Source organism: Rhinolophus ferrumequinum, chromosome 8, assembly GCF_004115265.2.
Source record: "Rhinolophus ferrumequinum isolate MPI-CBG mRhiFer1 chromosome 8, mRhiFer1_v1.p, whole genome shotgun sequence".
Taxonomy (NCBI): Eukaryota; Metazoa; Chordata; class Mammalia; order Chiroptera; family Rhinolophidae; genus Rhinolophus; species Rhinolophus ferrumequinum.
Window position 1 is genome coordinate 5,877,887 of NC_046291.1, and position 120,236 is coordinate 5,998,122.

The window sequence follows — 120,236 nt, forward strand, 5'->3', positions numbered from 1 at the left end:
AAAAAACTTAAAAACATTTGAACTTCTCTCCCCGCTCCCAACCACAAATTCAACACAGGAGGTTTATGAATCTGAAAAGAAATTCTCTTGTAATGAATTAAACTTATTACACTTGACTATTCAATTCCTGCCAATGAACAGTTATAATAACCAGTTTAAAATAATTCGTTTATGATTATTAATTCCATTAATGATCTGTCAAAAATTGCCACCCTGAAAACATCACGAAAGCTTCCGGTCAGGAGTATCCCAGGTCTTGAAAGGGATTTCTCAGTGTCTAGTCCCTTCAGGCCGCTATACCAAAATACCACAGACTGAAAGGGGTGGGGCTTATAAACAATAGAAATTTATTTTTTACAGTTCTGGAGGCTGGGAAGTTCAAGATCAAGGCCCTGGCAGATACAGTATCTGGTGAGAGCCCACTTCCTAGTTCATAGACAGTCATCTTCCCTCTGTGTCCTCAGCGCAGAGGGCAGCGAGGGCTCTGGGGTCTCTTTTATAAGAGCACTAATCCCATTCGTGAGGCGTCTGCTGTCCTGACCTAATCACCCCCCACAGGCCCATCTCCTAATGTCATCGCCTTGGGGTTTAGGTTTCAACATGTGAATTTTGAGAGGACACAAACATTTAGTCTATGGCTCTCAGTATTACCCCAGAACATTCTTATAGCAGAACAATAGACAAACATTAAAAAGAATGAAGGACGTTAAGGTCTGCTGCATTGGAAACCTACAAGACGATAGACACAAACCAGTGCATACATGCTGTGGTCCTGCCTAAATGAAGAAAGGACATAGGTGTGTGTGTGTGTGTGTGTGTGTGTGTGTGAGAGAGAGAGAGAGAGAGAGAGAGAGAGAGAGAGAGAGAGAGAGAGAGAGAGATTATGTATAGAGAGAACATTTCTAGAAGAATACTCACGAAACTGTTAACAGAGATTATGTAAAATGGTTTGAGCAAGAAAGTGATGTGTTCAGGCTGCGTCAGGAGAGTCACATGGCATACTGAGTGGGATGGGGTGGGAAGGACTGCCAGTAATTGGGAGAGAATGAATCCAGAAGACTCATTTAAAGGACACTGCAGAGGTCCAGGTAAGAGCTGAAGGAGTTCTATTATGAAGCAGAGATGGAGTGGAGGAGGAAAAAAATGAGGTTCACTTTCCAAGTGTTGCCAGTGGTATCCCCCAAGCCTGCACAGTATCCACACTTTTCTAGGTGCTCAACAAATGTATGAAATGAACGGTCACCTGTAAGAAAGACTTAGAATTCCAGCTCCCAAAGGAGATGGGATCCGGAGGCAAGTGAGGCCGGCAGTATGTTTGCCTCGTCCCCCTTCTGGCCCTGCCCTCCCAGGAGTGTGAAACTGGTTCCTGCTGTGCCCCATGGCCCTCGCTCCACCAGGCACCCCCCCACACCCCAAAAGTCTGCTGTACTGCAGGCCCAACTCTGGGCTGGGCCCTGTGCACATGTGATGGGACAGGTGTCTCCAAAAAGCTGTGGCCCCACTTCTTTCCAGAGCTAAAGGGAAACAGGAAAATTGCTAATGAGAAAAGGGGAAAGAGAGCCAAGAAAATCAGATCTAACCCTACACACACGTGTGTGCACTCACACACCGGCTACCATCACACTTTGCACTTAGTGGAGGTGCTTAAAATTGTTTTTTCAACAAGTGAGACAAAGAAAGGAGAGTGAGCAGGAGGAAAAGGAATCTCAGGAGTGTGGCATATGAGGACCAATTGAAGGAAAGAGAACTGATGCTCCTGCAGAACAGAACACTCAGGCGATACCCCTTAGACCCCCACATGCGAAAGCTCAACTGGGAGCCTTTGGTGAGGGGGACAGTGAGGGAGAGGGAGTAATTATATTTATCCTGGTATCTTCTGAGCCTAACGTGGGGTCTGGCTTATAGTGTCCGCCTCACATGTTGGATGGATGGATGCATGGATGGATGATGCATGGATGGATGATGGATGGATGGATGGATGATGCATGGATAAGAGACTACTTCTATCTGGCTTTCAGAGACAAAACTGAAACCATTATTTTATGGCACTCCGACGGCTGTGATAAACAGCTTTCAAAGACGGCCCTCAGTGATCCCAGGATGCACGCCTTTGTGTCATCCCCTACGTTAGAACATATGCAATACCTGATGACTTTCTCCTAATGAGTGGAATACAGCAAAAGTGAGGGATGTTACTTCTGAGGGAAGGTTACAAAAGATGGTGACTTCTATCTTCCTGGACTCTCTATTGCGCACCTTGGTGACAGGCTGCCACAGGGGAGAGGCCTGTGTGGCAGCATCAGGTCAACGGTTGGTGAGGAGCTGAGGCCACAAACAGTGCACAAGGGACTGACTGTTGTCAACCTCGTGAGTATGGAAGGAGACCCTCCCCCAGGGGAGCTTTGAGATATGGTCCCAGCCCTGCCAGCACCTTGACTGCAGCCTGTGAGGGACCCTGAGCAGAGAACCCATCTAAGCCGGGCCAGATTCTTGACCTGCGGAAGCTATGAAATAGCAAATGTGTGTCATGTGAAGCCTCTGCGTTTTGAGTTAATATGTTGCCAGTAATCAATACCTAATTCCATGGCTGATTTGAGTTTAAGATGGACATTCTGGCAATTAAACTCGGCAAATGGCAGTAGCGGTCAAGAGCTCAGATTCTGGTACCAATCGGCCTGGGTTTGAATCCTGGATCCCCAACTTACGAGCTGTGTGGCTTTGGGCAAGATGATCAACTTCTCTGAACATCTTTTTCTGCATCTTTAAAGTTGGCATAATTCTCTGCTCATAGAGATTACATACAGATTACATAAAGTGCTTATGTAAAATACTAAGCCCTGTCCCTGTTACTGCAGAGAAGGTAGCTATTAAATGATGATGATGATGATAGTAAAATATCCCTTCCAAAGCAATGAGTGTCCCATACCTGAAAGTGATCAAGCTGAGGCCTGATGACCATGTACGCGAAGTGACTGGAACCCTAGCAGACCCGTGTGCTTTCCTAAACCTCAGAGTGGAGAGACGTGCGCCTACCTGGCGAAGGCCAGGGGCGGGGCCTCAGGTGTGCCGAGGGTCCATCAGGGATCCCTTGCAGCAGGGAGCAGTACCAGCCATTCCAGGCCTTCAGAGTGGGTAGCGCCTTCCCTCCCACACAGCCTCAGGGTCAGGTATGTGGCCGCCACCCGGACTGGGCCCATGGGCCCAGGAAGGTAAACACCCAGCCAGGAAGTGATTGTCCCAGGCATGGGGCCAGCTCTGGGCCCAGGCAGGTCTGAAGGTCAGGAACGCTTCCTAGGGAGCCTTTTCCAGGCAAGAACAAAGCATCTGGCTGTGGGCTCTCTGGGACAGAGCAGAGGGCGTGTGGATCTTGCTGAGGACAGCTAGCCTTCTCTGAGACCCTCGACAGGACAGAGGACAGGGGAGGAAGAGCCATCAGGGAGGCCCAACCCCCAGAAGCTCCTCACAGGCAGGTGAGCAAATGGTTTGGGTATTTTTTTAATGAAATGAGATGAAGCAAGAGATGAAATGGAGGTTGTAGCAGCCAGGGCAAGAATCAAAGCCCCCAGGCAGGTGTGTGAAGGAGAGGAGACCACCACCCATCCATTCACTGAGAGAGTTGCAGGAGAGAAAGAGCCCAGATTTCACTGAGAAGATCGAGCCTAGTCTTGGCTTCGCCACGCTTCCTGTAGGGACTCAGTGTCACCATCTGTGAATTGGGGTAATCTTTCCCTCAGTGTCCTCTCCTGTGATGGCCATGGGGATAGGTGAGATAATAAACAGGACCGGCCACAGACTTTGCAGGGCACCGTGCAAAATGAATATGTGGGGCCCCTTATTCAAAAATTATTAAGAATTTAAAAATTATGAAGAACAGCAACAGCAGAGCCCTAAAGCAAGTGAACGGCCCTTCTAAGAGCAGGCCTTGTGAGTGCACAGGTCACACTCCATGGCTGCAGCCCTAATCATATACATGGAAACGGTGAAGTGCTAAGAAACGGTGACTGCTATATGGCCACGGCTCAAATCTCAGGGTCAGGTAGTGGTTAAGAGTCCAGATTTGGGTACCAATTGGCCTGGGTTTGAATCCTGGGTCCCCAACTTACTAGCTGTGTGGCTCTGGGCAAGATGGCTTTGTGGCCTTTTTGGGGAATGGAAGTCAGCTGCAAAATGACAGTGCTACCGCATGACATTGCCCCCTGCTGCTCAGGGTCCCACCCGAAAGGACAAAAGTCCCCACCCCTCCAACCCTTCTGGACATGTGCACTTAGCGGGCATCAAGCCAAAGCATGGTGTGTGTGGCTCAAATGTCTGGGGACACTGCTTTCTTGGATGAGATAGGGAGAGGTTCTTCTTTTCTATTTTGATTTAAAGTTTCGGATTCTCACACTGTCAGTGGCTAAATAGAACTGGGATTTGGGGTGCCTGGACTTTGGACAGTTCTGCCGTGTTCAGATGATTAGCAAAACATATTTGCCTTTTGGAAAAATGCTTTTGTTAAAGCAGTAAGATCACTGGTGGGAAACGCCATGCCCGCCCTCCCATCCCCGTCACATTTTTGTCCTCCCTCCCCTTCTCCTGCTCCATCTTCCCTCAGATTTTCCCTTCCTTTTTCACTCCTGCCACATCTCCAGCTGCCCTTGGCATCACTGCACCAAGAGCAAAGAAATCAGAGTCTCCGTGGGTGTCTTAAGCTTTCTGGTCCATGAAAGCAGACAACAGTCCACCTCCCTCGACCCCACTCTCCACCACACCCCTTCCTGGAGTCCACATTGTCTTGAAAACCCCTCCCTTAGAGGGGCTCCCCCCAGAAGAGGCGTGGGTAACCCCAATGACAGTGCAAGTAACATGGCACAGCTTTCTGCCCCAGAGGCCAGGGAGGAAGGAGGACATTTCCTTTAAGGACTTCACCTTGTCTGTGGGGAGACTTCTCTGGCCCCGGCCAGGGCAGCCCCGGAAACCTACACCAGTGGACAAACCAGCCCAGAGGCTCAGAGGAGGAGACCAGATCTAATTGCCCCGCCTGCTGGCTCCACCAGGGACACTGGAGCCACCATTTGTCTCAACAGCCAGCAATCCTACCAGCCCGAAACCAGACACCCCATCTCCCAGGATGGGGTCCTTTCTGCACCTCCATGAGTCCATCACTTCTCCAAGTAAGGGCTCAGCTCTGGCACTCTAAGGTTACCCCAGCACTATCCTAAAATAGCAAAATCTCTTCCTTTATTCCTTCATCAAATAGCTGCTGAGCACCTTGGCAAGGGAGGGGCTGGGGGCACGGGGGAGAACCAGAAGCCCAAGGCCAGATTAGAGGCCCTCTCTCCATGAAGCAGCCACAGAAGGCGGTTACAAGGTCAGAGGGCTGAGAGGCATGTCGCCCAGCTGAGCAGGGGGTACATCCATGAGACTATGAGCCACCTCTATTCAGAGGCCCCCTTGGCAGGGGGGCTCCTGGGGCAGAGCAGTCTGGGCCTCAGGAGGAATTTTCTATCTCATCATCTTGGGCTCATCTTTCCCCACTTTTGGAACCGTCAGAGTCTCTGGACCAAGAACAAATACCCAGGGAAGCCGGTCAGCCAGCCCTCCTTTCCTTGGTTGACAGCAGTCTTTGAGGCCCCACTCCTGGGGAGACCACACTGGGTCTGCACAACGGCTTTAAGTACCAAAGAAGGGGCATTTGCTGGGAACCCCTCAGGTGGCTGATTAAGGACCTGGGTGTCTGGGAACATGGGTCAAGCCATCTCTCAATCTTTCTACCTCACCTTACCTTTGGAATAGGAAAAAAAAAAATCACATGTTCGAATGAGGCGGGGATCATCAAAAGGATATCAGGGAGGCCGGCATAGAGGAGGTGGCCTTTGAGCGGGGCATCGTCAAACACTCTTCCATCACTTATTAATTATTTTACAAGAGGAGAAGAGCTGAGAGGTATGGTTTTATGTAAAGCAAGGCTCTCTAACTTGAAAACAAGGTAGTAATTTTTTCACACTTACCCTAATTGAATGTTGCAAGTTCTTTACATAGCACACTTGCAGAGGGCACATTCCCAGGAAAGGGACAGCAGGGTTTTAACAAGGTAGAACAGGAGCCCTGCAGGACCTGGGGCTGGGGAAAACAGAGGCAGGAACCTAGAGAAGCAGGAGGCCTGTTTAAAGGATGCTGTTTGACAGGTTTATTGGAGCAGAAGGAAGGTGGAGGGGTGTAGCCCTTTACCCATGAAGCCTGGACCCCAAAGGCCCCCGCCCCCCAGAGATCACAGTGGGGGTTCGCTGGCCAATGTGTCTCAGCAGACACTCAGCCCTCACTTCCGTTCTTCCAGCACTGGCCGGCTTGCCTCAGTCACCTTCACGTTTGGCTGAGCTTCCGCCATCAGCATTGGTGTCTCCCACAGCTAGAAGCTCTGACTATCAATTATCTAGGTCTTTGATGAGTTTTCAAATGGGGTGCTGATTCATTACTAATTAATGAGCATGTCTCCTACCAGAGACAGACCCTTGAAAACAGGTTCTCTAGAGGACGAGCAGCTTAAAAGGCTTGGAGGAGCTTGCGAGCCTGGGGGCAGGGACCAGCCCAGATAAGGAAGGGAAGCAAGCTAGGCCTGCGGACCTTGCCCCCCAGGTGCTGCCCGGAAGTGACGAGAATTAGTGCTCGGGAAGCATTGCTCAGTCTCGTGCACAAGTGAATACGACCGGCTTGCCTCACGTTTTCAATCCAGCACAAACACGAGCTCCACGCAGACTGACTGCTTAGAGAAAGCCTCATTCAGCCAGTCAGTCAGTGTTTGCTGCACCCTTGCTCTGGGCCAGCAGTGACAAGATGTGGTAAGATGGACAACCCCCCTGCCCCTCTCCCAAGCTCCCCATCTTCTATCCAGGCCCCTGCCTGCTTTTACTGCTGCCCCAATGAGTGAGAAAACCCAGTTTCCTACTCGCAGCGGCTTTGCTAGGCCTCCCCGAGCCAAAACAGATTCCCATTAACTCTCACGAATGGGATGAAAAACTTCCAAGTATTTTAAGATGATAAAACTCTGGCACAATGGGCTTTATTTTTCATGATGTTCCAAAGGTATAAATCCACTCATGAAAGCGAGTACATCTATAACATACTTTTTGCTCTCATCTGAGTGATAAAAACATTCCTTGGTGGATTCTTGAACGCTGGAGGGAAAGCCTTGTGTCCTGCTGAGTCCCTTTTTAGGAAGGTAGCTTTGAACTTTAAAATGATTTTAAGGTTCTTTGTTTCTTGATTAATAAGGCACGTGGCACATGGATAATTGTTCCTAGTGCCTGAGCAATCAGAGCAATTGCCTGAACTTTCTTCCTACAATTTTCTGGCCTCTTTGGAACCGGTTCAGAGGCAAGATCAAAGCCATTTGCAGTCGGCTAACTTGGTTTCCAAGTCAAGGGTAAGACATGGAGAGATTCTAACTCAGGGTCAAAAGGAAGTCATCTTGATGCTCGGTCCAGGATAAACAGACCCAACTAGGCTATGTTTGGAGAAGCATTATTAATGCTGATTTGTGTGTTCGCTGGAGAAATATCACTGAAATTTCCAAAATAAAGTAGCGCCTGTTAACCGCAGGCACAGGCTGTGGAGGGTAAGGTGGCCGTCCTGTAACTGCTGAGCCCCAGGCGGGGTCTCTGCCTACTTTGATTCCTCACTGAAGTCTCTATAATATTGTGAGCCTATGTTCGCAGGAAAGACTGTTTGTTTTAAGTCACAATGTTCTAAATGAAAGGTGGTGAGACATAGTTTAGAAATCATGCTCTTAAACACTTTGCCACAGCCAGGCTCCCTCTACCACTGGCTGGCTGTGTGACCACGGCTGAGTTGGTTAACCTCTCTGAATCTCCATGTCCTCCTCTGCAAAAATGGGGGAAATAGGACAAGGACAGTAACAATCATATCAGATTGCCCCGAGTAGTCAATGAGATGATGAATACAAAGTGCTTGCCACTCACAATTTTAGCTCTTATTATCCTGAGAGGCCTTGAGAAAGAAAATGGATCCTTTTTTCCAATACAACAGTTGACTTTAAGCAGTAAGAAGAGATTAGTTCACATAGTTAGAACATTGAGCATTAAACACGAATGTGTACAGAGAACCCTCAAATGTAGAGAACTGGGGTCCTTTGGAGAGTTCACCCCGCCTGCCCCAAGAGCTCTGACCTGGCCAACTTTGAGCAAGTCCTTCATTCAGTGGCACCATTCCGGCCAGCCTGCTGTCCACGCGGAAGACTATGCACCCCTCAGAGCTTCCCTCGGGGTGTGGGCGCATTGGACCCGATGTTTATTTTCCTCCAGTGAATAGTATTTCTTGACAAGTGAAGGCATTCTTTTTCTGGCAAACCTAGCTGAGGCTTCAAATTTTTTTGAAAAACTAGTTTGGTAGATGCTGGTATGGAGAGCTTGAGGAAGTCAATGGTGGACCCGCCTCCTAGGCTTGGGGGTCCATCTGGGGAAGAGTGTGTTAGCGTTCTATGACCACTGTAACTGGTTGTCACACACGTAGTGGCTTCAAACAACACAAATGATCACCTTACAGTTCTGGAAACTAGAAGTCCAAAATGGGTCTCACCAGACTGAAACCTAGGTGGGGGCAGGACTGCCTTCCTTCTGGAGGCTCTAGGGGGCGAATGTTTCCTGGCCTTTTCCAGCCTCTAGAGGCCGCCCACATTTCTAGCCTCGTGGTCCCTTCCTCCATCGTCAAAGCCAGCAGCGTAGTCAGATAGAGGAAGGGGTCAGTGGATAAACCCCCTCAGTGGGGGTGGGGCTGTGCGTGGACGGGCGTCTTGGGCCCCCAGGAATGAGTGGGGCCTTAGAGGATAGAGGAACTGGAGGAGGAGGCAGGGTTGGCACCAGGCAGGGCCATGGGTGTAAACCCGAGGGGCAGCCTAAGCTGAAAGCCATGGCCAAAGGCCAGTGGGCAGGGACGAGAGGAGAACCCTTGACGGGGAGACTGCAAGTATCAGGAAGAATCAGAAAAAGGCAGGGATCCCGGCCCTGGGCAGAGAATGTCCTGTGCAGCTGTGGTCTGGGAGCTGGGCAGCCGTCCTGAGGTGGCCCCCAGCTGGGTCCTGGAGGGCCTTGGCATGGGCAGGCCTCAAACACCCGCCAGAGCCGTTCTCTATGCATTGAATACACCCTGCCAACCACCTGGCAAGGTTTGGGTTATTTATAATCAAAAGTACATGGATTCATGAACACAAACAAGTAAGTGTCAGAGAAACGGAATGGCAGGCACCTCAGAGGGCAACGGCCTGCCCCCTCCTGGGGCTTCATGAAAGCCATGGACCCCTCCCCTCCCCCCAGTGTGCAAACACACACCCCTGCACACAATTTTAGATTTTCAGACTCACTGGGGTTCACTTTCAGAAAGCTAAGCAGAGCAGTGGGTCCTCAGAACCCTTACTGAGCTAGTGACAAGGCAGCACTGCCACCTCCCTCCCCCAGGGGTCTGGGGTAGAGCCCAAGGGAACCACGGGCGCGCAGAGGGAAGAAAGTCATAGTTCAGAAGAGAACTGAATTATGTGGTGTCTGGTTCATCCAGGTAATTTCAAGTCAGTGTTTCTGGAATGTCAGTCATTCACTTCCCACATGTACCGTTTTTAACATATCCATGTACCAGCTGTGCTATTAATATTTTCTATAGGTCGGCTTCAAATTAAATTATTTTTATTTTCATTCTAAGCATTAATATCTGTGAAATCGCAGGTTAGATGTATTAATTGGATTTTTTCCTAAAATACTGAATATTAACTTTTTGAATGTTTGGCTGATGTATCTCCTAAAACCAGCTCGCAGCCACTGGTTCAAATTCCAGGCAACCGGGGGGAGAACAGGGGACTGTCCAAATCCATCCAAATCCAATGAAAATGTTAGACGAGAAAGTGTTGAAAGCAACCACAGCCCCTCAAGGTCTCTGCCACTATTGTTGGTTTTTAAAAAGTACGGTGTCTCCTGCTTGTGTAACTCGCTCCCCCAAACCAAAGCAGAAATCCCGGCCTCTCTGTCCCCATGGTCCTCACGGCCCTGTCGCCTCCCACATCCCTCCAGTGTTCTGCTGTCTGGCTCTTCCTTCTCCCCACCGCAAAGGCCCAGGCACACCCCCCAGGTCTTGATCCCGACAGCCCAAGCCTTCATGCCTCAGTTTACCCTCTGCCTCAGTGAAGCTTCCTCCGGGCCTGAGTCACCTCCCCCCGACCTACAGGCCTGTGGGGAGATCACAGGATCACATCAGGAGGTGTGCAAATGCACTTGGAATGCTTCCAGCACTGTACAGATGACAGAAGGTTCTAGAAGGGAGAGAGAAGCCAGAGGAGGGGCACTCATGGTTGGGATGATGGCGGATGTCAGGAAATTCCCTGCTGCCTGCTCTCTGGGCCCAAGTGAGGGGGCCACGTCTGTCTCATGACCCGGGGCCTAGCACAGGGCAGACACAGCCTTGCTTAGCATGTGAGTGGAGAGAACCCACCGAGGACACAAAGACACAACTTTGTGTCACAAATCCACTGAGGACACACAGACACAACACAAAGGTCAACCTCAGGTCCCAGTTTGGAGTGTTGAAAACCTAGATATACCACAAATAAGGAAGTCTAGCTTTGGGCTGCTGGGGAGTAATGCACAGGAATTCCTTCAAGCCAGGATAAGAACAATCTTTTAAGAGATTTTATTGGAAAGATACAAGGAACTGAAGGCAAAACTAACACCCTGGCCTGCTGAGGGCGGGAACCAGGAATGGGAAATGGAAACACTACATTTCTCTCTCTTCCTCTCATTCTTCTGCTCTCTCTCTCTCTCTCTCTCTCTCTCTCTCTCTCTCTCTCTCTCTCTCTCTCTCTCTCTCTCTCTCTCTCTCTCTCTCTCTCTCTCCTGCTACATATATACCTGGCCCATCCTGGCCAGTTCAAAATACCTCCCCCAACCCCATGAAGGACCAGCCCAGAGTCTTCGCTCACTGATCTGTTTCCATGTCAATCTTCATTCTGGAAAAAGGAATCTGATTGGCTCAGCCCAGCCTCTGGGTTGACTCCTCCTGGGTCAATGGTCCACTTTTTTCTGGTCAGTTATGGGGGGTGGGGGTGAGCTGAGGGTAGTGGCGCTCAGGGTCCTCCTCTTCTAGGGCTGAGGCTGGAGCAAACTCTCTAGGAAGGGCTCTGGAGCAGAAGGGAAGGACAGCTGTCTTCTGGTACAAATTCTGGTTGCCCAGAGCCATTTTGACAAATCAAGTTGGGATTCAGATTTTTCCAACCAGAAATGCAAGTATCCCCTTCACGCCTTTGCCAGTTGTTATGAATGTTCATGTGCTCCCCATCCCTCCCCCCAATTCCTATGTTAAACTCCAAACCCCGAATGTAATGGTATTTGGAGATGGGGCCTTTGGGAGGTAATTAGGGTTAGAGAAGGTCGTGAGGGTGGGGCCCTTGTAATGGGATTCGTGGATTTATAAGAAGAGGAAGAGCATAGTCACTCCCTCCTTCTGTCTCTGTCTTTCTCTCTTCCCTCTTTCCCTCTTTCTCCCTCCCACTCTCCCTCCTTCTCTCTCCCTCTCCTTCTCTTTCCCTCTCTCCCTCCATATCTATCTATCTATCTATCTATCTATCTATCTATCTATCTATCTATCTATCTATCTCTCCCTCCCCCTATCTCCCTCTCTTCCTCTCTTTCTCTCTCCCCCCATCTCCCTCTCACCTCATGCACACACCCAGGAAAGGCTACGTGAGGACATATTAAGAAGGTGGTCGTCTGCAGGTCAAGAAGAGAGCCCTCACCAGAACCTGACCACACTCTGCTGCACCCTGGTCTCAGACTTCCAGCCTCCAGAACTGTGAGAAAACAAATGTCGTGTTCGAGCCACTCTGGTATTTTGCTAAGGCAGCCTGAGCTGACTAAGACACCAGTAGTGGCCTTGTCATTTTTAGCAGACCTTTTTATAAATCCTCTAGGTTATGGGTTGATAGGTGCATTCATAGCAACTCCGACATGCAAATGGCCCCACGACTAGAACCCAACAAAGACCCAGTGTTGGTGTGCACCTTCCTGCACAAAAAGGTCCCTGTTTGGCTGTGGGAATGACATTGCCCACTTTTGTGTAGTGTCTATTTTGCCCTGTGACTGGGAGCTTGGCAGCCCTGGCTGGCCTCCCTCCGGCCAGGTCCAGCAGACCTTGGCCCACAGGAGGGTGGGAGCTTGCCAAGGGTGGTGGCCAGCTGAGGTGGTTTGTCCCCAGCTCACTCCCTCCTGTTGCTCACAGCCTGTCTGATGGTGGGGATGTGAAAGAGGGTCAGCTTCCATTAATTAGGGAAAAGTTCTCTTAATGCCTGAAAACACGGCAGTACCTAGCTCCAGCTTCACTTGGAGAAAGTAGGTTGAGCCCTCTCCTCCCCCACCCAGCTGAGAGTGGCTGCTGTCACTGATGTGACCAGAGGGAACAGGACTCTCAGGAGCTGCCACCAGCCAGTCTTCAGAGACAAGGCATAGATTTCGCTCACTGGGACAGAGCTGTGGTTCTGACAGAACTTCGGTTCGTTTTTCCGAACGCTATACCTGCTTCTTATATTGAACATTACAGACATTTTACAATCTGAATTCTTTTTATATCAAAAAGTAAAAACAATTTAAATAAGCAGATCACTCATTTAGTTGCAAAGAGTAAAACCAACAGCCTGGGAGTATCATTTATGGCGTGTTGATGTGATGCCAGAAACATAAGCTCATTTAATCCTTGCACAAATGAGAGACATTTCCAGAAGGAAAGAGAAGCCGGAGGAGGGGTGTGCTCACATTGGGGTGATGGGGAATGTGGGGGAATTCCCTCCTGCCTGTTCTCTGGGTCCTGTGCTAGGGACCCACATCTGCCTCACGACCCTGGGCCCAGCAGGGCAGATACAGCTGTGCTCAGCGTGTAAGTAAACAGAACCCACTGGGGACACGACTAGCCGATGCAACCCCATGTGAGCTAGGTGGGTACCATCACCCTACAGATAGGAGGTGAGGAGCGAGGTGTGTTGAGGGCTTGAGGGGACCCATCCCCAGAGTCCGGCCAGGACGTGCTAGGGGGAACACACCTCATCTTCCTCTCTGCTGCAGGGGTCTCATGGCTTCAGCCTGACACATCACAGGAAGGGAGACCACCCAACACTTATTGGGCTGCACAGGGAGGCCACTCACCCCACCTATCCCCCACTCACTAAGAAGATGGGAGTGGCTGTCATTCTCATGTGGGTAGCCATGGGGCACAGTCACTTCAGGGAGGTCACCCTGCACTTGACTTGAGCCCCTGTCCCCAAACTAACCAGAACTCCCCATGAAGTAGCCTCCACACAGCATAGAAGGAGGTTTGCTGAACAGAGTGCAGCCGGCACCAGTGCAAGTCCCCAGGGATCCTGACGGCTCAGCCCCCAGAGAGAGCGGGGCTGGTCTGTCCTGGCTTCTGGCTCGTCTCCTGCTACGTGTGCTCTGTCCCTGATCTTTGCTCTTTGATAAGGACCCTGCTGCCTGCTAAGCACATGCTCCACCTCTGCCGGCAGTCTCTCCGGCCATTCCTTCCTCCACTGTCTCAGGCAGTGTCATATTGCTTTCCTCCCAGGGGCAAGGCAGGGCTCTGGGACGTGCAAGACCCAGGTTCTAATTCCGCCTCAGCCACTTGCCAGCTGTGTGATCCTGAGCAAGTGACTGAGTTTCTCTAAGCTTTAGAGTTTTCATCTTTAAAATGTGACTATAACATCAATAAAACCTCCCTCCCACCCCCACCCCCCACCCCCACTCTCCTCCCAAGGCTTCTGCGAGGATCAAACGAGTTAAAGGGAAAGTGCCTGAAACAAGACCATTGTAATCTGTTCCGGGAAGCAGGACCAGTGCCTGCAGCTCTTGGCCATTCCTCTCCGGGCAGGGCTTGCCTCAGCCACCGCCTTCTGGCCCGCATCCCTGCTGTCCTCAGCACGTCAAGCAGACTGCCCTGTCGCCTGCAACCTGTCCTTTTCAGAAACTGCCGGGAAGGGTGGCTGTGGGTGGCCAGAAGCCTCCCCCTGTCCCTCAGGGCGCCCTCTCCCAGACACAGTGCACGACTAACCGCATAGTGATTCCAGGCAGAGACGTGACCATCAGATACAGCCTGGAGGGAGGGCATGGCCTTCTGGAAAGAGCAGCCGGTTAAAGCCCTGGCAGCAGACAAGACCCCGGAGAGGGAGCGGTGGGAGAAGAGAAGGATGGAGGACGGAAGCTGAGAGAGGGGTGGATGTGATACGTTAGCTGGGAGGCAGGGAGGAGAGGGAGAGGCCGGAGGCCGGGCCCTGGGAGCCTCGTCCACACGCATCTGAAGCCTGGGAAGATGACAGACATCGGAAAGAGGAGGAGGAAGTGAGTCCCTCACCTGAGCCCCCTCTGAGGGCTGGGGATGGCCTGCTGTCTAGCCGGTGACAGTGTCAGGGGTGAAGGAGGCAAGGAGCCAATTGGTGTTGTGTGCAGCAGGACACTGGGAGCCAGTTTATGTTCTGGAATTCTCCACCATATCCTGCCCACTCCTGGAGGAGCCAGAAAGCCCAGGCTCTAATGTGTCCAGCTCATAAGCCCGGAAGCCTCAAAGATCCAAATCTCAGTGGTCCTGGTCAGGAAGAGGACGGCCGCAGAAAAGTGAAACCCTCTCTGCCACCCCGGCTGACAACAGAGGCCAGCACCAGCTCAGGACACTGGTCTGGCCCTCCACCTGGGAACACAGGCTGCACACTGCCCCTCCCTCTGCCACACCTGTGGCTCAGTGTTGCCCCTCAACGATTCTGGAAGCAACGATAATGACAAGCCCAGACCCGTTTTCCAGAGGAAAGGGGATTTGCCGGAGTGCAGAGGTGGTCCTCATGGCATGGTCCTCCGACCAGCAGCAGCAGCAGCTGAGAACGTGTTAGAAACACAAATCCTCGGCTGATCCCAGACCTCCTGCATCACAGACTCAGCGTGGGGCCCAGCACCTGGGTTTTAAACTCTCCGGTGATTCTGAGGCCCGTTCCAGAGTGAGGACCATAGCTCCAGAGTAATGAGAACAAAACCTCTGCAACAGCGTGAGACGGTGTGGATGGATCTCATACGCCTGATGCCACGGGAAGAAGTCAGACGCAGCAGACAGTATTCTGAAGGATTCCATTTACACCAAGTGCCCAAGCAGGCAAAACTACCCCCTGCTGTTAGAAGTCAGCGGTTACCCTTGGGGCAGGGGAGGGGAGGGGCACGGAGGCTTTCTGGAGTGCTGGTGATGCCCTCCTGGGTCTGGATGTTGTGCCATGGTGTGTCATCATCCAGCAGTCTGTACCCTTGAATGACTGTCTCTTTCTTAAAACCAAAAAAAAAAGCCTAACTTAACGCACGTTCAAAGAGACAATAGAAACAAATTAAATATGGATACTTTCCGAATTCTACTCTACTTAAAATTTCTTTTAACTATATGAAAGGGTAAAATAGAAGTGACAGCTCCCTCTTCATTGTCCCCCTGCTCCAGAGAATAAAAAGTTGGGCATCCTTTTAACCTTGGCCAAAACCATTTGATAAACAACCTAAAAGTGGCTTCAGCAGACAAAGAAACAAGCTGCCTTATTAAAGGCAGAAAGAAGAGCTGTTGATCATCACACCTAGAAACGAATGCTGCCATTTTTGGTAAACACCACTGCTCCCACCTCTTTCCTGGTTTATAGACAATATTTGCAGAGAACAAGAGGCCTTATTCAATTTCCTTGGTGGATATTTGACCAAGTGTTTATCTTGGAAGGGATACCGGGAAGTAATGCTGCACAAGGTGACACTCTGTGGATGTTTTACTTTGGTGTTGGGCAGTGATTTGGAGGCCAAAAGAAGAACCACCTGCCAAGGAATTTTCCAGGCTAGACACTTCGGGGCCTTGACATCAAGATTTGAGCTCTGTGGTTCCATCGTCTGTCTGCCTGGGGTCTAGAATAGAGTCTAAACAATGTTCTTTACGAGATAATCTTGGTCCTCCTGGAGGATTACTGTCCCCTGAAGGGTGTCGACTCTCCCTGACCCCCTAGTCGACTCCAACTGGGAAGATAACAGGCAGCACACAGGAGGCACCTCTATATGCTTATCTGGGAGCGCCATCTCAAGATGATGGCACCAAATGTTTGTCAGACCCTCCACTGAGAGGAAGATGGAGAGTCCACGTCTCCTTTGCAATCTCCCGACCATGCAGAAGCCTGCATTGTGTCACCTGCAGAATGACACCAGCTTGGTTGTGTTTTTGTGTGAAGCCATCAGCTGACACTGAAGGAGACACAAAGGAAGAGTCTTAAACCTGTTTGCATGAGCGTGTGTGAGCTTTGTGAGTCCAGTAGAAGGACCGAATGTACCGGGGTCCATTTATCACCTGGGACACTCTCCAAAATGCACGTCCCTGGGACCCACTTCACCCTTACTCAGTCTAAATTCCAGGCACAGGGTCCAAGAATCCATATATTTAATAAGCTCTTAAAAGTTTGAAAATCACTGCGCTGCACTTCCATAAACCCCTTCGAGAGACATCCCTTAGCCGGCGGCCTTAGCGCTAACACACGTTCTCCTAAGCGATTGGTGGTTTTTATCCCTGAATGCAGTAGGATGAGTCACCGACACATTTCCCTTTCCATGCTGGCTGCTAGGAAGCTTACGGTATTTGGGCTCATCCATAGCAAAAGTTTATAGTAGGAATTTTTTAACTTCATCTCTTATTAAGTTTTACGTCCCCATCCTTTTATTCTTCTTTGTACTCTTTTCAATTTATGCTGCATTGGGTGAGATATAAATATAAATATATGTTATACTTATAGATGGAAATAGTAGATCCTTGAGTTAATTTGTATAATAAGGCACAAAGAAAATAGCCACCACTCACTGAGTGCCAGCGCCATGCATCCTGCGTTAGTCCCAGGACTTAGGTAATATTTGTCTTCCCTACAGGACCGCTGAGGCAGAGGGGCTTCCCAGGAGAAGCCACACGTCCAGTTCACGTAACCAGCGATGAGGGAGCTTGCTTAGCTCTACTCCCTGGGTCTCGATACACTGCTTTCCTCAGGATCGTGTGGCAAAATTTGGGAATCATTTCATTCCTTCTCAGAATGTTCTATTTTTTGACCCCTGACAGAGGTGGAGGGGCTGATCCCCACAATACCTTGGCCCAATTTAGACTTCATCTATTAGGTTGGTGCAAAAGTAATTGCAGTTTTTGCAATTATTTTTAAGCTTTAAATTGCAATTACTTGTGCACCAACCTAAAATCTTTTCCCAGGCTCCTTTTCTCTTCAAGTAACTTGAATGACTACCTCTTTCTTAAAACCAAAAAAGAACCTAACTTAAATGCACATGAAAAGAGACCATGGGAACGAATTAAATAATAATAAGATAATGGAAATATAAATGACACATTATAGAATGTTATGGAAATATGAAAAGTGAAGGTATACACCTAGTTCGCTGAAGTAGAACATTCCCCAAAACACATTGTTTAATGGGAGGAAAAAGTAATAAAACCATATGCACATTTTTCAAATGCTCTACAGTTTGAGAAAAATATTTAATGCTTTCATTCCTTTGGAGTTTATTTAGGGAATTTATTTTGAGGATCTAAACTGATATTTTCCTCAAACTGTTAACCAATACTCCAAACCTTTTTTGCCATTCCTCCTTTTCCTCAATAACAATTTTATGGAAATAAAATCTGCATTCCACACAATTCACCCTTTTAGAGTACGAAATCCAACAGTGTTTAGCATGTTCACAAAGTTGTGCAACCACATCAATTTTAGACGATTTTCATCATCTCACCAGAAGGAAATCTCGTCACCATTGGCAGTCACTCACTCCCCACAACACTTCTAGCCCTAGGAAATCACTCATCTACTTTCTGTCTCTGACTTTGCCTATTCTGGGTGGTTCCCATCAACAAAATCATACAGTGTGTGATCCTTTGTGACTGGCTTCTTTCACTTAGCAAAAGGATTTGAAGATTCATTTATATTGTAGCGTATATCAATACTTAATTTCTTTTTATGACTAAATAATATTCCATTGTATTTACCCATTCATCAGTTGTTAGACATGTGGGTTGTTTCCGCTTTTTGCCTGTCATGAATAATGCTGCTGTGAAAATTTAATGACAAGTTTTTGTGTGGATGTATATTTTCATTTTTCTCAGGAATATACTTAGGAGTGGGTCATATGGTAGGAGTGGGTCATATACTTCCTGGGTCATATGGTAATTCTATGTTTAACTTTTTGAGGAACTGCCAGCTTATTTTCCAAAGTGCCTTCACCATTTTACATTTCCATCAACAGTGTAGGGTTCCAGTTTCTCCACATCCTCATCCTCAGCCCCACTTGTTATTATCTGTCTTTTCGATTAAAGCCATGCTAGTGGGTATGAAATAGATCTCGTTGTGGTTTTGATTTGCATTTCCATGATGACTAATGATATTGAATAAGTTTTCATGTGTTTATTGGCCATTTGTATGTCTACTTTGGAGAAATGGCTATTCAGATCCTTTGCCCATATTTTAATTGGGTTACTTATAATTTTATTATTGAGTTGTACAAGTTCTTGTGAAGTCTAGACATGTCTCTTATCAGATATGTGACTTGCAAAATTTTTCTCTTATTTTGTGTATTGTGTTTTTATTTTCTTGATGGTATTCTTTGAAGCACAGTTTTAAATTTTTATGATCTCCAACTTTTTGTTTTTGTTACTTGTGTTTTTGGTGTCATACCCAAGAAACCATTGCCCAATTCAATGCAAGAAGATTTACATCTAAGTTTTCTGCTAACAGTTCTATAGTTTTAGCTCTTACATTTAGGTCTCTGATCCACTTTGAATTACTTTTTGTATATGGTGTGAGGTAGAGATACAAATGCATTCTTTTGCATGTGGATACTCAGTTGTCCCAGCACCACTGGTTGACAAGACTATTCTTTTCCCATTGAATGGTCTTGGCACCCTTGTCAAAAATCGATTGGCCATAGATATATGGATTGATTTATGGTTTCTCAATTCTATTCTATTGACCTACATGTCTATCCTGTGTCAGCACAACACTGTCTTGATTACTATTGCTTTGTAGTAGGTTTTGAAATCAGGAAGAGTGAGTCCAGATTTATTCTTCTTTTTCAAGATTTTTTTGGCACTGCTCCCTTGAATTTCCATATGAATGTTAGGATCAGTTTATCAATTTCTGCAAAGAAGTCAGCCGGGATTTTGATTTGGATTGTGTTGAATATGTAAATCAACTTGGGGAGTAATACCATCCTGACACTATTCATTTTTCTGATGCATGAAAACGGATGCCTTTCCATTTATTTAGGTCCTCTTTAATTTCTTTCAATAATATTTTATAGTTTTCAGAATATGTTTTATACTTTTTTGTTAAATGTGTTTCTAAGTATTCTATTCTTTTTTTATATAATATTGTAAATGGAATTCTTTTCTGAATTTCATTTCTGGTTTGTTCATTCCTACTGTACAGAAATACAATTGATTTTTGAATATTGGTCTCATATCCCACAATCTTGCTGAACTTGTTTGCTCCAATAGTTTTTTAGGGGATTCCTTAGGATCTTACATACACAAGACCATGCCTTCTGTAAACAGAGAGTTTAACTTCTTCCTTTTCAATCTGAGTATCTTTTATTTCTTTTTCTTGACTAATTCTCCATTACAATGTTGAATAGTAGTGGTGAGAATGGGCATCCTTAACTTCTTCCTGACCTTACAGGAACACATCCAGTCTTTCACAATTAAGTACGATATTAGTTGTGGGGTTTGCATAGATGCCCTTTATCAGGTTGAGGAAGTTTTCTTCTATACCTGGTCTGTTGATTATTTTTATCATGAAGGGTGTTGAATTTTTTCAAATGCTATTTGATGTCAAATGTCTATTGAGATGATCATGTGGTTTTTGTCCTTTATTCCATTGATGTGGTGCTACATTAATTCATTTTAGCACATCAAACCAACCTTGCATTCCTGAGATAAATTCTACTTGTTCATGGTTCATAGTCCTTTTTACATTTTCCTGGTTAATTTGCTACCATTTTGTTGAGGATTCTTTTTTTTATCTATATCAATAAAAAATATTGGTCTATAGTTTTCATTCCTGGTGATGTTTTTTGTCTGGTTCTGTGATCCCTCCACTGTTTATTGTTTGTGATGCCTCTTCTATAAAATGACATTTTTATAGATAAGAAGTCATTTCTGGGATGGCCATTCTGTTTTACAGATTGATGACCTTGTGCTATTACCACATTCCTTCTATTATTGTAGCATTTTATGATATTTATGAGAAGTAGAATCTCTTCATTTCCTATGTTGCTCAAAAAATAAGCTAATCTTGCTGGTCTATGTTACAGATGAACTTCATAATCATTTTATCAAAACATTCCAATGAGTTTTTTTAATTTGAATTTTTAAATTGCAATGGTACTAAAACTATACATTAACTTGACATATTTTTCAAGTTAGAATTGACATATTTTTAATGTCATTTTCCCATCCAAGAAAAACCCATGCTTCTCTAGACATGCAGGTCTCCTTCCATCTCTCAGGTTTTTCCTTTAGATAGGGTGCTTGTATTCATTAATGTGGTTACCCTGTGTTTTCTGGTTTTGTTACTACTACTTTCTTGTTATTGTTGACATATAATGAATCTATCCTATTCTGGTCCTGGGCTGAATTCTTTGCAATTCCAATAGTTTCACTTGGTTCTTTTTGTTTTTCTAGGCATATCTATGTCATATCAGCTGCAAATTATGTTTATTTCATCTTTCTTTCTGAGCACACTTGTTTTATGTCTCGTTACATTGGCCAAACCCCAAGAAACAGTCAATAATGATGAGAAAAAGATCCTGCTCTGGTTTTCCAGCATCATTGTATTTGTGATACTCACAGTACTCTTTATCATTATGAATTCTCCTTCTCACTTTTCCATCTCACTTTTAAAGGTCTTTCCAGAAGATTGGTATTTAATTTTATCACTAATCCATTGATGTGTTATACTGTATTAAGACTGCCTCATGATTATGAAATTGCCTCTGTTTTATTTAAATCACTCTGAGAACATTTTATCTGGGAATTAAAACACCTCATTTAACAACTCATTCTTATACTCTATCTGATTTTTTTGGAAAATCTCGATTTTTGAAGATATAAACATAAAATAGTTCATTTTCCCCATCATGGCTACCAGTTTTCCTCTACCCAAATCCCCTTCCCTGCTGCATAGGAGGGGTTTGTGGGGGCTTCTGGGTCAGATCCCATAACTCCTCTGTCTCTTTCAGTTTTTGGAAGTGATTCATTTCTGTATTTAAGATTCTGTCTTATTCATTTTTTCCAAAAGATTTCTCTATTTAATTTTTGAATAGGTTGATACATTGATATAGTTTTTTAAAAAGTCAAAAACTATTGAAAGGTATATAGTTGAAAGTCTCTTCAACCCCCAATTCCATTCCCCATTTTCCCAGGCTTTGCCCTACAGTAAATATATGGTGCCAAAAAAATGTATACACGTTTTAAGACAGGGAAAAACTATTAAAATTGTAATACTCAATATATACTGATAACAAAAATGAATACAAGTCATGTTTGACTTCTGCAATTACAAGACGTGCTCAAAGTGGTTTCCATCAGCATCCAGACACTTCTGATTACAGTGAATTACTGCTTGAGCAACGTTGAGCAAAGTGCCCACTTGTATCGCTGCACAGGCCATTTCAATTTCTTCACACAGTACCATGCGTCTCAAACTTATCACAAATGTGTGCAGTTGTCAGGCATGTTGGAGGTGCTGTTGTATACTCTTGCCTCCGTTGTCATTGTGCTTCCACAATGTTCTCGAATTTCAAATACCATTTCAGAAGGGTCTTACGCTCCTCAAACGACAACTGTGCTTCCGCCATTTTCTTTGACTGTCCTTCCTGTCACATGGTGACGCTAGCATTCATTTGATTAATGCCATCTTTTGAGCAAACGTTGCTCTCATAATTCAATTCAACTTCGCAGAGTAATACGTAGATAACATCTCTTAAAATGTGTACATATTTTTTGACGCCCTTGGGATATATAACCACTGATGCTAGTTTCTTGTAACTCCTTCCATAATTTTTTAGGCATATCCAAATAAATTTGAATGTATTTCCTCCTTGTACAGTGATGGAAACATAATACATGCTCTTCTGTCCTTGTTTTTTCATCTTAAAATATCCTAGGATCCTTTCTTGATCAGCATATAGATTCCTCTTTCTTGCTTTAATGCCTGCATCTTATTCCGTCTGTGGAAAGGTTTAGAATGTTCTAATTGGTGTGACCAGTTCCTGATCAAGAGACATCCTGTTGTCTTCAATGGCTTGATCTCGGACAATGCTGCAGTGAGTCACCTGCCCACAGCCACTCCCGCCCATGCAAGCCATCTGTGGGCCAAATTCCTACAGATGAGATGGCTGGGCTAAAGCGTATTTGTCTTTTACTTTGATAGATATTGCAAACTGCTCCCCCGGGAATGGAATCAATGATGGGGGCTGCCTGCTCTCCTCAGCTTCACCAGTAGCTTGTCAAACTTTTGCAGTGTTTTTTGCCAATGTCATAAGTGAAAAAAAGGATCTCAGCGTGGTTTGGATTTTCGTTCCTTTTATGAGACATAAGGTACCTGAAAAAAGGTCCCTTGTCTAAAGTTTTCTGCCCTCCCATACCTGCCATCACCCGCAGGCTTTCTCACCTGGAGTCCCTGCAGATGACCTCTCCTTCCTCCATCACCCAGGCTGACACAGCTCGATCTTGCTCTGACCTCTGCAATTTATGCTCCACTCGTGGTCCCTCTTCTCCCTATGCTTGTCACTAATCATTTGCCGCAGGAATATCTAGTTTGTTCTTTGAGCCTCTGGCTTTCTTATTCCCTTTCAGGCTTTCTTCCTGTTGCAGATTTTATATGTAAATAGATAGATGTAGGTGTATAGCCCACCACTCTCTGGCATTTGAATACCTTCCTGTATAAAAGAAATGTGGCCTCTTTGGACCACTGTTTAGTTGCCTGGTTTTGAATTAAGTTCACCGACTTCTGTTGCATTATCAGGAAAGGGGTGCTGCCCACATTTGATCTGTCACAGTCTTTCGTCTTGTGCATGAATTTTGTCACGGTGTCTTACCCACCTCCCATTTTTGTGTGAGTGTCCCAGCTTGCCAGCATGTCTAACTGCTGGTGGCGTTACATGGTGGGAAGAGGGTGGCTCCAGAGTTGAGAGGCCTGGACGTGGCAGGGCGGGAACTCAGCAGCTGCATGGTCTTGAGATTGTTCCTTATCTCACAGTGTCGTAGCGCTTGCGCCTCTAAAGAGATGTTGCTTAGATCAGAAACTGTTATTGTTAACTCCATGCTCAATGAGTTGTTAGTGTAATTAGTGTTTAACCTTCCAGGTTACATTCTGGTGAGTTCAGACCCTGCCACAACGGACCATTTTCAAGTCCAGCTTCCTGCCAAATGAGCCGGTTCTCTCTGAACTCAGGACCAACTTCTCCCTCAGATTCCTGCTTCCTTTCTCAGTGAATCAGTTCAACAGCCTTGAAGGAAAACCAAGGTTCATCTTTACTTTCCTCCCTCTTGAGCCGAAAGCCAGCCGACAAATCCAATCAGAACCTTTGCCTCCCATCGTCCCCGGAGCTCACTGTCTGGCTACCTTCAGGCCTCTGCTCAACTTCCTGTCAGAGAGGCCTCCCTACTGAACCTAGAAACCCCTTCGTTCTTCTACACGGTTGTCTTTCCCACTCACTGGAAAATCTCCATTCATCCTTTAGGCCCCAAACGTGTCACTTTCTGCATTTGACCAGGGTCTTGGTTCTACAAGGACCCCCACCCCTTTCCCTCACAACCTCAGGGATCCCACTCCCCATCTCCTGAAGCCGACACTGTCCCATTGGCCACGGTGCAGACCCCAATGTGCAGAGGCAGCTGGGTGCCTGCATCTTCCCCCCAATTCCCCTACTGCCGCCTTTCTGATCCTGTCCCTCCCCACCGTTCGCTCCCCAATTTCTGAATTTCCACTTCAAATTCTCCCAGAATCCTCCTCTCCTCTCTTTGGATATTCCATTTCCTCCCTCCCCTTTGTTCACACTGAGAACACCAAAATGCTCCCAGCAGCATCTCCGGGGCAAGGCAACCGCTGTCCTTTTGTGGTCATCTGAGTTTCCCACATTTTCTACAATGGTCACGTGTTATCTTTGTGATTCTCACAAGGCAGGTTGTTCCCCCTATAGAGCATCTTCCACAGCAGCTTTCCCACCTCCTTTCCTCTCTGGGGCTTTTCTCCCAAACCAGAAACTTCATCTGTTTTCCTCTGGTACCTAAAATCCTCCACCCTAGCTCTCCCGTTTTGATCACAAGAAAGCCTTTGTTGTTTATATCCCAAAGCAAACCTACCATTTACCTGGGAGGAGTCTCAGGTACCTACCAATGCTAGGACCAGGAATGAAAGCTGAACTGATGCAGGTGACCTGGGATCAGCCAGGCCCACCTGTCTCTTACGGGGCCTCATCTTCCCATGGAGACTCACCTGCCAGCGTTCAAGCCCTTCCTGCGGTCACAGTCTCAGCTAAGGTGACGTCATTCTCCCAGCTCTTTCAGGCCACATTTTTGGGCCACACCCACCCTCCCCCACCTGGCTGGCTAACACACCCCACAGTCACCACTGCCCTGGGCCCCCTCCCTGAAGACAAAGGCAGGGTCTTCAGTGTGGTCTTGTTGAGAATGCCCCGCCAAGCATTCCTGCCTGGAGCTGTCAGGGCCTCCCCCTGCCTCACCAGTGCTCTACCTGGCACTGCCTGAGCCCAAGGCCCCAGCTCCAGGCGCTGACCTCGAGCGGCCCTCTGGGGTGATCGACCAGGGAGTGAAGCTCCCCCACCCAGGGCTCCCCGTGATCTGCTGCTCACCCCAACCCCTCCCTGCAAAGGACCCTCTTTGTTCTGAACTTGCCTCCCTGCTTACTAGTATTTGCTCCCTCCCATGGCCCCGATTTGAAGGCCGGGTCTGGTCTTACTGGACCATCCCAGCGCCCAGAGGGGTCGCTCTCGCTCCAGAGCATGTGCTCAGCTCCCCCAATTCACGACATACTCTCAGCCCCGGGGAGGGTTCTTCCTCCACTTCTCTTGTTTTCCACATTCTCTCCCTCCTCCACTTTGTCCCCTTGTAAGAGGTGGGAAGGGACAGTGGAGAGAGGACACCTGCTTCACCTTCCATGCCCCTCTCCTGACACCCCTTCCCCCTGCCTGCCTCAGCCCTGCTCCCCATCAGGACTTCCATCTGCCTGACCTGGGACAACACTGCCCAGACCAGGCCAAACGTGGGGTCATACCCCGGTTGTGGGCTCCCTGCGCCCACACCCGCGGAGGTTCTGCTCCCCTCGGACCTTGCTCAAGGCTGCTCTGTGGGCTCACAGTGGAGGCCTCTCCCGCCGCTGCCCAAACCTCCGGAGTCAGAATCTGTGTCTTAATAAGAGCCCAGGTGACTCCTGCCCTTGATCATCTGAGAAGCCCTGGTCCAGAGGACACGCCCCCTGTGCCCACCGTGCCTTCATCTCTCCAGCCCCAGCAGCTGCTTGGGTTGCCACCGCTGGGTTTGGGGCAGCTCCGCTTCCCCTACCCACCACCTTCTCTCATGTGTCCTAACCTTCCCGGCCACTGACTCACGCAGGGAGGCTCCCTGGCCCTCAGCCTGACACCGGGAGGTTTCACAGTCACTGCTCGTTCTCGTGCCCAGAGCCACACCGAGAGAGCAGACCGGAACCCGCTCCGCCTGATTCATCCAGGCCGGCCCTCAGCCAGTTTTCACAACTGCATCTTTTGACCACTTCACATGGGTCTCGGGTTCCCCAAAAAACAATTCGGACATATGAGGTGTGATCCTCACCGTACCACTAACCAGCTGCGTGATCCTGGGCAAGATTCCAGAGCTCCCTGGCCTGCAGCTTCCTCATGTATAAAATTGGGGTGATCACATCTTATACAATGGAAGGGATTCATCCATTCATTCACTGTTGTAAACAACAGTGTTTACGGGGTGCCGTGTGTGCCCAGCACCAGGGACAGCAGTGAACAAAACAGACCAAGCCCTGACCTTCCAGAGCTTCTTAATGAGGGAATGTGGGCAGACATGGAACCAAGACGAGGACCACGCGTCAGCCTTGCTTGAGGCATGAGTGAGTGAAGGAATGAATGAACGGATGAATGAATGCTATGCAAATGCGCTTAGCCGTAAGCCCTCCCCCCTTCCAATCACAAAGCTGCCTCTAAGCACTACCACCCTGAAGCCACCTAGAACAGAAGAATGTGCGGCTTAAATCTCCAGAGGAGTTTAAGAAAATCGTTAGAAATTTGGGGGGGGGGCAGGGGCGGAGGGGTGAGGGGTTGTCAGGTTTTACAGCTGCTAATGGATAGAAAAGAATTGGTGCAATTAGAAAAACATTCAGATTTAGAAGCCTTTTGCCTGAAATAGGCAATAATTGAGGCAGAACTAGAGTTGTTTTTTCAGAGTTTTACAAATTCTGTGTGTGTGTGTGTGTGTGTGTAATGGTCTTAAAAATGGTATGGTTTGGAATTCATTATCTCAGGTTTTCAGACCTTCCTCATTTAAAGAAAATGAGAAGGACGGTTTGAGAGCAATCCCCAGGGCTCTTGGCATGTCTTCTGAGGGGTCTCCGAGGCTTCCCACACCCCAGAATTTGAGAGCTAGTTAAGAAGCTCCAGAGAACACCCCTTTACCCCCATGTTCCCTGGGTGGAAAATTGAGGCCCTGATTCCCACTGTAAGTAGGTGATTACAGGCAGCAGGACATGGGGATTCGAACCCAGGTCCTCTGACTCCCGGCCGGCCCAGTGCCCTTCACAGTACGCCGTGCAGACTTCCCTAAGTTCATAGCACCACGCGGTACCACCACGCGGTAACATTGGCACTCAGCACTTACACAGCCCGGCGGAATCTCCACGGCATCACGCCAACCACGGGACACCAGACACCAAGGGCTGCACACGGCACAGTTCCAGCTACACCACAGTCAGGAAGAGGCAAACCAGAGGAACAAAGACACAGATCCGTGGTCACCAGGGCCTGGGGGTGCAGGACGGGCTGATCACAGCGGCACACCGGGAACTTCGGGGCTGAAGGAAAGTTCTGTGTCGCGATTGTACTGGGCTTACATGTGCTGCAACCACTCATCAGAGCTCGTAGAACTAGACACTAACAAGGGCAAATTCTATGTAAATTCTATGCAAATTTTACCTGCATTTTTAAAAAAGCAGCCAAAATAATGATGGTGATGATAACAGTGAAAACCTTGAATGCCAAAAGGCAGTCCGTGTGGGGCCGCGACAGGGAGGGCTTTGAGATGCCCCCAGGTCAGAGCAGGGAAATACCTACCCTGTTCGCAACAGTCCATCAGCTTCAGTCGGGATTTCCTACTGCAGACTCTCCAGGGAGGTTTTTCACCTGCACTTCCCTGAAACCTGGCTTTGTTCCCACTTCCCCGACTGGCTGTGACTGGTATTGGCCTGTACAGTCCCCAGGGCCCGTCACCCACTGTTGGGACGGCCCCTCCTTCCTCCTCCACAAACCACCGTGAGTCACTGATCCTGTCATTCCTCTGCCAGGTCCTCACCTGCCACACCTGGGTGACACCTGTATGAAACCTGCCTTCTGACCTTGGCCCCTCAGCCCAGAGTTCCTGGGGTTCTGCCCCTCCTCACTCGCGGTTATCAAGGAGGTGGTAGGAACTCCCTGACCCATTCAGAGACCAGAGACCAGCCCCCCACAATGACCTCCCGCATTACTCATCCCCCACACTTGGTGCCCCCCCATCACCTCTCCACTGAGAACAGCCTCAGTCCCAGCCAACCCAGGTGGGCGGCGCAGAGGGCAAGGGAAAGAAGAGAGAGGGGGGGTTAGGTTGAATTCACTGACTCCTAACACCTCCACAACCCTGTCCTGACACCTCCAGGGACGGGGAATGGACTGTCCCCAAAGCAGCCTCGCCTTTGGCCAACTCTGAATCCAAAGCTGGAGTCCTTCTCCCATTGTCCACACCCTCCCAGCCCAGGCCTCAGAGAGCAGGTGTGTGACAGCCTTGAGCTCATCCCTCCTGGGTCCTCTCGGCCCATCCACCCAGCCACTATTCCGCTGGGCGGGTTCCCACCAGAGCTCAGGTCAGGGTGTCCCCCACTCCTCTGGCCAGGACAGAAACCTCTCACTCTCGGGTTCTGTGCTGCGGCTCACAAACAATTTAGCTTTTATTGTAACCACATCTCCTTCTTGACTCAGGATGTAGCACCTGTCACTTGCTGACAACCCTTTCTATTCTTCCCAGGACTCTTTCTTGTTGTGTCCATACAGCTTCCTTTCCCTTGCTTTGGTTGCCTGGAGTTCCCCTCCCTGCTTTTTGCTACTCTTTTTCTCTTGAATTATTCAGAAAATGTTTACTTGAAAATTAGTTCTACAAGCCACTCTAAGCATTTTCCTCAAAAGTGTATCCTAGGAATAAAATAAACCTCAATTATAAAATGATACATGAATACATCCAAATTGCTGTGGTTAAACTGTAATTTTCATCAACAAAGATGCAGTCACCAGGAAGTGCAGATTATCCCAAATTTCACCAAATCTGAATGGCAGTGGAATATTATACCCTGAATGGAATAGTTAGCCTGATGATCCTAACTGAAAATTGTTCTCTTTCTATTCTAAAGCACTCAAAACCAGTGAAGTTTGGGAACTTATTGATCTCCAGCCGGTCTATTGAGAAACAGTCAGACCTATTTTCATGGAGACCAGGGACTCTGACGATTTGGAAAAGCCCCAGAAAAAATCGATGAGTGGTTCAGGGGTTATTGATGAACCAGCCCGGGTGAAACCTGAGTTACTCGTGGAAGAAGAAATGACGCCCTCCGCTGACCAGATCCAAAACAAAGAAGCCCGTTACCGCACCCAAATTCAGAGAAACTCTGTCTTCAATCACGCTGTGAAACACAGAAGCAAAAGCAAAAGCCGGACCCCCGAACCCAACGCTGGGCACCTGTCAGGTCAGTACCAAGGACAACTGCCTCAGCTATTCCTTCACATCAAGCTGGAGTCATCAGGGCCGAAAGGCCCTAATTAGATGAGAAAATAATAAAAGTATTAAGGATACATCCAAGAAGGTGGAAATTTTGAAGCCGTTATCTAAAGAATTCACATTCCCCCAATAAGCTGATGTGGTTACTTCAGGAGAAATTGTTGACCCAAATTATACAATAAGGCTGACTTTTATTTTAAAAAGATGCCTGGTTTTAGGACTCAACAAAACACTCCCACACTTATACACGTCCTAGGAGGAAGGCTTGGAACCATCCACATTTGGAGACATCTGGGGACATGGGCTCAGTCCTGTTCCCTCTCTGTCTCAAGGATGGCCATGGAGTCAATAGTCAATATAAAAATTGGTAATGAAATATTTTGCAAATTTTTTGCACTAAGTCTTTGCAATCTGTTGAGTACGTCATACTTCCAGCCCCTCTCAATTTACATGCTACGTTTTCATTGGAACTACTTGATCTGGATTTAGATTTCATAAAATGTACAGTCAGGAAAGTCGATTTACACATCCAGATTGTTCCAAATATCCTTAAAAGTTTTCCAATAACTGAAATGAGTACCAGTTTTTATATTTAAACTTAAATGAGTTTAAGTTTGAAAAAAATGAAGAATTTACTTTCTCAGTCACACTAGCCACATTGCAAGTGCGTAACAGCCATAGGTGGCTAGCGGCTGCCCCATTGGACAGGTTTAGAGTGTTGGAAGCAGAGAGAGAAGGAGATACAACTGCCCAGGGTCGAGGGTGGGGGTCTGTCTGAGGAGGAGAAAAAGTGGGTGGGGGCTGTGTCTGAGAGGGGCCTGGAGAGGGAAATGGGGTCCATGAGGAAACAGCCTCATTTGTGGACTCCAAGCCAAGTGGAGAATGCTGACACCAGTGTAGACTAGCCTGGGAGTTACTTCACGTCCTGCCACCCCCAAAGATGCCGTTTATGCCCAAACCAGAAATACTTTCATCAGTCACAATTTTATTTTTAAAGTCACTCCCTCATTTTAGTTCCCTGGAGTTAACTCCCCACAAAAGCCCAGCACTTCCTGATCCAGAGTCAAGGGGAGAAAATGGTACCTTTGGCTCTGCCTCAGCGGAGCACACAACACAGGCTGCCTGACATCCGGCTGCTGTTGAAATTCTGTGCCTTGGGAATAAAAAAAAAAAAAAAAAGTGATTTCTTTGTCTTCAATAATTTTAGGACTACGAGTTAGTCATGAGACTTACTCATCTTCCCAGGGCACATATGGATTGGTCGTAAAGATGAGACAGTTAAGTAAAAGGTGGCTGGAATATCTATTTTTCTACAAAACTGGAAAAATAAACTTGGTTCTAAAAGAACATATGACAAAATAAAATATGTGAAGCACTGTTGATTCTTTTTCTTTTTTCTTTCTTTCTTTTTTTTTTTTTTTTTAAGTAATCCACTTTCTAATTCCTTAACCATGAAAGCAGGCTCTCGCTCTGTGTTCATGGTTTGTGATTTGGCTCTGGAAGGTAAGGACATTTCCCATTGCATCTCTAAATGGGCACCCTTTCTTTCTTTTTTTTTCCTTATTTACTTCTTCTTTTTTTTTTTTTTTTTTGATTTATTCGGGTGACAATGGGCACCCTTTCAAAATCACACTAGAGCATTGGCTAAGAAGCCCACTTTTGAGTGATCTGATAATACTCTACGGGAAGTAACTTAACTGATTATTTAATATTGATTAGGACTTGGACATTTTAAAGTTAGATGTTAAAAGACTGATGAGCTGCAAATGATTTTTGTCCCATAGAAACAATAACACCAATGGTTAAGGTTTTATTGCCATCTACAATAATAACCAAGTTTGTATTTAAGTTTGCAATCTCATTTCCAGTATTCGTTTTCCCACTATGTATGCATGTACGTATGTATTGCATGTATGCATATGCACATGTAAATGAAGTTTCTTGCATCATAATTATAACTTTCATAGAGCTGTCATTCCAGGTCATTCAATACAGTACAAGGTGCTGCAAATTCCCACAGGGGAGTGAGAGGAAGAAGACACCTCATCACTTCCCATCCTCCCCCTCCCCGGTGACAGTTGCTACTGACCTAGTCATAGAGACACTTGCCTGGGAAGGGGGAGATTCACGTTTTCTAATTCACTACATTTCTTCAATTTCACAGATCCACTGGAAAATGGAAAATCGGTACAAGAGCCCCTGACCTTGAATTTACCCCAGAGTGGAACACGTCTTTGGCGAATACCAACACAGACAGACTCAGAAGCCAAGAGAACAAGGTGAGAACAACAAACCACGAGGGGGGCCGTTTCATGACAGGACGTAGCAGGGATCATTGTGCAAAGTCTTGATGGGACTATAAGGGTGTCTTGTGTTAAAAAAAAAAAAGTAACTTTTAGTTGTTCTTGTTAAAAAACCTCCACAATTTCCTTAAAAAAAAAAAAAGCCCATTGTTACCTTTCTGTAACGAACTAGGAAATTGTAGAAAAGAAAAATCACTGTATCACCACCATCCAGAGAGGTTTCCATGTGTTGTACTTGTTTCAAATCTCTTCTTTTTCTTGTATTTTTATGCCTGTTTTCTCTGCATAAAACAGGATCTTACTATACATCCGGTCTTGCAAACTACTTAATAGTATACCACAAATACCTCTCCACGTTACTAAATATTTTTCTACAGAATCATTTAATGGCTATAAAACAAGTTGATTGGATTGTGATTTATTCGCCGTGGTCCGGTTGTTGGACATTTGGGTTTTGTATTGGTTAGGATTGAATTTAGTTGGTCATAACCAAAAAGAAAGAAAGAAAGAAAAACAAAAAACAAAACAACAAAAAACAAATAATACAGCCGAACAAGATAGGGGTTTATTTGGCTCTGTGGGAAAGAAGTCTGGAAGGTTGTAACAGCAACCCGTCCATGCCTTCAGGGACCCAGGCTCCTTCTAGCTTTTACTCCACCACCTGTCAAGGTGACTGTTAGAGCTCCAGCCATTACAGCCCCAGGTCAGATGGAGGAAAGGAAAACGGTCAAGGAGGTGGGGGAAGAAGGACGGAGGGTACGTATACCAGCCCAGTCTGACCTTCTTTCCAGGAGCTTGCCTACAGCCCATCTAACACTTGATGCTTATATTTCATTGGCCTAAACCGGGTCACATGGCCACTTCCGCCTGCCAGGGAAGCTGGGAAAGGTATATCTTTTTTTAAACCTCCCAATAAACTGGTTCCATAGTAAGGAAGAAAGGAGAATGAACACAGGGGAGGAGGCGGCAGCAGTCTCTGACCCAAGGGAGTTTCAAATTTTGCTATTTTGGAAGCCACACCGGTATTGTGGCAAAATCCTGACGCCCATCGCTCTTTATTTCCTGACACTAAATTCCTAGAAACTTTACACTCTGCGAATCCCTGGATGGTTGTGGGGAAGCAGTGTTCCCATATTTGCCTTGGGGAAATATGGAGTGGGTACCGTATCCCAGGACTAGGCGGTAAGGTGCCCTTTGGCTTCCAGACACTGCTCTGCCCACACGGCCTGTTTCACTTACGTGTAATATAGTTTTAAGGGCAACTGCTTCCTGTTGTCTCTCATTTGGCTTAAGCCCCAAGAGCCAAGAACAATATCCAACCACCTAACTGGTGTACAACAAAATGTACAAATCTTGGGATATACAGCTGGATAAATGCATTCGTCAGCTTGAGCTGCCATAACAAAATACCATCGTCTTGGGGCTTAAATAACAAATAGATTTTCTCACAGTTCTGGAGGCTGGAAGTCCTGGATCAGGCGGCCAGCACGGTAGAGCTCTAGGAGGGTTGTCTCTGTGACTGGCAGATAGCTGCCTTCTCAATGTGTCCTCACACAGCAGACAGGGAGAGAGCGAAGCTCTGCTCTTTTCCTCTTCATGTGGCTCCCACTCTCATGACCTCTTCTAAACCGAAGTCTCTCCCAAAGAGCCCGTATCGAAATACCATCACACTGAGGGTTAGCGCTTCAACATACGAATTTGCGAGGAGGGACAGAATGTAGTCCGTGACAATGAATTTGTATATACCTGTATACCCACTGGACCACCAACCAGACTAAGATATAGAACATTTCGATTGTGCCATGAGGTCCCTAAGGCCCCCGTCCCAGGCATCGTCCAACCCTCTCAGACATTACCGTCTTCTGACTTCTATCACCCTTAGATTCGTTTTCCTGGTTCTTGAACTTCTTAGAAATGGGATCACACAGTGAACTCTACGGTGTCTGACTTATTTTGCTCAACATAATATTTTTGAGATTCATTAATGTATATAGGTATATACATATATATCAAATTGTTCTTTTTACTGCTGAGAAGTATTACCACAATTTGCTTATCCATCCTTCTGTTGACAGCTATTTGGGTTGTTTCCGGTTTTCGACGATTACAAATAAAGTTGCTATGAATGTACTTAGACAAGTTTTTTAGTGGATGTATGCACTCATTTCTCTGGGGTGTGTACACAGGAGTGGAAACTCTGCATCTTAAGATAGGTGGATACTTAACTTTATTAGAGCTAGCCAAATAATTTCTAAAAATGGGTATACCAATTCACACTCTACCAGCAAGGCATGAAAGTTCCAGTTGCTCCAGGGCAGTGCTTAGAATCATCAGTCTTTGTAGCTGTATCCGTTCTAAGACGTGCTGGTTTCTCACTGTGGTTTTAATTTGTATTTCCCTGATGACTGATGAGGCTGAGTACCATTTCACTGTTCATTGGCCATTCCTGTCTCTTCTTTTGTGGCGTTCCTAATCAAATAATTGCTATTTATTTATTTACTTACTTAACTATTTTAATTTGGAGGGTTTCTTATATATCTTGAATACAAGTTCTTGGACAGACCTACGTATTGTGAATACCTCCTACAAGTCTGTGGGTTATCTTTCAATTTTCCTGTCTTTCAATGAGCAGAACTTTTTTTTATTTTGATGATGACTAATTTATCTTTTTTTCTTTTTTTGTTTGTCCTTTTCCATTCTATCTAACAAATATATGACTACTTCAAGTTCATAAAGATATTCTCCTATGTTTTCTTATAGAAGTTTTAATACTTTTAGCTTTTCCATTTATGTCTATGGTCCATGTGCATAAGGTGCTCTAATATCATTTATTAAAAATACTTTCCGTTCCCCCAATGAGTTGCATTGGTGCTTTTATTAAAAATCCGCTGCAGAAATGTGGGTCTTTTCCAGACTTTTATGCTGTTTCATTGATCTAATTGTTTCTCCTTATGTCTATATCACACTGTCTTAAATAACTGTAGCTTTATGCTAAGTCTTAAAATCTGCTAGTGTAAGCCTTCCTACTTCATTCTTTTTTAAGATTGTCTTGGCTATTTTAAGTCTTTTGCATTTTAGACTCAGTTTGTCAATGTCTACTCTAAAAAGACTCTGTTAGGATTTTGGTTAAGATTGCATTGTCACTATAGAAAATTTGGAGATCACTAACACCTGAATACTGGTACTTTAAATTGCTCAATCTATGAACATGTCCTAATTTTCCATTTATTTAGATATTCTTTAAATTAATCCAGCAATGCTTTGTAGTTTTAGTATAGAGGACTTACATTTTAATTACTTTTATTCCTAGGTATTTAATGCTTTGATCCTATTTTAAAGCCAATGTTTTGTAATTTCATTTTTCAATTATTTATTGGTAGTATGTTTAAAAACAATTAATTCTTGCATGGTCACTTAGTATCCTGTGACCTTGATAAATTCACTTAGTTCTAATTGTATATTCCTTTGGATTTTCTGGGCACACAATCCTGCCATCTGTGAATAAAGACAGTTTTCGTCCTTTCTTTCCAATCTTTATGCCTTCTATTTGTTTTTTTTCTTGCGTTATTGCACTGGCAAGGACTTCCATTACAATGTAAAATAGAAGCAGTGAGAGTAGCTATCCTTGTCTCAGTCCCTGGTCACAGTTGCTTTGATTGCAAAGATCAGAAAGTTACTGAAATTTGTTCAAGTCGAGAGGGGATATTGTAAGGATGCTGGAATCGCACAGAATCCAAGTATAAGAGATGAACCCAGCTTTACAGGAATAGAAAAGTCATCAGGAACCAAGCCACTTTCTCCTTTTCTTGGGGGCCGTTGTTCCCACTCTTCTCTTTGTCTCTCTGTGGACCACTCTATTCTCCTGCTCTCCTCAGACTAGCTTCTCTCTGCCTGTCAGCTTGCACACAACCCAAAATGACAGCCATAGTCAGTTTGGCTCTCCACAGCCGATAGGGACTTCCTTCTGTATCCCCTAGAGGAAAAAAAATGCCTAAGGAAAAGAGCTTGGTTGGCCTTCCTTGGGTCAGGTGTTTATCTCTGGGCCAGTCAGCCAAAAGAACAGGAGGCAGAACGCGTGTGGCCATTTCCACTTCATTAGTGAGAGCTGTGTTCGAGAGAACCTTTGAGAACTATGTGAAGAAGAGCCAGGGACCCAAAACATATGTCATGTAGCTAGAGCCTGGGTCTCCCACACAAGAGAATGACAAAGGGGACTTGGGTGAGGTGAGAAGCAGCAGACAGGAAGGAAGAGCAGTAGGGGTTGGAGGCGGTAGTAGGATTGAGGTCTTCTGAGGCCCGAATGGGCCCAAGAACCAGTCCTCTATTTGCAAGAAGCTTGGGTAGTGCTGATGTGGAATGTGGGATGTTCTTCTCAGTGGTCAGCGCCTGTCCCCAGAGGTTCTATAATTGTCTGTAGCTCATTCAAAGGTGTCCTGTAAGTCCTCTTCCATATGCCACCAGCAGGGGTGTCACAGTGCTGCTGGGCAGTGCGGCAAGAGGGACGTGCAATTACTGCAGACAGATGTGTCATAAAGAGGGGTATGAGAAGGGAACTAACATTTATTGAGTGACTTTATGTGCACTATCTCTTTAAATTCTCTTATCATTATTCCCATTTCACAGATAAGAAAGCTAAGACTCCATAAAAGTTAGTAACTAGCCTGAGGTTGCACGGCTAGTGAGATGGCAGACCAGGAAGCCAGAGGCTTTGACTCCACACCCCTGTTCTCCCCAGGCTGCCCCAAATGGAGGCATTGCCAAGGTAAATGTGACTGTGAGAAGGGAGGTGTTCCTGTTAACCTGCTCAGGGGGTAAAGCCCAGAGGCTCAGAGGGCGCCCAGTCCTAGTCCACAGCCACATTGGTCCCTTAGGGGTCCTCACAAGTCAAGGTGCTCTCAGTTGGGTCCATACTACACATGCAATGTCACAAATCAGGGTTCCAATCCCAGAATTCATTTCATCATAAACGTACCAAATTGACATATGTATGAGAAAAGAATAGAGCTCGAATATGTGCTTTTATAAATTGAAATTTCTATAAAATTAAACTACATTATTAAATTTTATACAAGGCAATTTTTGTTTGGTTTGGTTTTGTTTTTTGCATGACCTGAGCAGGCTGATGCTTCTTAAAATATTTGCCCACTCACCTTTGCAGAAAATACCTTTGTCTTTTCCTATGATGCCCTCAGGGAATTACAGGAGATTTTCGCTATTCCAAGAATGGTCAGCCTGCATTAAGCATGGAGACACCCCAGGGCCGATACTCAGTGGGGCAGCCAGGGACTGCCTCACTAAGTGTGATCAGCTCTGCTCCAGCTGGTGCAGCCAGACCTTCTTCATTATTAAATATTGTAACTATTCTCCATGGATCCATCCCCAAAATGGTCACTCTATGAAATCCCTCATTGCCACCGAAACTCATGCATGCACTGTGTCTTCGAATACTGATTCGGGGCAAGGACGAGTTTCTATATTGGAAACTGTACGTGTTTTCCATGGAAATATACCAGTCCCATGTACTGGGATCCTGGGGGAAGCTTGTCAGATGTTCGTAAGTACTAGTTTGGGTTGTTACGAGGAGAACCTTACAGTCTTTACCGTCTGGAAACCCAAGGAAAAAATGTTGAGTCACTGTGGGCTGGGGGCTGCCTCTTTTACTCAAGGAAACTGGGGGTTTTGCCATTACTCAGTCATTTGGGACAATATAGGAGCTGAAGAAAAGCAATTTGACTCTAATCAGCCTCCAGATCTACTGATACACAAGAAACCCCAGGACAGACAGGCCCGGGGAAAACAACATAGTGCAGATGGAACCAGCAAAACCCAAACAGGACGAACGACCCTATTTCTCAACAAGGTACAAGGAAAAAAATGAGAAAAAAGGGGAGAGGTTTAGAGAGACTAAAGCAGCATTACCAGTTGCAATGCTGTAGACCTTACTTGCATTGTGTTTGAAACAAGCACTCTGGGAGAGAAAGTTTAAAAGACGATCAGGGGAATTTGAACATGGATCAGATATTTGATGACGTTAAGAAATTATTAAGTTTTTAGGGGTGTTAATAGTATTATAGTTATTTTTTAAGTTCATGTCTTTAAGAGATACATTCTGAAAAGTTCTGGATGAAATGGTATGATGTCTGGGATTCACTTCAAAATAATCCATGCTCAGGAAGGAGTGGGTGGGAGTAGAGATGAAAGATAAGCCATGAGTCTAACTGTCGAAGCTAATGTTAAGTATTTGGGGAGTTCATCGTACTTCTCTGTCTACTGTAGCATATGTTTGAAATTTTCCACAATAGAAGTTTAATTTTTATTATGTTTAGCTTTTGAAACCATTTTTTTCCAAAGGCAGGGCCGAAGTAAAGAGACCCTCAGCCCCCACCCTCAGTCCCCTGCCCATGTTCCCTTTTCCAAGAGGTTGGGCAGGATCATCAGTTCTCATCGCAGTGCTACAGGTTATCGACTGTCGGTTCCTTGAGAACAGGCCATGCCAAGTTGTGTTTCCCCCCAAGCATTTAGCACACGGCTGACATACCAGAATTACTCAATATTTACAAATGATTGATGAATGAATGAACGAATGAATGAATGCAGATTCCCCGGGCAGAGGTTGCCACTTGGGAGCTCAAAGACCTTTTGAAGGCACACCTGTGCAAACTGTGGCCCAGTCTGTACAGAACAAGGCTCTCACAAAGCCAGGTCACAATGTCACCAGGGTAACAAATCTCCCTGCAGCCTTGGCAGGAATGCAGCGTCTGTAACTGGGAGGGCTTTCTCTGCCCCACTGCTTTTTGGGGATAACCCACTTCTCCACCTTCCCCAGTAAGACAGGAGACCCAGTGCCCTCAGCAACAGAAATGCAAATGGAGCATCATCAGTCAGTTTCCTCTCTGGCATCCCTCCACCCGGGCACCAGCTGAGGCCCTGGCAAAGCCTATCCAGTCTGTGGACCATAAACTAGGACACTAGAGCATTTGATGGATCTCAGTCCACTTGGCCACGGTGACTGGCGAGGCTCGGATTGTCTCGGACATTGGCTCGGACATCGTTTCTATTTTACACTACCTCAGAACGAATATAACTATGACTTATGTTTCACAGTTTATGTGGCGAATTTCATATACTTTTGACAGCTATATCTTATTTTCAACAGTTCTAAACATTTTTCCCCTCTGGGAAGTTGAAGGCGCCTATTGTCCACCTCTCCGCAAAGGCTGGCGGCGGTGGGCTGCAGGACGCAGGGGTCTTTCAGACGTGGCCTTTGGATGAGCGATCCCCCAGCTCTCCCTCCTCCATTCCAGGCCCAGAGGTGACCAGTCAGAGGCTCAGGAACTTGAAAGGAACCAGATATGAAGGGGTCAGTCTCTTGGACTTGCTGACTCCTTTAAAACTTGAAATAATAATAATAATAATAACAATAACAGGCATGGGGCTGAGCTTGACACATGGATTTTACGTACTCATAATTACATCTTTAGCATTTTAAAATGTTAACATCTCATTTGTTAAATGTTCCATTTAGTTTTATTTTACCTTATTTTGGTCAATTAGTTTATTTTTCCTATCATTCTTTCCATTTTTAAGCTTCTTTACTTTGCCTTTTTACCTTTCTTCTTATTTTCCCTCTATTTTAATCATTTTTTTAAACATTTCCTTTTGCATATTATCTTTATAATTGTTACCACTATTAAAATTCGGTGCTTCTGGCTTTGCTTTAATGTCTAATCCTTTTTTTGTTCCTTTACTTTTTTTTTTTCCTTACTATTTAAATCCCTAAGCTTCTGGAGCTTTGTAGGGTTAAAGTGCTTGTTTTACTTCCTATTTCTGTTTAACTAGAATCCTTCATGTGACTTTTTATCTTGTTTGTTTGCTTGTTTGTAGCCGTAACTTTTCAGTAACCTGATCCTGCTTCTTAAACTGTTATGTTATTGGTTCTATTATCCCTTATGCATGTTAATAATTCTGTTTCTTTGTTAATCATGATCTTGTATTTTGTTGGTTATATTTTTTTCCCAATTCTTTTGAATTCTTAATTTAAAACAATTTACCTTGACCAGTGGGCTGAGTCTGGGGAGAATGTGGAAGGCAGGGCGAGTAGACCCAGGATGCCTGTTTCTCTAACCTTCAAGACCCAACCTGCTCTGACCTCAGGAAGCCCGGATGGCTCCCCAGGTAGGCAAGAGATCAGAGAGGCTTCAGTCCCACCTAGTTGTCCTACCACCAGCGTGCCGCAAGGCCCAGCTGAAATAAACCCTTAGTCCTCCCAATCCCGGTCAGCTCATGCTATGAAGGAAAAGAGCCGAGTACGAAGCCAGAACACACACACATATGGCCCAGCACACACAAGCCCGCGCGCGATGAGCTGCCTCCTGAAGTCCCCATGGCTTCACTTTTGTAAAATTTAAAAACCTGTCAAACTAAACAAGGTCATCTGCCCAAGGTACAAAAACAGAACGCAATCATGGAAAACATCAGAAGAACCCAAATCAAGGAAGTATCTGCAAAGACTGAGGAACTGCTCCTGACTGAAGGAAGACAAAGAGGCGAGACCTCTAGACACAATGGGTGACCCTGGGTTGGATCTTTGGGCTACAAAACACATTATTGGGACAATAGACGAACTCTGAATGGAGTCTGAGCATTCACGGGCAATTACGGATCAAAGTTCACTTCCTGATTTTGCTGCTTGTGTTCTGCTTATATAGGGAGTCCTTGGTTGTAGAAAATATACACTAACAGAGTTTGGGGGTGATGACACATCAGGTTAGCAACCGATCCTCCAATGGTACAAAAAACAAGTTCTTTATACTGTACTTGTATCTTTTAAGATTCTTTCAAAATGTTAAAAAAATAAAAATGAGGGGAGAAAAAGCTGCAGGCTCTTCATCTAGACTCCAAGCTTGACTCTTCCTGCATTATTTACTAGGTGTAACCTTAGGCAAGTCACCCTCTTTGCCTCAGTTTACTCATCTTTACATTGAAGATAATGATAATGCTTAACTCACTGGAGGCTTTATGAAGTAAACAACCAGCTCCCGTGTTTCCTCGAAAATAAGACCTAGCCGGACATCAGCTCTAATGCACCTTTTGGAGCAAAAATTAATATTAAGACCCGGTCTTATTTTACTATAAGACCGGGTCTTATATAATACAATATAAGACTGGCTATAATATAATATAATATAATATAATATAATATAATATAATATAATACCGGGTCTTATATTAATTTTTGCTCCAAAAGATGCATTAGAGCTGATTGCCTGACTCGGTCTTATTTTCGGGAAACATGGTAATATCTATAAAGTACTGAGAACAATGATTGATACCCAACATGTGTTACTTCTTCTTATGTTTCAATGATTTGAAAGTGCTCTCTCTTCAGGGCCTTTGTACCTACTGCTCCTCCACCCACCTATGTTGCTGGCATAGTTTCCATCCACCCTTCAGGTCTCACTTCGCTTCTTCCAGAAAGCCTTTCCTGACCTACCATGCCTCCCGCACGCTTCCTGCCTCAGGTATCATTACATACTCCTCTTTTGAGCTCCCATAGCACCATGTAATATCCCCATTACGTATTCTAATTTATACTTTTCAGATGATTTATGTGTCTTTTCTGTTAGATGATACCTAGCTCAAGGTCTGGGCTAGTGTCTCTGTTCACTGCCATGTCCCCAGGCCTAAGACAGTTGATGAATGAATGAATGAATGAATGACCTGGATACAGTCTCCCCCTGTTATAGACTGAAGTACCCCTAAGTTGAGGATGCAGTTCTAGGGCCCAGCTCTAGAAAGCACCATTTATATTGTCATCTACATAAAAGGTACCCCTGGATTTGGGCAGTGCATAGCCTGAGCTACTGCACCCAATCTGTTCTGTTATCCACACATCGATAGAAAGAGTGAATCATTTTTGTGGTTAGCTGTTCTAAAACAAAAATCATTACTCTTGGTAGATGCTTCACTCCTGCAAACCAGAGGAATCCATTCCTGTGTTCATTCATTTAATGAATATTTATTGAGCACCTCCACTGTTCTGAAGGCTGATTTCTATCAGAAAAGTCCTTATGACTCAGGGGGACATTTAGCAGCCGCATCCCCTGGAAGCTTCCCAGAGAGCCCCAATGTTCTATAGCCCACGATCCAGGAGCCATTAGTTGTGTGGCTGTGATGCATTCCTGCTTGGAAAGGTCTCCAGGCCCCAATCACCTCAGGTATGCGCCACAGAAAAAACTGTGACTTTGACTGCATACAAGGTCTGACAATTAAGTTCGCAAACTCATCCTAGAAAACGACTGCATACCCCATTGCTGAATATCACTACTGTCACCTTAGAAGTACTCCCCTTGGGAAGCTATGCACACCCTTCAAAGCAATTTTGGAACTCTTTTTCTGGAATGGCCATCAGACCTGCCATCGTATTACCCTTAATGTCCTGAATGTCATCAAAATGTCTTCCTTTCAATATTTCCTTTATCTTCGGGTAAAGAAGAAGTCATTGGGGGCCAGATCAGATGAGTAGGGAGGGTGTTCAAATACAGTTATTTGTTTACTGGCTACAAACTCCCTCACAGACAGTGCTGTGTGAGCTGGTGCATTGTCGTGATGCAAGAACCATGAATTGTTGATGAAAAGTTCAGGTCGTCTAACTTCTCATGCAGCCTTTTCAGCACTTCCAAGTAGTAAACTTAGTTAACTATTTGTCCAGTTGGTACAAATTCATAATGAATAATCCCTCTGATATCACAAAAAGTTAGCAACATCATTGCAACAAGTTTGCGAACTTAATTGTCAGAACTTCATATGTCCTAGAGCAAATCCAGAACTGCTCTTCCATGGAAGATTCTGGCTCTGGACCAACCAATCACCCCTATGCAGGGGGCAGGGGTGCTAGAATTTTGTCCCACTTCTTAATTTTCATATAAGAATGTATGTCATCCTCTGGTTTATTTATTTATTTATCATTCATTCATTCATTCATTTTGAGCACGTTGGTTATGTAGGGATAGCTGAGAAACAATCAGTATCAAGACATAGTTTATGTTTCTAAGATTTTCCAGCAAAAAGATGGCAAAGCAAGAAAATACAAACCCCCAAAATGTTGTTTGGCAAATAACACTATTTCCTTGTAGAAACTGACATGTAAAGTTAATTAATCTGCAATTTAAAAAACACAGCAATCATTATGGAGGTAATCAGTAAGAAGGTACTAGATGCAACGATAGATCATCTTCCAGAAACCCTGCAACTTATGAGGTGTGATCAAAATATATGGTGAATGTTGAAATTAAAAAGAGTTATTACAGTAAAAGACACGTTGCCATCAATCCCCCTCAAAATACTCCCCCTTGCTTTGAACACACTTATCCCATCATTCTTGCCACTTTCTGAAGCAGTTCTGGAAGTCCTCTTTCATGAGTGTCTTTAATTGTGCTGTCATGGCTGCCTCAATGTCCTGAATCATTTTGACTTTGGGGAAGAGCCAGAAGTCACATGGTGCCAGATCCAGTGAATAAGATGGATGAGGACACACCGTAATGTTTTCATTTGATAGAAATTGCCATACCAGAAGCGATGTGTGACATGGAGCATTGTCACAATGGAGAATGAAGTAAAGACACTCATGAAAGAGGACTTCCAGAACTGCTTCAGAAAGTGGCAAGAACGATGGAATAAGTGTGTTCGAAGCGAAGGGGAGTGTTTTGAGGGGGATTGATGGGAATGTGTCTTTTACTGTAATAGATTTTTTTTTATTTAAACATTCACCGTATCTTTTGACCATACCTCATATGACTACTTGTTGTCAACATAAGAAACATTTAAACCTGTAGAGTATTTTTATGAGTTTATTTGAGCCAAACTGACAATTACCAGGAAGCAAACTCTCAAATGCTCCGAATAATGACAGTTTTGTGGTTTCTTTAATGCATTTGGAATTAAGGAGAGAACATAAGGAATATTACAGGAAGGTGGGAGAAAGCAGGGTGGGACTTGGTTTACAGGCTAGTTAAGATTATGTGCTCTCTTGAGGTGGTTATTTCAAAGAAGTGATTACCTAGACACACAGAAACAAAGGACAAGGCTTGCTTCAGGCAAAGATAAACTGATGGTTCCCCTTCAAAAAAAAAAAAAAAGATAAACCGATAAAAAGTTAGAGGCTTGGAGCGTGACTACCACCACAACCTGCCCAGTTAGGAATTTATGATCAGGTCACCCTGTGAGGCTACTTTCTGTCCCTGAACTTGACAGTTTTATTACAGAATCCCTTTTCCACCCACATGGGGGAGAAAGCAGTGTTCAAGAAAATAAAGTATGCTACGGAGCAAAAAACTTCCTGAAATTTATAAGTATTACCCTGCTCTACAGCATTGTGAGAAGTCAATGAAAGAACACATAGAAAACATTTAAAACAGAGCTGTCTGTTGTAGTTTGAATAGCTTGAATTTCCTCTGTAACTCTTATATTAATAATTCTTACATTATTAGGTTGGTGCAAAAGTAATGGTGGCTTTTGCACTTATTTTTAACCTTTTAAGCCACCATTACTTTTGCACCAACCTAATACATGATTCCTATGTGTTGTGCTTGGACTTCATATTCATATTTCCAGTTCCATTAGCATTACTCTGGCCTTAGTTTTAAGATCTGCCTCAATCGCTCTGCAGAGTCCAGGTTCTTGCCTGAGGCTGAGCCCAACCAGTATCCAGCACAGCCCTTCTGCAGAGTGCATGAAGGCCCTGAGGCCTGTTTGTCCTTTTATCCTTCTGGTAATCTGGGTTTTTATCCCTGGACTGCCCCAGGCCCTCACAGGGCTCTGTGCTTGGCCTGTATCATGTTGTGCTTTTCCTCCAACTTTCAGTCACTGAGCTTCACTTCGTAATCCTGCCTCTGGCTTATGCTAAGAGCTGCTAGGAAAAGCTCCAGTCCAAAATTTCCCATTACGCTGACTACAGCAGTACCGGTGAAATGGCTTGTTTCCCCCATGAACAATGTCCTGGGGTTTCCACTGCACATAGGGATGGGGGAGGGAAAGTGTGGGCTAGAGATAGAAAATAGGGGGTGATGTGGCCCCTCGGCACTGCAGTGGCACCCAGAGCAGTGAAGCACACAGCACCCTGAAGGGAGTGTCAGACCTCCCCATTCCTTTTTGCTCTCTGCCATGGGTAATTCCTCTCTGACTGTAAAACCTCCCAGCTAAGATCTTGACCCCACACTGTAGGATAATAGCATGCTCTATTTTGGCCAAGTTTAATTGCTATGCCAGGAGTCAGGTCTTCCCAGGTGGCAAAGTCACATGTCTGCCAAGAGAAGGCTGTCATGCCTGGACTGGGGAAAGAGAGCCAAGAATCTGTGTGTGAACCAAAGAAATGAGATGGCTGGATTTGCGTTCAAGGCGGAATGTCAAATCACAGGGGTCTCATTTTACAGAAGAATCTGCTGTGTCTAAAGAGGGCACCGGAAGTGGCTGAACGATGCAGCCCACCGGAGAGGGCTAAAGGGAGAGCGTAAGGACCCAGAAAGGGGCCAGTATCTTTATCCACTTTGGAGTCTTTGCTTTGGTGGGTGTCAAACTCACCAAATGGGACAGAAGCACTGATTGGCCTCGGGCCTTTTCTAGCAAAAAAGCTGAAGGAATGTGTGGTAGCCCACCTCCAAGATGGCCTTCAGTGACCCCACTGCCTGGTATTACGCACGCCCTCCTGTGGAGTGTGGGCTGGGCTTCGTGAGCACTGCCAACTGACAGGTGGATGTACCGTGTATGCATTGGAGTCAAGGTCATGTTAATAAAAGGCCCCAGTTTCTCCCTCTCGTGCATCACTTGTCCTGAACAAGCCAGCTTCTATGTCATGAGGACACTCGGCAGGCAGCCCAAGGAAAAGGCCCACATGGCAAGAAACTGAGGCTTCCTGCTACTTCCCGGAAGTGGAGACTCCAAGCCTGGCAGCAGCTGGATTGCAGCCTCATGTGTGACACAGCCAGAGCCACGGGCTTCCTGACCCATGGAAGTTATGTGAGGGGATAAATGTTGTTTCAAGCTGCAAAGTCTTGGGGTCATTTGTTACACAGCAATAGATAACTAATACATTGGGGACATTCTATAAACTGGGTTAGAAGGTGAATTCTACTGATACACATCAGATGGTCGGCAAAATGCTTGGCATTAGGCCGCCTGCCTTTCTCCTGTCCCCCCCGAAAGTTTACCTGCCCCCCCATACACATACACATGCCACACAGCCCTGAGGCCATGACCAACTGTTGCTAAAGTATAAAATTCCATCTTCCTTGTCACAAGTGCGTACAATTCCAAGGGGTAGTTTATGCTCCAGAGTCCCCTGTGGGAGCAACAGAGACTGGGGCTCTGCCTGAAATCACTCCCTTCTTGGCGTTTCCTCTCCATCCTGCTTCTGCTTCCTGTCCTGCGTCCTGCTTCTTGCTTCCATTCCCTCACTCACTCGTTTCTCCTGGGTGTCCTTCCTTAATGAATTATCTACGCTTGAATGTTCAGCTCTAGGGAACCCCATGTTAAAAATCCAGCCCCCTTGAAAAAAGAAAAATAAAGGTGCCATGTCTTACTGAAACTTCCCCTTAAAGTGATCAAATTCCTAAAGAAATTATTCCGTTCCTGTAATTAAGCTAATTTTTAAACAAAGAAAATATAAGTTTACACCTTTAAATATGCAATTTATCCGGTAATTTTTTTCAAAAAATTACTCACTTAGCCTCTGTTATTTGAAAGACAATACACTAAATCCTTTGGAGACCATACAGGTGAAATAATGTAACTTCCAGGAACACAGTGTTTTCAGAAACTGTCGGTTTACTGTTATCAGCATTTCATTGTTTGACATTTTGGGGTTTCCACATAACAAGCATTTGAAGTCAGTAGAAGCCAGCCGTGTGTCAGAGGCCACAGCGGGTGCTGAGGCCTGATCGCCTGTTGGGGCTTTATAGATAGTGGATGCTCAATAGTCACTCGTGGAACAAATTAATTACTGAACAGTTGGCAGTTGCTATACATTTGTCAGCTGTTCTTCCTTCCTTTTTTTTTCTGAAGCATGTGGTGCAGTCAATCATATGTTAGTGAAAAAGAGACTGAACTGGCAGACAAGGCAAGTCTGCTTTTGATGGTGACAGTTTCAGGTCACACTGTCTCAGACAGGGGTAGGAGGACAGGCGGACGGAGGGGACCTCTTGCAAGCGACCTGAGGTCATAGCAACTGTCAGGACTGAAGAGCTTGCCCCAACCCTCTCTCCTCCCACATGGACCTGGAACAGCGTATGCCCAAGGAGAGGTCTTGCCCCTTGGTTGTCCTTTCTGTAAAATTACAGTACAACTGTCTTGCCTGCCTGAAGACAGGGGCAGGGACAAAAGACTCTGTGAGGCTCCTCTCTGACCCCTAAATCCTTGTCTCCCGGCCCAGCATCCTGCCCCACCCTCCAGTGGGAAAGCAGCACCAGGATTCCTGGGGGCCCGGGGACAGTGGCTGCAGAGCTTCACCCTCTGCCCATCACTGCGCACCTGCCACCCTCACGATACTTTGATTCATATATCCTTTATAAATAAGTCAAAATAACTAATTTTAGGATTCCTGTTTGGTAGGAAAACCTATGAGGCGAGACATGTTCTAAAAAAACCGCAAACAACACCACACACTGTATTTACCACTCAGTTAGAAAAACATATACATTCCAAAATTAAAATAAGCAAAAGACATGGCAACTTTGTTCACAAAAGAAGAATACAAATGATCATAAATTAAAAAAATTAACTTCACGAGTAAAGAAATGCAAAATAGAACAAGGCACCATCACTGTGTATCAAATTGGCAAATTGCTTAAAATTCTGACGCTAAGTACTAGAAAGAGTGCAGAGAGAGACACTGGTTGGGTGTAAACCAGTATAATCTTTTACTGGTTTACTGGTGAAGTTAGGGTATTTCATAAAATACGTGAACATCAATAAAAATATTCTTAATCTTTGACCAAGAGTCTATCCTAAAAAACTAATCAGACTGAGACAAAGATGTTTATGACTCAGCTATTTACACTTCACTGCATCAGATGAATGCTCACTGAACACCTGCTGGGATCCAGGCTTTGCTGCTCCAGGGATTGGAAGTTTAGCAGTGAACACAGAGGACCAAAAGCTCTGCCTTCCGGGGGTTCACATTTTTGTGGGTCCTGGCACCCCAGGGTTCCCAAGCTTGGCAAGATGACTGGCAAAGGCCATTTGACTTCCTCAGCTTTTACACCATCCCAAACTCAATATTCCATACCTTACATCTGACTGCATTTAAACTTGATTGTTAATACATTTCTTTAAACCAAGTGAGCTATTTCTCTAACTTCTTTTCCTTTTCCCCAACTTTTTGTAAACAAAAACAATTAAACATACAGAAAACTTGAAAGAATAGTACAGCGAACTCTTCTATAGCCTCAATATAGATTCAAACAATTATTAACGCCTTGCATATCTTCCTCCTCCACTTGCACTAAACCACATGAAAATACATTACAAGCACGGTGATGCTTTACACCTAAATGTCCAGCCTACAACTTCCAAGACTAGGGATGGTCTTCCACATAACCATAATGCCATTACCACACCTAAGGAAATTCACAATCATTCCATCATCTATGGGATAACCAGTCTATATTCACATTTCCCCCGATTGACCCCAAAATGCCTTTTACAGCTATGGTTTGTGAATCAAGACCTGACCAAGTTCAAGCACTGCATTTGTGGGTCCTATAATCTAAAAGGTCTCCTGATTTTGTTTTCCAGGACAGACTTTTGGTAAACCCAGGTTTATCAATTGTGGAATGACCCCCACCCCCATGGCGGGTTTGTCTGCTTTCTCTTGCAGTGTGTTCACTTGTTCCCTTACCCCAGTATTTCCTTTAACCTGGAAGTTAGGGTTAGATGCTTGATTCTATTCAGGTTAAACATTCGTAGCAAGAATGCATCCAGGTGATGTGTATTTCAAACCGCAGCCCATCAAAAGGCACTAAGATCAGCTGGCCCACTATTCCTGATGCCAGCTTTGATCATTTGGTTAATTTGGAAGCTGCCATTTTGCTCCAAAGTAAAGATAATTTTTCCTTTTACAACTAACAAGTTATCTGTAAAGTAATAGCTTGAGAACACGTAAATGTCCTCTTTCCTGTTAACCTTTTAACAACCATTGATGACGCTCCCTGAAGCAACCATTACATTGAGAATTGCAAAATGGGAGTGTCTTATTATGTCTCCTACTTATATTAGTTGATTTTCTTCTGTGAAAGAAAACCCCTCCTTTGTTTTTTGATTTATTTTGTTTGGAATATCACTATGGATTCATGGTGGTGGTTTGTTGTCTAGTTCAATGTGTTTTGGTCCATTACTGTCATATTCCTTTTGATGCTCAAACTGTCACAAATTTGGCCAGTAGGATTTCCTTTAAGCTGGTTACTATGTCCCTTTGATATATCCCTTCCTGTCTTTGAGGACTTCCTGGCATTCTGACACAGCAAGATACTTCATGTACTTTCTATATCCCAGACCTGGAGCCAGCCATTTCTCCAAGGAGCCCTGGTGCCTGTCAGTGCAGAGCGGTATTTAGAATCCAAGATCTGGGGTCATACGTGCTCGTTACTACTGGGCAGGGCATGGCTTCTAGGACTTTCCAGTGGTCAGAGCTAGGAAACGTGTGCGTGTGAGATCATATAAAGACCTTCACTCCCAGTTCAACACAGTGTTCCTGCTCCCTCTCCTCATTCCATATTTTCACCTCCATTTTCTAACAGTGAGGACCCTGGTTCTCCACGTCAATCTATTAGAGGAGGATAGAACTTTACTGAGATCCAAGATGACAGAGTAGGTAAATACTGTGCCTGCCTCATTCTGTGAAGACATTAAAATTACAACTAAATTATAGAACAACCAACCCAGAGAACCATCTGAAGTCTGGCTGAACAGAAGTTTTATAACTAAAGATATAAAGAAGCCGCCACGTCAAGACTGGTAGGAGAGGCGGAGACGCAGAATGGGCCAGCCCCACACCTGCCTGTGGTAACTGAGAATTGGGAGAATTATTGCAGCTGCGGAGAATCCCCCTAGAGAAAAGGCACCCAGCCCCACACCAGGAGTGCTGGTGCTAGATAGAAGAGCCCCCAAAACATCTGGCTGTGAAAAACAGCGACGATTCTAACCATTCTTTCTGGGTGGGATGGAAAGCTGCGGGAAACCCAGACATCCTCTTAAAGAGCCCAAGTGCAGCCTCCCTCGAGCACAGACACTTACCTTGGGTTCCAGAGTGGGACAGTGACTCAGGGAGCATCAAAGACACACAGGGAGAGACTGAGCTGTGTGGCTTCAGGACAAAAACTGGAGGGACAGTCGCCATTTTCCCTGTGTAGAATCGAGTCTTTCTCCCATATAGGCAGCAGGCGGGCGCCATCTTTCCTGTGTTGAGCCCGCCCCCACAGGCCAAATCTGAATCTGATTGGTCTGGTGAGCTCCACTGTTTTGCTCTGCTGATTCAGCTGGGACCTCACCTTACCCAACTCTCCCAACCCGGGAAACACTTTCTCGGTGAGCAGCCAGACCCACCATCACTGCACTCTTTCTTGGAAAACTATCAGGGTTTGAGGGTCCCAGGTGGGGGGGCAGCTGACCTTGGTGTGCTCTGAGACTTTTGCTGAGTAGCTCCAAGTTCAGAACAGGTATCAAACCAGAATGTACAGTAACACAAATGGTGAACACAACTATTCCCACTCTAGTGACTCCCTGAGACCCTGCCTCACCTAACTCGAGTACTGCACAAGGTTTTATCAAGGGCTGAAGCTTAAGGGAACCAACAGGTGGCAGCAGGACTCAAGGGTCCTAGCTTTTTGTGGAGTTCCCCCTGTTCCAAAACTGGTAGCAACTGCCCTTGGTTCACAGCATGGCCTCTCCCACATGCCTCCAGGTTTAGCACAGGCAGCAAACAACCATGGATTGCTTTGTAGCTCCTACCAGGTAGCCCCTGCCAGTCATAGGCAGTGGGTGACCTCGGCCTGCACTGGAGCCCCTCCTGAGACCCCAAAACCAATGAACTTGGAGGTCAGCTTCAGATCACAGCAGAGCACCACCCAATTAGTCCCACAAGTGGCACACCCAAGGGCAGTCTCAGCAGGCACTAGAGCCCACTGGGGTGAACCCCACTCAGTGGGGTAAGCCTCCCGCACAGCACCCCATAAGCTGTGGACATGGCTAAATCCCACAGCCAGTCAGCCTAAGGGCCAATCACATCCACTGAAGTGCCAATGGTAATCAAGGCTCAATATAACAGGAAGGCACACAAAATCCACACAAGGGACATTCTGGGAGCACCTGGAGCAGGTGACCAGGGAGACTGTGACATTGGGTCCCATAGGGCACCTACCACATAAGGCCACCTAAGTGAAATGGAGGCAAGCAACCTACGAGATATAGAGTTCAAAACACTGGTTACAAGGATGCTTAAGGAAGTCAGTGAGCACTTCAACAAAGAGATAGCAAGCATAAAAAAGGACATAGAAACTATAAAAAAGAACCAGTCAGAAGTGAAGAATACAATAACGGAAATGAAGACTGCACTAGAAGGAATCACCAGCAGACTAGATGAAGCAGAGGATCGAATCAGTGATTTGGATGACAAGGTAGCAGAAAACAACCAATCAGAATAGCAAAAAGAAAAAAGGATTTTAAAAAATGAGGATAGTTTAAGAGACTTTTGAGACAACATCAAACATAACAACATTCGCATCATAGGGGTACCAGAAGAAGAGAGAAAGCAAGGGATTGAGAACCTATTTGAAGAAATGATGACTAAAAACTTCCCTAACCTGGTGAAGGAAATAGACATACAAGTCCAGGAAGAGCAGAGAGTCCCAAACAAGATGAACTCAAACAAGCCCACACCAAGACACATTATAACTAAAATGTCAAAGTTTAAAGACAAAGAGAGAATCCTAAAAGCAGTAAGAGAAAGACAATTAGTAACTTAAAAGGGAGTTCCCATAAGATTGTCAGTTGATTTCTTAACAGAAATTTTGCAGGCCAGAAGGGATTGGCTCGAAATATTCAAAGTGATGAAAAGCTAGGACATACAACCAAGATTACTCTACGCAGGAAGGCTATCATTTAAAATCAAAAGACAGAAAAAGAGCTTCCCAGACAAGAAATAGCTAAAGGAGTTCATTACCACCAATCCAGTATTACAAGGCATCTTAGAGGGACTTCTTTCAGAAAAGACAAGAAAAAAATAGATAAAAAATATGAAAAATAAAATGGTAAAAACTACATATTTATCGACAGTTACTTTAAATGTAAATGAATTAAATGTTCCAATCAAAAGACATAGGAGGACTGAATGCATAAGAAAACAAAAGCCTTACATATGCTGCCTATAAGAGACTCACTTCAGATTGAAAGACACAACAGAGACTGAAAGTAAAGGGATGAAAAAAGAAATTTCATAAAAATGGAAACAAATAAACGAAAAGGCTAGGGTAGCAATACCTATACTAGTCAAAATAGACTTTAACACAAAAGCTATAACAAGGGACAAAGAAGAATCCAGTAATCCCACTTCTGGGTATCTATCCAAAGAAACCCAAAATGCTACTTCAAGGGGACGTGTGCATCCGTATGTTCATTGCAACATTGTTTACAATGGCCAAGATGTGGAGGCAGCCTGGGTGTCCATCAATGGAAGAATGGAAAAAGAGGAGGTGGTACATATATACAGTGGAATATTGCTCAGCCATGGAAGAGAATGGGTTCTTGCCATCTGTGGTGGCATGGATGGACCTGGAGGGTACTGTGCTGAGTGGAGTATTTCAGACAGAGAAAGACAGACACAATGTGATTTCACTTATATGTAGAATCTAAAGAACAAAATTAACAAACAAACAAACAAAACAGAAACAAACTCATAGATACAGAGAACATTTTGATAGTTGCCAGATGGGAGGGGGTTGGAGCTGGGTATAAAAGGGGGAGGGATTAAGAAGTACAAATTGGTTGTTACAAAGTAGTCATGGGGATGGAGGGTATAACATGGAATATAGTTAATAATATTATAATAACTATATACGGTGTCAGATGGGTACTAGATTTGTGATAGATGGGAGGGAAGTTGGGGGGAGGATGAAAAAAGTGAATGGACTAAGACGCACAAATTGGTAATTACAAAATAGTCATGGGAATGTAAATTAAAGCTTAGGGAATATAGTCAATGATATGGTAATAACTATGTATAGTGCCAGATGGGTACTAGATTAGTCAGGGAGATCATTTCTTAAATTATATAAATGTATAACCACTATGCTGTACACCTGAAATTAATATAAAATAATATTGAATGTCAAGTGTAATTAAAAAATTAAAAAGGGGGGGAAAGGTGAAGGGGAATAAGAGGTCCAAATTTCCAGGTATAAAACAAATAAGTCTTGGGGATGTAACGTACAGCATGGGGAATACAGTCAATAACATTGTGATAGCGTGGTACGGTGTCAGATGGTTGCTGGACTTACCATGGTGATCACTTCTTTAGGTGTATAAATGTTGAATGGTATACGCATGAAATTAATATAATATTGTACGTTAGTTATATTTTTAATAAAAATCTTATATATATGTTAGAGGATATTCCTCTATTCTACAAATACAGAAGAACTTCTCAATAATTCTACTTGGACCATAACCAACAACCAATCTACCATATTAGTTTCCTAGGGCTGCTGTCACAAGGTACCACAAACTAGATGGCTTAAAAACAGCAGGAATTTGTTCTCCCAGAGTTCTAGAGACCAGAAGTACAAAATCAAGTCATTGGCAGGCCCCTCGGAAGGCTGTGGGGGAGAATTTGTTCCGTGTCTCTGTCACAGTGTCTGGCAGCTGCTGGCAACCCTTGGCGTTTCCTTAGCTCATAGATGCTTCACTCCAATCTCTGCCAACGTCTTCACATAGCATCCTCCTGTCTGTGTGTTTCTGTGTGTCTATGTCCAAATTTCTCCTCTTCTTATAAAGACACCAGTTACTGGGTTAGACCCCACTCTGATCCAGGATAACATCCTTTTCACTTGATGCTGTTTGCAAAGACCCTATGTTCAAATCAAGTCACATTCATAGATACCAGGTGTTAGGACTTCAACATATCTTCTTAGGGGACATAATTCAACCCACACATCGACTAAGTAAAGATTTTTTGCTGTTTTTAATCCTAGAATAGATCACAGTAATAGTATAGAGATAGGTATTACATTCAAAAACTACTTGAATTCATTATTTTTCTATGTGCTTATGTTATCAATTTGATCATTACTTAAGTTCACTTTTTTGATTTATTTTTTTTATCTAGGGTTTGATATTTTCCCATACTTTTAGATTTTTAAAAATTATTCGAATATGTAAAACATCTACATGCTTTATAAGTCAAAACTGCACAAAAAGTTATATTCAAAAAGGTCTAGCCCTCTACCTCAACTCTAAATGACCATATTTATTTGTTTCTCTTTTTTTCTTCCTGTGTTTCTTGCTGGGGAAAAAAAATATAACTGCGTGACTTTCCTTCTTTAGTTCACATGTTGCGTATGCTCCTTCATATCTTGCTTCTTTCACATAACACTGGAAATCACTCAGTATCGGTTCAGAAGCTCCATCCTCATTTTCATCCTTCCAGCTGCACAGGACTCCACTGTGTGACTACACCAGAGTGGTCTTTGGATGGGTATGTAGGTTGCTTCCAATATTTTGCTATGGAAAATAACACCACAGTGAATGAACTTGCACTTAATCTTGTTTCATATTTTAGGATTTGTCTTCAGGGTAAATTCTCAGAAATGGAATTGCTGGGTCGAAAGGTAAATATATGTTGTCTTAATCCAACACGGCTGCTCTAACAGAATACCATAGGCTGGGTGGCTTATAAACAACAAACACTTATTTCTCACAGTTCTGGAGGCTGGAAAATCCAAGACCAGGGGGAGGGGTCTCTCTGGGGTCTCTTTTATAAGGACACTAATCCCATTCACGAGGGCCCCACCCTCATGACCTAATCACTTCTCAAAGGCTCCACCCCCCAGTGTCATCACCTCAGGGATTAGGATTTCAGCATATGAATTATGAGGAGACACAAACGTTCAGGTCCTTGCCTATATCTGATTTTGTTAGTTATGGTCAACTTCCCTTCCATATGAGGTCAGACAATTTTGCTCTATCATCTGCAATATATATGAGTGCCTGTTTTCCCTGAAGATTTTCAGTTTGGTAATAACTGAATTTCAATCCACAAAATTTAGAGTGCTACAAAAGATAAGGGCACAATCGATAGTGACAGTGTGTCAAGTGCTGGTATTGAGGGCTGGGGGTTAAGAAAGGGACATCATGTGTTCTAAGCTATTCTCAACAGGAAGGAATTTTTCCACTCTGTTCTGTCATTTCTCTGACTCACTGTGTTGAGAAGACTTTCCTCTCTCCTGGTAAGAATCTATCACTTCTTAGAAAAACCACTCAGCTAATGACAGGTTAGAGTCTCTTCCTTTTTTAAGGACAAATGTTAATTTCAAATGGAAGAATGTATTTCTGGAGAGCTTAAGACTCTCCTCTGAGATTGCTACAAAAGACCCTGGTGATTAGGAAGAAAAGAGAGACCTATTAAGGACCATTGTTTTACCCTGAGCCTGAGAGAAAAACAAGCCTAGAGATCCCACTGACTGTGACAAATAAAAGGTACTCCAAGGGCTGAGCAACATTTTAGAAATAGCAATCACTTAGCATGCAATCGTCACTGAGACATGGGTTTAAAATTAGGAAAAGAAACATCAACTGGTCAGCTCAGGGGAGGGCTGAACAGTAAAGAGGTAAAGAAACCAAAGTGAAATTTCACTTCTTTGCTGGTAGTCTGATTTTTCCCCCCAGATAATAATGGTACTTTAGCGAATGGTGCACTCACCTTTTAAGGGAGTAGCAAGGAGAGGTGGTTTGTATTTAGTGGATGAAAGAAAAGGTTTTGTGACATGCTTCGAAGGCTGGAATTTACTGAGAGGCACTGGGACGCTACCAAAAGAATGCCTGTGTATTCAAGCCTCCTTCAACTCTGCCTCCACTGGGCAAAGGTGTCTTGAGCCTCCAAGATGCGTAAGGTCTCTGCCCACACAGCAAGGGGGGCAACGTCAACCAGGCTGCCCTGTCTCTATGCACAGCCTAGTAGGATAGAGAAATAATTCTCTAAGAAAGTGATCAAGCTTTAAGAGAAGCCCTGGTGAAGTGCTATAGGAGACCCTAAGAGTGAGCAAGTACAGCCAGCTCCAGGATGGGATGGGGGGTGGGCTTCCCAGAGGAGGTGGCATTTGAGCCAGCACAGATGTGGTGGGGAGGGAAGGGCTTGTGGTGTTGGGGAGACCTGCCTTTGACGGGAGGCAGTGGCTTCTCTGATGACAACTTTGATGGGGCCATGACTTCAATAGAACAGGAAGATGCACTCTGGTTAGAAATCAGACATGTCGATTTATGGAAGGAAAGGGGGAATTTCTGGGAAAGGCTTGTTTTTATAACCAGGCAGATTAGAATATCAAGTAAGTGCTTTAATTTTAGAGATGCCAAGAGGTAATCTACTGTAAAATTGGAATTCGTGATTCTTTGGAAACTGAAGAGCTTTTGAAAAGATAGATTTATGTAATGAATTGAAGTGTTTTCCCCAGGTAATTCTAGAGAACACAAAACGGCTCAGCTCAAGTTTTCAATTTCATCAGGATTCCCTCTGGTTATGTGAATGCTTTAAACTCACGCTCTAAATGTATGCAAGTAAGGGACTGATTTTTTTTTTTAAAGTAACTTTTCCCCCTTATTATATAAGTGACACATTTATTGCAGGAAAAATTTTAAACACATGTGAGTAAAAAGAGGAAAATTCCCTCAGACTCTGACTAATCAACTACAGGTACTGAAAAGTGTTTTTGGCGATCATTCTTCCAGTTCTTTTTCAAATGTATACATGTGCTTAAAATTCCATCTCAGTAAATCTATTTATAAACAAACTAAGACATACTACCATCCCGTGTGGGAATCTGCTTGCCTATTCAATATACTATGTACATCTTTCCAGATTATTAAATATTTTAAATATCATGTTTAATGACATTCCATTTTAGAGGTATGTCATAATTTAAATAGTCAATTTTCTATTACCGGACATTCAGGTGGCTCCAAATATTTCACTATTATAAATAACACTATAATAAACATTCTTGTAGCTAATTTTTTCACATGGATTCTTGCAGTTAGTTAGGATACATTCCTAAAAGTAGAATCATTTCACTAAAGGTATGAACATTTGCAGATTTATATGGGTGGTCCATCCAGGAAGTTGTCCAGATTCACATGCCCATCCCAAGGCAAATGACCATTTCCAAGCCTTGGCTAACTGCCTGTTCATTTTTACACCTCTCTGATGGCTGTGCATCTCATATGCTTTTGAAATATGCTTGCTCTTTAGGATAGCATTCATTTGTTTGGTGCTAATTTCTGTGCTGCTATCCCCAGTTCCCTTATTAGAGCTTTCAAAATAGAAATGCCAATCGTAGTCAAAAGCTTTGAATTCCTGGGAATACAGACTTTTTCATCAAGATTACACTGGGCGGTCAAGGACCTGGAATGGGCACTTGAGTGGTACACCTCTTTCGTGTCTCTAACAGCTCCCGTGAAGGGACCCATCTCTACCAAACACATATTGGTCTTTCTATGAGACTAAATCCTCGAACGCTTAGTTCTGGTGACTCAACAAAGAATATTCTTTCTACTGGATGTTAAGGGTGAGGGGTTTGTTCTGATGGATGAAAAGTTATCATACTACTTCTTGTTATGGCAACTACTTCTCTAAAGTCCAGTTATTTGCAATGTTTAAGGAACGATGTGTGAATAATTTCTAGTTATTTTGCTAATTACATGTTATTCCTTCAAGTCTACTTAGTTTATGAATAGACAATTTTTTCTTTCTCATTTCATACCTTAAACAGTTTTGCTATATTTGATTAATGATTAAGGTAATACATTCTCCATTACAATAGTGAATGTATTTTAGTGCTAAATGCAGGCTTCCTAAATAGTAGTAGTAGTAACAGTAGCAGCAGTAATAGTACTAATAATTAATAATAATAATTTCTCTTTGTATAATACGCTATAGGACTCACTACACATAGGACTAAATTAGATCTAATTATTTAGTTTATAAGGTGATTTAAAATGAATAAAGCTAAGTGGAAGGAAGTGGGCTATTCGTTCCTTTACAGTTGGAGTTCAAAATAACAGTATATGAACCCCCAATACCACAATCTAAAATGTAAATTGTGTGTGTCCAAGCAACTCCTTATCTCATTCGCTCCAAATTTTACCCTCAACATATTTTGGAAATAACAATATTTTTCCTTAGGTCTCCTTGTTTCTGTATGCTCCCATTGGTCAAAAGCCCATGACATCGTCCATAGCTAAAATCCTTGGACCCTATGTGTCCCAGGCTCCTTGGTAGGAATATTCCAAAGAAACCACAGCCCAGGCCCTCTTTCATTTTTCACAGTTTCAAATAAACACACAAGTATTATGGCCTCTTATCCGTGAGTATTTTGGGAAGCTTGTTTTGAGAAATACATTTCTATCAAGGCCATCCAATTGTCTGCATCTCATAATTGAAGATATGGCCACCCTTTGTCCCAGGCTTTTAAGGACGTAGCTAAGGATATAAACCATCAAAATGCTTTGGAAATTCTAACATCTCACTAACCAAGCAGCATCACCCAGGCTGCCTCTCATGCCTGGAAGTGGAGCAAAGCGTGGCCACCTATTTTTGACTCTGAAAATGTATTCAGGATAGCAATACGAAATCTTCAGCAATTCAGCCCTAAGATCTCAATGCCTGCTTCCCATAATCATTGAAACCTATCCAGTGCTAGCACATCTCCTTAAACCAGACAAAGGTTTGTATGCATCTCTGCATCCCGCTGGGCTTTTCCCTATTTAACCAAAACTGAACCAACCGTCCACCATAGCAACCATGTCAAAAAAGAACAAAAAGAAAACACTCCTCACTTCACCAAAACAGTGAGTCCAGTTTTAATGGGGTTTTCGACTCATCACAACAGGTCACAGTTACCTCCCCCAAGCTTGTGGCACCAACTCTAGAAGCCTGCTAGTTTCCAAAGAGGTCAGTTAAAGAAACATCTTCACTGACCAAAGAAGGGCAAGATGTAACACCAAGGCAATGTGTGGCTACATTCAATACCTGTAGAAAAAAGACTGAAGTCAAGGAAATGTCAACATAACCCCTACCAACTTCTGTGTGTTTACTTTTTCACCCTCTATTTCCTGATGATTCCTGGATGTGCTGGGTGCTGGGGATGCAGAGGTAGATGACATCTTCATAGCTGCCCCCCAAAATCTCAAAAGGAAATACAGAGCAAAGGGAGGGCCGTGGGAGCTCGCAGGGGTGACCCAGCTTTCATCTGGGCAATCCCAGCCTGAACTGCTCATTAACTCCATTAGCAATGAATTACTTACCAGCAAGGTACTGGGAAGTCAGTTAAGAAAACATGTGTGGAATCAGATGTTTGAGGAAAATTGATTGGCAGCTATGTATAGGGCAGACTGAGCGAGAGAAAAAGAGGTCAAGGAAAAGAAGATTGTTAGAAGGATGTGGTTGCTCTACTCTAAATCAGACTAAAGGCTTGTGAAGTTAGGGGTCAGCTGCAGAGTTCAGGGGTCACCAAGACCACCCTCAGTTTCCACAATTCACATGAAGAACGCAGAACTCACTGAGAGCTGTTACATTCGTGGTTATAGGTTACAGTTTATTACGGCGAAAGGCTACAGATTTAAATCAGCCATGGGAAGAGATGCATAGGACAGCGTCCAGAAAAGTTCTACTCAGAATTTCCAATTGTCTTATCCCCATGGGGCCGTGGACAGCAACCATAGGTGACCATAGGTGACCATATTGCCAACCAGGGAACCTCATCTGAGCGTTAGTGTCCAGAGTTTTTATTGGAGCTTGATTACCTAGAATTGGTTGCCCACGCAGATGGCTGACTTCAGTCTTCAGCCCCTCTGGAGCTATCATCACGTGGCTCAAAGCGCCACCTATTCTGGTGTAGCCCCAGGCCGCCAGGTAAGCAAAGACACGCTTATCAGATAGGTCATTCCGATGACTTAGAGATCACTTCCCAGGAGACCAGGGCAAAGGCCAGGCCTTTCTTTGGGTATGATTGATGCTTTACTACACAGGCTAAAATGATTGGGTTTTTCACTTATTTCCATAACATGTTACAATCCCACATTTATAAATTATCCTTACGATCAAAACTAAGGAAAGATCTCCACCTCTCCAGTAAAATACTTCTAACCACACAACAGAACAATCTACTTTTGGCAAGTCTCCTTGTGGAAAAATCTTTGCATCTATTAAATATGGGTTTCTGGGTTTCTTGAAGCTTCAGTAAGAAAGCCTAGCTATATCTTGTCCTTTTCCTACCTTTCTCCCTAGATTTTTGGGGACCCATTTGTCCCTTGAGTCTGTAGCCTTCTGTGGATTTAGTGTTGATTGCTGCCAGCACAGTTTCAATTTGTTGATTTTCAAAGCAACTGAAAAACTCTTTTGAGAGTGACAAAAATAAACTGTGTTTATGGATTTAAAACATAGTTAATTAAATGTTACCAAGCACCTGTTTCTAGAAGTTTCCCATATATATTTGAGGATTATCTCATTACACAAAAAAAAGAAGAAAAAAATCCAAGCCATTTCCCGACTAGATTTCTGAATACAAATGTGTTTTAACATTTGATTGTCTGGTGACAGTGTAACTCTAAAAATATTTAGAATAAGTAAACAGAAATGTGCAGTTCCCCATACAACACAGTCTTGATTTACTAGCATATACTTCTATTAGCAGCAATGTGATCTTGGGCTTGTCGTTTTAACCTTCTGGTTCTGCTGCTTTTTTTGTAAGATAAAAGTATTGGACCAGAATAATTCTAAACTTCCCTCTGCTTCTAACAATTCTCCCTCAGAGTAAGGTAACATTTTATAAATATAAATGAGGACTCCTGAAGGCAGAGGTAGCTGTACAAATAAGAATCAATTTTTCCCCAATATTTACCTTTTATAACCCAAAAGAAAAAAATAAACAATCTTTAGATAAATTATATAAAGTAACTACTGATAAAGGACATAATTCAACCGAGTAAATATGAAGGTCTTATTGGCTTTATTAAGTGATTCAATGAATTGGGCAAGTAGAATGGTGCTCTGATGAGTAGTACCAAATGAAAGGGTTTTTTATAGGCAGAAAAGAGGGTGGGGCTAAGAAGTTAAAAGTGGGTTATTACCTCACTAGTGCTGACCAGGAAATTCCATACTGATTGGCTTAGAATTCCACTCCTGAAAGAGGCTGAAACTGCAATTAGGTTTAGTTATTAAGTTTTGGTTTGGTGATATGGCTTAGCAAAAGTGATTCCCTTTTGGCCTGTTGGTTCCTTTTAACACTAAATATTTTTTTAAAAACATACAATTAATTCCTTAACAAATACTTGTAGAGCATTTACCATGCGCTAATGAGGTATATTTGAAATATTTGTCTTTACTTTATTGTGTGAATAAAGTATACTGTGAGCAAAATGTCAAGTAAGTAGAGATTTTAGTCATAGCTTGCCTAATAAGCACTAAATATGATAAAAAAATAGAACATGGGGAATTTAGCTTAAGGTTATATGCCTTCAGAACTGTGACTTTCTAAACTGATTTTATAATTAGGGGGATATTTTTAGATTATTTTTCAATTGGAAGGTTTTATTATGCTCAGCTTAATATATGTAGTTTCACTTGAATATTTTGATTTTTAAAAAAATAATCCTTTCTTTTTGGTGCAGCAAAGTGTGAAAGTAACAGCTTCACTTAACGTTACATTCAATGTAAGGAGTGGTGAAACCATGCAAAGCAGTAGGTCCTAGCGATGGCCTATTCACTGCTCTTCCTTGGACCCTGATGAAAGATGAGTAAGACATCATGGTGCCCACCCTGGGGGAGCCCATAGCTTAGTGTAAGAATGGCCCTGTTCACAGAGAATTACAGTGCCAGGCAATGCTGCTGGTTACTCAGGGGAAAGGACCTGGGCGGGACAGCCTAATGCACCTTGACCTGCAAGAGTGAAGACTTGCCTAGGGAAACAGAGTCCTAGCAGAAGCAGCAGTCTTTGCCAAAGCCCAGAGCCTGGAAAAGTGTGTAGTGAAACCAAAGCCTCAGAGGAGGGGGTGAGGGTAGTGGCCTGAGGAAGCTGGCGAGGAATGGGACACCCGGTGAAGACCCCGTTACAGGGCCAGGAGACTGGCCTGCATCGTCAGGTGACGGCACGCCAACGCAGGTTTTTAAGACCAAAGCAAACCCATAGTTAGAAAGGGGACAGAGACGATGAACTGGGTGGGGAGAGGTCCAAATGCCAAGGAGGGGGCTACTGCTTTAAAAGACTTTGGGGGCTCAGTGAGGCACTGACATGTGGGGTGGCAGCAGGTACAGAAGTGGAGGCCAGCTCTCACCTTCTGCCTGGCCTCCTGGTTGGCTGCTGGTGGCAGTGGGGAGACGTGAGCACGCTGTGGAGTGTTCAGGAGGCATCCAGGCGGAGATGGCCAGGGAGCAGATGACAATGTGGAGATATAGAGTGGGCTGTCTGAACATGTGTGGAATGAGTCAAGGAAGGGAGGGGCTTGGCTTGGAGAAAGAGGAGACCAGAAGGTTGTCAGGAAGATACTCTGCGACCTTAAGGGCAAGAGGAGATCAGGCCTGTCCATTCCGGCCCCTAGAGGGGAACCAGGGCTAAGTGGCAGCTGTAGGAACTGGACTGTGGTCACCTGAGCACCTTTCCTAGAGTCGGAACTGGGGGAGATGGAGTGGGCAGGCACCACATGGCTGCAACCCTGGTGTCAGGAGGGGAGTTCCCTTCCAGGCAACACCCCCTCCCAAGCAGTTTCCTTTCCTTTCCTGCCCCAACTCTCCCTTTAACACAACTGCCATGTTCTAAACAGCTGGCTAAGGAACCTATTAAAGTCAACTACTAACTAGTAACTGAACCCCGCCCACCAGGAATATTCGCATCCAAAAACAAGCGGGTGGAATATGCAGAGGAAGATTTTCCACTCCACCCTCTACCCCAGGTACCCTCCGTCCCTAACCATTAGAACTGACCCTAGCCCACAAAAGTAGTCGCTGTCACCAGCGCCCATCAAGGAAAGCAGGCAGGCCGGCCTCGGAAAGGACAGCGGGGAGCGGGCCAGTTAGTCTTGACGGGTGAAAATCCCTCAGGATTTCCTCGTCACAGGGGCTCACTCGCACTTCACTCGACTCCAGTTTTTGCTTGCTTTCTGTATCCACAAGCGGATTCAACTAGCTAACACAAAGGTGCAGATCCCAAGAGTCAATGTGACCGGACCGGGAAAGCGGGTGGAGGTTTGGGGGCACTTTGTTTCTCCTGTAGCTCCCCCATACCCATCCCGGACCACCAGGGCCTGCGGGTCGCTGAGGGCAGCCAGACACGCCCGGAAGACGCCTCCGATCTGCCCCTCTCCGAGGTCAGGGTGGGGAGCGGGCGTGCGGGGGCTCTCAAAGACCCGTCTCCGCTACTGACTCCCTCAGACAGAGGCACCTCCAGGGGATGCACTCCCCTGAGGCTGTGCCTGGGGCAGCAGAGGCGGGGGTCCCAGGGCCGGTCCCTGCAGGAAGGGCATGATCAGGCGGAGGTTCGAGAGCATCAAGGGCAAAGGGTCACCTCGCCCGTAACTTCCAAGTTCGCCACGCGAGCCGGTGTAGTCCAGGCAGCGAGGAGGGGGCGGGAAGCCAAGGGCACAGCTCGCCGGCCCCCACGCATCCTGCCCTCCTCTCCCCCGCCCCGCCCTGGATGGTGGGAGGTCCGGGCTGCAATCTGCACCCGCAGCCCGGGGTCGGGCCCAGCCTGGGCTTCTCCGCCCCTTTGCCGCCCGGCCTCGCCCCCGCCACACGCGCCCCTCCCGCCACCCCGTTGCCGTGGCAACCGCGGGAGCCTCCAGGCGCGCACCCGTCCGCCTGCCAGCTCGCCCGCCTGCGGGAGCGCTCGGCAGCAGCGGCGGCTGGCAGCTCCAGCTCAAGCCGCGCGCATTGCGACCCGGCTCCGCGGCCCGCTCGTCGCCTCCGACCCGGCTCCGGGCCCCCATCGAGGCCCCTGACCCGGCCCCAGCGCCCGCCGGGCCGCTGGCCCCTATGGAGCTGCTGGCCGCAGCCTTCAGCGCAGCCTGCGCTGTGGACCACGACAGCTCCACCTCGGAGAGCGACGCGCGCTACTCGGCGGCAGGACACCTGCTCGGCAGGTGAGGACGAGCGGCCGTCCAGACCCCTACGCGCCGCCCCCGCGCGCCTCTGGCCCCAGCTTCTGTCCCCGCCAGCGGACGCCGACCCCCCGCGGCCTATGCCGCGTGGGCTGTGCCGCCCCCCACTCCCACCCACGGTCTCGTAGTGCCGGCACCCGCCTGGGGTTGGGGGTGCCTCCCTGCCAGGGCCGCCGACGCCCCTGTCCCTGTCCCTGGCCGCCTCCCATGCCCTCTCCCAGGCACCCTGGGCGCGCGCGTCCTGCTCGGTGTCCCCTCTCTACGCCGTGAGGCACTGGGACGGCAGGACCGGAGCCAGAAGGGGGCCGGGGCCACGTAACCGTGGACTGCGCTGGGGGGCGCAGCGCGGGCTGGGCTCCTGGCCACTGGACCCGTCGGGGCGTCCGAGTGGCGCCGCGGAGTGGGCAGGGCGCGCCAAGTTTCCAACGCCTGCCCTCGAGCTCTGAAAACATGAAGGTTTGGGCGGGCTGGTGTGGGAATGAATCACCCGGTCGCACCCTGGTGCGGTGACAAAAAGGGCCTGTGAGGCCCCTCTGGCTGAAAGGGGCGGCGTCCGCTCGGCCTGGACGGTCCCGGGCCGGTCCAGCTGGCCAAGGCCCCTTGTGCGGATGCCTCTCGCCAGCGAGCCAAGGTGTGTCATTGCTTAAAAATAACCGGCCCTGCCCCTGCTTCTCTCTGGCAGCGAGTCGTCCTCCAGCCCAGGAAATGGGGCCACGCCCGAGGAGTGCCCGGCGCTGGCCGACAGCCCCACCACACTCACCGACGCCCTGCGGATGATCCACCCCATTCCCGCCGACTCCTGGAGGAATCTCATCGAACAAATAGGTGGGTGCCGTGGCGGTGCCCGGGCTTCAAGAGTGAAACCCGGGCTCCTGGTGGACTCTTGAGGGTCCCCTCTGCTCGTGAGATGCCCTTGCGTTTCTGGGAGCAAATGCATCTGACATGGCTAAGGAACGTTTTTGGCATACTCGGTTCTTAATGGTGTCACAGGCAGAACTGCCACGTTTTAATAGTATTGTATAACTGGGCTTTCGCAAATGCATTTCTGCCCTGCTCTGTCCTGAGAACTCTTCCGCCCAGCCTTGTCCTGGGGGAGGGCCCTCTGTCCCCTTGTCAGTAATGCCAGAAAGACCAGGGTAGAGGCTGTGCTGGGCCATGCGGGAGGGGGCACTCCATGAACCCCCGCCTGAGAGGAGCCTGGGGAAGAGCTGGAAAGAGAGGGAATCGCTTCTGGAGTGAGCCAGACTGACCAGGGCAGTTCAGGAAGAGGAGGCGTGGCCGGTTTTGCACAAGGGGAAAGGTGAAGTAGAGAGAAAGCAGGAGCCCCCCACCCAATGTCCCTGGGTTAGGAAGGGAAGCCTGGCTGCACCTGCCTTTCCAGGAACATGGCCAGGAGGTGTGGGATACAGCCCGCAGGTGTCCAGCTCCTGCACAGCTGCGGCTGAAGCCCTGAGAATACAGAAAATTGATTGAAAGCGCATCCCAAGAATGTGAGCACTTGCGTTTAAGAGTAAAAAATTGCTAATGACATCGAACTAGTTCTCATCATTGTCACCAGCGGTGGCACTGAATGTGTAATGTGGGTTCCGTTATTCAGAAAATGGTACCGGCTGCTTAGAAAATCTTTTTTGTTTTCCAGTATCAGAGCAGGAGACTGTCTACTTGTTAAACTAAAATTCTAGGTTTGGAAAGTTTCTTCCCTAAACATCATTATTGTCCTTCATCCCAAACACTCAGACAGAAACGAATTGCCTCCAGTGGAAGTGGAGCATCCGTTGCCCCATGAGACCCTGCGTGTGGGAGACTTTTGGGGCGGCCCACTCTTCCCTGGCAGGGGTTTTTCCCTGAGAAGAGCTGAGCCCTTGCAAAGCTGAGGGGGTGGAGCGCACAGTGCAGGCTGTTGGGCTGCTGACTCCAGGAATTTTGTTTCCAGCAGGGCCCCTGCATGTCAGGCCTGGTGGTGATGGTGGTGATGGCTTTTCCCAGTGTGTTCTGGGGCAACAGAGAAGGGCTGACCTGCAAACAGATTCCCGAAAACCCTTTTCTCCCACCTCCCTGCCACGTTGTCCTTCTTAATGAGGTGGGCCACCTCTGCCTTGGCAAACACTGGAAGCCTAGGCCTCCAGCTTCTTGAAAGGGATCCTCTTTGGTTAAGATCAATGTCACAACAAGGAAGGAAATCGAGGTGGGGGTAGAGAGCTCTGTGCCTCTTCTCATGGAGAGAGGTTCACATCTGCATTATGGGCATGTGGATACACCTCTCCGGAGGTGGATGGACCTGTTGGGCCAGCACCATAAGCCCGAGATCGGGGGCCCTGAGCTCTGATATCTGCCCACCCTGGCCCTCAATTTCCTCATGTGGTGAACAGTCGAGAAGGACATTTGAGTCTTTAGTCCCTGGTCCCCTGCAACTATCTGCTGGTATAATGGTAACTGTCTTTTTGTGGCTCCTGGGCTGATCCATAGAAGGAGCTCAACAGGTATGTTGACTGACAGCACAGAGCTGTCACTGCCTTCTTCTCATCCTTCATCATAGACTTGAGGCCTGTGCTAAGCAGATTCCTATACCAGCCCTACTTGCTTTTAGCTCTGTGAATGAAGTGAATTCTCTGCCAGGTGTCAGGAAGGGATGAGAGGTTCCTAAAAACACAGTGGGGTTGGGGGGTGGAGGAAAGTGGAATGAATACCTGGGGATTTTGCAGGCCACTGTGTTGGATTTTGCAGCGGCTCCCAGGGAAGCCAGAACAGAATTTTGCCAGGATTATGCGTGACACAGTATACAACTGTCGTTATAGATCATGGACCCTGAGACTCTGCGATTGGTTGCGTGTGAGCACGTGTGAGCACGTGTGAACATGTGCTACGCTTGTTGTCTCTGACACCTAACAAATGCTTGGCACAGAGAAGGTGCTCAGTAAAAAAAAAAATAAAAGGATCCCCTGCCCTTTGGAAGTTTCTATTTGAAGGATTCAAAGAAAAAAATTATTCTCTTCAGAAAGTGAGATTTTGAAGGACTCTAGTGGCTTTGGTAAGAGGAGCTGGGAACTTACTCTCTTTTCTGGGGTTGCACAGCCAGCCTGGTAGAGATCATTCCAATTAGGAGAGGTGGAACTGAGCCTTCTAATTCTGCATGAATGTGCTAATACCAGGGGTGAGATTTTATAGGTAAAGTTAATTTACATATACAGTTGTGCTTGATGAATGTACAAAATATAAAATAGGAAAACATGATATGTTAACAGTACATCCAGTACAGAAATTTAATTGGATAGCGTACAGTTCCTCAGGTAAAGCTGCTCTATTTCTATTGTAATCTGAATTTTAAAGCTAGTAACAATAAACAGGCTATGAAAAATGGTTACACGGTGTGGCAGACAACTCTTTGCAATCACAGTAACTTCAGGAAAATGGGTGTTTAAATTCATGTTTTAAATACTTCAGGAAGAAGTATGCAGTTTTAAGAAAATGTCAAAATTACTTGTATTGGGGGTCTTTGGCTTAGAGTGACAGAATATCCAGCAAAAATGACTTTAAACAATGGAAATATTCTATCTCAGTTAATGAGTCCAGTGGTAGGAAGTTCTGGAGTGAAGTTCTGGAGTTAGTTTGTTCTGTCAAGCAATCACCCAGCTCCTTTCCCTCCACCGTTCTCAGCATTTGAGCTTCATGTCACAAGATGGCTGCCACAGCTCCAGACATCACATCCTCCAGGAGCCATGTGTGAAAGCAAAAAGGGGCAGTTTGTCTTCAATGTCTATCAGGGAGGGATATCTTTTTGAGAAGCCCTTCATAAAGACGTAAGCTATCCCCTTACTCTCCTCGGCCAGGTTGTGTCACATGCTCACATCTAAACCCACCACTGACAAGGGGAAGAGAACGGTCGCAGTAAGTTTTTATCAGTCGACATTCACCCACTTCCCTGAGCATAGAATGGGTCAGCACCCAAACAAAGCCCCTCCCCTGCCAGCTGGGAAGAAGCGGTGTAAGGGCACAGAGGAAAGACAGCCAACAGTGGCTGCCACACTGTGATTTCAGAAACATTATTTTCAATCCACAGTGCTGATATTTATGTCTCTTTTCAGCATATGATGTCGGAGATAGTATTCAGCCATGATTTGCCGACTGTTGCATACATAAGACGTATTTTTGAACCTTCAAAAAGATGCCAAATTAGTTCAACACTTCTGTGAAGCTTGGAAACTGCATTTTTAAAAAGGCGTTCAATTCAACAAATATTTGCGTACCTACTATGTGGGGGAGGCACTGTGCTAAGCATAGAAAAGGGAATCCAAGTCAACTTGTGGGAACCCAGTTTCTTTAAATCTCCATAAATATAGTATCGAAATCACAAGAGCATAATCAGAATGAGTTTAGGTAGTGATGTTAACCTGTCTTCAGTCCATTGCGTTTAGCATGGACTTCAGTTTTCTTTTTCATTCCTTTGTCATATTAATGCCATGTGGTATTCTGCTGGATTGTAACATTGTTAAATTACGGGGTCCTCAGTTTTTGAAGTAAATGCTATGTACTTCCCATAAAGGCTTTATAATTTAATGTCACGGAGCATAGGAAGCCAACTAATTTAATCCACAGGGCAGATTTATTGGGTTCCTGTTTATAAATGTAATCGGTCCGGCCACATTCAGTATTTCAAAGTTAGTCTGTTTTTCTTTCCTTCCTTTTTCTACTGTTTAGATATATTTAACAATTAGATCAAGAAGGGATAATAGCTATCATGTTTCCCTGAAAGTTGACGGGGTCTTATATTAATTTGTGCTCCAAAAGATGCATTAGGGCTTATGTTCAGGGGACATCATCCTGAAAAATCATGCTAGGGCTTATTTTCCAGTTAGTTCTTATTTTCGGGGAAACATGGAAACATGGTACTGCAATTGTAAGAGAAAGTGCTTTCCAAGTGGGTCATTTATCTCCATCAGAACTTTCCTGGGAAAATCATCTTGTTTTATAGATAAACATATCAAGGGGCCCCGACTGCTGTCCAGACCAGTACGTCCAGCTGCCCACTGGACCTCTCCACCCCCCGTCCTGTGTTCCTTGAGTGGGGCCACCCAACCTCATTGCCAAGCTGGTTACCTGGATATTATTCATGACCCAGAAGCACTAGCCAGTCACCAGGACCCGTCTTCCACCTTGTCACACTGTCCCTTGAATCAGACACGTGGCTCCATCCTTTCATCACCTCAGCTCAGGTCTCCATCATTGCTCTCCTGGAGAGCTGTCACAGCCTCTTTCTTCTCATCCGTGGGCCTCCTAAAATGCAGACCAGAGTGACTTGCCTGAGTTCTCTTGGGGCCTCCCTCTTGCCCACAGGACAGACTGCCACCTCCATGGCACAACAAGCAGACAAGACCCCTGGGGTCTGACCATCTCCTCCCAGCCTCACTGCTGGCAGGATTCCTGCCCCCCTCCCCAGCAACCCTTCCCCCTTTCTCCCTGGGCTGGGATCCCCCCCCTTGGTTTCTGCTCGTGTGTGTGTGTGTGTGTGTGTGTGTGTGTGTGTGTGTGTGTGAAGAGATAATCGCTTCACTCCGCAGGATGTCTGACATGGGTTTTTCCCTATGGAGGTGCCACCTCTGTGCTGATTCATATGCACCCCCGAATCTCCTTGGAGACTCTTAATGCATTTATTTCAAGTACAATTGCTCAGGGAAGTAAGTCTGAAACTGTGAAAGCAAAAAAGGAATATTTCGTTTTTGAATCCTAAGACTGAGGAAATACTGGTTTTTCCTTCAAAATGAGAATTGACCACTCCCAGTTCACAAATGAATACACTTGAGTTTTACTGTGGAAGCGTTTAAGGCTGTGGGAAACGTCCTGTGGGATACTGAAGATAACTGAGACATCTCCATCCACTTTGCACACGCTGGTTATTAACATGTCAAGTTGTAGATTCCTGTTTGCCAAGTGTGTGTGCAGAAAGCAGATATTTGTGTGGTTAGATTTTAAATCAGTTCAGGGATTTCTCTATTCTTTGTTGAAAAAAACTCATGCATGCTGATCCTTCCCAGGAAGTGAAGACGTGGTAGAGCCCTTGGCTGAGACGCGTGCAGGTCTGGCCGTCCTGCTGTGCCCCTGGGCGGAGCCCCTGCCCTTGATAAGAGGACCATGCCTCGACTGAGTGATTCGGGAAGACCTGCATCTGAAATTCTTTACTTCTCTTCATTCCAATTCTGTTTGATTCCAGGGCTCCTGTATCAGGAATACCGAGATAAATCGACCCTTCAGGAAATTGAAACCAGGAGGCAGCAGGATGCAGAAATACAAGCTAATGTCCACAGTTCCCCAGCCAGCGAGGAGACTCCAGAGGAAGAAGAGGAAGAAGAGGAGCCCGCCAGCTTGCCAGAGAGGAAGGCTCTGCCCCAGATCTGCCTGCTCAGCAACCCCCACTCCAAGTTCAACCTCTGGCAGGATCTCCCTGAGATCCAGAGCAGCGGGGTGTTGGACATCCTCCAGCCCGAGGAGATCAAACTGCAGGAGGTAACGGGCGCCTGGCGTGGAGCTTACTTGGAAGGGAGGGGTGTTGTAACTGGCGTGGGTTGAGGCCCCGCCTCAGCAGGCTCACCGAGAGAATGCTTGACAGGGTTCATCCATCCAGAATGTGCAGGAAAATTCACAGTATTTCACAGGCAACAAAAAATACCTCATAGGCTAGCTCAGTCCCCCTGCTGTTTTCTCAGCATGCTCGTTTCATGCAGTAGCAACACTGTACTCTTCACGCCCTCCGTCATTGTTCTGGGGTGTTTCCTGGCACGTGTGGACGCTAGGTGATGCTTAGTAACTGTGACTGAGAAATCACGCCAGTCACCGGTACTTTACTTCTCACTCACAGTCTTACCCACTTTTTTTTGCAGTCTCCTAAACCGTGGATGAGTGGGGGCTCTGAAAGAGAGCGCTGGGTGTGCCCACCCCTCCTAACTGGTACAGAGGGCTGGGACCCCCTCCCTCGCCCCCTCATTTGATGGTCCTGGCAGATTAGGCTGAGGCATCACCTGGAGGGCCTCATGGTTTATTGCTAGCAGGGAGAAATAATCAATTCCAAATGAGCAGTGACAGTAATGAGCAGCTAAGAAATCTAAGTGTTCGTTGTAGTTGAACAACAATTCTTTGGGTATAGAAGGAAAATCTGTGTTAGAGAGAGACAGAGGTATGGTCCAGACTCAGGAGAGAGACTGGCTAAAGGAAACTGTGGGCGTGCAAGAATGTGTTCATTGTGGAATTTTAAAAGTGGGTAGAGAGGGGGAATGAAGAGATTGGGATTTTCCAATTTGTTCAATCCAAATCCCATCATCTGTCTCCTCTCTCCCTCATCCCCTCACCTGCTCCATGAAGCCCGTACTTGAACTTCTTCCTTGCCGCAGTCATGACGCACTGTGTTCTGCCTTTCTTGGTTCCCAATTACGTACTCCTGCACTACATTCTGTAGAAACATTTGCGCTTCTCATGCACTAAAAAGGCACACAGTTAACGGCCGCGTCTGAGAATACCTCCTGACCGGGGTCGTCTGGCTCCAACGTGAGTTGTCCCATGATGCATTGGCTTCTCGGGGAGGCTTGATAAAACTGATTTTTGGAGGGTTCACCTGTGTCCTGCCCCATAGAATCAGGAGAAATTGGCTCCAACTTTGACATCCTTGGGGCCGTGAGCAGTGATTGGTAAATGACTGTATCAGGAGTTTTATATGAAATTTCTGATGTAAATGATGTCTAGTCATCAGTTCCTAGTGAGGAGACATCAAGAAGCCACTCATCCCACCGGGAATGAAGATGAGGGGGTGAGGGGCATCTCCACTGAGGCAGGTGGAGCTGGACTGGGAGGGCTCGCCAGGCTTTGCCCACTGAAAGCAACTATGTGGAAGGTGCCTGAAGCCTGCAGGAAACGCCTGCGGTTGGTCGTCCTGAGAGACCAGGGGCTCCCCCAGCCACCACAGCGCCACCATCCCTAACTCTGACTTTCACAGAAAAAGAATTACACAACATGACTTTGCATTTGGCTTCTTTCACACACTATTACCACCTTGGGGCCATTTGTTTTCATCCTCAGAACAAGGAAAAAAGACCAGCTTTTGGGGGGGAATACTTATTTTTTACCTTGATAATTAGGGAAATGAAGGTTTTAAATACTTTGGGAAGCTTAGAGATAAACCCTAGTAGAACTTAAAACATGAATATAAACCTTCTACAACATAAGCAAAGCTAAAAGGAGGGAAAGTAGGGCCCTTGTAATAAAGGAAAGTGAACAGCAAAAAAAAAAAAAAATACAGAAAACAAATAGCATAAAATAAAGTGGCAGACTTAAGAGCAAACATGTCAGTTATGACAATGACTGTAAATTGCTTAAATTCTCCTTTGAAGGACAGCAATTTTCCAATTGGCTAGAAAACTAAATCCACTGTATTGTCAGACAGTAGAATTCGGGGCAAGGAAAGTTACCACAGGGGACGAGTCATTTTTGTATTGTTAAAGGGATCCTCTACATTGATAAAGGTACCACTTTAATTTTAAATGTTGTAAAATTAAATAAGCAACTCCTTAATATATTTTCATTGTTTAAGACGATGCAAACCATGCAGGTATGTGCCGGCCTTTTCTTGGCTGCTGGGTTCTCCCTGGAAGAACAGCTATATCTACGTCAGCTCTCCTGATGTTGTCATCATGCACCACCCTTAGGAAGACTCTTAAGTGCAAAATCCTTGTCGGTCTTTCTGATGTTTCCCCATGTTTTACACTTGTTTTATTCATCAGCCGTTGGTTTTGGTTTTGTTTTAGCAATCGGCCATGACTGGACTCTTAGAGCTTTCAGCTTAGTTTTCATCAAGAACAACTCCCTTTGCTCTGAAAATTCTTTAGTTTCTATCACGAAAGGACATAAGTGCATAGCAAGTACAAATGGCTTGAGTGAGTTTAAGGATGAACGTAAGGGATGCATGTGGGGAGGGAGGTGTGCAGGTGGCCTGATGAGGTGTCCTGCCTGCCGCTCCAGTGCTCAGCCCTGATCCCCACATGGCTTTGCAGGAAACAGGGCGGTTGAACTTGGCCCGTGGAGCTCGGTTAGGAGAGTGCATCTCTGTGCTGCTGTGAGACCACTGCTGGGGATAGAGGAATAGCTGGTCAAAGGTGAAGTGTGTTTTCAGTGGTGGTGGATAAATTGCCGTCCAGAAAGGCAGTGCACGTTTCACAGGACTCTGGCAGTGTGAGAGTCACTGTCTCACAGCCTCCCAGCCTTGTTAGCAAAGGTCTTAATTTTCGCTCCAATCTGTTGGTTGAAAAATCATTCCTTGTTTTAACTGGTCTGCTCTTATGACTTGGAAATTGAGCATCTTTCCATTTTTGGCTGTTTCCATTTTTTTGTGAATTGCCTGTTCTGTTGTTTGCCCTTTTTTCTATTGTGCTGTTTATTTTTGTCTTCTGGATTGATAGCAGCTCTTTATACATTCTGAATATTAATTTTTTTTATATGTTTCAAATGTTTTCTCCAGCAGTATAGTTAGGTTACGTATAGAGGCACTGGAGCCCAGCCACCTGTGTTTGTGTATCGGTTCTGCTGCTTCTTAGCTGTGTGACCTTGGACAGGTTTCTTAACCTCTCTGGTCCTCCATTTCCTTAGCTATAAAATGGGCACAGTCATAGTACCTGTATCACTGGGTCGTAACAACAGAAAGAGCTTGTGAGAGGCTGATCAAGAGCTTACTTTCCTTCCTAGTTTATTCATGGTATCCTTTGTCACATAAAAATCTTTTTCCCATTTTTATAGACAGTATGTCAGTCTTTTTATTTACTTAAACCTGTTCTTTTGGATGTTGTGTCTTGATTAGGATGGCCATTCCCAAGAGGTATATTGATAAAGAAAAAGTAACTATTATAAACTATTCGGAGCTAGCCCCCAAGCAGAGCACAGTCTGTCAGAAACAGGAGCAGGAATTGCCATACACACTATACAGTTTCTATAGGTGTGGGATGTAGAGGGATGTGAGGAATCTGAAGAAAATAATGAGGTTGACTTAAAGTATGTTTACGGACCTTTGTACTCTCTAAATCTGCGCTGCCCACTATAGTCGCCACCGGCCACATGTGGAGAAGGGGTGGAGAGGAGAAGAGGTGTCCGTTTCTTATCAAGTGAAAAACATACACTTACCACACAACCCGGCAATCCCAGTCCTCGGTGTTTCCTAGAGCAGAGTCTCCACAGCAGCACTGTTGACATGGGGCTAGATCATTCTTTGGGGGCTTTCCTGTGCATCGTAAGAGGTTTAGTAGCATCTCTGACCTCTGTTACCAGGTGTCAGTAGTACCCCTACTTTCAGCTGTGACAACCAAATATGACTCTAGACTTAGCTGAATATCCCCTGGGAAGCAAAAATAGTTCCTGGCTGAGAACCACTGCCCTCGAGAAATAACTTGTGTTCACACAAAAACCTGTCCATGAATGTTTATAGTAGCTCTATTCATAATTGCCCCAAATTGGAAACAACCCAGATGTCCTCTAACAGATAGAGGGATAAACAAAGTCTGGAGCATCCATACATGGCACTAGTCAGGAATACGAAGAAATGAACGAGTGATACATACAACTTAGTTGAAGGTCCAAGGCATCTTGCGGAGTGAAAAACATCAGAAAAGTTACCTACTATATGATTCCATTTATATGACATTCTGAACCAGACTAGACTATAGTGACAGGGAGCGGATAAGTGGTGGTCAGGGGTGAAGGGTGGGGGAGGGTGTGACTAGAACAGCTGGCACAGGTGTTTTTGGAGTGATGGCATTGTTGTGCATCCTGGTTGTAGTTTTGGAAGATTCTATACATGTGTTAAAATTCATAGAACTCTACACTCCAAAGTCAATTTTACTGTCTGTTAATTTAAAAACTAACGCATTATAGAAAGGGTTGACTGTCCTCATGTTTTTCACCCAACAAAATAAGTACTCTCCTCCTCCTCCCCCCCAAAAAAAATAAAACATAGATCTGTCTCACTGTGAATTAAGACAAAAAACTTACATAAAACATAAGAAAATCAAATTGGGAGATACATTAAAAGAATAACTGAGCATGTGTAAATTAATGTAAAAATCGTATAATGTTTGGGACCAAAATTTATCCTATCAATAGGCCAGAGGAGAAAAATACTCATCTTCAAAGAGGTTGAAAAGGGAAGTAGTACATCTATTTCTGTCTAAACAAAACTCAGAAGGGTACTTTGTGACATTTACAAAGAATATCTCAGGAATATTCATAAGGAAAATTTCAATTTATAAGGAATACAATTTATAGGAAAGCCTATATACAAAATCATATTTAATGAAGAATTGTTGGGGCCATGAAAATAAGACAGTGATGCTTGCTGACGCTGACGTTGCTCTGGAAGCTCTAGCCAGTGCAATAAGACAAGGAAAGGAATAAGAGAGAAAGCCATAGAAAAGGAAAGTCAGAACCACACTTTTTGCCAATGATGGTTGCCTATTTAAAAATCCTGAGGCAGTCCAAAATACTGGATCCAATAAGGCATTTCAGGGAAGTGGCCAATTATAAGATAAACATGCAAAAATTAGTTGGTTTTTTTTTGGTATGTATCAACAAAATCCAGGTTGCAATCAATTAGAAAGCTCTGTTGATAAGAAAACTATGAGTACCAAAAGGAAAATAGGCAAACATTTATCATAGAAAAAATGCAAATGGCCAGTGATTAAATGAAGAAAGGAAAAATAAATCAAGCTCACTGGTGATCGAAGAGGTATAAATTAAAGCAACATAGAGAACAGGCATTTCAAAATGGCAGAGACTTTTAAATTTAAATATATTTAAAACCCAGTGTTGGGGCATTTTTAAATGAGTGCTTAAACACAGATGATAGGAAGAGTATAACAATATTTGTATCAAAATCCTTACAAGAATTTGTACACTATTTGATGTTTCGATTTCTAGAACTTTATCTTGAAAAATAATCAGAAATGTGCACAAATATTTATTAGGATATTCAGCAAAAATTAGGGGAAGATTCTGAGGAAGAAACCTAAATGCCCAATGATAGGGTAATTGTTTAGTAAGACAGTGAACCACTATACGAAGACACAAACTGTAAAAAACATGTTTTCAAAGAATGGAATAGGTGAATATTCATGACATATTAAGTTTTTAAAAGGCAAGATAGAACATTACATTTATAGTAGAGTGTGCATAGGATAAAGATATTTAATAAATGATATTTTTGTCGTTTCCAGTGAAACAGATAAAGATAGTTAAATAAATTAGGATGACCTGACAATAAATATAGTCCCATGCAGTAGTACTGTGTTTCCCCGAAAATAAGACCTAGCCGGACCATCAGCTCTAATGCGTCTTTTGGAGCAAAAATTAATATAAGACCCGATCTTATTTTACTATAAGACCGGGTCTTATATGATATATTATATTTATATAATATATAATGTATTTTACTATATATATTTTTATATTTACTATATATTACTATATAAATATATATACTAATATATTATATATATTTATATTTACTATATATAATATACAATATATTACTTATATAATATATTTTACTATAAGACCCGGGTCTTATATTAATTTTTGCTCCAAAAGACGCATTAGAGCTGATGGTCCAGCTAGGTCTTATTTTTGGGGAAACACGGTAAGTAACACGGGCACATGACACGGGCTTCTGACTTTTCATATGTATTTTAAGGAGTTTAATGTGAGTTTCCATTTTGTTAATATCTGGCCATGGGGCAACGACACTGGCCCCGTTCAGATTTTATGCTCCAACTCAGTGATTCAGCATCAGATCATCGTTTCATGTGTCCAAGCAAGTCAGGCAACTTGTACTGCCAGCTCAGGCTGTTGGTGAAATGTCGCTTTTTCATTAGCTACAAAAGCAGCAGGTCGCAGTAACTAATGTTCACACAAGGAAAATACCCCCAAATGATGGCCTTTTGTAGGCCTGGCTCTTAATCAGCCATTGAAGAATCAGGATTTAAGAACAAAATCGTATGTTTTCCTCCTCCTTTTTAAAGTGAAAATTAGGTGGCTGAAACTGGAAACTATCGTCTCAGATGTCGTGTTGGACTTTCATAGTTTAGTTTTTGTTTTTTAACTCCCTCTGAAGCTCTGGATTTCTGCCCTCCTTTTTGGAGTGGTGTTTGGGAAAATAATTAGACATCTATTCTTTCAAATTGCAAAGCTGGGGAGGAGGCAGCTGTAGAAGGGGCAGGTGTACAAATGAGGGAGAGCTGGGGCTTCTCTAGAAAGTGGTGGAACACAGAATTGTCCTAAAAAGAGAATACAAAGCAAGAAGGACAGACTGCAGGGGCGGGGGGGGTGGGGGGGAGAACAGCCACTGCCACAGACAAAAGATCAGCTAGCACTCGATACTCACCACTCCTGACACTGGTGTCAGGAGACACACAGGAACCTGGTGGTGCCATCCCCTGCACAGTACCTGAAGCAGTCGCTCGGCCGCTGGCGTGGATTGTGTCCCCAGCATGCATCAGGATTCTGCCTAGGCAAAGGGGATAGAAAAAGACAGACTGGCCACAGCCCCTAATCTTGTGAGCTGGGTGTGCAGAGCTTGAAAAATGAGCAAGGAATGATATTTTGAGTATCTCCAAGGAAACAGGGACACACATACAAATGTGGGTTGTCCTGCCCAGCTGGCACTTGTGACGGCACCGCCCCAGCATGACCAGACAGCACTTCCAGCTTCGTCCTCCTGGGAACGAGAAGGGAGGGAACCCGGCAGGTGCCCTGTGTGATCCTCCCAGAGGGTGTAGCCAGTGATGTATAAGTCGCAGCCTGAGTCTGCTCCATCTCTGACACCAGAGCTGTACTTTCGTGGTATTTCCACATATTTTCACAATGTAGAACTTAAGTGTACTTTAGTGTTTTTACCAAAAGAAAACTGTCCATTTTAGAAGGAAATTACTTTGGATTTTTCATATGATACGTCTCTATTGAAAAATTAAATCATGAGTGTTATTTTATTTACCAACCCTTATTGAATCGTACATATTGTCCTGTTAGGATAAACCTTAACAAGTCAGCAAATTAGTCCCACACTGGGAGGGAACAGGGATGTTTGCCCCCTGATTTAAGGTGGGCAATTGCCATCGCCCCAAACACCAGAAAGCTCCTTTCTATTTGATTTAGAAAGCAAGCAGCTGTTAACTATTTTAGCAAAGTGACAAAGTTAGCATTTATCATTTTTAAAATGAATCTTTTGGATAAGTAATTTATGCACCTGATAGAAAGTTCAAAAAGAGCAATTTTATTTTGACAAATGTGCTAGACTGTAAATTATATTTCATTGTGGTTTTAATTTGCTTTTCTCTGACAGTGAGTGAGGCTGAGCATCTTGGCAAGCATGTGGCTTTTAAAATGTTTACCTATTTTAGTTAGTATGGACTTGTACTATCTTATTAATCAGATCATCTTAAGAAAATGTAATACTTGGTGCTTGGACATGTGAGAGCTTGTGGAGGCCTGGGTTTGGGCTGCTGGTGCTTCGGGGCTGCGTCAGGCCCCCCCAGTGCGTGCATACATGGCTCACATTTAATATATGACCCCTAGTCCCACAGCAATGCCTGGAGGTAGTTGTCACCCCATGTGACTGCTGAGGCCCTCCTTGCATTTCTTGCAGCAGGTCAGGGCACAGGTGTGGGGTCTGACTTCATCACTTCTTGTTTGTGAAAGAAGAAAGATACTCTAGAGGCTTCTTGACTAAAAGCCTTTTTGGAGTCACTTCTTTCCACCCTAATGCCTGTGGGGCATGAATTCCTGTACTAGCCACAGAAGTGACGATAGCTTTGTGCCTTTGCAGTCCGATGATGGGGGAAGCACGGTCCAGCCAAGTGTGGGCATGAGTCCCCCAGGGTGGCTTTGCTGGCACGGGAGGACTCTGAAGGCCCCAGCAGAGAGCAGCTTGGCCTTTGATGGGAGGTCCTGGCCGCCCCTTTCTCTGGCTCCTCTGACACCCTTCGGAGGGGGCGCCATGCGGTTGTCCCAGCAGAGACAGTTTACCTGAGCGCTGGGCGGCCTCAGGCTCTCGGGACTGCATCCTCGGTGACAGCACATCTGTGTCCCCAGCATCGAGCCCAGCTGCTTCCTGCAGGTGGCTCTTGGTACAAGTCTGTGGAGCAGGTGAGCCAGGAATGACTGGGCAGCAGTGTGGACCCTGGCTCCTGGTGTGTGGTCTCCTGACCCACGATCTGCAACAGGCCAGAGTCAGGGCTTGTCATCTCTGGGTCCCCAGTGCCCGGCAGTCCCCAGCTCCTCGTAGGTGCTGAGCACACATTCGGAGCATTGAGTTTCCTGTGCCTGCTGCACCAGGGGCCAGGCCCTTTAGGAAGCCCTCCAGGGATGTCAGATATCCAGACCAGCAGGAGCCAGGAAGGAAGGATGAAGGCCAAGTGCCAACTGACCAGGAGACGGAGGGGTCTGAGAGCTGAGCCATTGGGTGGAACTTAGGAGTCGGTGGGCGTTACTACTACCTGTACGATCCATCAACCAGACACCAGGCCTGATTCACATTTCAGTGCTTGTTTAGAGGTGTTCCTTAAACAAATTTACCATTAATCACCTACTTGAAAGCACCATGTAAAGCTAAAAAGATGATTAAGAACCTGGAAAGAGCCTATGGTCCAGTGTGAGAGCAAGGGGACTCCTACAGAAACACCAGCAGGCCAGCCTGCGAGGACATGGGGCACTGGCCTGGTACCACTGGCCTCTGGGCTCGCGGGAAAACCTCAGTGCTTGTGTGGAAGGTCGTCTCAGAGAGAGAGGTCAAGGCGCGGAGCCCTGGAGTAAAAGGGTGGCTTCAGTGTGTTTGCCGTTCATGGACTATGTGGCTTCAGCACTGAGGTCTGCCCAATGGGGACAGTCTGGGCCACCTCCAGACTTATCTTGAGGACCATGTGCGGTGACACATTGGAACTACTCCGCGTTACGCCAGTCGCATGTTCGGTGGAGAGAACAAGGATGTGTATGGCCACCACTTACCAGTTAAGTGCCACATCCGATGATGTGTCTCAGGCAGGAGTGTAATGACCAAGAGAGACGGGCAGCTGAGAGTTTTCCGGCGCTGGGGAGAGAAGGGTGCATCGACCTGCCAAGGGGCATGGTCAGCACGCAGCCGCAGAACCAGTCTAAACTGGCCTTGTTCTATATCTGACGAGTTTCAGACAGAACGGAGTAAGGCCACATGTCAGGCAGCTGGACAGTCAGACATGCACCCTAGAGAAAGATGTCACCCTAGAATAAGCTTTTAACAACACTATGCTGAAATACTCCTCGGAATACATACCAAACCCCCGAAACCAAACACGCACACATGAAAAGCCCTGATCCCCCAACGTCTGTGCACCAGACCTTACGCTAAAATAATGTACCTGTAGAATATGCATAACTTACTCTGCTTTTTCCTTTAAGTGGAACCCCAAAATCCTCGGTTGGGAGACAGATTTGAATTTTGCCTCCTGCCTCCTCACTCGGTTGACTTCGCAACAAAAGCTTTTTCTTTTCTCAGAAGCCGGTGCCACCATGTGGGCTTCTGTGCAAGTCGGGCAGTGGCCCTGGCTCGGTAAACAAGCAGTTCTGGCAAAATAGCCTTTTTCTCCCCAGTGCAATTTTTTCGGAAGCAGCACATGCTGTTTTACAGAATATCTGTGAATGGTCGTCAGTCTGGTCCGAGCCTCCCCAGTGATACAGGGGCCACGGCGAGAACGTCTCGTTCCTCTGGACTCTGGTCGTGGACCTCCTTTACGGCAACTTGGAATAATGTCCGACTTTGCCTGGTTCCCTGACAGGTGTGTGTCCCGTGTCAGGAGGGACGCCCTGGGTCACCCTCCAGTCCGTGATCTGGTCAGATGGGTCGTGGAGGCAGCGTGGACTCATGTCTGGTCCAGAGGCTGTAGGGGGACAGTTCTTGGAGCTGGGTGGGAATTCAGGTGGTGCTCTGGCTGCCATGACAGAATGCCTCAGACAGACATTCTTTGTCACAGCTCTGGAAGCCGGAAGTCCGAGACTAAGGTGCCAGCAGAGTGGGTGTCTGGTGAGACCACCTTCTCATTGTGTCCTCACATGGCCTCTCCTCAGTGTGCACATCTCTCGTATTATTTCCTCTTCTTACGAGGACACCAGTCACAGTGGATCAGGGCCCCACCCTTATGATCTCATGTAACCTTAATTACCTCTTCAAAGGCCCCATCTGCACATGCAGTCACGTTAGGGGTCAGGGCTTCAACATATGACTTTGGGGGGCACAATTCAGTCTATGACGGGGGAAGCACGGGTTACCTGAGATCTGTTCCATTCATCCGCTCAGATGGGAGCTCAGACCCACTGAGGACACTTGGTCCTGGGACGAGCCTGGGGCTCAGGTGGAGGTCACAGGGCCTCCCTGGGACCGTGGGGGTGTGGGGTGCTGTGCTGATGACACACCAGATGACAACAGTGGGGAGAGGTGACGTGCAGCTTCAGTTCTCCGTCAGCCCTGCACACAGCATCCTAATAAAGGAGAGGTGACAGCATCAAAGACCGGGTGAGCCATTAGCGCCGAGGTCGGGGGAAGCCGGGAACCGTATCAGAATATAAAGCACCTCGCAGGGGTCCCCAGAGAACCCAGAACTACAAGAAGGAGGCAGTGAAAGTAAGGAGCGAGGGAGAGAGCTGTGCAGCCTTGAGCTTTGCTGGCACTGATACCAGTGGGGCCGTGGGGCGCATGTGGAGAGCGGGTCGGGGGAGTTTGCCGGGCCGGACAGTGAGGACCCATGTCGCACAGTGACATACAACACAAGTGAATGGTGTCAATCACAGGAAACTCCGGGTCGGTACAGAGTGCTTCAGGAGCAGTGCCGTGTTCCATAGGACTGCTTAGGATTGTTCCATAGGACAGAGGCAGGCGGTGTTTCCCCTGGACTGGTCCTGGTGGCCCTGCTTCCTCTTTTGCCCCCCTTGCTGATGGGTCAGGGTCTCCTTTGTTTCTTCAAATGCATTGCTCAGACAGGGTGGTCCAGGAAGGCCTAGCTCTGGGCCACTCCAGCCCCGAGACCACCTGAGGTCCCTGAACCCCAAGAAACCCCCGTGGCCCGTCCTGCATTAGGGGGGTTCCTGGCTCTGCGTGTCTGTAGGGTGTCTTCCATGCAGCAGGTGTGGTGCTGACCTGGGGTCTGAAGTCTCAGAAGTCTGGACTCCCCAAGGAGGGGGAGACACTCACCAGCTGAAGCTAAACCCACAGCTCATCTGAGACACTGCACGGTGATGGTCCCAGCTGGAGTGCCAGTGATTCCTCGGATGTGTTGTTTCCTTCTTTTGGAGGAAAATCTAAATTTACTGAGAAAAATATGTTCCAGTGCTTCCTGAGCTTGGCGAGGGAGGCCGGTGGGGAGATGGGCATGGCTTCTGGTCCACACGCCAGGTTGGGAAGCATGAGAACACGTTCAGAGTCCAGGAGCAGCAGCCCTCCGCAGACTTGTGAAAACAAAGCTGTGTGGCTCTGGCCCACTCGGCTGAGCGGCTGTCGGAGGGGATGGACTCAATGTGAATGGGAGCCCGTTGCTAGCCCCACCGGCCCTGCTCTCCACCTCCTCCCCAAGCCCTGAGCCCGTGCCAGGAATGGGCTTTCTGGTCTTAGTTTGGAATCAGCCTCACTGTCACCTCCTGAGACAAGCCCACCTCTATCCCTCTAGCCAGGGCACCGTCCATGAAGCACAGTCTGTGAGGACAATGCCCAGAGGCCGGATCGATAATGACCCCAGACGTCTGCCGTCTGCCGGTGTTTGGAGATGGGCCGGCTCTAGGCCGAGCGCCTTCTCCTGGGGACTGTTCCAATTTTGCACATACGGAAACCGAGGCTTAGCAGGATGAAGCGGTTCTCACGACAGAGGTCTGGCTAACTCCAAGGCCAAAGCCTTGGCTACACTGCTGCTCCGCTGCCCGTGGGGGACGCCAGGCCCGTCACAGCCCTCGCCGACGGCAAAGCCTGGACTGGCCCCTCTGAAACATCCAGAGTTGACCTGGGAGCCATTCACACCGAGGATGTCACCCTTCACCAGGAGTCCAGGCTGCAGTGGGCTTAGTCGTGGCACAGATGGAAAATCAGGAGGAGGAACGTGATTATTGGCAGGTGTCAAATGGAACAGTCAGGCGCTCAGAGCGCCCCTGGGAGACCGAGCCGTGCTTCATAAACTTCCGCTCAGTCTCCCTGAGTGCTCCCGAGACAGCGGCCCTGTGTGAGCCCCGATGGTGGGGACGCGGGGCGCTGTGGGTGGGGATGCAGGTGCTGGTTTATCAGGGGGGACTCCCTGTAGTAGCACACACACACACACACACACACACACTCACATACACACACATACACTCACACGCACACACATACACGCTCACACGCACCTCTGCTCCATGGCGTCTCTGTCCCCTGCCCTGGGGTGTTATCCTCCCATCTGCCTTGTCTCCACTCCCGTGGGATGTGGCTCCGGCTGCCGCTTACAGTTCGCCGTATTCAGCATTGAATGCCTGGTGCCTAGGCCAGTGCTTGGTAAACATCTGTGGACTAAATGAATGAATGAGTGAATGAATGAATGAGTGAATGGAGAACGAGCAGGGCCTGGATCCCTGTCAGCTCCACACTGCTGTGCAGAGGCTTGAATGACTGAGAGTAAACATAATACTGATAAGGAAAAGACACCATATTGATGCGGCAAATAGTTTGACGTGTGCAATGAAGACCGACATCCTGGAAGACTAAAATTCACAGATGACTAATTGCCCACAAACAGAAAGAGGGGGTGGGTGGTGTGGACGGGCTCAGCCAGTACCAGTCAGCAGGGATGCAGTCCGCGCCCTCTGCGTGTCAGCGGCTGAAAGGCCGCCTGCCTCTGCCCAGCTGCCCCCTGACCCTTTGTCCTCCGGGATCGGGACCAGGATGCCATCGGCTCAAGGACCGGGGTGCCCTGAGCCAGGACGGCGTTTCCATGTACAGTCCCAGGTGTCCCTCCCAGGCTCCTTCAAGGACACTTTCTCTCTGGGGCTGCATTCGGGGGCCCGGTGTTCTTTTCCTCTCTTGGTGACACTCATCCACATCAGTTTTGGGGTATTTTGGGTTTTTTAGTTCTATTTGCTTAGAACTTATGAGCTGTAATGACTTGACATTTTCTTAAGAAACTTAAATTCCGCAGCAGGAAAGTGACTTGATTTCAGCATCGGTACCAGAGAAGCTTCTGGGGAACGTCCTGCCCCTCGTAACCTCAGTCTTGCCGAGCAGGGCGTGAGGGAGTGAGAAGGTGGGGGACACCTGGTGGAGGCAGAACAGGGGTGGGTCCTCGTTCAGTGCTGGGGTGCAGCTCTGCCGTTGGAGAGACCAGTGTGCTGTCCTTTCCATGGCTTCGTGTCTGTAAGGGGACCACGCGGCTGTGATGTGGGCCGTCACAGAGAGGCCACGGGCTCATGGCAGCTTCTCACCACACTGCCCTGTCTCACGTCTGAGGCAGACCCCAGGGGCCCAGGTGGGGTGGTGTCTTTCGTGGTTGCTGGTGGCCCAGGGTCTGTAATTGGCGGCCCCTCCTCGAGCGATTTCTCGCTGTTGCAGAGCAGGTTCATGCTACGGAGTGCCCCCACTTTCCGATATGTCACTTATTTTAAAGTGCTTTGCCATGTTGGCTGTTGGTCCAGCTTTGCGTGGCAGCCTCAGAGTGGCTGCTTGGCTGGCCACACTTTGCCGGCGGTCTGACACTGCAGGGTAGGGTCGTGGCTGAGCTCGAACTCAGAAAAACCTTGGGTGAATCTCTGCTCTTCCACCAGCCAGCAGTATGACTTGGGGAGCGTTACTTTACCTCTACGTCCTGTTTTCTTTTGGTAAAACGGGAGCTTCTGTTTTTGTCTTTCCTGGGGGATCTGTGAGGATTCTGTGAGACCTTTGTCATTGGATTGAACCCTCAGTCCAGCTTGCTCTCCTCACCTTGACACACTTCACTACATCTGCAAAGACCCTTTTTCCAAATGCGGTCACATTCACAGGCGCCAGGCGTGGGCACTGCTTTCAGGGGCCGGGCACAATTCACCCCACCTTGCTGTCCCTTTTGGGCAGCCACCGTGGGACCTGAATCCCCAAGGTCGAGGAACAGCAGAGGGTGAGGGCGAAGGTGAGGATGGACTCAGGCTGGCCTCGGGCAGGGTCGCTGGGTTGGCTTGTGAGTGAGGAGAGTGGGGAGCCAGGCTCGACTGCCAGCACTTGGTAGAGCGACACTTGAGAGAACAGAGCTTCGCTGAGTTTTGTTGTTCACAGGCTCACTAATTAGGTAATCGTCATGAAACAAAGTCACGGTACTCCAAAAAGTTCATCTGACTGTGGATTTCTTTCTCTGTTTTGCAAAATGAAAATTGCTTTATCAATCACATTATAAAAGCAGACCATGAAAGAAATAATCTGTTCTCGTTTCTTTTCAGTTTTCAGGGCAAAGAGGAAAGAGGAAAAGTCACCCCTGAATTCCACCCCCTTGCCCCGTACCTGTGGTTGACACGGTGGCCTGTTTCCTTCCAGACATCTTTCTGGGCATGGAAGCGTGGGAGTCCCCCTAGCACTGATGGTCCAGCCCGCGTGCCAGGACCTGTCACCCTTAGCAGCCGCCGGGGCTGCGACGTATGGCCAACCTCTGGCGTTGCTACCTTGTTCCATGTTTTGGACACGAGGTTGTCTCCAGTTTTCACTGTAGCAGGCCATGAGAGCACTCTCTCTAGGGTTGGCTGCTGAGCCTTTCATGCAGAGGGTCACTTTGCCACCGTCTTCCACACAACCTCAGCGTCAGCTTCCTTTTTAATTACTGTTAAGAGTCCCACCAAGCCTCACTGCGTCCCTGTCTGAGAACGGGCCGGCGCCCTCCTGGGGGCGAGTCCTTGGTGCTAACCATGGTCTCCTCTTGTCTGCTCTACCCGGTGTCTGGACGCAGGCCATGTTCGAGCTGGTCACTTCCGAGGCCTCCTACTACAAAAGCCTGAGCCTGCTGGTGTCCCACTTCGTGGAGAACGAGCGGCTGAAGAAGATCCTGCACCCGTCCGAGGCGCACATCCTCTTCTCCAACGTCCTAGACGTCATGGCCGTCAGCGAGCGGTGAGCCCCCTTCTCGGGTCCTGGGGGGCCTGGCTTCCCAACTCTTCTCGCCTGGGGCCCGGCTGAAGGAGGTGGCGAGTGCTCGCCACGCGGGCTTCTCCACTTGGGTGGAATTTTCTATAATAAGGTGTAAACCCAGAGGCCCACCACCCCTCCCAGCAGGGTGGCCAGTCACAGCCCCCTGGACGTGATTGCAGGTCCCTTCCCATCAGCATAAGTGCTCCGTGCCATCCGCTCGTCAGGCAGGTGTGTAAGGTGGACTGTCACGACCGGCAGGGGCGGCCGCATAAACTGTTGTTTATCCTGACGTGGTGAAGCCCTGGCATGGTGCGTGCAGGGCCCTGAGCCCCTCTGAGGGCCGGTGCAGAGCACAGCCCTCCGCTGATGCTTCCTCTCCTCCATTGGGTGGTGTTTGCCACAGTGTGTGCAGGTGGCTATCAGAATTCGTTGATTCTTGCAAAGAAGGAGTGAACTCCAATCACAGTGTCAGGATGAAACATCATTTACCACGTTCACTGTAGGCCACGGGATATTGCAGTTAAAAGTGCCAAACTCAGCTTCTGGACCATCTGGTCCGACCCTGAGTGTTCAGATGTGAAATTGAGAGGTGGCAGAGCTGCTGGCTCTCTGTGGACCCCCCCAAACAGGGCCGTCCCCCACACTGTCACCCCACCTTTCCATTTGCAGTGGGCTCGGGAGGGTGAGAGCACCTGAGATCAGAGCAGCTGTGAGACCCCGCTGGCCTCTGCCACTTCACCCTCTCTAGAAGGAGGAGTGTCTTTTTATTTATTTATGTACTTATTTATATTTTATTAGGAATAATTCCAAATCTGCAGAATAGAGACACCAGTATAGCAAGCCTAAGCTTCGGCATCTAGTTTCAGCAAATCCCCATCATCATTTCATTTCACCTGTAAACCCATCAGTGTGGATCTAAAAGAGAGAAGGTGTCTCTCTCTCTCTCGTTCTCTCTCTCAAAAATACTCCTAATGCTATTGCCACCTAAAAACCTGAACAATAATCGATGTGACCAAATCTGCCACCGTGCTCGGATGTCATCCTGTCATGTGTCGGTGGGTCCAAGTGGAAGCGGCTGGTGGAGACAGGGCCTGAGTCTCCACCCAGGCATCCTTGACCCAGCCACGGCGTCCTGCAGGTTCCTCCTGGAGCTGGAGCACCGGATGGAAGAGAACATCGTCATCTCGGACGTGTGTGACATCGTGTACCATTACGCGGCCAACCACTTCTCCGTGTACATCACCTACGTCAGCAACCAGACCTACCAGGAGAGGACCTACAAGCAGTTGCTGTGAGTGTGGCAGGCTCGGGCCACTCCTGTCACGTGGGCACGGAGCTGCGCTCCTTGGACCTTTCGCTTTTCCAAGACAGTATCCAAGCCCGGCATGTCCCAGGGGCTCGGTGTCACTAGAGAAACATTGAGCCCAAGATGGTCAGCCATGGCGCCCTCTGCACCTCTGCCCAGAGCGGCCATGCAGAGCTCTGTGAGGTTTAGAAAAGGGAGTTTGAGGCCAAGAGGACAACTCCAGGCCCAAGACGTCAGGAAAGTGATTTGAACTAGAGGCAAAGGCAGGGATGGGCGAAAGGATATCTTTTTGGTGATTACCCAGCAACACCCTTGAATTTCTTGCTAATCTGCCCATTTCGTAAACTTTCTCAGGGTTTTGGTTGATGAGATAATTTTTCAGTCAACTTGCCTCTTTCGAATCCTTTGCCTTTCTGTGCTGGGCTTTATGACAGTGTAACCAGTGATGTGTTCCTACCTCGACTGGGGAGTTTCCAGAGCTTTCCGAACAGTGACATCTAATCGTTCCATTTCACTGGGCCTTTCCATCAAACCGTGTCATCCTCTGTGGATGTTTTAAAGCTTGAGTATTCGGGGGGTTGGGTGTTTTACATTTGGGGTTGGAAATTGGGATTGGAGGGAATCCAGAAGCCAGCTCTGAGGACGAGCGTTGAGAAGACGAGTATACAGGAGACAGGAATCTAGATATCGCAGTGCCCCAGGGTACACTGGGGTGGCCCATGAGTGCAGACGGTCTGGGCCCGAGGACAGGCAGTGCTGTTGTCCCTGCTGCATCTCATCTCCGGTGGCAGTTCTGGGGAGCCCTCGTCAGCAGTGGACCCTCCCACTGTCTGCAGATGCCCCCCACCTGGCAGGAATCGCGCAGTTACCCCGGCAGTTGCCTCCAGCTGCTACTGCCTCTTCCTGTCATTCGTGGGTTTACCTTGTCGCGGGTTCCTGCTGGGGAAATCATCGAACTGTGCGTCTGATTCAGAGGGTTGGCCACACAAAGAATGCTTGCCCTCCCACACACAGCATATTCCGCCAAGTTTCCATAGGCCAGGCATGTGAAGCTACCATTGTCATTTGACTCGTACATGAACAGTTTATTTTCCATAAAAGAAGAGAAATAAATGAATCGATGTGGTTTTGGTGCCCGTGGGCTGTCTGGTTCCTACAAGGCTGTGGGTGGTGAGGAAGTGGCTCCGATGGACGCCTCCTGTGTGCCAGAGACTGACTCTTGTGTCTGTGTCCCCAGCCAGGAGAAGGCAGCCTTTCGAGAGCTGATTGCGCAGCTGGAACTGGACCCCAAGTGCAAGGGGCTGCCCCTCTCCTCCTTCCTCATCCTGCCTTTCCAGAGGATCACGCGCCTCAAGCTGTTGGTTCAGGTACTGCCTCTCCCCGCACAGGCGGACGGGGTTTATGTGTATTTCTGTGGCGGAAGGCCATTTCCTTCGGACATTCGGTTCCCTGCTGGCTTTCTAGAAAGTCCATTTGTTCCGCAAATCCTAATTAAGCTCCTGCTGTGTGCCAAGCAGCAGTGGACTCAGTCCCTGCTCCTGGGGAACCACATTCGGGGAGGGGTGGGGAGGTGGCAAACATAGACAACCAGGAAGTGGTCATGGCCGTGAAGACAAAGAAACAGGGGTAACATGATAGGGATGGACTTCCTGGTCACTGCCAGCTGGGGACCAGGAAGGAGTCTCAGATGAGTGACATTTAAGCTGAGACTTGGTGGCCAGGGTGGAGCCACGGTTCAGGTGACAGAACTGCTTGTGCAAAAGCCCCGGAGCCACAAGGTTCGCAGACAGAGAGGCCAGAGGTGAGCTAGGGAACACGATGGGAGGGAGTGTGGAGATGTGGGCAGGGCCAGCCGGGGCCACAGAAGACATTGGGCTCCATCCTCAGTGTGGCGGGGAGTCACCCAATCGAGTGACATTTGTGAGAGCACACAGTGGCTGCCCCGTGGAGAGCGATGGATGGGGAGAAGGGCAAGAGTGGAAATGGGAGAAAGGATAAGGAAGTGATTCGAGAAAGAAGGATGGCTTGGCCGGTGGTGGGGGTGGGGGGTCCCGGAGGGAAACCAGTGCCTCGGGAGGACTTGCCCCTGTGGAATAAGAGGGAGAAGACGGATCTTGGATTTTGAGCGTGGGTGATGGTGCCGCTCCCCGAGGTGGGGAAGGCAGTGTGGGGAGCAGTCTGGGTCGGTGTTGAACTGGCTGAGGTTGAGATGACTTTGAGCAGCTGAACATCCAAGTTTAGGGTCAAAGGGAGAAGTTGGGACAGGGTGGCATTTAATAGAAGAGACCGCCAAGAAAGGAGACAAATGGGTCTGGAGACCTAGTCCTGGGACACACCGTGCCCCAGAGGGAACAAGGATGCAGGAGGAGGAAGACCAAGAGAGCCAGAGCCTGGGAGGCCTGGAGAGGATGAGTCTCCTGAAAGGGGGTCTCCAAGGAGTCAGGCTCCCGGCAAGACGGCTGGAGACCCCTGTGCCTGCTGCATGCTGCTGTGCACAGGGAAACCACTGGCCTCTGGCAGATGAAGTGGATGGTGTGGATCTGGCCACAGCTGGGGGGTGGGGGTGGGGAGAAAACAAGCTGAGATGGTGACCTGTAAGCCACAGTGAGGGGCAGTCAGAGGTCAGACCAAAGTAGACTCCATGGCTACTAGCTCCACAGGAGAAGGGTATCAAAGAGGAGAGGAGGAGCCCGGGGAGGAAGGGCTCAGAGGCTGGAAACTAAAGAAACCTGAGTCACAGCAGCAGTGCCCGGGGAGCGGGCGATAACGCTTCCGGAGAACAGCGAGGACAGACCCACATCAGGACACTGCGGAGTGAAGGCGTGCGTCTGGGTGTTTTTAACTTGGAAAAACTGAGCAGAAGATGGTAACATTTCCTAATTAGGAAGAGAAAAAAAAATTAAGAAATTTTATGGGAAAGAACATATATGATATATAAAATCTTAACTTTTATACGACGAAAGCCAACAAAACTAAGCTCAAGACTTACGTTAGCGTTGTCTTGAGGACGACGGTGGAATGGAGGTGGAGCGGGGTGTCAGAGAAGCGTGTTTCAGGGGTGCGGGGGGTTGGGGGGCATTCCAGGCAGAACCGCCAGTCACTACAGAAGGCAGGGTATGGAGCGGGGGCTCCTAGAGAGGAGTGCGAAGGTCACGTGCACCAGGCCATCCTGTTTGAGGCCACGAGCAGGAACTGGTTAGATGGGAGTGTTATTCCAATGAGAAAAGGTGGAGCCTGAACCATGCTGATTTGGGAGTAGGGGGACCATTAATGATAGGATTTGGTGGCCTCATGTTGGCGAACGGCGGGGAGGAGGCATCTGGGAGGACAGGTCTCTGGCTTGGCTGCCAGCAGAGGCTGGGCAGGTAACCACACAGAGGCGGCTGGAGACGTGCTGCTGAAAGACGTCAGAGTTGGCAGTGATCCAGGTCTGGTCGCACTCAGGGCAGAGGCTGAGCATTGTGTGAAGAGGGAAAAGACATGCCCGTGATCCAGGTGTCTGAGGTGGCTGGGTGGTCAGCAGCGGTGTTCGGGCAGCCGTCGTGTGGGGCGGCTCAGACGCACCCAGACCTCCTCAGCGGACAAGAGCAGATCCAAAAATCTGGGCACGGCGGGGACTGGGAGACAGAAATTATGCATTTTGGAGAGCAACACAGGAAATTGTCATTTAGAAGTGAAGGCAATGTGAGCATCGTTTTTTGATAACTCAAGAAAATATAACAATTAGGAAAAAAGATACTTGATCAATAAGACCAAAGTTAGTGAGGCCTTGGGGTTAATGGTGGTGACTTGGCTTAGATGACAATCCCAGAGGAGAGGAGAGGGAGCCTGGGCTACCTGCAGTGAGCCCCCTGTGAGGACAGGGCTGGCCCAGCCCCTCCGCCAGCGCGGGTCGCCTGCTTTGCTCTGACCGTTGCTGTCCAGTGAGATTGCGGCCCCGGCAAGGCCCTCGGTTAATCTGCCCACACAGCAGTCTGCCGTGAGTTACCAGTTTAGAACCGGGCAAAGCTTGGGTCAGGATGCTTGGCCCTCAGCCCAGCTGAGCCTGTCCTCCTGCCTCCCTTGTCACCTGGTAGGGCTCTTTGTAGTGGCTGTCGCAGCAAAACAAGGCTGTTTGGACCAGTGCAGCAGGGAGGTCGCTTTGCAGGGGGCGGGCCGGGGAGGCAGGGCCTGTGAAAGTTAATGCAGACTTTCCTTGTGCTCAGAACATCCTGAAGAGAGTGGAGGAAAGGTCCGAGCATGAATGCACCGCCTTGGACGCCCACAAAGAGCTGGAACTGGTGAGTGGGCTTCCTCTGCCTGCATTTCCCAGTAAGCTGTTCCCTCATCTGGACGCAGCTTCCCAGCCCTGCTCCCTCGCGTGTCAGTGTGTCTTTGGAAAAGGCAAATGCAGCTACACATTTGCTGCCGCAATCCAGAGACATCAGTGGGGCCGAACACCAGGTCAGGTGTGGCCCCAGCACAGCGGCATGTCTCCTTTCTCCACCACAACTGTGGATGTGACCCTGAGGGGACGAGGCAGTGGCCGGCAGTCTTTACCCACCTTGACTTCCGCTGCCCCCCCTTCGCCCGGTCTCTCATCAGCTGCCTGCACGTCGGGAGCCCACGCTGTCCTGGTCTTTTTCCAGAGCATCCCGCCTGTCACTCGCGCAGAGGCTGGTCTGGCGCTCGAGCCCTGATGTAGCTCGGCCCCAAGCCCCGGCCTCCACACCTTCTCCCATCCCTCAGGCTGTTTCCCATCTCTGCAACAGGACTCACTGGCCCTGCCAAGGCCTGGGCTTTTCCTGCCCAAGAGTGGAGAGCCCACCTCTGCTCCTGATGCTCAGAGAGAAGCGGGTCCTCCCGGCAGTTGCGAGTAGTTGTGTGGGAGGGGTCAGTAAATGGATCCATTTGCACGGGCTCGGCTAACGTGGATCCTTCTTGTCTTAAAGTGCTGACTCGTGTTCGGCTCCTGGTGGCAGCTGAAGCTGCGAGCCACTTCTTGGCAGCTGCGCAGGGGCCGCTCTGCCATGCTACTGACCCCGCAGTGGACGAGAGAGTGGGGGTTGGGAAGTCCTCGCCACTTCTTCTACCAGTGGCAATAGCTTAGCGAAATTCTAGCCTCAGTGGGCGTCTGATGCTGGTTCTAAGCCACGTTGAGCCACAAGGACTTCTGAACGTAATGCAGCTATTGCACCCCTGGTCTTCTCCTCGTGTCCCTTACTCACACTGGTTGGCCACCAAAATCCTCTGGCATTTGCACCCTTTGAATATTAGGGAAAACAATGGACTCCTCCCAGCCTAGGGGGGTAAAGGATGGAGCCTCGAGCAGGCTGGTCAGGGAGAGTCTATGACCTATGAGTCAGGCAGCGTCTTTCGGGGCCCTCTTCTCAGCCCTAGAACTTACATGGGATGGGAGTTCCATGGATGGGAGTTCATTCTGGCCCCCACCGGGCAGCTGGCCACACTGGGTCACAGAAGGTGAGTCCAGTGACCACCAAGGCCTGTGAAAGGCCCACATGCCCCAAGGGGTCGCCCTGCAGTGAGCAAGCATTTTCTGTTTCTTATTTTCTGCTGTCATCTCTCTTCTTTTCCTTGTGATGAAAGGTATACGCCTATTTCTCACAGACTCCTTTTTTTTATAAAAGTTTTTTTTCTGATTTATAAAGAAATTGATGCCCAATACAAAAAAATCAGAACGTGCTCATAAGTAAAGAGAAGATGGTAGCAATCCCACAGGTTATCCCACACCTCCCTGCTGACATGCTGGTGCATGCCCTGCAGACCTCTTTCCAGTCACCTGCACACACAGCTGTCTTCTCTGCAAAAACGGCTTTACTCTCCATGTTAGGGCATGTAAAGTTATTGCAATTTTTAATGACTTCAGAGCGCTCGATTATATGGATAGGTTTATCCCAGTGAATACCAGTTGATGGACATGTAGGTCGATGCCAGCTTTTCTCATTCTGAACAACACTGCAGGGAACACCCTAGTCTACACGTCTTTGGGCACCATCCTCGTTCACAAATACCGAGTGCCTGCTGGGTGCCAGGCTCTGTTCCAGACACCCGTGATCCAGGGTGGAATACCGTCCTCAGATGTCCCGGGAAATGCGGTTTTATTAGACGTCTTGGTACTTGGGTCGCGTCCCAGGAAGGTGAGGGACCTTCCCCACACCTTGCCAGCCTGGCGCCTTGTCAGCCTGTCTTTTCCAGCCTGACAGATGAGAAAGGACATCTCATTGTTGAAGTTTGCTTTCTGGGTGATGTGAGGGGTCGGGCCTCAGTTTACACGTGGTCTGGAGTTTACTTCCTACCAAGGACAAGGCACTACCTTCTCCACCAGAACTGAGAGCCATAACTAACAGCCTGACAGGTTTTCCCGCTATGCCTTTGTTCCAGAAGGTGCTACAGCAAGGAGCACCAGCCCGATAGAGACTGGACGGTCAGTCTCAGCTGTGGGCACAATGTCTGATCACGGTGGTGGTTCAGCTCTCTGGGACCTGTGTGGGCAGAAGGAAGTGGCTGGGCACAGCTGGCTACAGGTGGCCTGATGTGTCCTCGTTCTTGTCCCAGGTGGTAAAAGCATGCAACGAGGGCGTCAGGAAAATGAGCCGCACGGAGCAAATGATCAGCATTCAGAAGAAGATGGAGTTCAAGATCAAGGTAAGCTTGCACCATGTGCGTGTGCCCGACCCAGCCCGGTTTCCTGGGGTGTTGGTCACTGGCCAGGCTCCCCGAATGGCCACCCTGGGGTCTCAGAGCAGGGTCACCTCCCCGAGGCCTTCCCTGACCCCTGGCTGGAGGGCCCCCGGGTGTCCCCCAGTCACCAGGCCATCACACTGGCCTAGACTGGCTTCTGAGAGAAGGTGGACAGGGACCGCACAGCCATCGGCTCATTTACTGGCTGTGTATTTACAGTGAGTACGTGGCAGGGACCAGCCCAGGGAGTCTTAAAGCTGGGAGATTTGAAGTTACCAACCTTCTCCTGCACCTTTGTGTAGAGCTTCAGGCATTAGTGAGCCGAGGGCCGGAGGACCTGGGTTTCTGGTGACAGGCACATGAGGCCACAGTGCCCCCCAGGGGTCTCTGAGGTCTTGCTGGGTGTGGGAGCTGAGTCCCAGTCGAGGAGGCAGACGTGGCCTTCTGGGCCCCCACAGAGCTCCCCTTGCCGGCTGACTGCCAGGGGCCCCAAGCCTACCCCTGAGCCACATGGCGGGACCTCACACGGCCCAGTTGTCACCTCTCCCCCATGAACTTGGCCTCTCGTCTGATTCTGCATCGCACAGGCTGAGCCTGGTGGAGTGGCGATGACACACACACAGGTGCCCACACGTGCGTGCACTCACACGTGTACAGATGCTGTACACGTAGACGAGCCCACCACACACCTAGAAGCACACGCGGATACATATGCAACAGGTAATACAGGACCGCACACGCAGGCTCAAACACGTACAGAACCACACACGCACGCGCTGCCCTCCCACGTGGGCCTGGGCCCCCCTTCCTCCCAGAATAGCCCCCGCCTGCTGTCACTCACGGTTATTGCTCCAGTGAGGGCACCGGGGAGCCTCGGGGCGGCGCGGGGGCACGCTGTCCTGACCCCGCCCCCTTGCAGTCGGTGCCCATCATCTCCCACTCCCGCTGGCTGCTGAAGCAGGGCGGGCTGCAGCAGATGTCAGGCCCCAAGACGTCCCGAACCCTGCGGACCAAGAAGCTCTTCCAGGAAATTTACCTCTTCCTCTTCAACGACCTGCTGGTGATCTGCCGGCAGGTCCCTGGGTGAGCTGGCCGGGCACTGCCTGGCGCTCTGGGGGTGACCATGCTGCAGGGGGCACAGTGTGGGCAGGGCGGGGTTCGCTGTGGCCTGGGGAGGCCAGCCACATGGCTGGATGGAGCCCAGGCTTTGACTCAGGTTTAAGTTCAGCTCCTCTCTTATCCAGCCTTGGGCCTTTGGGCAAGTTTATTTAAACCCCCTGGCCTCAGTTTCCCCTCCTGTCAAGTGGGGAATATGGAGAGGCCAGCTCAGCGTCTGACACGCAGTGAGAGCTCAGCAGGGCGGCTGCTGTGGTCAGTGCTGACCCCTGGTCCACCATCCACAACATGGGAAGGGGCAGCCTGGGGTGAGGGGGACAGGCATTCGAGGGGGGCGGCCGTCTGGAAGGAGGTGAGGAGTGGCAGTAGTGGGGCTGGCCCTGCTGGCTGGCCAGGGCGAGGGCTTTGCTGGGACCCCCAGGCCTCCTCAAGACCGACATGCCCACCCTGCCACCCTCGGTCCCCAGAGACAAGTACCAGGTGTTTGACTCGGCCCCACGGGGCCTGCTCCGCGTAGAGGAACTGGAGGACCAGGGCCAGACGCTGGCCAACGTGTTCATCCTGCGGCTGCTGGAGAACTCCGACGACCGGGAGGCCACCTACATGCTGAAGGCGTCCTCTCAGTGAGTGCCCAGTGCCACCCCACCCACCCCTTCGTGTCACCTTCCCAGGTGGAACAAGGCTCCAGGCTCAGTGCACAGGCTGCCTGGCTCCCGTGCTTCCCCACAGGGCTTCTGTCTGGGGTTAGTGTCAGGTTGTGGGACCATTGTGTGTGGGTGGACATGTGTGTCCCTCGGGGCCTCAGACTCTGGGTGGGCCCTCTGTTTTGATGAGATGTTATAGAACCCTTGGACCAGGCTGACCAGTGAACCACTGTCGTCTATCTGGTCACCTCTCTGAGCAGCCAGGCCACCTGCCCTGCAGCCCCAGGGCTCTGCGAGGGACAGCCAAGATCAGTGTGGTGGTGCCCAGTCCCCCTCCGTCCCCCAGACGGCCCATCTCGGGCCAGTTCCCCCCTCCTGGGGCAGGAATGAAGTCGGCCTGCCCTAGCTGACACTTCCGACAGACTGTGGCTTCAGGGCAGCTGGCTGCTGAGCGCTCTTTCGTGGGTTAACTTTGAGGTGTTGTGGAGTGCTCACCTTCACCACCTGGTTTTTTAAAGGGCACAGGGAGATTCTGTAGGGCTCCCGAGACTCTCTGCTGGCTGCTGGGCACCCTGTGAGCTGCCCAGCTTGCTGGACACTGGGCACGATGCCTCATGTGCTCTTTGGTTGGGGCTTTTGTCCCCTTCTCTGTCCCAGGAGTGAGATGAAGCGCTGGATGACCTCACTGGCCCCCAACCGGAGAACCAAGTTTGTTTCCTTCACATCCCGGCTGCTGGGTAAGTGTTCCTCTGGGACAAGGCCGTCTCTGGGCAGGGCAGGTCTCTGTGGCATCAGCCGCAAGTGCCCTCTGCACTCCTTCCCAAAGGGCCACGCTTCCCGAGCCCATCGTTCCAGAGGCCCAGCTGGCCTCGGGGATGCCCACTTCAGCTGCAAGCTTAGTGCCCAATGGAGGACGTCAGTGTGCTGAGTTCTGCAAACATTTGAATGGTTACTGAAGGAACAAGTCCCTGTGTCTTAAGAGACAGGTGCTGCAATGAAACCACAAGGAATCTGGGCCCAGAAGGCGAATGGCCAGTGTTCTTTGGGGTTGCCAGTTGTCTGAAAACCTTACAAAATATAAAAGAGTGCATGTTGGCTGCCTGAGGGAAGCTGCCATCGTGACAGTACTCACCAAGTCCCGAGCACCCCACATTTGCTCCCAGGGCTGAGAAGTTCCTTCTGAAGTTCCACACATGGCCTGTTCACTCTTTTAATCCACGTATTGTTTTCTCCGAGCACCTATCTATTTGAATCTCATTTTCTTCGAGCCAGGCCCCTCCCCCTGTCAAATGACCCCTTTTCAGTTGCTGTGGGACAGGCAACACCAACCCTGCTAACTGCCAGGCGGTGTCCAGGGTTTGCTGGGTGGGCGCAGGGCGGTGACACGTGATGAGGATGTGCCACCTCCCTCCCCTCCCTTCAGACTGCCCCCAGGTCCAGTGCGTGCACCCGTACGTGGCCCAGCAGCCCGATGAGCTGACGCTGGAGCTGGCAGACATTCTGAACATCCTGGAAAAGACAGAAGACGGTGAGGCGGGAGCTGGGAGTGTCTTCCTCTCATGCCCCCGGGGACTCCCCGGGGCTCTGCACCCGGCCCCACACCGGCCTGAGCATGAGGAGGCCCTGGCACGTCTCTGCTCCCCTACGCCGTTCTGCCTATCCTGGCCTCCCTGGCTTTCCCTCAGAGCAGAGGGCACTTCTCCCAGCGCCTCTGCTCTCCTCCCCGAGCCTGAGGCCACCTCCCGCTTAGCACCAGGCCCAGCCCAAGAGCCTGCCGGCTGGTTCCAAGCCTTCCCCTGACAGCCCTGGCCTTGGCCCACCCATCACAGAGGTAGGAGGAGCCAGGAACACCTTCACCTTGACCCTAGACCCTGCATTTGCAGCAGGCTTCCAGTCGGAGCCCCGTGTGGCCCACGAAGCCACCGACACCCCCAGCTCCCACCCACCCACGGCCATGACATCGGTGCCAAACAAGCAGGTTCACGCCCCTCCTTTGAAACATTGATCCCTTATTTCTACATCAGTTGCTCCTCCTCAGAATCCCCAAAACTGCACAGAGGTCTCTTCATCCCCCAGTCCCTCCTCCCCTTTGAGGTCCTGGCTGGAAGGCCATTTCTGCTGGTCCCAAATCCCAGGGGCTCACCCAGCATTGGAAGAACATGTCTCCTGCCCCCAGCCGCCCCTCCCACCCACAGAATACAAACAACCTGTCATGCCCCCCGCACCCCCCCCCCCCACGTGGCCTGCAGAGGGCCTGCCCCAGCCCTTCACACCCCAGGTCCTTGCCCTGTGCTGGGACCTGCCCAGAGACCCGCAGCTGCGGGGTGATCTCGGGGGGAGGAAAAGAGTGCCGGGGCTTCTGCTCGTGTCGGCCAGTTCATGGTGGCTGCCCTCAGCTGACCACCTAGCTCTCCAGAGGCGGAGGCTCAGACAGGGGTGCTCAACAAGAGGGAGACAGTGGCATTCTAGTCCGGGTAACCACCAGTCAGCCACCACCCCCACTGGCCCCTTGGATACCTCTTGCTTTGGGGGGCGGCCCTTGGGGTCTTCTAGTCTCCTAGGATTGCTGAAGGCTCAGGTATACTTTCCAAAGTCAATCCAAGTGGGACACACTGTGGCACAGAACGTGACTGGTTCCATTACGGCCATGTGCACATGCACTGCTCCCTAGGGTGGTTTCAGGGTGGCACCTCCCCAGCATATGGAGGGCAGACCCAATTGGAGGGTCTCCAGCAGGGGGTTGCAGAGCAGGTGGCTCTGGAGAGGCCCACTGGACTCCTTCGTCTCCTCTCATGCTCCCTGCACAGATGGGAGCCTGACCAGGAGGAAAGCTCACTGGAGCTCCTGTGGGATCTCCTGACCACCTCCATCCTCTCCCTGTGCAGGGTGGATCTTTGGTGAGCGTCTGCACGACCAGGAGAGAGGCTGGTTCCCCAGCAACATGACTGAGGAAATCTTGAATCCCAAGATCCGGTCCCAGAACCTCAAGGAATGTTTCCGTGTCCACAAAATGGATGACCCTCAGCGCAGCCAGAATAAGGACCGCAGGAAGTTGGGCAGCCGAAATCGGCAATGACCCCCAGCTCCCAGCCTGGTGGAGGGATGTGGGCCGGTGGGAGCAGGGCCTGGCAGGCAAACCCACGGACGGTGGAGGGCCGCGGGGGGAAGGTGACCTTGTGCAGGAGTCACCCCCACCCCTCATCCCTTCCACGTGGTGAGTGCTCATGTGTCTTAGCCCCTCGCTCACAAACTGGAAAAAGGGTGCCCACGTCTTTCTTCTGATGCATTTGTAAATGGGAAAGTGTATTTTAAACAGTATTATACCTCCTCTCCCTCTTATCTCTTAGAGGGGGTGGCAGGGGACTGGCATGCTCCAGGGGCCTTCCCAGGCACTGGAAGCCCCAGACCCAGGGTGTCCCTGGCCGAGGGCAGGTGCAAAGGTGATGATTGTCATGACCCCCTGCACGTGTCCTTCTCTGCCCTGGAAGCCATTAGAATCCGCCAGGTGTGCAGATGGACTGCCTTTGCCCCATGAGCTTGATGAACAGCCCTCGGTCTCTAATTCACAAGACTGAGAGGCCAACTGTCTCTGTCCACCTCCGCCAGCTTCTGGCTGCACGGCCAGGCCCTGCCTCATGGCAGGCCTACCAGAGCTTGGCTGAGGGCCCATGCTGCCTCTGGGTCCCTGATGGGCTAGATGTAACTTGTGTCTTCTGGTCCCTTAAGGAGCCCAGGTGTTGTAAGGAATGAATCGGTCACTGCATCCTGTATTGGTTATGGTTCCAAGAAAAGCAAGTATCATTTTTGGCTGCATTAAAAGAAGCATCATGTATAAAATAAAGGAGGTGAAGTTCTACTCTTTATTGCCTTGCTACACACAGGACTGAGGTTTTGGTTCTGGGCAGACAGAAAGGAACCCCCTTTAAGGTCAGTGGAGAAGGTATATCCTGAAAGAAGGGCTGAGGAGACCTCTAGTGGAGGAGAGAACAGCCAGAGTCGGGGCCTCAGGATGGAAGTAGATTTGGGCCTCTGCCTGTTCAAGGAGTCCAGAAACAGAAAAGGCTGTTTGAGGGAGTTGGGGACGCCCTCCTGCTACAGTGGAAATGAGAACACAGGTTTAGAAGATCACAGTGGGACAGGTATGAGCGGTCTCACAGGGAATCTGACCACCAGGCATGGGGCTGGGGCTCCCTACCTGGCCAGTCACTAGCCTTGGGCCACCTTCCCACCTTTGGAGGCAGCAACCATTTACCCAGAGGCACAGCTCCTCCCCCAGCCCAGCTGGCCCTCACAGCCACCCCACCTTTACCACCTGTCTGTCCTGGAGTGTGGATGGGCCTGTCTGCCTGTCCGGTCTTTCTGCCAGGACACACTTTCCTCTGCGCCAGAACAGGCTTTTGATTCGAAGCATGAGGTTTCGATCCAGCGGGACTTTGTAGCTTCTTCCTTCCCACAGGCTATACCATGGCTCTTGGTGTTCTTGAGACCACAGCCCCTTTGAGAATTGCATGAATCCTGGAAGATGCACACACGTGCAACATGTTCGTTTAACTGGGGAGGAACCCCTGGTCCCATTGAGGGACACGCTCTTTGGGACTATAACCCCCACCCCTCTGGGGGGAGTATCAGCACCTGAATTCCCCAGGAGTGAGGGATGGGGCAGAGGGAAGGTTTCTGAGCCCCATGCTGCTGGGGGAGGAGGCTTGGGACAAAGTGGAGGGAGGGGTTGTCCATTGGTCCCGGCCCTTGTCCAGCTTTTTTTCTCTAAGCTGGGAAACAGCTTGCTGCCTTGGATCATCTGCTCTAAGGAGGGCTTTGGCCACTGGAGGGATGTGAAATGAAATCATTTAAACAGTTACATGAAAGCTGGTCAGTTTCATAACAGTCCTTTATAAGCAGAAACTTGTAACCCATGATGTGTTTTGGGGAGAGTGTGTGTGGATACCACATGCTCATCTGGAGTCTCCAGGAGAAAACTAATCTTCACAGGAACAGGTGTGGCCAGGAGATCAGGGAAACCAGAGGCCAAAATAGTTGCTGAGACAATGATGGAAAAGAGGAAAAGGAGGACGAGTCCCCACCAGCCACCAGCACCCACTCCAGGGATCTCCCTGGAGCCCATGGTGTTAACCTCAGGGCTTGCAGACAGTCCCACCTCCAGGTCTTCTGCTCCTCACTCCAAAAGGCCCTTCTTCCCTGCTGCCCCCAGAGCAGGTCATCCACTATTTTAACTCTCTCTCTAAATTATAAAGGCTAGGATTCCTGTGTGGAAGACAGCAAGACCAAGGTCGGAGGGTCAGGGCCAAGCCGGGGGTGGGTCCTCATCCCTCACTCAATACCACCCACCACCCCAAACACCTCCCCCGGCCCCCCGCCACACACACACACTGCTTCCAGAGTTGAAGTGAGGAGAGCTGAACTTGAAAAGGCTTTTCTTTCTTTCTCTAAATAAATGAGCTGTCTTCGTGGGGCTGCCCCAGGCCTAAAGCTCCCAGGATGCTTGCAGCTGGTTACTTGCAGCTCCACCCCAGCCAAGGCACCCCTCCCCTCGCCTAAGGCAGTGGGTGGGGTAAGGGGCCCAGCCAGCAGACTGCACCTGGCCCGTGGCTCAGCTCGTCCGGCTCCTGGGGCTCCCTAGGGTAGAGGGGTCCTCAGGAATCCTAGGGGACGGGTGGGGGCTCCAAGCCCGCAGATGGGGCCCTAGCCCCTTCTCCCCCAAAACAACCCGGCCTTTGGCCGGGAGCCCCGACGGCCGCCCAATCCCTGCCATCTCGAGGCCCGAACGCCAAAAGCAGGGTGGCAGGTGCGGGGCAGTCTCGGTCAGCCCCTCCCGTGCCCGCCACTGCCCGCCTGTCGCCGCACAGGATGCTTCGGGGAGGGCGGGGCCGAGGGCACAGGGCGATGGGGCCGCCGGGGCCCATGCGGGTGCGGGTGTCCTGCTCCCAGCGCTGGCCGCCCCCAGCGGTCTCAGCCCCGCGCACGCACACGGCTCCTGCAGGCGTACTGCGCCCGGGCATGTGCACACACGCTCACGTGTCGCGAGTTGTCGCCTGCCCCCGCTCGCCACACACTCATGCACGGACACACTGGAGAAACGGGCGCGCCCCGCGGTGCAGCGGAGTCGCGCCGGGCGGGGGCGCAGCCCCTTTATTCGCTTCAAGAGGCTGAAAACTTTCTCAGAGCGACGACCACGAGCGCCAGCACCACGCAGGTGGCCAGCAGGGCGGCGATGACGATGGCCGCGATGGCACCGGGCCCCAGCGAGCCTGCGGAGGACAGAGGGCCGCGTCAGCCCCTGGCCCCATCCCGCCCTCCCCTTCCCCTCCCCCCTTCGTTTCCCTCTTCCCCTCCCCCTCCTCTCTCCGCCAGCCCGTTCCCTCCCCACCCAGCCGCGTACCGCCGCCCTGATCCAGATGCTCCCTCGCGGTGCTGTCCTCCGGACTCGGCGCGGCGGTGGGGGCCGGGGGACCAGTGGCCGCGGGCTCCCGGGCGGGGCTGGTGGTCTCCACTGGGCCTTCTCCCGAAGGCAGCTCGGCGGGTTCGTTCCACAGGGTGGGTGCGGGTTCCTGCGGGCCCTCGGCTGCAAGGCCAAGGACAGGCGCTGGAGCACAGGCAGTAGGGCTGACTTGGACGTCGCCCCGCCCCCGCGGGTGACCACCTGGGGAGGTGGTGCTGTGTGCGGAGATGGGGCTGGGGGCGCCTGGTGATCAGCACTAAACTAGCCCTCCAGTGTCACAGGTGAGGCATCCGAGGCTGAGAAGCCGCGTGTAGCCCCAGCGCCCCCACTGGGGCCAGGCTTCTTCCACACCGAAGTGAAGACAGATTGATAGGGGGAGGGGGAGAAAAAGGACAGGCCGGCTTAGAAAACAGCTGTGAGAACCCAAGGTTGGCAGCAGAGTAGGGGGACATGGGGCAGGGCAATTCCTCTCTCCCAGCAGAGCCTGGGATACCCCATCTGAACCAATGGGCTCTGACCGCAGCCCTGACCGCAGGCCTGCGTGGGGTGACACCTGTGAGGGACCGCCTTCCCCTGCAGGGCAGACACAGGTCAGCCTTCACCAGGGAGAAGAGGCCAGGCAGGTGCACCATCAGCATCCCTGCCCACCCCCGGCCCCTGAGGCTGGAAAGGACCACTGCTGCAGGAGGTGGAGAGAAGAGGTCCACCCACACCCCAGGCCAGTCAGCCCTGCTTGTCCCACTTGGCCCTCACCTGGGTAAAGCCATGCGACCCACAGGACATGGGGTCTAGCACCCGCTCACACCCCTATGTGTCTGAGGCTTAAAAGCCCAAGGGGCCCGTACATCCTAAGGAACGGATGCCAGCACATTCTGTCTCCAAACAGAACAGGGCCAGAGGGGTGGGCAGGGGTATGTATCTGTGGTCTGTAAGGGAACTCCAAGGAAACGGTGGGTGTCCCCTGCCCCCATACAAACTGGGGCTGAATCAACACATCAGTCCTTGGGCAGCCTTTTCTGCAGGAGCCCTTCTCTGCTCATGGGTGGGGGGTTAGTAGGGTTTGGGGTCCCCAGCGGCCCCAGAGACCTAAAGCGACAGGCCTGTGTGATAACCCCAGCCCCATACCCCTCACCATCGCCTATTACCCACCCCTACCCCCACCCTGGCCGTGAGCCCCGCAGCACCACCCCAACCCTAGGCTCCTCCATCCTCCTCAAACAGGAGGCCGCAGCCACCTAACGAAGTTCCAAATGAGGATGGCAGGTGGGCTCAGGCCTCCTAGCGCAGCCCTGACCGTCGGCTGTAGCAGGGTCGGCCCTCAGCCTGGCCCTGAGTGTGATCCGGGGGTGCTCTGAAGACACACAGGTCCTCCAGGGCTTCCCTGCCAACAGCAGCCCCCGGGGCCAAGCCTGAGGAAACATCAGCCAAACCCGAATTCGGGGCCAGTCCTACAATAACTGGGCTTTCAACAGCGTTAAGGCCATGAAAGACAAAAGAAGGTTGAGGAATTCTTCCAGCTTGGAGACGAAGGAGGTGTGACAACGAATGCATATGTTCCTGGGTGGGGCTGGAAGGGCTGCTATTATAAAAGACAATTTGGGGTGCGCTGGCGAAATTCAAGTAAGGCTGTGGTCTAGATACTGCGTGCATGTGCCTTTCTTCATGTGGACAACCGACCGCTTATGTGAGGGAATATGCTTGTTCTTGAGCATTTTAGGGGCAAAGGGGCACGCCTGCAACTTACTCCCAAATGGTTCAGCGTTCAGACAGGCGGGTAGATAGAAACAGGAAGACAGAGATAAGAAATATGGCAAAATGGTGGAAACTGGTGAATCTAGCGTGTTTCCCTGAAAATAAGACCTGGCCCGACAGTCAGCTCTAATGCGTCTTTTGGAGCAAAAATTAATATAACTCCCGGTCTTATTTTATTACAAGACCCGGTCTTATATTAATTTTTGCTCCAAAAGACGCATTAGAGCTGACTGGCCAGCCAGGTCTTATTTTCGGGGAAACATGGAATCTACTGGAATTCGTTGGGTTATTCTTGCAACTTTTCTATAAACTTAACATCTTTTCACAATAAAATTGTACAAAGACCCCTAGGTCCTGCCCCTGCAGCCTCTCCCAGACCCAGGCTGGCTCAGCTCAGAAGCTTGCCTGCGGGCAGGGACCACAAAACTTGCCCAAGCTGGCACCCTTTTCAGAAAACACCGCTGACAAGGAGGCCCCAGGGGAAAAGGCCCCAGCACCCAGTGGGGCAGGGGTGGGGGGAGCTTTCCTCTCAACTGCAGTGCTGGGTCTGGGGGCCATGGTGGCCCCACCGTCTGCGAAGTTGTCCCTGTGAGGATGGACAAGTGACCCTAGCAGGCCTTGTCACTGTGGCTCTGCCGCCTTGTAGCTGCCACGGAAGGCTCCAGGCCCCAGGCCCCAGGCATGCTGACCTCAGGCTCCGGGGGACTGGGCAGAAAAAGGCCTGAGTGTACCCACCACTTGGCAGGCCCTGAGGTCTAGGGCTCACAGACTGTCTGTCTCCCCAGATAAATGGAGAAACCACTGGCCCCCGCTTGTTCCCCACGCTCCCCCCGCGTCAGGACAGCAGGCAGGCACCTCCCTGTCCCACCACTGCCGGCCAAAGCTCACCTCTGTCTGCCAGGCACCTGGCCAGGGAGGCTGGGGCTCCTGGGGATCAGGCCCAGTCAACCTGGGTGGCATCTGGGGAATCAGCTCCAAGCTCAGGAGGAGTGACAGGCCCCACGGCCCCTGGGAGGGCAGGGGCTCACTCCTGGAGCTAGCCACCCTTTGCCCTTGCTGGAGCCCGGGAGCCATCTCTGGGGAGAATGGGCCCTCTGAGCAGGGCAGCTGGGAAGTGCACCCAGGCCCTCTCCGCTCCTCTCCTGTGACCAGCCTCTGCTGCTCCCCACAGAGGCCTGGCTCTTCCTTGTTTCACGGCCCGGGCTGCCTCCTCCTTGCTGAGTGTACCTGCCTTCAAAACCCAACCAGTCCCTGAAGCTCGAGCTGAGCCCATGGGCTTCCAAACCCAGTGGGATGGGTCCACATCTGGCTCCGTCACACTTTCACCCTGGGATCTTGGCAGACAGACTTCACCACCTCCTTCTTCATTCTCCCAACCTGTGAAATGTGGGTTGGACCGTGCCTCTCCCAGCCCACACAAGTGGGTAACCATGCTGTCATCGTCAGGGCTGCCTCCACCCTGGGTCCCTCTGGCAGGAGCCACACGGCCCGACAGGCTAGGCCACTCCGTGTGGTGTGGTCTGCTGGTGCCCACTGCCAGGGGAGAACCCACTCTCCTCCAAAGTCTGGTCCGGGGCTCACCTGTGCTGGAACAGCCAGGGCCTCAGGGGCTAGCCAACAGCCTCCAGCAAAAGAGGCACAGCTGCCAGGAAGGGGCCGAATCATTTGCTTATCCTCACCTGCATGTCTCTGGATTTTGTCAATTTGCTGTAGTACGAGGGAAAAAACGTGGAAAGGCAATAGACCACCCTGGCCCCTTCCTGAAAGCTCACGTGCCTGAACTTGGGAGGCCCACAGTCCCCTGGAAGGGAGACTGTCACCACTGTACAGATGAGGACAGGCACAGAGAGGCTGAGAAACAGCCAGGAGGGATACAGCCAGAAGCAAAGATCTACCCTTCTGGGAAGCCATGACCAGCAGCGGTTCTCAGGAGTCTGCCAGCAGCAGCCCCAACTGAGGCGGGGGAAGCAATGCCAGGCAGAGGGAGCAGCCTGAGCAAAGGTGCAGAGGACGGAACCCATGGGCATGTAAGGCGAGTGATGGGTCGGCCGCAGTGACGTTAGTTAAGTGAGGACAGACAAGGGGGAGGGCCAAAGAGGACCTGTGATGAGACCCAAACTCCAAGGACCAGAGTAAACAACATCTGTGACTCTGTGCTCTAACCAGGGAAACGAGAAGTGGGGGCCTCGTGACACAGGCCTGGGCACTGTGGGCTGTCCCGCAGCCCCACCACCCCCAGCCACCCTGCCTTTCGGTAAATAAGTTTGTTTAGCGCTCGCTCTGACCACACGGCCCCGAGGCCAGGCGCCCTTGCTCACAGACGGCCTTTGTGCAGGCCATGAAGGCCCCTTTCATCCCTGCCCTGGCCTCCCGCCCGCTCAACCTGGCCTGCTCCCCCTCGCCAGGAGCTGCGGCCACAGGCGACCGGTGGGGCGGGCCCAGGCTGGCCTGGACCTCAGCCACAGGGCCACTCCTTCCTGACCTGTCGGCTCCAGGACCCCCGCCCACCGGGCAGCGGTCAGGGGGCTGGCGGGCCTCGTATATACCTCCCAGAATGGTGGGAGGAAGGACAGCCTGCCAGGACCCCAAAGACTCCAGAGTGGAGTTGGCCTGCCTGCCTTCAGTAGGACACGTGGAGGGAGGTGAGGCCAGGTGAGGGCCTGTGACACCAAACACGAGGTTGTCCCCCAGGCATTCCTGTGGTGGAGGACGAAGCCCACCCACCCAGGCTGAGCACACACAGCCTGATCCAGCACCTCTGGCCAGCAGCCTGGCTGGGAGAGCTGGCTGCTCGGGGAGCCGGAAACTGGAAGGAGCTCCCCAGGCAGCCCCAGACCCCGGCAGGCAGGCGCCAGCCTTCACCTCCACCACTCTGACCACCAGGCAGGAGCACGTTTCATTGGGATGGGGTGGGGTGTGGGGGCTGCAAGGATCACAGCCCCAAGATCTAGGCCAGGGAGGATGCCGCCCTACGTTTTAGGCCACTTCCCCCGACTTGCCCAGCCGACACCTACCCCACCAAAAGGGAGCTAGGCGTTTCCCCAGCCTGCGTGGTGTTCTGCCCTGAGACCTCCCTGCCTCCGACAGAGGGTCTGGGACATGTGTACACAGGTTGGGCGCTACCACATGCCTGGCCCATCCTGAAAGCTCACGTGCCTGAACTTGGGAGGCCCACAGTCCCCTGGAAGGGAGACTGTCACCACTGTACAGACGAGGACAGGCACAGAGAGGCTGAGAAACAGCCAGGAGGGATACAGCCAGAAGCAAAGCCAGGCTGCTGGCTGCTTCCTAGGGCATCTCAAGAGAGGCCCCCACGCTCCTCACCGTTGCCCACTGCTTCCGTGTGTGCCTGAGTGAGGCCGTCCCCCAGGCCTCCATCCCCCAGCGGGTCTCCCTGGGCCGAGCTCACACGCCTGCCATCCACCGATCCACAGACACTTCCCCAGAGCCCCAGACTCCCCACAGGGGTCTGAAACACTCCTCTGGCTACCTCAGGGCCAGCAGAGATCACTTTCTTCTTAGAAAACTTCCCCCCGACCCATCTGTGCCTTTGCTCTCTCAGGCTTCAAAGCCAGCCTGGGCCAGCTCCTCCCCGGGCAGAGCCCCAGTCATGCCAGGACTGGGGCTGAGGTCCTGGGTACGTGACCCAAGCCTGTGGGGACCCTCCTTCTTGCTGGGACCCAGACCCAGCCACTGGGCCTCAGTGCAAAACCTAGTCCCCTGTCTTCATGGTTTTGCTGAGGCTCAGGCCCGGTGCTCCCTCTGGAATTTTTCCCAAATTGGGAATACCACCTGGGTCTACACTCGTGAAAGACTTTTCAGAAAACGAGCAGGGAAGGGCTTGCAGGGTTTGAAAAGTAAACGGCAGGGCTCTGTGGTCTTCTGTGCAGGGGCCTGAGGCCTCTGGCTCCCCAGCCGCTTACCCTGGCCCTGTGCCCCCCTGTGACTCCCAGGTCTGGGAGGCTGCAGATTTTAGGGTACTGGAGTAATCCCCATGTCCCCCAGGCAGCTAACCTCCCCGGCCCTGCTTCCCAAGTCACTCTCCTACTTCAGAGGCCATTGTCCCCGTCCCCGGGCTGGAATTCCCCGACTGCTGCCATCTGGCTCATGGGAGCCCTCCGCAGAACCACCCCAATGGCCACCCATCTCCTGCGAAGGGCTTCCGCCCCGTGGGCATTGGCGAATCTGGTCCAAGGTACTTCTTGGCCCCGGAGGTCTTGGTGCTTCTTCCCACCTGGAGGCTGGTGGCAGCAGAGCCAAGGGAGCACCCTTACCTGTGAGCACCGCAGGAGCCAGGACCCCGGAGAGGAGCAGCAGCACCACACGCAGGGCCTGACGGAATGCCATCCTGGCCGAGTGAGCACGGCCGGCCGGAGAGCAGGATGCACTGAGGACTGAGCTGGTTAACTTCAGGGCGGCGGGAAAGAGGTATCAACGGGCTGGGAAGGGTTTTCATCAATGCAAACTCTGTCCTCCTGGGACACCGTGCCCGCCCCCCACACACGCCAACACACACACACACACACACAGAGCGGAGCTTACAGAACAGACCGCCTTCCCAAATTCTGGAGCAGCCCCACCCTTTCTCACCCTTTCTCTCTCTCTCTCACACACACACTCACTCACTCCTGGGCCATTGGAAGTGAGAGATTCTCAAACCTCCATGTGCAAACACCCCGGAACCTGAAAAGTGCAGGCGCTCCCAGCACTCTGTTTAGTGAATCTGGACGTGGCCCAGGGCCCAGGCTCAGAGACTGGGCCCTGGGCAGTGAGCACTGAGAGGCCGGGGTCTGCTCACGGCTGGGTTCTAGATGGCTGGCCGGGAGCGGACTCTCCACAGAGCTTGTTAAAGAAGCACAAGCACTTTAAAGCAATTTCAGTCCAAACTCTCTGACAGCTCTCGTCTCTTTCCAGAAAAGCACATGTCATTAAATGCCATGTGTCCCTCCTTTTCGCGCTCTGTTCTCCCAGGTGCCTGAGACTTCAAGTGCCACCTGTTTGCTCATGACACGCGCTTCCCGCCTGGGTCTAGCCCAGAACTTCAGCCCCACTGCCCACGGCCTCCCCAACAGCTCATGGGTGTCTAAAGAGCATCTCCTACTTGACGTTGTGTGAAACAAACCTGACTCCACTGCCTCCCCAGCCCTGCGCAGTCAATGGAATCCCAGCCCTCCCTTTCCAGACATCCTAGCCCCACAATAAGTCATCCGAGTTCCCTCTCTTTCTATCTTACTCCCCACATCTAGTGGCTCAGAAAGTACTGCCAACACCCGCCTACTTCACACCCTTGTGATTTCCCACTGCACTTAAAAAAAGCCAACCGAAGGGCTTGCCTTGGCCCTGCTCTCCTCTCCCACCTTGCTCAAACTTGATCCTACCTCAGGGCCTTTGCACTTGCTGTCCCCTCTCCCAGAGAGCAGCCCCTCAGCTCATTAAGTGGCGATCTCCTTATCACCATTCAGGTCAGCCCCTATCCACCCATCATACCACTTTCAATTTCTTCTTTGCACTTCTATTTATATGAAACTCGTTTTTCTTTTTCATTGTTTTAAATTTTTTTGAGGACTAACATACAAGGTTGGACAATTACGTTTGTGAACTCATCCTAGAAAAAGTGCTATGTACCTCATTGCTGAATATCACTATGGTCACCTTCGAAGGACTCCCCTTGGGAAGCTATGCACCTATGCCAGTGCCTAGCCCACCCTTCAAAGCAATTTTGGAACTCTTTTTTTGGAATGGCCATCAGAGCTGTCATCATATAACCCTTGATGTCCTGGATGTCATCAAAATGTCTTCCTTTCAATATTTCCTTTATCTTTGGGTAAAGAAAGAAGTCACTGGGGGCCAGATCAGGTGAGTAGGGAGGGTGTTCCAATACAATGATTTGAGCTGGTGCATTGTCGTGATGCAAGAGCCGTGAATTGTTGGTGAAAAGTTCAGGTCGTCTAACTTTTTCATGCAGTCTTTTCAGCACTTCCAAATAGTAAACTTGGTTGTTTGTCCATTTGCTACAAGTTCACAATGAATAATCCCTCTGAAACCAAAAAAGGTTAGCAACATCGTTGCAAAAAGTTTTCGAACTTAATTGTCACATCTCATATGCTGTGAAGCACACAGATCTTATGTTTATAGCTTGATAAACTTTTATACAGGTGTATACCTGTGTAAATGCCACCCAGATGAATAAACATTTCCAACACACCTGCAGGATCCCTCCTGCCCCTCCCCAGTCAGAACCCTCAAAGTCCGATTCTATCTTCTGTCACCATAGATTAGTTTGTCCATACTTGACCATCAAATAAATGGAATCTGATGACATGAACTCTTGCGTCTGGTGTGTTTGTTCAGCATTCTGACATTCATCCACAGTTGCATGTAGCAGCTCATTCATTCTTATTGCTGAACAGTGTTCAACCATCTGAATATGCTGCGACTTATTCATTCCTTTGTCATTTATCTTTGTTCATTTGGGTGATTTCCAGGTGTGAACTTTTATGAATACAGCTCCTATGAATATTCTTGTACATGTCTCTTGCTGGACATGTACACTGATTTTCGTGCTTGTATTTACACCTCCAGACTGAATCACTGGGGCAGAGGGTAGATACAGTGTTCAGGTTCTCTAGATGCTGCCCGGCAGTTTTTCAAGGTGTTTGTTCCAATTGATGCATCCTCACCATCTCTGGGGTGCCTGTCCTTCTATTTCTAGCTGTCTGACAGGTAAGTGGCGGGGTCTCACTATGGATGCGCTTCCATGACTGAAGTCGAGCACCTTTTTTTTTTAATAAAGCAGCCAATTTTTATTTTTTTAACTTTTTATTTTCAGTGTGTTTTTCCGGGACCCATCAGCTCCAAGTCAAGTAGTTGTTTGCAATCTAGCTGTGGAGGGCGCAGCTCCCAGTGGCCCATGTGGGGATGGAACCAACAACCTTGTTAAGAGCACCGCGCTCTACCAACTGAGCTCACCGGCCGCCCCTTGGGCACCTTTTCTTATTGACCACAGGAATGTCCTCTTTTGTGGAGGGTCTGCTCAATTATTTTTGCTTATATTGTATTTATTAGGGTGGTCTTTATTTTGGGAAGGTGTGTCCCACATAAAAATCCTTTGTCAGATACATGTAACAGTATCTTTAGATGAAGTGTTCATTGCTTGTCTGTCTGTCCCCACGTGGTAAGTGCCAGGACAGCAGAGACTTCATATTTGGATTCAGCCAGCTGCGGTTTCTGGGACAGATTTAACCACGAGCATCTTCTCACTGTTCATTCGTTTGTGCTGCTTGATTGCTCAGCCTCCCATCCCCATCTTTGTGCTCCCCACAATGTAACGGAGAAACATAATGTAGTTAGACCCCAAATGCCACTCCCGAGACTTTTCTGCCAGCTGACTTCCTGCTAGCATCTGCCCATGGGAGGCACTGGTGGCAGACAAGAAGTGAGGGGAGAAGCGACTTCTTTCTGCTTCCGATTTCTGACAGTGTCTCTGGCAGCAGCATTGACTACAGTAATATCAGTGACAAAGGGTCAGGTGACGGTGGCTGCAAGGACAGGCACAGAAGGCTGGAAGTGCCGGCTCCTGGGTCATCAGCAGGCGGCTGAACCCTGACTTCAGCAGCCTTCGTGGGCAGCACGGTGGCCTCAGAGCAACCTTTCTGCTCCTTGCAGCCCAGGCAGGTGTCAGTTACTAATGTATGAGGAACCTTGCCTTCCATCTTTTGCTCCTTCACTTCACATTCTTTTAACAAAGTCCTGTATTAAATCTCTTCTGCTTGAAATACCTAGAATGGACTCTTTTCTAGTCAGACCCTGACCAATGCAGTGCTTGGCGCCTGGAATGGTCCTGGGAAACAGACCCTCAAAGATAGGTTTCTGAGCTTGCTTTGCCACACCCCCCTCCTGCTGCTGAGTGCAGACCTCACTGCCAGTGGAGAAGACCAGGTCACACGCGGCGTGCTGTGTTACGGCTAGTGGCTGTTCAGCAAGAAGTGCCTACTGAAGACAAAGCCTACTGAGCCACATCAATGCTGACCTTGACGTTTACAGAAGTGATGATGATCAAAGGACAGTGGAGTGAACGGGCTACTTTTTACTGCACTGGGTGTTCACAGAAAAGGATGATTTCAGGGCTTTAAATTCTAAGGTCAGAGTCTGATCAGGGAACAGAGCATTTCCATTGGAAGTCTTTATAAAAAAATCTCATTCCTTTTTTGTTGTTACTTTATCCTTTGGATCCCACATGTAAGTCAGGTCATGTGGTATGTGTTTTTCTCTAACTTATTTCACTTAGCATAATACCATCCAGGTCCATTCGTGCTGTTGAAAAAAAAATCTCTTATTTCTTATAGATACACGCATAAAATCAAGCCCCAAATTTGCATGAGTTGCAGAATTACAATCTGAAATTGAATTCATAGCCATGCCTGTTCTCCTAGGCAGCATGTATGGCACTGATTGGGAAGGAGTGGGACCTTGAGATCCGGAATGAGGATGTTTGGGTTGACGCAACTCGGACAAACTTCTACCCACATACCCCCAGGCCACTCTTGCTGAAGCAGCAGGCTCTTCTGTCTGAAGACAACAGTCTTTTCTTGTCTGAATAATAATCTCATCTGTCCGTTACCTTGCAAGATGCCTGTTCTCACGACCTAACTTGACAACCCTTCATTGCCTCCATATCCTTAACTAAAGGAGAACAGAGTCTGACCCGGGAAGAGAAAGGTACACACTAAAACAATCGCTAATTATGCTAGCAATAAATTATAACTAAATACTAAGATTTTGCTAATTTATGCTAATAGAAATCAGGAGGATATGTGTGGGAATGAATTCTAAGGTATTAGACTAAATGGACAGGATATGAGTGATCTTAGATCAGGTCAATCGTATCGACGGGGCGTGTTTAGTGGAGATTCTAAACTCAACGTTTAGTTCAAGTATCTAGAAGTAGCTTTAACAGCATGGTTGGCTGAATAAAACCTAGACTCAGCAGTAGCCTGGATTCAATGAGATTGAGAAGCCTGATGTAATGAAGAGCAGGGAAGCCACAGATTTAGGAAGGAAGGCATGTTGGAGTGGATTTACGGTAGGTGACTCACACATTCGCCACCCCTCCCGTGTCCTCGGGAGGTTCCAAAGTACACTCCCTTACTGAGGCTTGAGATGCATTCGTAAGACTCACATCTTTGAAAAAGTATGTGGTGTGTGTTCTCTGCAGGCCTGTGTTGATGATGGGATGCCTGATTTCAGTGGGAACATGGGGGATGCAAACACCGCAATGAATGGCAAAGACAGAGTGACCACAAGAATGTTTTGACCCCGAGGAATAAAGCAGATGGGCAGCTCACTGATGTGCTACTTGATATACAAAAATGGACAGGTGAGCAGAAATCTGCACTTCCTGCAAATGGAGCATCAAACCTCTCACCTACTTCCCAGACCCAGACTCTTGCTAGAAAGGGAGGCAACGCTGTGTTGGTGAGAAAGGACTCTGCAAGACAGCCACAGGTATAAACAGGAAATCTCCCCCAAAGGTCCCGGCAGCCAGAGACTGGGTAGCTGTGCCTGGGGAAGGCAGATACACGTATCTTCTGGGATCACTAGACACTGGCGCTGTGCTGACACTAATCTCTGGAAACCCAAAATGCCACTGTGTTCACCCAAGTGAGAGCTTATGGAAGTCAAGTGGTCGATGGGGTTTTGGCCTGAATCCATCTCAGTGGATGAGAAGCAGGGAAGCAGGTGAGGCTGCCGCGGGGTAGGGGCAGGTGTAAGCCAGGTCACCAAGCCCTTGATGTGCTTCATCATTCCATCAAACTCAAGATAAAATTACTAAGAATTTTAAGACAGTGAATTGTATTCCAAATTATTAATATTTGAAATCTTAATTATATTTATATAATTTTATATTTATATAAAATGAGAAAAATGGCAATGCACTCTCAGACTAGACAAAAAGTCTAAACTACAAAGATTATTGCATGCTTAATCTTGTACATATGTATTTCTGTAATGTCGGAGGTGTATCTTTAAACAATTTTTGAACTCTAGCTAGAAAAAGACTGTTTTTCACAGTACGGGTTAGCAATTATGAAACTACACTGGTGTGTCCTAGGATTGAGCAAATAAGGAAATAATGTTGAGGATGATAGGAGCCAGTTTGTTGTTGTTGGAGAGAGGAATCACAAACATGGAAAGCAGAAAGATTAGCATGGAGCCAGTGGGGTCATATTAGAATTGAGGACATCAGTCCTTACTCATGGTCTGTAGAGATGTTATGATGAGGTACACAGATGTGTGCATGTATCTGTACACACACACACACACAGCCGGTCTCTACCTGTCGAGACACCCCGGTAGCAATAAGCACGACCAGGAACCAGATTCTGGTCTCTGGATACCATTCCCTACTAAAAGGAACTACAGCTCCTTGGAGAAATGGTGAATTGCAAATCTGGGGTAGGAAAAAAAAGTAGATGATGAGCCTAGGCTACCTCATGCCAAAGTAAGGAAGTGCTCAAAGAACGATGGGGACATGCAGAAGGACACGGACGTCAACTCGGCGGGGCTCCAAATGGACAATTCGTGCACAAAAAGTATTGTCGGATTATAACCTATACAGTATGTTCATATGCGTGTATGCATGTATGTATGGAAAGCTCTTCCTGACAACAAATGGAAAAGGAAAGCTTGGCCAACATCCTAGTAATTGTTCAAGAATCACCAATGGTTGCTAAAACCAGTGGATGAAAGTGATGCAGAACTGGATATGTACACGGTCTCAATGTTTCTCCCTTGAAGAGAAAATCGTTCCAGTGCGGACACCTGGCAGACAACACGGTAAGCAGCTGATTGGCGTTGGATCTCCAGTGATGGTTCAAACTGACATGTGCTTGGAGAGGACGCACTGAGGACGTAACAGCACTGCTGTAGCATTCCTGCCCAACTGCACCATCTCGATCAAACCACGAGAAAACACCAGGCAAACTATGGACATCCTACAAAATAATGGTCTAGCATCCTTAAAAAACATCAAGATATGAAAGACAAAGAAAGACAGAAGTGTTCCAGATTAGAGGAGACTCAAGAAACACGACAACTACATACAAGTGAGCAGAGAAGGCATCTCACACTGTCTTTCCTCAAAAAAGCCATTAGCAGAAAAGCCATTAGTGAGATATGAATGAAGCCTGAATATTAACTAGTAGTATTGTACCACTTAATTCCTAATTTTAATAACTGTTCTGTGGTTATGTAAAATGTCCTTGTTTCAAAGAATACACCCTGATATACTTAGGGCTAAGGGATATGATGTCTGTAGCTTACTCTCAAATGGGTCACAAAAGTTACTCTGCGGTGAGAGGCCGACCAACGACCGGTGACCGACGGCCTCAGCCGGGGGAGCGCAAGGCTCATACCAGGCTGGGCCAGGGAGCTGCGTCCTACACAAGACTGAGAAACCACGCTTGAACTGGAGGGGGCGGGGGTGGAAGAAGGGGGGGAAAAAAGAAGTTACTGAGAGTCATTACTGAGTGTAGTCACCAAGAAAAAAAAAAAAGATGTGGCAAAACATCAGCAATTGGAGAATCTGAGTTAAAGGTATCTGGGAGTTCTTGCTATTGTTCTGGTAAGTTTTCTTTAAGTCTGAAATTATTCAAAACACAAATTCCCCCCTCCTCAATGAAAAAAATCACCATTTTTCAATAGTAATAGACCTAAGCAGTGACCACCGGTGAATGTTAAAAATGCTCCACAAGAGATCGAGTAATACTCCACTGTATAAATGTACCCCTTCTTTACCCAGCTGTCCAGCCATGGACACAGGTTACTTCCGCACCTCGGCGATTTTAAGTAACGCTGCAGTGAACACAGGGATGAATGTATCTTTTCAAATTAGTGTTTTGGATTTCTTCAGATAAATACCCAGAAGTAGAAGTGCTGGGTCATGAGGTCGTTCTATTATTAATTTTTGAGAAATCTTCATACTGTTTTCCATAGTGGCTGCACCAATTTGCAACATGGATGGACCTAGAGGGTATTATGCTAAGTGAAGTAAGTCAGATAAAGACAAATACCATATGATTTCACTTATTTGTGGAATCTAAAAATCAAAACAAACAAAACAGAAACAGACTCAGATACAGAGAACAAACTGATGGTTACCAGATGGAACGGGAGTTACGAGAATGGGTGAAAAAGGTGAAGAGATTAAAAAGTACAAATTGGCAGTTACAAAATAGTTATGGGATATAAAGTACAGCGTAGGGAATATACGAGTAGTCAATAACATTGTAGTAACTGTGTGGTGCCACGTGGGTACTAGACTTATCAGAGTAATCACTTCGTGAGTTGTATGAATGTCTAACTACTATGCTGTACATGTGAAAATAACATAATAATGAATGTCAACTAATTTTTAAAAATTTTTAATTTTAATTTAAAAAAATGCGACGTGAAAGAACTTTTCTAACGAGGGAGTCCACCTCACAGTAACAGAACTGACTGAAGAATTCTGACCTAAGTAAAGATGGGAGAAGCAGACAACACTGCCAGCCAGTGTGACTGACGCACACTACACCACCACTTAGGTATTCTTGGAGAACCTGAATTTAGTCACGATTCTAGATGGGACCCCCAATGACAGAACACTTTGGGAGTGAACACATTGACACAGGATGCTCCCTGCTTGGTGTGTTTCATGATGGATCCTGACGTGTTTATGGCGTAATTTCACATTACCAAAGACAGTCAGAAATCCAGGTAGGTGTGTCTGTCCCTGACACGAGCTCACCAGGCTTGTTTTGATGGGGGTCTGCCTCAGTAAAACTGCAGAGGGTCCTATCAAATATCGTCAAGGAGCCACACTGAAACCCAAGGGCTACATCTGCAAACACCAAGCGTCACCATTATGCTGCAAGCGAATGGCCAGAGGCACATGCAGATCATGCCAGCACACTCAGGAGGTGAGAGCTGAAGGAAACGTCACGCCATCGGCTAGGCCGGTGGTTGCCCACTCAGGCTGTCCATTTAGAATCACCTAGGGCACTTGAAATTTTGGAGTGATGGAACCCACCCCATTCCAGACTCCAGGACACTGAGCTCAGGTGTGGATTTTTGTTTCAAGTTCCTCAGATGACTGGGCCGACCCCCTCATCTGACAGGCAAAGAAACTGAGGCTCAGTGACAGGACAGGAAGGACCGGTGAGGCCGGAGCTAATGGCCCGTCTCCTGGCACCTGCACACTGCCAACCTGAGGGGACCTCTGTGCACTAAGACGTCTAAGAGGAAGATGACACTATTTAATAGGCTCTCCTGCACCTGCGTAGGAGCACCTGCTCCCTCGCAAAACAGCCTACACACACAATTCATCAAGCATTTACATGCTGGGCGCTGTACTATGCGTTTCCATTTGAAGTTACTGATCACAGCTAGCTGACAGTTCCCAATCCACAGATGGGGAAACAAATACTTGACCAAAGTAGGTGGTAAGATCAACATTCAAACCTGACAGCTGGACTCCAGGACCTCCATTCATGAAACCACTCACAGGTTCACTCCACAGGGTACCTTAGAAAAAAGTCACACACACCAAAAGAACTAGATTTTGTGTAAAATTGGGAGATGTTAGATACAGCAAGGCCGGGCGGGCCCTTGGAAACAGCTCTGGGTTCACGGCTCTGTACATAAATGGAAACCAGAGGCTTGCTGAGCCCCTCACTGGAAAAGCCTGGTCCTCAGTCTACAGACTAAACTGGGGTCGCTGCTAGGATTCCTTTCCCATGATCAGTGTGCACAACCTTTTCCCCTTTCAAAACAGAAGACCAAAGGGAATGACGGAGTGACTGCTGCCTGCCGGTGCGATACCCATTCTTCCCATTTTCTCTACACAGAATCCCAGAGGTATTTGGGGTGGCAAAGCACTCAGCTAATCCCCCACACTTCCAGCCTTTCTTACAACGGTAGTTATAGATCTCCTCCAACCAAAGACTTAGGAGTTGGGCGGAGCTCCCCAAAAAGATCCGTACAGGGGGCTGAGCAGGGAGGTGTGCTCCTCTTGCCTGGAACACGGGCATGATTGCTGGTGCTCTGGCAGTCACCTTGCACTAGAGTGACCTTGAGGATGAAAGCCACAAACAAGAGGGTGAGTCAGAAAGAACCGAGGCCCCTGAGCCACCACACCAGCCTTGGCCTGATGACCTTGAGCTACCCTGGTCTAAACCACTGTTACTATGGTTTCTGTTAGAGGCAGCCAAAACCTAGTCCCGACCCACTGACCCTTTTCAGGATCATTTGTCATGCTAGAGGAGGAATTCAAAGCAAAAAGCAATTTGCTGTCAAGGGAAACTCGTCCACCACACTTTCATGGGGGAAGACAAGTAAACGATCTTTAAGAAATGATGTCTCTGCTTCAGGCCGCTGGACGGAAGTGAGTGCTGAGGTGACCGTGAGTTCCGTCCTAGATGTCAGCACTTTGCCAACAATGAAGCGGGAGGCAAGGGCAGCTTTTAGGCCACAGGACAGAGCCACTCTCTTCTCTTGCTTCCCAGCATCTACGTGCCGGTTCTCCCAGATGGCGAGCCATAGCTATGGTCTTCTTTAGCTACAAAACATTCACACTGATTAATCCCCAGAGGGAAACGCTCCAGGTTCCCAGTGCCGCACTGGCACTACGGAAAGCTGACTAGGTCCGTCGTGCTCAGGGCATCCATCGTCATTGGTAAAATGAACATGGCACATCTGGCTGCTTTTAGGTCCCAGGCTCCCCACGGTCCCAGCAGGCACTGCAGCTTCCTCCTCAGGACCTGCCTGCACTCAAGCAGGGCCAAAGCAATCCTGCAAAGCTGGGCTTTTTCCTTTTTGTTCCCAGACACCTATCAGCTAGGAGGCCAACTCCCATTTGGGGTGTGCTCTTGGTGGTGCCTGTTTCGAACATGCGTGCCTGCTGCTCTTTTGATGAAGTTCACTTCGCACCTTGGAGGCACTGGAGAACCAGGTCCGTCTCACAGGAGCACTCCTGTTTCATCAGTCATACACAGACCTGCAATTTTTACTAATAATGTAGAAGGGGGCATTTTGCATAAAATAAATTTTCATTTCTCCATCAGATTAAAAATAAGATAATGTATTTAAAATGACACATACTATGTGTACTATATATATATATAAAATAGTTGCCCTAAAAGAAACTGATTTAAAATAAAGCCAGAAGTATCATTATCTATCCTGAAATTAAAAAGAAAAAAATAATCCCTCAACTTACAGCCAATGAAAAGTTAAAGAGGTCCTTGATGTATACGCATAAACTCATTTTATGCAATTATTTCCCCCAAATGGCCATAACAGCGTCTCCCAACCCACATGCCCTTCTACAAAGTGACCGTAGCCCTCTTTCCATCAAGGCAGACGGGGACGTTCCAACCCCTTAAATCTGAGTGGGCTTGTGACTGGTCTGACAGAACGGCATCACAGAAGTGGACCATGTGACTTCTGAGTTTATGTCAGGAAAGGCGATGCAGCCTCTGTCTGGTTCTCTGGGGGAAGCCACGTGCCACGTAAGAAGTCCACATGAAGGTGCAGTGTTGGAGAGGACACCCAGTTCCTTCAGCCATCAGCCCGCCAAGTTCCCACCCCACAACCAGCACCACCGCCAGCCCTACCAGGGAGCCATGCTGCTGGCCACCTGAATCCCACCTTCCTAAGACGGCAGCCCCAGCTGACAGCTGAGCCCTGCCCGAGGTCCTACTCACAGTTATAAACAAAATGAAGGGCTGTTATGAGGCAGTGCGGGGTAATTCGTTACGCAGCAACAGAAACCAGAGCACCAACTATCTTGGGGAAAGTTTCCAAAATCAAAACCATTTTGTCTGGGTATGTTTCTCAAATCTCTGAATTGAAATACCTGGAAGCAAACAGTGTACAAAACAAGTATCTTAAAACTCAGGAAGAGTTCAGATAATGTGCAAATACGTTTACAGAAAGGGGTAAGAACATGGAAGTGAAAGAGTAAATCAGAATGTGGAAAAAAGAGCAAAACTGCAACAGAAACAAACAGGCATTCCTAGGGAATAGTGGTTTCTTTCCACGAAGTGACCAAGTCCTCAGGTAGGAGCAAGGCTCCCGGCTAAGGAAATGGAATGTTCCATGACTAATATGACCTTGTTCCCTCGAATCTGCCTCCCCCACCTCCAAATGCTATTTCTGTCTGTCTTTCTTTCCTGAACAAGCACAGAGTGGAGCCCAGTTTGGAAGGTGTGGGCTCCTCCAGAGGAACAGCACATCCAGGGAGGAGGGTCTGTGGGGTAAGGGCAGGACACGAGCCATAGGTCAGCAGAAA

General features: G+C 48.4%; 2 protein-coding genes across 3 annotated transcripts; one reads left to right on the forward strand and one right to left on the reverse strand.

Moving 5' to 3' along the window:
* Positions 1-3,288: 3,288 nt before the first annotated feature.
* On the forward strand, positions 3,289-99,538 carry NGEF (neuronal guanine nucleotide exchange factor). Of its 2 annotated transcripts, XM_033112462.1 has the most exons (15): positions 3,289-3,470; positions 28,739-29,071; positions 31,268-31,382; positions 64,492-64,634; positions 70,015-70,307; positions 85,772-85,932; positions 87,089-87,241; positions 88,494-88,623; positions 91,462-91,536; positions 93,812-93,901; positions 94,857-95,020; positions 95,521-95,676; positions 96,355-96,434; positions 97,121-97,225; positions 98,583-99,538. In XM_033112462.1, exons 2-15 carry the CDS (start codon positions 28,813-28,815, stop codon positions 98,771-98,773), a joined length of 2,115 nt encoding a protein of 704 aa, XP_032968353.1. In that variant the 5' UTR covers positions 3,289-3,470; positions 28,739-28,812; the 3' UTR covers positions 98,774-99,538. The 2 variants fall into 2 exon arrangements, with proteins under 2 accessions (XP_032968353.1, XP_032968354.1); XM_033112463.1 differs by lacking the exons at positions 3,289-3,470; positions 28,739-29,071; positions 31,268-31,382 and adding an exon at positions 63,506-63,791.
* Positions 99,539-101,781: 2,243 nt separating this feature from the next.
* Positions 101,782-108,397, reverse strand: SNORC (secondary ossification center associated regulator of chondrocyte maturation). The gene is made up of 3 exons (XM_033111539.1): positions 108,181-108,397; positions 102,095-102,277; positions 101,782-101,963 (listed from the first exon to the last, which is right to left on the reverse strand). The coding sequence occupies exons 1-3, from the start codon at positions 108,251-108,253 to the stop codon at positions 101,854-101,856; spliced, it is 366 nt and encodes a 121-aa protein (XP_032967430.1). The 5' UTR covers positions 108,254-108,397; the 3' UTR covers positions 101,782-101,853.
* Positions 108,398-120,236: the final 11,839 nt, after the last annotated feature.

Excerpts from the sequence above, each read along its gene's own strand:
- NGEF (XM_033112462.1), top strand. The coding sequence starts at position 28,813 with ATGGAGACCAGGGACTCTGACGATTTGGAAAAGCCCCAGAAAAAATCG. Across the intron at positions 85,933-87,088 it reads GTCATGGCCGTCAGCGAGCG|GTTCCTCCTGGAGCTGGAGC; the intron begins GTGAGCCCCCTT and ends GGCGTCCTGCAG. Across the intron at positions 87,242-88,493 it reads AGGACCTACAAGCAGTTGCT|CCAGGAGAAGGCAGCCTTTC; the intron begins GTGAGTGTGGCA and ends CTGTGTCCCCAG.
- SNORC (XM_033111539.1), bottom strand. The coding sequence starts at position 108,253 with ATGGCATTCCGTCAGGCCCTGCGTGTGGTGCTGCTGCTCCTCTCCGGG. Across the intron at positions 102,278-108,180 it reads GGCTCCTGCGGTGCTCACAG|CCGAGGGCCCGCAGGAACCC; the intron begins GTAAGGGTGCTC and ends TTGGCCTTGCAG. Across the intron at positions 101,964-102,094 it reads GCATCTGGATCAGGGCGGCG|GCTCGCTGGGGCCCGGTGCC; the intron begins GTACGCGGCTGG and ends TGTCCTCCGCAG.